Genomic DNA, 144,179 nt, shown 5'->3' with positions numbered 1-144,179 from the left:
TGTAATCTTAGATGCAGTCACCTAGGAAATGAATAAACAGAAAGCAAGAGACTCAGGCTCAGCTCATGGGCAATTTGAAGAAATATGGAGAAACCAGTAAAGGAAACTGAAAAGAAGCAAGTGAAATAGTAAAATAATTTATTTTTAAAAAATCAAATTAAGAAAGCTACATGATTAAGAGGTTAAGTGGTTGTATTAAGTTTAAATAAACAAATGGCAAAGCTGAAATTTAAACAGTTGCATTTTATTTTCAAGCCAGTTAATGTATGACTATCTGAACAGTTTTATTTTATTTTTTTAGAATACTGTCTGTTCATTGTATCTGAAGTCATATTATATAATCATTAATAGAATAGAGTCTATTGTAAAGTAATGCTAGGACAGGTTTTGCATACTTTAAATTATGACAGATTTTATGTACTTTCTCAATGTTGTTAAATAAATTACTAAGGATTTAAGGGTGATTTTTCAAAATATTTTTATGATAAATAATCATTTAATATTATTGCAATTTAGGTTAAAGATTTCTACAATCCCCAAATTTCTCTTTTTATATTTTCCATGTATTTACTTCTCATTTTTCTTTTTTGTGGCTGTTTTAAAATATGAATGTTTCATCTCATTTCTTTTCTTAGTTTTTTGGAAATTACTACTTTTGGTCATTATTATTTCCTCTAGTTTTCTACAATTGTTCTTCTTTTTCTGTTTTGATATTTCAATGTTTAGATTGTTCTTTCTTTAATTTAATAGTAGGGATATTAATAATTCGCTATGATTACGTTAATATGCAACTCCTTTTTTATGGTCAATGTTAATATATAATCACAACACAGCATCTATTCCCATAATATTCCTGGATTTTTCATAAACTCTTATAATCTAAGTCTCACGTATCATTGTTACCTCTGTTTACTGTGACAAGTCCTTGCTTCTCTGAACGCTAAAGTATATACCAAAGGAGCATGTGAAGTCCAGTGTAGAGTGGAAAGTGGAAGGCTTTATTAAAGGAAGGCGAAAAAGACTTCCCCCTGGAGGAAGAAAGAGACCCAAAAGGCTGAATCCATGGAAAGGGGAGGTCTTTCCTTTTTTATATCTAAGATCTTCTTTGGTACTCCCACATTCCTGTCCTTTATTTCCCCAGATGTTGTTCTGGTTTTCCAGGGCTCAGATGGGACTCCATTTTCTTTATGGACTTCATTTTCGATATGGTCTCCATTTTCTTTATTGGACTCAATATTAGACCTGATTCACCAAACTACACTAACTACCTATCTTTAAATCTGGCTTCATCATGAGCTCCAGTATTTGTTGATACCTTCATATGAGTAACCTTAAGGAGTTTTCTAGGGAATGCTGAAGAAGCACATAACAACATGGTGGAGTTTTAGAGAACAAGCTTGGTCAATAGTCCTGTTGTTTACAAAATGACACTCACTAAATATTTCCAAGCAACAGCTTCAGCAAGTGCTTTTTCATTTATTTATGTATTTATTGCACAGTTCTGGGATCTAATCCAGATCCCCATGCAAAACCTCTACTGCTGAACTACACAAACAGAACTAGACAATGTGTTATAAGCCAGAGTTTTAAAATTTATTTCTAGAAAAGAATTGTTTGTTGTTCTTGTTGTTGTTTTATCTGTTGATCATCAATACTTTGTAAAATAAAGTAAAATGAATTAGTAGCCTATGAAAATTTTAAAAATAGATATCACATGCAGCCCTGATTTTTTAAATTAGATTCGATAGGCATTTTTTTGCATAAATAATGTTCTTTATAATGCTCTTGTTTATTTATACTGACCCCAGGTAGAAAGTTAGGCTAATGCTGGTAATCCCATGGTGTTGGAGATTTCTTGGGAAAATTCTAGTGCTGAGACTATACTACATGAATACAGGATTTCATATAAAAGTGTATCTTTTGGATTGTAACATTAGATTTACTTAGCAATTCTAGGAACAGCCACTGTTTTTTGGATTTCCATTATTGGAATACATTTCTAGAAATTTTTATTTTAATAAGTTCTATTTGGGTGAAGGTATATACTGGAATATATATTAACAACACCCTAGTCATTCACCAAGGAAATGTTTTAATGTTGTTTTGTGTGTGTGTGTGTGTGTGTGTGTGTGTGTGTGTGTGTGTGTGTGTTTAACTGAAACTTAAGTGAGCAGACGGGTTTGAGAGAAAGCAGATCACTAACTAAAACTGGTACTGGCTGATCTTAGTGATTTGTTGACAGAACTGGAATTAAGATATTGGTTGGTATAGGTGTGTGTGCAAGGGCATTTGTATTATTTGCTATGTGTGTGAAAGTGATGAGTTAGCTCAGTTAGAGAGGAGTTGCACCTATTACATCATGCCCCATGAACATTGGATAAGAGACATTACTTTACCTAACAAATAAATGCAACTTGAAAGGTAGTCAGCTCCACAGCATGTTATTTTCTTTATGCTTTGTGTTGTAAACAGATACTCACTACCCTGAATCAAGTATCATAAGTAGATTTGAGGAGTAAAACTTAAAAAACAATTAATCAATTAAGGAAGAAAAAAAACTGTTTCATCACAAACTGTTTCATCTTAAATGTTTCTTGACAATAATTTCCATTTTCTCTCCACAATTTACATTTAATATACAAGTAACTACTTATGCAGGGCTACACCCCTCAGGTGATTAGAAATGCTGAATATCTTCTGTACATATGAAAAAAGAGTAGACCACAACTAACCAACCTGTAGTTTGTGAAGTATTATCCATTTGTGTACAATTTACTGTATTCAAAATTATAGTGCTTTTGTGAGCAAATCATGTCAAATTCTTATTGTAATATAAAGCTATCAAATTTTATATATATGAACATTATTCAACAACAAAAAATTTCATAAAATCGTATCTCAGAAGTGTAAAGAAATTAGAGACATGCCTAAGCTACCAAAATTGATATACTCCAGAGCTCAGAGAACAAAATTAAAAGAAGGTTTTATTGTTTTATTTATTCCATACTTTTAGTGTTAAATGTTGTCACAAACATAATAGATTTACATTTCTTATATACTTTTGGTTCTTTTTTCCCTGGTCAATACTTTATCATTCAATCTTTTTGTCAGTGTTTATAAATGGAAATAGAAGCAACTTATTAACATCACTATTCCCAGGTTTATTTGTGAATATAGTAAAACTCATCTGTGAGGTACCAAAGCTGTTCTATTTCTCAAACAGTCATTAAATTCTAGGACAAGAGGGATCATGGCAGATTATCTCATCTTGTCAGCCATAAGATTCAGCCCTTCTCAGGGTTATATGAAATACAAAATGATAGTATTTTATTTTGTTGTTCAGAGATATATAAATATCTATATATTGTAGTGAGAAGATGACATTGGATAGGATAATTGTGCACATAATAGCATTGATTTATTTTCATGTGTGAGTTTATTGAAATGATATAAATTAAACGAAAATTTTGGATGTGAAAGACAAGCATTAGAGTAGCGTAACTGTATACAAATGTATGTGTGTATAAATGTGTGGATGTATTCATATAGATATATTTTTACAGCTGAAGGAAGAGTTGAAAAGAGAGAGAAAACAGATCTTTAAGACATTACAAATCACCTCATAAAAGTTTTTATTTTTAAAATGAGGACATTTGGGCTCCATGGAATAAAATACTTGTCCAAGGTTGAAAATAACAGTCTGTGTTTAATTGACACAATTTTAAGTATACCTAATTAATGAGAATGAGGTACAGAGAGAAAAAGGGAAATGGGGAGGGAAGATATGGGGGTTCTGGAGTTTGGTAGTTAGGAGAATTTAATCATGGTTGTAAAATATACTGGGCATAAATATCCTTTAGTAGACATTATACAATATTATTTTTGTGATACACAATATCAATATAAATATAATATTGGCAAGTTAAGAAATTTCTAAGGTTAGTTTTTACTAAGCCATCTTTTTATTCCAGTGTATTCTATAGGTAATTTTTTTTCAAATATCCTTTTGAAAATCATGTATGAGTTCATTCTAAGAAAAATTTTAGTCCCAAATACTCTTCCTCAAAATCATGAATTTCACTCATGCTTTTATTAGTATGTCAAAATGCACTTCAATAATGCGCTAGTTAAACTATAATGTATTAATAAAAAATGTTAAATTTATTTAAATATAGTAACAGCAGCATTATTGGACCAATTTTTTTATCTGATGATCTAGGGCATCTTTAAAAGAAATATCTCAAAATCACTAACAGGAATTGGCCTCATATTTATGAGAAGTTGTGAAGTAGCAGATTATGTTGATCTATGGTTATTTCCTTCATTGTCCTTTCTCTTTCGTGCCATTCTTCTCCCAATTCCCCTTAGCAGGTCATTTTTCAAAAAGCAGTCCCCCAACAAAATATTGGTACTTTTGTTAATTTGTAGATTTCTTTCACATGTAACAAAGTATACTCTCCCTGGTTATGCAGTTTGAATTTTTAGTAATTATTCCTCAGATGATACATATGCAGGAAAAAGCTTTTTAATACTTTAATCTTAGTAGATATAAATGGCATCAATTTTGTTATTTACATTAAATGTTTAAGAACAAAGAGAAAGAGATAAAAGAAGGAGGGAATGGGGGTAACGGGCTACTATTTCCAATTTTCAAAAAAGAAAGCTGGAAATAAAAAATAAATGCACAATTAAGTGCTTTTGCTTAGGAGAATTCACTATTTTGGACATATAAATTAGGCCCAGATTATTATTTCTGGAAGATTTGGAAGTTCTTGATATTAAGAATCCCTGATTGATAGAATGACAGATAAGTCAGTCGTTTCTAAGGAGACTTGTACAGCATCTTTTTTTTATTTTACAATTTTAAAGATTTTGTAAAATGTCAATTAATGTTCAAATTCCATTAGTAAATTAATTAGAATGTAGTTAAAATCTGCCACAGAGATTATAAAGAAAACAAATCAAATAATGCATGATTATCCACCCATGACAATAAATGGATTTTCTTTTGGCTCAAGGGAATTGCTACATTTTATTAATTAGTGTTAATTTAGTTGTCCCTTTGTTGTTTAATAATGAATTTACTATGACTTATATCAAATAAACAGGAATTCAATAGCCTTATCATTCCTTCTTTTAGTGATTCTCACTCTCCTTTACCTAACTATAAAATTTTAGATTATAAACCAGAAAGAATTTGTCCAGATTGTCTTCCAAATCCTGACATGATTTTGTGTCAGCATGGTATAAATAGAACTGTTGAAGCAAATTAAAATGGAGACCACGCTTGAAAAACCTGAGTAGACAAAACCAGTTAGGCTTTGAAAATAACCTTAACCTTGTTTAAATTGAAAGCATAAGCAAAACTTAACTTTGACATGTCTTGTAAATACTTGTTTTAGAGAAGAACTAAACATGACCTCCATCAATCAGAAGCCCAAACTAGAGTCACTAGTGACTTTTCAGTGGATAGACCAAAAGAGGCCACTTTACAACCATAATCAATTAATTTTTTTACTTTCCCATTCACTCTATAAAAACATGTCTCTTGCCAAGTTTGGTGACACACACCTATAATCCCAGAGACTCAGGAGACAGAGGCAGGAGGACTCCAAGTTTGAAACCAGCCTGGGTAACTTAGGGAGACTGTGCAAAAAGCAAAAAAGAATGGGGAATGTAGCTCAGTGATAGAGCACCACGGATTCAATCCCTAGTATAGCAAAAAGGAAAATGAACAACCAAATCTGTCTTTTATATTTTTCCCCTGGAGTTTTTGAACCATTTCTGGTTCAAATAAAGTCTTTTTAATATTTTTATTATGCTTCAGTTACCTTTTAAGCACAACTAATATCTTAATGACAGTGTACTCTAAAAGTTAATAATTTTTTCTCTGCATGTAAGGGGAAGGCCATTTATAATTAAATTTTCAGGACAGGTTGACTGGGTCCTGGGTCATTGTTTTCAATAACCTAGGTTCTCCTGGACTTTCAGCTTGAAACCTACTAGATTAAATTCATCTTAAAGTTTGCTCTTCTTTTGTTTGCAAGATAGCTGGTCATGTCCATCACAGATACAGGTTCTTATCCGTTGTGCAATGTTAAAGATTTTACAAATAATTTGGTTCTCTTTTCATCTGTGGAAAGGAGGTTGTGATGAAGTCAATGGTCCATCACCTTTGATCTTTGAGATGGGGCAGAGTGATGCCGTTCTTACTTCTAGGTCCAGGCATTAAAACATTTTTCCTCTCATTTTGAGTACTTGCTTTAGGAATTGAGTTCCCATACCGTGAAAAGCGTAACCAGTTCCAAACCAGGTTAGCAGGAATAGCAACTGAATCTTCCAACTGAGTCCCCAGAGAACCACCATCACCATCTCAAGAGCCATGTAATGAACTCTCCTGGTGATGAGTCCTTCCTCACTGCTCCAGTTACCCCACTGAGGGCACATACGACAGGTATGAGTTATACGTATCTGGTCTTGCCCAAATTGCAGATTCATGAACAAAATAAATGATTTTATTTAAATCACTATGTTTAGGAAAACATGTACAAAGCAGTGATAGATAATGAAAAGAGTCATATATATTCCTCAGTAGATAGAGAAATATGTCTGTGTCAAGTGTGATGGTACCAAACTAAGCCTACTAGTCTAAATTAGCCTACTAGTTACACAGAGATACGTTAATTTCCATAAATATACATGGGTGTAGAGCAGGGATAGGTTCATGAGGTAAGGAAAAAGAACTGGTGTCTGGCAAGTAATCTGAAGTGTCCCAGGCTAACTCTACACTTTCTTTTAGAAAGAATGAGTTCTTAGACACCATTATTTAAGATAGAGATGTTGAAACTTTAAAAATTACCCAGACAGAAGAAAGGCCTCATACCCAAAATCCTGTGAAAAGATATGTTCACTGAGTAATTCCTAGTGTGAGTTCTGGGACCATAATGGTTCCATCACACTAAGCACAGGACTTATATTTCTCTTTGTACTGAGAAATATGACTTTTATGTTCTATACACAATATGGGAATTTGAAGGAAAGTAGTTGATCTTGCCTTTATTCATAAGAAAAATGGTCTGAGATACCAACAGGCAAATTTCATTACCTTGAGCTCTGAGGGACTGTGTTTTAAGTTATAACAAAATTATTATTGAGTCAAATATTTTAAAAAATAGAGAGTCAACTGAGACTTGAAGCACTTTATACTTCTGTGATTTTAAACCAACATTGCTGGACTAAAGTAAAAGCCAGGCCTACAGTTTTTACAAATAAATTTTCACAGGTTTTATTTGTGAAATCAATCTCAGTTCTTCTCCAGATGACTCAGATACGTAGGATTGAAATGGAAACGGGGGAGCGATCCTTTCATTTTTTGATGACAGTTTCATTTTCATTATACTTTCTTAAATGATTTTGATAATTTGCTCACCCCCTTTTGTATCTATTTATATATTTCACACCTACTCGTAAGCACCGTACTACAAGGGGAAGAATTTTTGTTAGTAATAAATCAGCTTATTTTATCAGCATTTTAGGGAAGGGGAGATATAATTTTAACAATATATTAAGGAATTAAGTAAATTCATGGTCCATACAGGTTTTGCTTATATCCATATCTTGATTCCTTAATTTCACAATTTTGTCTGAATGAATGCTTTAAGTAGAAGTTTCAAGTATCATTAGAGCTATTGCATGGACACACACACACACACACACACACACAAATGTGTATACAATTTTCATCTATCTTTATTGCAAACAAGAAAATTAAACATATAATTTTCTTTGTTATAATCTTCTACATGATAGCCTAAATTGTTTTTGAAGGTAAACATAAATTTAATTTTATTTGACAATACCTATATTTTTCTCTGCTACTGAGAAAACAAGGCTGTGGCTTCCCAGAGAATCTGTTCTTACACAGTTGCTGCAATTTTTTCATTCCTAAGTAATTTGGACTCCAACAATAGCAACTGGCTTTGAAGAGCTGCGGTAGGAGGTAAAAGGTTAATTCTCGAAATGGAAATCTCCAGCTGTCCTTTGATAATTGAGAGGACTACAGGAATAAGTGATTCCACGGCAATGAAAAGAATATCCTGAAGGTTAAATAAGAGTTTTGATAGGCTTATTTGTGGACATGTCTACTTGCATTGATAGTATAAGCCAAGTGAAGAAAAATGATTTTACTGAACTGATTGGCAGCATGCTCTAACTAAAGGTGAGACTTCAGATTTCAAACTGTGTGCTTAGCCACTGCTACTCCCATAAAGAATAACTAATCCAAAGAAAAGTTTTGCTTAGTCAGGGGTGAATTTTGGAAGCATACAGGGACCAGTAGTTAGAAGAGGAAGGTCACCTCTGTTACAAGCCTGTGCTTTAAACATAGGGGATGCCCATTCAAGTCCCTTACTCGTCTTATTAACTGAGAATTTGAGCAAGTCATTTTGAAACTCAGTGTTGTTACCTGGGTATACTAGTAAGCAACTGAGAGAGAGCTCCTCCCCCCAAAATGCTGATCAACATGAGAGCAAGACTTTCCTATCATAAAGAAAAAAAGTCATTGAGAGTCAAGTTTTAAGTTTACGTTCAAACACACCTGTGAATGTGATAAACCTATATCTTACTAACTACATCAAATCAGTTCTGTTAATTTGCTGGTCTAAAATTCAGTTTTCTAACCTATAACATTTTTGGACATTGGCATTATTGTTTAGAGGGTTAAAGAAGATCTTTGACATAAAGTCTTAGAACAGTTTTTAGTACATTGTAAACACTTAAAATATATAATGACAATAATAGCTCTTTTATTTTCTTTGAAATTAACAAAATATTTAATTAAAAAGTTGGCTGTAATTCAAGAATGAATGAAAGAGAAGAAACAATTACAAATATCAGTGTTATGTTTTGATCTGGAAATGTCCCTTACTATCTCATGATACAGAGAGACGGGCTTTTAAGCAAAGATTAGATCATGAAGTCCCTGTCCTCATGGTTTTTATGTGTTAACGCATTGAGCTGAATAGAGGACTGGAAGAAAGGACCTAGTCGGGGTAAATAGGTGATGGGGGACTGTCTTAAGGGTTTATCTAATGTCAGATCCCTTTCTCTTCTCTCTTTCTCCCTCTCCCTCCTCCTTCTCTCTCACTCTCTCCCTGCCTTCCTCCCTCCTTCCTGGTTGCCATGATCTGAGTGGCTTTCTTCTGCCACACCTTTCACCATGATGTTCTGTCTTACCTTGAGCCCAAAGAAATGGAGCCAGCTGACCATTTCTTGAAAGGTCTGAAACCATCAACCAAAATAAAAGTTCCCTTCTCTAAGGTGCTCTTATCAGATATTTTCATCACAGAGTTGAAAAGTTGACTAACCAGTGCTATCAGTGCTGTTAAGGAAGAAAAGTTTCTGCTAGGCCAACTCTCCAAACTTCCTGACAGCTGGACCCAATAATGAAGATTGTACATTAGCTTACGTAATTCTGATGCTGTTAGACATTTGAATACTATGCACAATACCCCTTTCTTTTGATGTCATTATCTCCAAACAACACCTATAATCTGTCTTCTTCACTGGTTTTCCTACAGGAGAAAAAAAATCAATGATTGTTTCTTCAGGATCAAATAAAGCCATGATCTTGTAATTAGTTATAATTTTCATCAAATAAATACACATATTTTATATTTTATACATTATGCAGAAATTAGCCATTTTATGATTTGTTTGGATATGCAATAAAATTTCTAAATCTCCCAATTGACTGCAGATGGGCTGAACACCTTACCATATAACTTCTACTTAGAGATACATTTAGGAAAACATGACAATCTTCCATACCACTGAATGACTCTGAAACTAGAAACCTGCTTTTCCATGAACACTGGTGTAATTAAGACTCCAATGAGTGAGAACTAACATGAAATATATTGAGTTCAGATGTAAAGCAGGAAAACAAAAAGTCTCACTGTGTTTAGAAGAACTGTGAGGTGGCATCCATGACCTTTAATAAAGGATCTAATATGTGTTGTGCATAAGAGGTAGACTAGGTTGCATATGAGATTATATGTCTTTACTGTATTATGCATATCACCTTTTCTGATAAGCAGGTTTTAGAAATAAAAATTAAAAATAAGATAAGTATTTGCATTTTTGAAAACAATGTAAAACAAGATATATTGCTATATCTTTCTGAATTTGACTATTTGGAGTGAGGCCACTTCAAATTGTAAAGTGCTTTCAAAATTGCATATTCCTTAGGAATTCTCCATCAATTTACTTTAATAAGTAATAACTTGTAACTAGCTTATCAATATTATAGCATATATATGACTGCTTCGAAATTATTTTCGTGTCAATCAAAATAACCTGTTATGCTAAATATTTTAAATAATCCTCCTGGATATTATTTGTAAAACTGCCTCATTTTATTAATAAATGATTTTATAAAAGGATAAACTTCTAATAATCTCTCATTTAAATAATTATAAATTTAGTTTAACATAGTCTGTAATGAATTAAACTTAACTGTACTAACTCAAGTGAAAAGTATACTAGTTATAGAGGAAGAGGTTAACACCTCAGAAGTTTGCTGTAGAATTAATGTAAGGTTGCTAATTTAGCAATATGCTAATAAATGATAGAAACATGAATTGAGAGCCTATGTAATGAATATTATCCATACTGAAATATTATCCATACTGAAATATATTATTTGTCACTTATAGAAATTAATGAATTTAAAACATTCAAACTTTCAAATACTCTAAGTAGAAAAGTTAAGAAAAATTACCAAACAAAAAATGTTAAAACTATTCACAATATGGAAGTTATTTTTAGCATATTCAATGATATAATAAGTATATAATATAGAGCATTAGCAAATAATAAAGCTTTCCTATTCCTTTAACAAAAGAATTTCTAGTTATATCTACTTTAAATAAGAATTATTGATCTTTTGTGTTTACAGAACTTATAACATTGAATCTAAATGTTGTTTTCCTTTTAAATTAAGAAAATAATATTTTTCTTTAATTTTCAGGAAGAGAATATTCCATTTGTCTTAATATACAGCATATTAATTTATTTGCATATATAAAATTTAGAAATATTTAAATAATCAAATTTTAATCATTACTTTAGTAGATTTAATCTATGCTAGTAATGTCCTAAATGTCAAATATTTAATTAAAAAATTTTTAAAGTGTCTTAAAATTTTGAAAAACTTCTTCCTTATCATTTGTCATTCATAATAACCCTGGAAGATGCGATGAGCAGATGTTATTATTCCCAGTTTAAATTTGAGAATATTGAAACTCTGAAAGATCAGGCAGCTTATCCAAGGTGATTTGGAAAATATTCGGAGATACGGATGAGCCAATTTTTGTTGTATTTTATGCTTGTTAATATTATAAAATTAAGAAATAATGTGATGAAATCGACAAAATATATATTTCTATAACATAAAGACCACCTCAAATTAACATATAAAGTAATTTAATAAGATATAGTAATGGTCTATATTTATCATGCCAATCAAAATTTAATAGACAACCCATGTATACATTGCTATAACTTTATGTATATACTGAAATCTGGTGTTGTTTTACCATTTGAAATGTGTTTTTTAAGGGATGCAGTAGCTTTTATGTCATTTTACTTCAACCAAAGAAGTAAAGAAAATTATTAATTATTTTAAAAGAAGCAAGCTTTTCTGTAGTTTTTCCATATCATTGGTTATTATAGGGATCAATTCAAATATACCGATACTCCTTTCCTCATTGTGGAGCTCTATTTCAATAAACCACTGGACATTGAAAATACTTTACATTGAAAGTGAACTTAATCCACCTAATTTACAGGATGTTATAGCTTATCCTATGCTTCCTTAAACATTCTGAGAACACTTAGCACTAGCTTATAGTTGGGAAAAATTATTTAACACAGATCCAATTTTTTTTAATAAACTGTTAAGCAGCTCATGTAATCAGTGAATACCGTATCCAATTAAACACACAACACACACACACACACACACACACACACACACATTCCCACACATAAAACGGGTGCATCAGTGTCCTCTGTAGGTTATCAGTTGCTTATACCCACAATCAAGTGGCTCATTGGCAGCTATGACTCACTTCTGCTGTCCAGCATCAGGAAAGAGTCAAATGTGTATCACATGTCAGAATATTGTAGTGGACTATCCAAGTCAGGGACTTTCTTTATATGTATAGCATAATGTTCGTTAAAACAAAAAAAGAAAAAGAAAGGAAGAAAGAAAGAAAGAAAGAAAGAAAGAAAGAAAGAAAGAAAAGAAAGAAAGAAAAAAGAAACACTGCAAAACTTTGCAAACTGTGTTTTGTTGTCCTAATCATTTTAGAGTTTTCTAAGCAGAGACATCTTCCCTTCCTTAGCAACCACAGACTCTGCTTGTCTGGGCCTGAAAACTTAATCTAGGCTCTGAAACAACCACCACAGCCCAACACCCTCCAGGGGTTCCAACCAAATCTTTAGAATGTCTCCAGTCTCAACACTCACATCTCATTAAAAAGCTCTTGTCTCTCCTCAATTTAAAACACAACAGGAGAAAAAAAAAATCAAGAAAAAGAGGATTCTCTCAGTCTTAAAATAATGACACAGAAAATTAGCCTTAATCCTCTGAGCTTTAAAAAGAGTGAGAGAGAAATAAAAAAGAAAGATAAATAATCCAGCCTATTCTCTTTCTTTTAGCTATGTGAGTGATACAGATACATTACAGATACGTTAAGGAAAAGTAACAATATTATTTGGCCTAAGAAAGAAAATAAAATGTATATTATCCTTTCTGGATAACCTTGATTAAAAAGTGAGTATAATTGTGTACAAAGCAGTTTTAACATATAAGAACTTTCTCATTTCACTTTCACAGAGGTTATTTTCTTTGTAAACCCCCCAGTTAAGACTGACTTTGTAGAGACAGTTGCTTTAATCCCTTCACATTGAATTAAGTGGAGCTACCTACTCCACAGAATCTTTGCAAACTAAAGTTCAGTAATGACACAAAGAAGACATAACGAGAGAGGTTGTGAAAAATCGCTTGTTAAGAAGTGTTCACAAGGCAAAGCAGGTGGAGTTGACCTAGATGTGAGCAACATCTGAAGCAAGTTCCAAGTTTCTCTGTAATGAGTTATTCTGCTCCATAACATCTGGCATTGAGTATTTACAAGGAAGGCATGAGAAATGAAGTTTCTCACCTTTTAGTTTTATTTAAGCAAGGGATACATTGCTGTCCCTATTGTTATTTTATCATCTCTTAGGAGGGGGAAAAAATAAAAAGTGATAAATAATGTGGACTTCATCATCTAAAAATATTAAGTCAGCTATTACTTCTGTTTTCTCACATAAATTGGGACAAGTTGATCTATAAGTCATTTTTCTACTATTCTTCCTTTCTTCCCTCTTTCCCCTCCATTTTCCCAATCTTCCTCTATTCCATTACTCCTTTTTATTCATTTATTCTTCAATTCCTCATTGTTATTTTTTAGAAGTAAGAGAAATTTGTCTTAAAATAAACACTAAAACTTAATAGTGAAGGGAGGGGAGAGTATCATTGTTTTAATGATTTTGACAGTTTTTAGGAGTGTTACTCAAGTATTTGAAAGAATATACCTACACTGAAAATTTTAAGATGCTTTCTTTTTTTAATTTTTTTTTTAATTTTTATTGTTGGTTGTTCAAAACATTACATAGTTCTTTACACATCATATTTCACACTTTGATTCACTTAAGATGCTTTCTTACAGACTGAATTGCAGATTTTTCAAGGATAGCTACAGAAACAAAGTGCTATTTTAACCACATCCCTGCAAAAACACATATTTGTCTACCTAACTGGGGCCATTGATGTCAAATTGGACCATTTGTCTGAAAACTGACTTTTCCCCCAGACTCACTCCCTACTCTACCCCATAATGTGCTCTTGGGAGAGAAGTCACTGTGCACAGCACACAGGCATGGGGAACATTCCTCCATCTCTTGAGTAACATAGAGCTACATTAAATTATTGGAATTCTTCTGCACAGAAGATGTATCTCTCCTCTACCATTTATTTATTTAAGTTATCAGTATGATTCCTATGCATTTATTTTATGCTTTGATTTTATTGTGTGGCTGAAATCTTCCTATCTATCTGTGTCCTCTGTGAACTCTTTCATTTTGACTCTATGTCCCTTTGTCATCAATGTGTACAGGTTTTGGTTATCTCCTTTCTTTCTTCCTCTCTCTCTCTCTCTCTCTCTCTCTCTCTCTCTCTCTCTCTCTTCTTTTTTTAAATTTGCTTATAGGAAACTTTACATTTTGTTTGAAAAGGCTTTAAATTTTTACAAATGTATAGTGTCATATGTAAAGAATCTCTCAAAGATAGATTCATTACCCTAAAATTTCTGTGCTTCACTTATTCCAGCTTTCCCTTCTTCCCTGGCCTCCTAGTCACTGCTTACTTTGTAACATTCAACTTACTTTTTCTTTTTTCCTCAGAATGTCACATATTTTAAATTGCATAGCAAGTAGCCTCTCTTCTTTTACTTTATGTATCTTGCATCTTCATCTATGATTTCGTGCCTCAGTACTTTATTTCTCTTAAACATTGTATAATATCCTATTGAATTGATGAATCACAATTTATTTGTTTACTTATTGAAGAACACTTTGATTTCGAGAGAAAAACAATAAGATTTTAAGATGGCAATTTTCTATTTTTTTTTCTTTAAGAGAAATCACTTCATTTTTTTTCTTAGAGAAAATAAATTTGATTGCTTTTCTATTGACCTTGCTGAAATATACATTCCCATACATATTCCAATCTCCCATTTTCCAAACTATATCTTTATCAAAGATTTTACCTTCATCAACTGTGACTACATTGTGAAATCAAGTTTATTTACATCAAACACAAGTGATAAAATATAGAATTCATTCTTTTTCTTTTGTATAAAACTGAATCTTCTTTATCTTGCATACTTTAATTGTGGCACAAAATAAAGTACAACAAAAACAAAATACAACATCTTATGCAAGTTAGTTTTGTTGTTCTTGCTGTTGTCCTTGAAGCTAGTGATTGCTTTTCTTAGTAGCTTTGTTTTAAAAGCTTAATCTTAAGAAAAAACCTAAAAAATAACAAAGGAAGGCAAGAAGTAAATAAAGAAGAACCCTTGCAAAAATTCTCACAATGTAGTTGTGAATCATAAATCTTTTCTAAATCTCATCATTACCCTCCAAAGCCTCCCCAAAGCCATTAGTTCTCCTGCTGTATTTTCAAACACAAAGCTCTATTCCATAACCAAGGTTGATGTTGAGCATCCAAATGACTTTTCCTGTTTTCTACATGATCTTTTTTTATTTGTTTGATTTTTGTTTTGTTTTGTTTTGTTTTTCTCTATGGAAGCTCTTGGATCATGTCCTTTGGCATCTGAAATCAAAATGTCAAAATTACAGTTTCCAATATTATCTACCATATCAAATTATTTTGATTAAATAAAATGATAGATATTGCCTTAGTGTGCTATAAAACTAATATTGAGCACAAAGATAAGAGCTGTCACAAAATGAGTTGATGATCATAATATCACTTGTTTTAGTGATATTATGGTATATCTAAATATAATCTAACTAAAATTATGAAGAATGATTTATGATACCTCCTAGGTTAGTAGAATTATTTTTATTTAATACTGAGATATTATATCTCTTTGTGAATATGATAAGTAAACACATGATTCAGGATAAGAATACTATTGAAACCAAATATTAGAATATTATATCAAGAAAAATATTGAGTCATTCAATAATCAATTTCCTGCTTTATGTGTTTAGTGCTTAATTATATAAATGATGAATGTTATGAACTTGAGTGATTTCAGTCACACAGAAGATTTTCAAAAATGTTAACTTCCTCTTATTTTTTTTCCTTCTGCTTATACTCCCGTAACTTGGGAGGCTGAGGTAGGAGGATTCCAAGTTCATAGACAGTCTCAGCAACTTAGTGAGGCCCTAGGCAACTCACTTGGAGAGATCTGTCTCAAAATACAAAATAAATTAAAAAATAAATAAAATGGGCTGGGAATGTGGCTCAGTATTTAAATGGCCCTGGAGTTTAATCCCTGGTACAAAACATTTTTTTCCTATCTTTCTTTCTCTCTTCTTTCGTCCCTCTTTCCTTCTTCCTTCCCTTCCTTTCTACTCCTTCCTTCCTGCCTGCTGGCCTACATTATGACTTCTACACTTTCCTTTAACTTTTGGGGACCATCCTACCATCCAAAAGATCATATTTGTTTCTGTACACTGTACATTAAGAGGAATATAATCCAAAGAAAGTTTATTAGGATAATATTTATAAGTTCATGTCTGGCAATAGAGTTGGGAAGCTTCTAACTGCATAATATAAAAAGTGATGAAAGTGTCTAAAGAGAGTAACACGAGGACGTAAATGATTCTCGCTACATAACTTGTCTAATTCCATTACATAACTTGTTAAATTGTGTTTGAATTTTTAGACGTTTTCTGTATAGTAAGCTGAAATAGTTGTTTAGAAACAACAAATTTTGACAAAAAATAAAATATTTTTATATTTATAATAGAATTGCTAAGATTATGAGTAGTATTTGAATTTAGAATGTTATCATTTTCATTTCCCTCTTAAAACATTCAACCATTGGAAAAGTTGTCAAAAAACGATTTCAAGCCCTTCTGGAATAGTCATTTGACAATTTTATAATGAATAACAATCACTTGGAGTGTCACTTCAAATTCAGATTTCTGGATTTTATCCTTCTAAGACTATGATTTTTGTGGGTGATTTTGAAATGTGGTGCTTATGCAAGGTTGTTGCGAAGCATTTGAGAATTGCTTGTCTAGATATAAGATATAATGAGTTATAAGGCTTATTCCAAACTTTGTATCTCAGGAATTTAACAAGATAAATGCCCTTAGCAGAGAGGAGATTCAGTCTGTGGCTCAAATGATGAGTATAATTTCAGTGAATCTCAATATTGTGCAAAACGATATTGCCCTCACTAATATTAACTAAATCAAAGGACAGATAATTTTTTACATTAACTTTTTTTAAATATTAGCAAGCCCATAACAGAAATCAAAATGATTTTTCCTAATGGTAGCATCTTTCCAATCCTATCTTAAACACAATGAAGCAGAATAGGTTGTGTTTATTGTTTCTGAGACAATAAATAAATGTGTACTTAATATATTCTACATTAATAAAAGTTGATCTCATTTTACCATTGCTGAGAAAACTGCAACATTTATTTCAAAATACAATTGCTTCTTTGTGTAAGAAAAGCCCAGCATACATTAACAAAAGTATAAGCTGCTTCAGAATCCAGTGCAAACTCAGCACTGTACTTTATAAAATTGACAGTAGTTTAAGCCCAAATGGTTGGAATGAATAACAATAACATTTCATTCTCATAAAAGCCTGTTACTTATTAAGTCTGCATAGTAAGTAGAGGCATAAGAGTCTTATAATTCTATGATTTTCATCCTGGGAATATCATTTTCTTGTTTGAATAACTTTCCCTTGAATGCATTTAAAATAGGGCGAACAAGGAGTTTATGTGCAATTACAATATTTTAGAATGTGGAGTGGTAATTCATATAGATTAAATATTTAAAACACATTACTATTCAAATATTTTTGAAGGTGTTACCAACCTAATCTCCCCCTTCCTTTCTCATTCTATTATCTTTAAATAATCATAACCTAGAAGTTGTAAAGTCAGTTAGAATATAGCAGGGTGTGGTTACTTTTGTAACTAAAAAAAAGAACCTTCCTACAGAGATTTTTTTATGGTAGTTTAAATATTTGAGATATTAACATTATATGATTTTCAACAAAAACATAACTAATAAATCTCTAGGCTTAGTTTTCAGGGTATTGCTATGAACCTTTAGGAAGGGCCTTGTAAGTGGTGCTTAGGTCACTGCGGGTATGCCCTTAAGGCAGTGTGGAACCTCTCTGCTTCTTGGCTTATACATGTGCTTTTGTTCCACTGCATACTCCCCTCCCTTGCCATCAATCATGCTCACCAGAGGCGCAAAGCAATGGGTCTATCTGATCTTGGTTAGGAACCTCAAAAACTGTGATCCAGAGTAAGCCCTTTCTTTCTATAAGTTAATTATCCCAGGTATTTCACTATGATAATGGAAAGCTAATGCAGTTATTTTTCCATTGTAAATTAGAAAATGCTGACATTTTAATCTTAATATGTCATTATTAGTCAATGTATCCGAAGTATTACTTTACAGTGCAAGAAAATCAATATTAACAAGAGAACACATGTATATGAAGAAGCAGTTACTTTTATGTTTTGTTACTCTGGTAGGCATAGAAACCTACTTCATTATCCTATAGCAGGTATCATTGCCAGTGCTATTGTCCTGGGACTGTTACATCTTCTTTTAAAACAATGTCATCAATCAGAGCTTTATAATCAGCAGGGATTCTTCTTGCTTTATGAGTATATACACCTCTCAATATGGTATCTGAGTGTTTTGTAAACTTCATTTAATTATTAAAAATTATTTAGTCAGAACTGTTAATTTCAATCACAAGGCAGAGTACAACTCCAGGATTTTCCCCATTCATTATAATGCCAAATGTTTCTAGAGGTAAACTTTCTATTCCTTGCTCAACTATAGAGGTCTATCACACACCAATGGGAAGAAACAGAAGCTCTAATGTGGAAATTAAACTTTCCCTTTGAAGCTATTAGTTGGGGAAGCATTGTGATCCATCATCTATGATTAGAGAAGAAGGAAACATTGGACAATGAATCTTAGTAAAAGGCAAAACTATGGAATTAATTTGTTACAGAGGTAAAGGAATGCATCCATAAAAAGGAATACCTTTGTGTACATTGAGGTGTTTTCAATGGAGGCTATTTCTACTCAGTTGACAAAGTAACCAGGGATTTTCTTGTCAAACATATTTTAGGCCTAATGATATTAGTTTCTGTTTTTCTTAAAATTTGCTGTTTTACTCTTAGGTAACTCCAAAATAGTAACTGAAGACACTGATGTACTTTGTATCCTTTTTTTTTTTTCATTATTAGCAATATAAAGTGTCTCATAGAACTGGTTTTTTAATATATTCTTCCATTTCTGAAGTCAGCAATCACATTGGTAGCTTTAAATTGGCCAAAATGTATTTATACCACAGAAATACCTGCCTTGGCTTCTCTTTTATTTAGCATTTACTGTCACAGGCTATATTCTAATGCATGGTTTTAGTCTGCTAATGCTTCACGTGTAGTCTCTCTGCATTAACAGTTTTGTTTTATGCTTTTCCTCTCAAACAATAATATCTCCTTTCTTTTAGTAAATTAATATTATTTTATATTTTCTTTTATACTACTCCCATAATCGTGATTTTGCTACTATTATCTGATCTTATGATAGTTGAAATTACATATCTCATGCATACTTTTAATTATTATATATACATTTTTAACAAAACCAATTAAAATTCTGTTTTCAAGAGTAGTATATTTTGGGGCTCTATACACTATGCTTTAAAATAAAGCTCCCTCACAATTGAGAAAGCTGTGGGATCAAGGTTATCCAGCCTACACCCACTTTTGTGTTTGAATCATTGTAAAAGAAATTCTCTTCTTAACTTGTCAGAAAGTAGATCATAAAGCCTTCATTGCAGAGTGATCTTGCCCCATGACTGATGGAAAAAAAATGCCTTACAGAGCACGAAACCAGAAAAGAATCAGAAGAGGTCATGTTGAGCCACCATATTTGATATCATGAGATCATACCCTTGCTTAAATCATGCTTCTCTTCAACTATTTAATTCTTTCATCAGACTAAGCATAAAAAGTATAGACAGTTTTCCCTGGGTCTTTGGATTTTCATTTCTGAAGGTTTCTACAGCACTTAAAATTTGTTAAATAAAACATGCTACATAAAGTTTGTTGTGCTTGTATTTTGTTAATCTGTCTTTTGAAAAATGAATTTTTTCTTTATTTTTTTAAAATTTTTTTCCTGTGTTTGGGATTAAACCCAAGGCCTCCTGATAGAATGTATGTGTTACCACTGAGCTGCATCCCCAGGCCTAATCTGTGTTTTGTTGTATAGGGGTCAACCATGACCGATGCAGTGGCTGAGAATAGTCACTTTTTCTTAGGTGTGTATTTTAGATTTTAAGAAACAACCTAACTTTTGAATGGTTGCACCAGTTTGTATCTTTACTATTAATATATAGAAGTTCTTTGTCAATGTTTTGTACTGTCAATTTTTTGTTCCAATTTTTATCATTTTAGTAAGTATAGAAGAATGGTTGTTTCTCATGGTTTTCATTTGAATTTTCTGATGTTGACCTCTAGCATGTAATTATTGATAACTTATTTTCTTATACCTCACTTGTGAAACATCAGTTAAAGTATTTTTTCTTATTTTTTTTAAATTAGGTGGTCTTTCTCTTCATTATTATCCTTTATTTTCTAGATTTAAAGTCTTATAAATATACATATGTTGGGAATATTTTATCTCTGCCTGGGACTTGCATATATATTGTAAACTTTTTGGTGGTCAGAATATTTGAATATTTAAAGAACATTCAGCAATTTATATTATGGTTATTAATTTCTGTAACTTCTCTAAAAATTAAAGAACAAAAGTTTTTATGTTGTAGGAGTTTTATGATTTTTACTTTAAGGTATAAAGTTACTTGGATTTAATTGACTTATTTATTTGCTGAATTCTTCACACATTACTCTTTATTTTAGTGTCTCTGGTTTGAAATGCATTATTAAATATTCTGTGAGAATTTATGGGTAGTAAATATACTTTCTTTGTGCATCTTAAGACTCCCTAGTAACATTCTCGTCTTTAAATAGTGCGTTCACTGGCTACAGAGCCCTAAGTTAAAAGTTGTTTTACATTAATTTTTCTGTAATAAGTTTGTTATCAAAACAATATTTTCTTTAAATTTATATATCTTTTCTCTCTGGTTGATATGTGGACTTGTTTTATTACCCATAATATTTTATTGTTGCATTCTGTACTCAGCATATATCCTATATCATATGAGAATCCATACATTTCTTTAATTCAAGAATAGTTGCAGCCATTACTCATTTGTTGCTGTCTCTGTGATATTTTCCATCTTTAATTTGAGAATATTATTAGAAACATATTAGAACTCTCTTTTGTTATTTATGGTTTGTAATTTATCCAACATTTTTGATTTTTTATATTGCTATACTTTCCTTTTTCTTGATACATTCTTTGGTGCTTTTTATCCACTAACAACTTCATGCTATATCTACCCTTGTTGTTATTCAGATTTTTGAGTGTACTTTATATGTTACACTTCGTTGTGTTATTCTATGTTAATGATTTTATATATTTTATTTCCAAATTTCTCTACCAGTTCCTCTTTGTATCCATCAGTTCTCTCCCCTAATGATACTCTTTACTTATTTATTATTTTTAGATATTGATAACATAGCATGGCAGAAAGATTATATCAGTAATGTAATATAATACAAAAATTTCACTGAAGTCTTATATCTTACTATACTCTAGGCTATCTGGAGAGTTCTTCCTTGCACTAAAGTACAACTGAGATGCCTCTACTACTTCTCCCAGCAGATAGAAAAATATTGCACTACATTCAAGGTATATTTTACAAATGTCATTAGCAGCATTACTGAGCTTTCCATAATTGTGGTTCTAAAGAGTTAAGTACTTTAAAACATGAGTAGATTCTTATAAAACCAAAGTTTTGCATTATTTCCATTGCAACAGCTTCAGAGACATGCTTGTGCATGGTTTAATCTATAAACACCAACCACTTAGATACTCCATCTTCCTGGTTAGCATTGATAAGTTATTTTCCAATAGGAAACATGGATATACATTGGACAAACAGGTTCACACATATGGTGTAGAACATTTTAGCTTTCAGGGGGTTTGGTATGGAAAGTCTAGTGTAGCAGTGTTCTTTTAAAATCTGAGCATGCATAAACAAAAAAAAAAAAAAAAAGGGAATACACAGACATTCTTGTTACAAACCTGGCCAAGAAAGATATTTATTGTCCTAATATTTTCCTTAGTAAAATAGTGTACTGATTTTAAAAGTGGAATGACTTTTCTACCCTCAAAACTGTTTTTCTCATATAAATAATATCTTCTATCTGTATAGCTTTTTGCTCTTCAAAGCGCTTTTGTAGTTATGCTACTATTTTCCTCACAACAACCCTGTGAGATAGTTAGAGTAAGTGGTATTATCCTAGCTTTATAGATGGGAAATGGCTACACTGAGCCCTTCTGTTATTTGCTTATGGCTGACAGCTCATTAATGGAAGAGCTTGAACTTAAACTCTATATAAAGTCCTGGACTACAGACTGAGCCACAGTCCTAACTGTGCCTTTTTTTTTTTTTTTTTTTTTTTTGCCCACCATGAAAGCTGTTTCATCTCATTTTAAACTCATGTTGAATATGTATCAACTTATTGGAGTAGTTACCTATAAAGGAATGGTGATCATTCTGAATATTTCTGTAGTGCAGACTGTCATTCATTCTTTTAGAAAGAGATAACAATAGACCATATACATAGGAATTGGAACCAGTTCTCTGAAAATGAAGATATACTCTGATATTGGTCCACTTATTGATTTAAGTAACATGTCTGAGGGAAAATGTGTAAACTTGACCTCTGTTTATATGCTTTAATTATTTGGGCCTATTATATGCCTAAAAATAAATATATGTATGTTTTCGCCTTTTTAAGTAACTACTCCAATAAGTTAATATTTCAGTTCTTGATATTTGTCATTTTGTTATTTTGTTCCATTACTTCCTTTTTATGGATACTACTGTTCCTTCAAATCTTGAGGACCTTAAATGCAATAAGCATGTGTCAAATTTTAAGTTGTACTGTCCATTTCCACTATGGTATTTTGCTTTACTTTGGTGACTTTGTCACAAATGAATTGAAATGTCCATCAAAAGACACTTGTATCAATAATAGCTAGTAGATGAGTCAATATGGTAAAGGTTTCTCAGCATTCAAATCTTATAATGGCAAAGTAACTCTATGGAGAAGCTGCAAGAGGAAGTAATTAACAACAACAAGAAAAACAGCAAACAAACTAAGTTCTGAATCATGGGACTCAGGAGAAATAAATTCTAATAAGGCAATGACTTCATAGAAAAGTGTCATGTTTTCATATTTAATTTTATTGACACATAATTATTGTTCACATTCTTGGGGTACCGGATGCATTGTATATTTTAACTAGCTAGAAGAGAGGATTTCGAATGTTTTCACAACAAAGAAGTGATAAATTTTAAGTTGATAGAAAGATGCTTTAACTTATGATACTCACTACATATAAAAGTGTATAAGTATGCTTGTTCAAAAATATCTGGAGTGTCAAAATCCATTATCATCCAGCAAGTTACCCCAAATGAAAGATAAATAAATAAATAAATAAATAAATAAATAAATAAATAAATAAAAACATTGAGGTGCAGAGGAAAGGGGATAGACTTGGGAAATACAGGTCATTTAAGTCATTTATTTACAAATTTTATAATTTGGGCTATGTAACTGTCTGAATTTTAACATTTGCAAAATGAAAATTATATTACCTAAATTCTAAGAGTGTTATATAAATCCTACTCATTGTAGCTTTGCAATTTTTTTGGAAACTGTAAAGCCATACAAATATACATTGTTATTCAAGTATAGGAGGCAGCTATAATTAATGATATTATTTATATATTTTAAAATTGTTAAAAGAATGTATTTTAAATACTTTAATTAAAAAGCAATGGTAAATATGTGAGATAATTGATATATAATCACTTTGATCTAATTATTCCACAATGTATGTACACCACATCATATTGAACCTATAGGTATGCACAGTTTTTTTAAATTAAAATTTTAGAAAATGTAGGAAAAAATGTTGTACCATCCTGTGGAAAACCCTGAGTCAGAAGTGGCTAAATAATACAGATCTACTAGAAATCAAAGAGTATAAATTAATATGCTTTATGAAAGCATATGCCTATTAAACATGAATAATAATACCTATAAACTGGTCTCCTGGTAGCTTGTTAATTATTCACAGGTCCTGCAGATATAATACAGAAGAGATTTAAATCTATTAAACTTAGGATCTATTGTAGCTTTGTCAATTCACAAACTTATGATCTCTAAAATATGACATCATCACAAATTTCATAGGGTGGTTGTGAATACTGTTGTGAAGAAATAGGTGCAATTCCTACTACACAGCTAGCACTTAAAAATATTATGGTGAAAACAAAGGAAACCCTCCTTAAAGGGAATTTGCTGGTTCACCTCACTCACCTTCAATCAAAACCTCACTTACATTCGGTGGGGAAAGTGAGTCATTGGCCTCCCTAGACTCAGGGATGACATTCCTACAGTCATCCCTGTAATGAGGACACCAGCATGGAAACCCATCAAGGCAATAGCCCAGCACAGGACAGAGTTTCAATTACTTACAGGACAGATATCTTGCTAGTGGTCATGGGTGTGTGCTCCCCTTTAGTGTCTCCCTAAGAAGCTTATTGTGGCTTAAATTTGCATCACATTCCAGAATGAGGAAAGTAAGTTGTACTGGAATCCCTTTCCTGATGAAAATGGCAATAATATGTGAGACGGAGCCTCCTGTTGTTCAGGTTGTTGCTGCTGTTTCCAGAGCCTAATGAATCACTGTGCAACATCTCACTGCATGAGAATTTATGCAAATTGACAATTAAACAAGGGGGTTATTTTAGTCAAATCAATCAGATACTGTGTCTATTTGAAATGATAATGCAAGCATAATTGATGGTGCATAATTAATGATTAGCCAAGGCTGTTAATAATTAAATGCTAAGAAAGTATGGGAGGAGGGAGGCTCCACTAACTTTGGCTCTAAGCCAGAAACTGAAGAGTACATTTGCCACATTTCCTCAAATCATTGGAACCTTATCTTGCTGTGTTCCTAACCATATCCACATACTGGGAGCCTGAACATTTGCTCATTTTCATCCGGAAACTTTCTCGGTGGTGTGATGTAAATAACAATCTTGGTGTTATAAAATCCTAATGGATTTGAATCCTAGATCTGTGTTTGAATTGTTTCTCTAATAGTAACCAGTTATATGACCTTGGTTTATACCTATGCTATATACATATATGCTATGCAATCATTCCACACCTTTATTTTCTTAATTTATAAAATTATTTCTATGACCTAGTACCATCATTATGCTTATGGTAAGGATTAAACAAAGTATTAAATATAAATGCCTTGGTAGTGGCAAAATTTTAATACCTGCTAAATAAACATTCATTATATCTATGATCATCATTTCTCTTGAATTTTCCTTGACTCTACTTTTGCCACTCAAAGATCATTTTATGACAAACATAGAAACCTTGTGGTTTCAACTTTCCACTTAATACTTGGCTAAAAGTCAGCAATTAAAATATGAAGAGTCACAACAGCAAAGGCATTGCCCCTCAAAAAAGGAATTATTGATATGCTGGATTTGATAAGAAAAAATTCTGTTCTTTAAAAGCAATGTCTTGTAAATTAATAGACAGTTCACAGACCAAGATATTTGCAAAATACATAGCTGAACATTATCCAAAATATGCAAAATTTGTAAATTTTAACAAGAAAAAAATACAATTATAAATTTGACCAATGACCTAAACAGACACTTCAACAAAAAATATATTGGTAGCAAATAAATCAATAAAAATGTTCTATTTCATATGTAATTAGGGAAATGAAAATTAAAGAACAAAGAGATATCCTTGCCCACCTATTAGAATATTAAAATCCTGAACACTGACAGCTGCACATGTTTGTGAAGAGGTGGAATAACATAACCTATGCAGTGTCTGTGGGGATGTGAATGAAATAGCTACTTTGGAAGATAGTTTGGCGACCTCATTACAAAATTAAACCTAATCCTACCACAGGACCCAGTAATCATGCTAGCTGGTATTGAGCCAAATAAACTGAAAACTTGTACAAAAACTTGCACAAGATGTATATAGCAACTTATTTTTAATTGCCAAAATTTGAAAGCAACTGAGATGTTTTTTAGTATGTGACTGGAAAGATTAAACTGTGGTATATCCAGACAAGGGAAGAGTTTTCAGCTCTAAAATGAAATCAGCCTTCAAGCCATGAAAATACACAGAAAGAACATAAATGTATTATTAGTAACTAAAAGAAGCCAATCCAAAATCAGGTACTGTGGCACATACCCATAATCCCAGCTACTCTGGAGGTTGAGGGAAAAGAATTGGAAATTTAAGGTCAGGCTGAGTAACTTAGCAAAACTCAGTCTCAAAATAACATTTAGAAAGAGGTGGGGTCAGAGTCAATGTAAAATTTCCCTAGTTTCAATTCCCAGTGCGTACATACCACACACACACACACACACACACACACACACATAAAGAAAAAGAAAAGCCAAGATTTTTGTGATTCCAACTTTTATATCCTGGAAAAAGAAAAACTATGGACACAGTAAAAACATAAGGGATCATTAAAGGAAAGGAGGTTAAGTAGGGCATGCCAAGTTTTTTTATAGCAGTAAAACTATTCTGTGCAAAACAATGATGTATGCATGTTATTATACTTTTGGCAAAACAAATAGAATATACAACAGGAAGAGTGTAATTTTCTTCCTTAATGTAATGTTAAAACCATTTATTAAAAATTTAATAAATACTATGCTCATTTTATGAGTGTTGCTTAATAACAATGCCAACTCTTAGCAGCTTTACACAATAAACTTTTAATTACTTCATAAGTCTGAGAGCAAGAAATTTACATTTTTTCCTGGTTGGCTGTCACTTTCATTCTCTGCCACACTCAGCCCTGTGTCTGGGTTAACTGAGTGTCAAGGCATTTAGGCTGTCCCTACTTAGAGTAAGGTATCCACTGGTACTTTGAACTGTACTATACATAGCTCTAACACTCCAATATGTAACCTAAACACATTTTCATTGGGATGACTGGTACCAGATAATACGTGAAATATGAAAACATGTTTTTAAGCTTCTTAGTGCTTTCAATTCTGCTAACACCTATTGATCACAAGACCCAAGGCCAAGTTCAGATACTAATGTTGAAATAGATCTGATTCATTCCACTGTTTTTCCTTTTTTTTTTCATCATTTATATCCACAATAATGGGGTCCTAACTAGAATAAGATATATTCTATGCTTGTAAAATTATATTGAAACGGATTCCACTGTCATATTACCAGAAAGAACCAATAAATTAATATATAATTAAAAGAAATAGTTTTTTTTTTCTATCAACAATAACTTGACCTGAAAAGTTGCACAGCAAAGGGTATGAAGTGGAAAAGAAGACAGATTAGAACCAAATGACTAGATTTGCCATAATCACCCTTTTTTTTCATAGTAACCAATTATAACCAATAGAGCACAAATATTTTTAAAAAGCTGATGAGCATGTAAATAAATACACTGACCAGTGCAGGCAATGTGAGCAGATGTTGATCAAAGGGTTCCATGTTTCAGCTAGGGAAGAGGAATAAATCATAAGTATTTCAGTTGATGGGTATATTAATTAGCTAAATTTAATCATTCCACATTGCTACATATTTCTATGTTTCATAGCATCACTTTGTACTTCATCAATGCAGAGAGAATTATAGTTTGTCAATATTCAATTGAATGAACAAAGATTTTCTATAAATAAAAACAAAAGTATAAGGAAATAAAAGAATAAAGGAAACAAATAAATGATTGATAGACTTTTATCCAGAACAACTATGTCAAGACTGGAAAGCAGATATTAATCTTCTACATCTGATTTTTTACTATTGTGAAGAAAAAGCATTTACTCAGAGGAACATTGGAAGTGTTCTGCATATACCAGTTCTTGGAATGTGTGCACATACACCTGTGTCTAAAGTATTTCCATAACATGCCAGATGAGTTATTTTTTGACTTACACCTCTGTATTTAAGTTAGTATGGCTGCATAATAACAAAACAGCACAAATATTAATAGCTTGTAATAACCTCTGTATTTTGCTCACTAATCAGCAATTTGTACATCAATCCATGGCAACTCATCTCTTCTCCAAGTGACAGAGCTGGGCACTTGGGAAATTGGAGGATGATTTATTCACTTGCGTATGATACTGAAACTCAAACATCTGTTGACTGAAATAGTTGGGGCTGGATAGGCATCTCTATCTTCTTGCAGCTTTTCAGTTGGGATGCTTCAGGATAGACAGACTTCTGTATGTCAGTTCAAGGATTCCATAGTCATACCACAAGATGGAGGAGGAACCAGGCAGAAGCTATGTAAGTTTGTAGTGTCATTTTCACCACATGATGCCTGTAGCCATATAGAATCTGCTTTAGGAAAGACCTCTGTCTTCAACTTTTCATGGAAAGAGTATCAAAGTTCTGGAAGGATAACAGGTACATTGTGGTTATCTTTGGAAGGTGCATTCAGCCAGGAATGCCCCAAGACTGTAGACCCTAATAGCACCCATCCAGATAGCCAAAGGAGGCTCCTTAATCTCAGTACCAGTCCATGAAATCTATCATTTAAGCTGATAGTTTGTACCTTTTATGCCCTATAAAGCATTCTCCATGTGCTCCATTTCTTGAAGATCCTATGCCCTTCTAGAAAGAAAACTCTAGTAAGGAATAATCAAATAAACCCAGTCTTTCTGAAAATAATTAATTTATTGTTTACAATTTCTCCCCAAATCTCCCCTTTAACACCCAAATGTTTCATCCATGAAAAAAGAAACCAAAATGTTATTTTATGTTTAACTACCATTTACTCAGCATATAAAGTCATTAATTAAAAACAAAATTAAAATGAAATTCTACTATGGCTGTAAGCAAATAAGGATGCTATTAAGGAAGTACGGCTAGATTTTCATAGATAATGTATAAGAAGCTTCTCTGTTTTGTCAACAACTTTGACAGAACATAGAGTTAGAGGTCCCAGCTCTTAGTCTGCTTTCGTTGCTATAACAAAATGCCATAGAATGAGTGGCTTATAAACAACAGATATTTATTCCTCACAGTTTAGGAAGCTGTAAAGTGTAGGATACAGATTCCTGTAGATTTGGTGCCTGGTGATAGCCCACTTTCTGGTTCATGCATAGCTGCTTTTTCTTTGAGCCCTCATGTGTCAGCAAGGTGAGAAGCCCTCTCTGGCCTGTGTTAGAGAGACCCTGGTCCCATCCTTCAGGGATCTGCTCTCACCACACAGTCACTTCCTTCCTCCCAAGGCAATCACCGAGGGAGTCATGATTTCAACAGGTAAGTCCGAAAGGACACAAACGTTCAGTCCACAACACTTCACCTGGAGTGGTTTTCTTCTCTGTTTGAATTCAAGAGAAGTGGGGTTATTTTATTCAGATTCTTCATGAGTTAGGAGTTGTGCTGTAAAAAACAATGGCCTGGTCCTTTTCAATGTATTCTTGTTAACTAAAAAGATACTACAGAAACTTCTAGGATGATCATAAAAACATACTTAACTAGGCAGGAATTCAAAAGCTCTTTAATATTTCTTAAAGCTCTTAAAGACTGAATAAGCTGTTCTCATTTCTGTAAGAAGTTTTACCAGCTCTGTTTATAAGCAGGGCCAAGAATGATGTGGCAGGGGACTCCATTGAAAGAGAAAGCCCTAAACAACTGTTTCTCAGAGATTGTTCTAAGTAGAGCAATGAAAGTAAAATTTACAAAACTGAAGTATTTATAAGAATACCATTTCTCTTTCCCAAACTAGAGAGGATTTTTAAAACCTAACATAGATTCCTGTCACTTTAGACTAAGACATTAATTTATATAAGACAATAAGTTGACACTGAAGTGAAGAAGACATTTACTGCTGTCTTCTAGCACTAGCACAACAGGGGGAAAAGAGTATAAATGTCAGAGAAACACAGTCTCAAATTTATATTCCATTTTAACAACTATTAGCCAATGTCTTTGGACAACCTAACTCAATTTCATGAATTTCAATGCCTTCCTCTTCTTTTAATTGAACATAGAAATATTTAACCCATAGCTGGACTTTTAATATTCAATAAATAACATATTTATCCCCCAAGCATACACTCAATAAGTAGTAGTTGATTCCAGTTTCCTATTAAAGTATATCCTTAAAATAAAGTAATTGAACTGGAGATATAGCTCAGTTGTTGGAGTGGTTGCCTCACATTCACAAGGCCATGGGTTCAATCCCCAGCAGCACAAAAAAAGAAAGAAAGAAAGAAAGAAAGAAAGAAAGAAAGAAAGAAAGGAGAGTAATTGATACATTTTCCTAACAAAGAAGTAAAAAGACAGTGAGTGAACATAGACCTTAACAGAGGGAATAAGAAATTGCATAGATGACCATTTCCCCCCCCCCCGCATGATATCTTAGGAAACTATTAAATTTTACAAGAATTCAAGAAGACACTTGACAATGTAAAATGTGCCAGGAACTGTGACAGAAAAGGTAAAGTGCTCAGAACAGAACTCTCTAGAATTGATCATCACATTTTAACAAATATCCTAACAGTCCCTTCTGCTATAATGTAAGTCTGTTGTGATGTAAGATCTCTCTTGATAACTACAGGGTTGACTTTAGCATAGTGGAGAAGTCATAGTTCAAAGGTATTTTTTCCCAGAGAGTTACTTTTCTCTTAACACCAGTTGGGTCCAACAAGCTATGAAGCAAAGTAAGTTTATATACCTAACCATGTTCCTCTTGTGGCTCAGATGGACCACCTGTTCTGCACAGGGGCTCATTCCCCTAATTTCTGTTCATTCTGACCTTATCTCCAAAACTTAGCAGTCCCAGGTCTTTTTCAACCTGATAATTCAATTACTTTTCTCTTTTCTTGTTAAAGACATATTTTACAGAGCAGTTTTTTGGTTTGTCTATTTATTTCTGCAGGATTTAACATGTCTTCTTTAACTATGCTAATGTTTTTATTTGTCGTGTAATTGTTTTATTAGATTTCTGCTAATATTAAGTTTGGAGTGATCTGTCCCAATCTTATTTTTCCTGTCAGCCTCAGTTTTCATGCACATTTATTCCAGAATAGAAAGTGTTTGAGAATGCTTTTTAAAAGTCACATTACAGAGTAAACTTAGTTATTACCTTCTGCAGTAACCACGAATGGAGGTTTTACGTGAATCCTTGCTTATCCAACTTTCTCTAAGAATTGTACCCTGATGTCTAACACCGATTTCTAACATCACTCTGAAAACCCATCCCTTCTACTGAAAGATTTCCTTCTGGAAATCAGAACACAGTTCTTCCTATGTGGTCCCCAAGCCTGTGTTGTTTTATATCACAACACTGATCACATGCTAATATAAGTCCTCATTGATTTTTCAGTGTCAAACACATTCTGTCTATAACAGTAGGAGTGTAATCGTTCACTATTATATTGCACAGCATTTAGCCCAGTGCCTTGTTCATAATAGGGGTTTTTAAAGTAGCTCCTGGATGGTGGTATGCACTGCTGTTTCGCAGTGTGTGCCATCAGCAGAGACAAGGAGAGCCTCCATCAAGAGTGTCCACATGCACAGATATTGTAAGCACACCAGCATCGTCATTATCAAATTCAGTTGGTGATTGCATCTTATATATTTTAGCTGTCATATTTTACTAAGACATCACCATTTCCACTGTCTTCTTCAATTTTGCAGTAATCATTCTTAATGTAAGTTTTTATCACCACAATCATAGGTAGAGAAAAAAAAGGGGTCAGGGCAGGATGCCCACAGTTACACAGGCATGTCATAGTGGGTTCTCTTAAAACCCATGGACTCTATTTCTCAGGCCAGATCTTCCAGAATGACAAAAACTATTTCCAGGGATTCCTAAGCAATAAGACTCAGGAAAGCAATATTTAAAATGCAAGCTTTGATGCCTTTCTGTGTTTCTTTCATTTTTCCTTTCTGTTCCTGTGGTCTAAGTAGACAAGAAATTAACATATTTTGTATGGATTAATGCTTTTATTTGATATCTCTATGGAGAAGTGTTTAGAGCATTGTGTAATGTTCTGTACATGCTGATTTGAGAAGGCAGGAGAGGGAATGCTTATTTGTTGACATTTTGGTTTTCGTAAATAAAGTGACCTTTCGCTTTCAGTAGTACACTTGAATTTAAGTAAAGATAAATGAAAGTCTGGAAACTGTGGCTAAAAACCAAGTATAGTTGAAATGAAGTGTGCCTTTACTCAGAGAAAAAAACTCATTATTCCTTTAAAATATCCAGATATCTGCGGAAGATAAATTAGATGAATAATTCCTGATCAAGTAGTTTCATTTTTCTTTGCAAAAACATTGATAATATAATTTATTTTAAATAGCAAACTCCTTCAATAAATGTAAAATATCATTGCCCCTGGCACAGCACCCTTGTGTACTTCTTCAAGGAAGATTTATTCAGTGTATTTTATGGTATTGGCACTATCCTGAATGTTGAGGCTACACAGGGGAATAGAAATCACAATAATAGTCTGTGTTTTCTAAAAAAAGGAAGGACTTGGGGTGTTATTTTTATATCTGTATTTTGGAAGTATACATACTATGTAGATAGAAATAAAATCACAGATCATTGTTATCTAGAGCATTTGTTTGATGTCAGAAAAGTTTGTGAATGACCCAAGGATGAGTTATTTTTCAGAGAAAGCATTGAACTTTGCCAAGGAATTCAAATGCCTCTTTTCTAATCCCAACCTTCATAGACTACACAAGACTAGTTTGAATTACCATTTCATTCTTATATTTGTGAGGAAAGATTTGCCTTATAGTTGCTTCAGGGAGAACTCAGAGCACTTTTGGTTTCTTCACTCAATTTTATCTTTTATGTCTGCTTTGATTTCTCTTACTAGTTCTAGCGTCTGTCCAGGAACCATCCCATTTTGACAAGATGAAACATTTGAAGGCAATACATTCCTAGACCTAGGTCTCATGGTTTTCTACCACACCACTAACATATGACTGATGAGTGATGAGAATGGGTGGCAGGAGGAACTAGGAAGAGAGATGAGAGGGGAGAACAAGCCCTCCTTCTTTAGGTAACTTTACACTGCGGTCTCAATACAAGATGCATATATGTGGGTGGCAGGAAGATAGAAACAGAGAGACAGAGAGTGCAATGGGAGCTAGCATGCACACTTTAACCCTTTACACTGCAAAGCTCCACCTTTTGGGGCAATGTTCCCTTTACACACAGAACCTGATATTTCTTTAGGAACATGACCATACCCCTCATTTGTACTATCACAAATAATGGTCCATGGGGACAGTTTCTGATTCCTGGAAAATTATTTTTGAATATTCCAAAGAGTTTTGTCAGAAAAATTCAGGATTGGGTCCATTATGAGTAGTTTCTGGGGGTCATTTGACTGGCTTAAAATTTACCCAGGCATTGAGCTATTCTGGGTGTATATGGGAGGGGTTTCTGGATGAGCTAACATTTGAATAAACAGAGGAGTAAGGTAGATTTTCTTCCCAAGGTGGGTGGGTCTCATTAAGCCAACTGAGAGAATGAATGAAACAAAAAGGCTACAGTCCTTCCTAAGGACATGGGCTAGAATATAGGTCTTTTCTGGTCTGTGAGCTCAGAGCTCACTATCACTCTTTTAGGCTTTCATTTCATACCTGGGGAGCTTCCCCTATTAGCTTTCCTGATTCTTAACCCTTCAAATTCAGCCTGTGCTCTCCTGCATATATATCTCCCATTCTCTCTCTCTCTCTCTCTCTCTCTCTCTCTCTCTCTCTCTCTCTCTCTCTTCTTCCTCTCCCTTTCCATCTCTGTGTATCTCTATCTCTTTGTATACATAGTGTGTGTGTGTGTGTGTGTGTGTGTGTGAGAGAGAGAGAGAGAGAGAGAGAGAGAGAGAGAGAGAGAGAGACTTCACTGTATGACCTCACTGGAGGTCACTGATTAATACAGGACCTGGTCCCATTTGAGTTCTGTGGTGGCCAGATGAATGCATGTATTTTTTTCTTAATTATTTCAGTTACCTGTCATTTATTGGGCAAAGCAGCACACGTATACAAACAAAAACACTCACTTATATTATGTGCAGACTCCAAATACCCTGTAAAACATATAAAGAAGACCACTATTTTCCCAAATGTCATACAACCCACAGATATTATGATGGATAGATCAGAAATTCAGTGCATTTTTACCCTACTTCCCAGAGTAGTTTTAATTCCTTTATTTATCTCTCTTTTTAGTCTATATTTTTGAGGCCAGCCTGTGCAATAACTCATACAGATTTCTAAATTTTATATGTAGTTATTTACCCTCAATGTTGAGTCATCTGTAACTCCTACCCCAGGATATCAGCACCCAACACTTAAGTCTGCACCCATCGGGTAAAGGCTTTTTGTTTCCAACTTTTTTTCCCTTTGGATATCTAAATTGAATTATTTAGCATTATGCTTTTTGATATAGAATCCTCTGTATGTGGAAGAGGAACAATTTAATCAGGATTTGTTTTGTTCATTCAGGAGGTAACTAACGCCCAGGGTTCCAGGCATCTCAGAGCTTCGTAAGAGACTTTGTCTGACACCAGTGACACCCAGACCTGTGAATCCCACTCTTGGTGGATGGCACATGGAAGCTTAAACACAGCAATTCTATCAACATGACAGCATAGGCACACTGAGGGCAGGGAATTCGCTGCTTTATTTTTTGTTTTACTCCCACTTTGAAAACATCATTTGAATAAATAAGATTAAATCCACCATAATAATTTATGTTTTCCAAATACTTTTCCTGCAGGTCTACTAATGCCAGAAACTCTGTGTGTGTGTGTGTGTGTGTGTGTGTGTGTGTGTGTGTGTGTGTGAGAGAGAGAGAGAGAGAGAGAGAGAGAGAGAGAGAGAGTGTGTGTGGTGTTGGTCTTGTTTTGAAGCTTATTCTATTTAAAGGCATACAGAATTTTCTTTTTCAGTTAATCTTCATTGTATTTACTGTTAAACAATGAAGGAAAACATTTTATCTTATACTGATCAAAATTTTTGAGTTCTACAGCTTTCAGTGAATAGAAAGATAAAAAATTAATTTTAAGAGAAATACATCCCCCTGTAGCAGCACTACAAATATTTCAGAGTAACTTTTTAAACATGATATACTTTAAAATTTAACCATACTGAGTTTTGTCATGTTGTTATTAATCTGTTTGATATTCATCTGAAAATATTATTTTTTAATGGCAAGATATATTGTTTCAGCTATTTGGCGATATTGGTTATAATGATGTTTTACTCTCAGTTTGTATAAAATCAACTCTTAAACAATATATTGTAAAAAGGATATTAAATATATCAAAGTATTAAAGTGGATAACAGAAAGGCATGTTTAATTTTGGCCAAAGTTCTGTATTATATCCTAGGAATAACATAAAATTAACCATTAGAGTTTAAAACTTAATCCTAATCAGTTTTTCTGAGTTCAAAGAGTAGCTGAATGGGAAATTTAAGAAAGATAAAGAATCAAAGATTAATTCCCATATGAAATCTAACTTTAAAAAGTCTAAGTACTTGCTTTTAAAGTCAATATAGAATTTTACCCTGTCAAACAGTGTAAAAGTAACAAAAATAACTAGCATTTACTCAGTATTGGAATTATCACATTCTGTGCTGACTATAAGCCATCAAATTTTGGTTTCAAAATAAAAATGAGGTATTAACTCTTAGTATATCTATTTAATGTATGGCTGAACACCGAGGAGCCAGTTCTGGCTACGTAACTGTGGAGGATGGATTACAATTTTCTTAATTCACCAATTCACGCCTTCAACAAAGACTAAAGGGGAAAGAGGAGGAAAGAGTGGGGGAAGAAAAGAATATATGGTAAGTGCAAGGCTCTGGGAGACATCTGAGGGCTCTATCAGTTCAGATGATACTTTATATGCAAAACTTGTCTGTCTTCCAGCACCTTCTATTCACAAATTCCTTGCTTAAAATTTGACTTCTACCTCTTGCCCTCCCAACTGGGACTTTTGTCTACATCTTCAGTGACTCATTTTTCTATGCCTCTCCCTAGTTCTGAGCACTGAGATTTCATAAGTATTTCGGTCACATATCCCATTACCATATGGCAATCCCAGAACATTGCTACCCTCCTGCCCAGCTTCCAGAACTGTAACTTTAGACAGTCCCAGGCCTTTACATGCACCTAGGACAAAAGTGCAGGACATTTTCTCCTTGAACAGAAACTTCATCAAACGGATGTTGCCTTAATTAATTCTTGATTGTACAACATACACACTAACAACAACAACAACAAAAACCAACACACAAAATCAAAAGGGAGAAAATATAGTTATCAGTGCATCTTACAAATATGGAATAGACTGTTTATTATTTTTTTTTTTTTACTTATGCATTACAGCTGTGGATGAAGATGGGCCAGCCTATTTTAATTATTCAAAAATGTTTTTTGCCTCACTTTGCAACATAAAACAGACTTGGCATTGCCATTTCATTTTTCAAACTTGTGCTGTTGCCCATCAATCCCTTTCAAGCTCCTCAGGGTAAGTGAAATACAGGATTGCCAGTCCTCTGGAGTGTTGGATATGTCTACTGTGTTAGATTGTCACAATATGGTTCATTTATGCAATTATTTCCTTTGATCGTTATTATTTCCAACTTTAAATCCTGCAAAGATAATATCAAAGAATTTCATAAAAGAGAAATAAAAACATTGGTTTATGAAGTAAGAATCTATCGATGGCTTTTCTTGCATTTCCCTTGTGTTTAATTTGAAAAGTTTAACAGTTAAATAGTTGTGATACAGAGTTAGTAGATAAATATTCAGAAAGCAAGCTTACTGTTTTTCTCAGTAAGAACAGAAGGTATGATTGAATATTTAAAGCTTCAGATCTCTGATGATGTGCAGCTGGATGACCTGAAACAAGAGAATGAACCAATAATCCCAGCAAGGAGCCTGGAGGATGGGCATAGCCCAGCCTGACCATTTGGCATCACTATGACTTTCCGGGTTCAATGTATTTTTACCCTTGTGGACTCCTCCTTTCAGTAAATTCATAAATTATATAAATTGTATTTTATAATTGTTTTGGCATAAAGATGAATGTAATCCAGGCTAATTATAGTAATTTTTCTGATTTTATAGTAACTTTTAGCTCTGTTGTGCACCCCCCAAATTATCATGGGCACTAAAAGTCTGTGACTTCTGTGTTTAAATACAGTCAGGATTGCTGGTTCTGCTGAAGGTCCAGGTGAATGAGAACATGCATGGTATGACTCAAGCATATTTTGAGATTTGGTTTTCTGAAATGACCCAGCCTGTTGTACCATTCTCACTTTCCTTTCTCAATGAAATCAGTAGTGTTTGCCTCCTTAACATCTTCCACAATTTCTCTCTCTCCCCCAGATATAGGTATAGCATTTTAATATCTTAATGTTCCACTTCATTATCCCCTGCTTATTGGTTACTCTCCTCTGTCTTACCAGGGACTGAGATCATTGTCCTTTTTTTTAAATGTCTGATATATCTGTCGAGTCTACAACTATTCTTGGCACTTGATATGTATTTACTAAATAAATGGGGCAAGTGAATGAAGGGCTTAGAAGAGTAGGCTGTGGATGAAGGACAGCAGAATGTAGGCAGGTGCATAGCCAACTGTCACTTCCAAAATTGTACATTGTTTCCTGAAAGAATTCTCTGTGCCACATTCAATATTTTATCCGGGGATGATGGTGAAAATTACATGCTGAAAATTTTTGTCATTAGTTTTCTTTTGTTTTTTAATTTTTTAAATTTGTTTTAATTAGTTACACATGAAAGTAGAATGCATTTATTCACGTTGATATATCATACATAGACGGGATATAATTTATCATTTTTCTGAGTGTACATGTTCTAGAATCACATTAGTTATATAGTCATATATATACATAAAGTAATAATGTCTGTTTCATTCTTCTATCCTTCCCATTCTCATATCCCTTCCACTCCCCTCCCTTCACTTCCCTCTACCTAATCTAAAGTAACTCTATTCTTCTCTAGTGCCCACCCCCCACACCTTATTGTGAATTAGCATACCCATAGTAGAGAAAACATTTGGCCTTTGTTTTTTGGGGATTGGCTTATCTCGCTTAGCATGATATTCTCCAACTCCATCCATTTACCTGCCTTAATTTCATTCTTCTATAAAGCTGAGTAAATTTCATTGTCTATATATACCACATTTTCTTTATCCTTCATCTACTGAAGTACACCTAGGTTGGTTCCACAGTTCAGCTATTGTGAATTGAGTTGCTATACACATTGATGTGGCTGCATCACTGTAATGTGCTGATTTTAAGTCCTTTGGTTATAATCCAAGGAGTGGGATAGCTGGGTAATTGGTGGTTCCATTCCAAGTTTTCTGAGGAATCTCCATACTACTTTCCATAGTGGTTGCATCAATTTGCAGTTCCACCAGTAATGTATGAGTGTACCTTTTCCCACACATCCTCATCAGCATTTATTGTTGCCTGTGCTCTTAATGATTGCCATTCTGACAGGATTGACATGAAATCTTAGTGTAGTTTTGATTTGCATTTTCTTAATTGCTAGAGCGTTGAACACTTTTTCATATATTTGTTGGTAGGTTGTATTTCTTCTTCCATGAATTGTCTATTCAGTGCCTTAGCCCATTTGTTAATTGAGTTATTTGTTTTTTTGGTGTTAAGTTTTTTGAGTTCTTTATATACCATAAAGATTAATGCTTTATCAGAAGTGCATGTGGTAAATAAAGATTTTCTCCCAAATTGTAGGCTCTCTCCTCACATTATTCATTGTTTGCCTTGCTGAGAAGAAGCCATTTAATTTGAATCTATCCCATTTACTGACTCTTGATTTTACTCCTTATTCTTTAGGGATCTTGTTAGGGAAGTCAGATCCTGGGCCCACGTGGTGAAGATTTGAGCCTACTTTTTCTTCTATTAGGCACAGGGACTCTATTCTAGTGCATAAGTCTTTGATCCACTTTGAGGTGACTTTTTGTGCAGGGTTAGATATAGAGGTTTAATTTCATTTTGCTACATATGGATTTCCAGTTTTACCAGCACCATTTCAGGAATAGGCTATGTTTTCTCCAGTAAATGTTTTTGGCAACTTTATCTAGTAAGACATAATTGCATTTGTGTGGGTTTGTTTCTGTGTCTTCTATTCTCTGCCATTGGTCTGCATGTCTATTTTGGCACCAATACCATGCCATTTTTGTTACTTTAACTCTGTAGTATAGTTTAAGGTCTAGTATTGTGATGCTATTTTTCTTGCTAAGAATTGCTTTAACTATTCTGGGTCTCGTATTTTTCCAGATAAATTTCATGATTGCATTTTCTATTTCTATGAAGAATGTCATTGAGATTTTAATAGGAATTGCATTAAGTCTGTTTAATACTTTTGGTAGTATGGCCATTTTGACAATATCAATTCTGCCTATCCAGGAGCATGGGAGATCTTTCTATCTTCTGAGGTTTTCTTAAATTTCTCTCTTTAGTGTTCTGTAGTTTTCATTATAGAGGTGTTTCGCCTCTTTTGTTGAATTGATTCCCAGGTGGGTTTTTTTGTTTGTTTGTTTTAAGTCTATTGTGAATGGGGGAGTTTTCCTAATTTATCTTTCAGTGGATTCATCAATGATGTACAATAATGCATTTGATTTATGGGTGTTGATTTTATATTCTGCTAGTTTGCTGAATTCATTTATTATTTCTATAAGTTTTCTGGTAGAATTTTTTGGGTCTTCAAGATACAGAATCATGTAATCAGCAAATAGTGCTATTTTGAGTTTTTCTTTACTGATTTGCATCCCTTTAATTTTTTTTCTTCTAATTGTTCTGGCTAAAGTTTCAAGGATGATGTTGAATAGAAGTGGGAAAAGAGGACATCTTTATCTTGTTCCAGTTTTTAGAGGGAATGCTTTCAGTTTCTCTCCATTTAGAATGATGCTGGCCTCGGTTTTAGCATATACAGCTTTTACAATGTTGAGGTATTTTCCCAGATTTATAATGTTTTGAACCTGAATGTGTGTTGTATTTTGTCAAATGCTTTTTATGCATCTATTGAGATGATCGTATGATTCTTGTTTTAAGTCTATTAATATGATGAATTATGTTTATTGATTTCCATATGTTGAAACAGTCCTTCATCCCTTAGATGAACCTCACTTGATTGTGGTGCACTATCTTTTTAATATGTTTGTGTATGTGATTTCCCAGAATTTGTTGAGAATTATACATCTATCTTCATCAGGAATATTGGTCTCATGTTTTCTTTCCTTGATGTGTCTTTGTCTAGTTTTGGTATGAATGTAATATTAGCCTCATAGAATGAGTTTGAAAGGGTTCCCTCCTTTTCTATCTCATAGAGTACTTTATGGAGTATTGGTGTTAATTCTTCTTTGAAAGTTTTGTATAATTGGCTGACAATACCCTGTATTCTATCAGATCACAATACTATGAAATTAGAGGCTAAATAATATACTATTGAATAATAAATGGATAGTAGAAGAAATCAGGGGAAAAATAAAAAAATTCTTATAAGTAAATGAGAACTACTATGAAGGTAGTACTAAGAGAAAAGTGTATTGCACTGAGTGTATTCATTAAAAGAATAAAAAGTCAACAAATAAATGAGTTAACACTATATCTACTATATCTTAATGCCCTAGTAAAAGAAGAGCAAATCAACAGCAAAGACAGTAGAAGACAGGAAAAAATTAAAATCAGCACTGAAATCAATGAAATTTAAATAAAAAAATGAAAAAATTTTGGTTTTTTGAAACACATAAATAAAATAAATAATGTAGGGCTTGTCGCCAGGGGTCACTGATGCCAGAGGAGATGAATATTTTGGTTACTATTTGCCCTCTTCTGTGAAGCTGCCTGAAAACATTATATCATTATCCTAACCACTGAACTGAAATCTCTATATCTTGAAATGTCAACTATATCTTGAATATGAGTATTTGCAAATATACAAATGCAGAATTGGAATTTTTTATTGTTTTCTAAATGTTTTAACTATTTTGGTAGTTCTTTAAAAATCAAACTGTTTTTAAGAATACCTCAAGAGCTTTACTGGGCTCTTTACAAAGAAACTCTGGGCTTTGGTGAGCAGGTCAGAATGATACAGGATAAAATGAGAGTAGTGCAAGGGTCAAAGTCTAAAGCCTACTTTACAAAACCAACTCACAAAGAAGCATTTTATTAGAATAGATCAATTGGTCAGCACTGATCTACTCTATAAACTGTCTAGGAGGAATGTTTGATATCAATTATACATTTCAGTGCACTGTGTTCTCCCAATACCTTGTTGGAAATTTGTGATATTTTTTCATGAATATCTTGACAAAGTTCTTCAGCAAGCTCTTTACAAATTGTAGGGTACTTATTTTGTATTATTTCTATCATAAGTAAACAAATATTATTTTTCATAAACATAAAAATGTTTCTTTCACATGCATTTCTACTGATGTTATTTTGATCACCTATTCCTTTTAGCAATTTAAAATAATTGGTAGTATGAGACAGCAAGGACCTATTTCTCTCCTGCATATTTACATGTTGCTGGGGCAGCTCAGCTTTCATACTAATGCTCATGGTAAGGCTTGGTGCACGTGGCTTTTCCTCATTGTGGTGGATGTAGGGATGGCTGGGTCCACTATTTTCATGGTAAAGATGTAAATAGAAAGACATCAATTCCTAAGCAGTATGGAGATTCCTGGGAAAGCTGGGAATGGATCCACCATTTGACCCAGCTATCGCCCTTCTCGGACTATTTCCTGAGGACCTTAAAAGAGCGTACTATAGGGATATGGCCACATCAATGATTATAGTGACACAATTCACAATAGCTAGACTGTGGAACCAACCTAGATGCCCCTCAATAGATGAATGGATAAAAAAAAAATGTGGCATCTATACACAATGGAGTATTACGCAGCACTAAGAAATGACAAAATCATAGAATTTGCAGGGAAATGGATGGCATTAGAGCAGATTATGCTAAGCGAAGCTAGCCAAGCCCTAAAAAACAAATGCCAAATGTCTTCTTTGATATAAAGAGAGCAACTAAGAACAGAACAGGAAGGAAGAGCATGAGGAAAAGACTAACAGTAAACAAAGACGAATGGGGGGAGAGAAAGGGAGAGAGAAGGGAAAGCATATGGAAATGGTAGGAGACCTTCAATGATACATAAAATTATAAGAGGTTATGAGGGGCAAGGGGGAGGGGGTAAAAAGGGGAGAGAATTGAACAACAGCAGAGGAGGTAGAGAGGGAAGATGGGAGGGGAGGGGAGGGGGATAGTAGGGGATAGGAAAGGTAGCAGAATACAACAGTCACTAATATGCCATTATGTAATAATGTGAGTATGTAACAGATGTGATTCTGCAATCTGTATTTGGGGTAAAAATGGGAGTTCAAAACCCAATTGAGTCTAATGTATGAAAGGTGATATATCATGAGCTCTGTAATGTTTTGAACAATCAATAAAAAAAAAGAAATTGAAGCTATTTGAAGACATCCATAAAACAATCAAAAAAAAAAAAAAAAGAAAAGAAAAGAAAAAGGAAGACATTAGTTTCAGGGTTCAAGATCTCCTAAGGATTGAGTTAGGAATTTGTGCTGTCATTTCACCTTTGTTCACTTAATTAACTGAGTTCTATGACAGAATTTAAAGTACATACAGTATATTATATTTCATCTTTTTTAGGATTTAATTCAAAATAATGTCTATCTTGGAAAAAAAGTAAAAACTAAACTACAAAGATCCCTTACCTCTATTCCTATTTCTCCTTTGTTTGTTTAATATCTAAAATCAGTTTTAGTTTTAGTTTTGACAATAGGTCAAGCCTTACAAGAGTAAGCTGATATCCCAAAGTGTCATTTCTAAATTTTTTTTTAGTTGTAGTTGGACATAAATACCATTATTTTTAATTCCTTATTTTTATGTGGTGCTGAGGATCAAACCCAAGGTCCCATGCATGCAAAGCAAGAGCTCTACCACTGAATTACAACCCATCCCCCAAAGTGTTTTGATCTGAATTTTCTAGATGGATAATGATATTAAGTACCTTTTGTATTTATATTTATTTATTGAAAAATTATGTTAGGTCCTATATCCATATATTGATGTTATTATTTGTTCTTTTTTTCTATTGAATTATATGAATTTATTATGTTTTTTTTTAATTAATCCACTATTATATATATATATATATATATATATATATATATATATATTTTTTTTTTTTTTTGCAAATATTTTTCTTTCATCCTATAAATGGCCTTTTAATTCATTGATTGTTTCCTTTAACGTGTAGAAACTTTTTTTTTGGCAGGGGGAGTACCAGGGATTGAACTCGACCACTGAGCCACATCCCCAGCCCTATTTTGTATTTTATTTATAGACAGGGTCTCATTGAATTTCTCTTACTGCCTCAGACTCCCAAGCTGCTGGGATTACAGGCATGTTTCACTGTGCCCAGCAGAAACTTTTAAGTCTCATATAGTTCCACTGATTTTTTATTTTCCTACCTTTCTTTGGATATTGTATTCAAAATATTGCTAAGATCAATATAAAATAAAATTTACCTTGTTTTCTTCTACAAGATTTAGAAAAGGCTTACTTTTAACTACTTAATCTTTTTCAATTAATTTTTCAATATGATGAAAAATAAGGTATAATTTTAGTTTTGCATGTGGATATCTAGTTTTCCCAGAATCATCTATTGATGAGACTATTTATTCCTCATTGTGTGTTTTTGGTGTCTTTCTCAAAGTCTAGTTCATTCATTGCATATGCACAAGTTTATTTTTGGAACATCTATTCTGTACCATTGGCCTGTGTGTCTGATATTATACAATATAATATAATTTTCATCACTATAATTTTATAGTATAGTTTAAAATCAGGAAGTATGATGCCTCCAGTATTTTCTCAAGATGCTTTAGTTATTCAGGGTCTTTTGGGATTCTGTACAAATTTTATGTTTCTTTTTTTTCTCTTTCTGTGAAAAATATCATAGGAAATTAATGTGGAATGTATTGAAACTATAAATCACTGTGGGTATTTTGGACATTTTAACAATATTGATTTCCAATCCTTGAACATAAGAAATATATTTCTACTTATTTCCTTCAATTTATTTTAGAAATGTTTCATACTTTTCATTATAAACTTATTTCATTTCCTTCTTAAAAATTTATTGCAAATATTATTCCTTTGGATATTAATAAAGGTAGGATTATTTTCTGATATTTTGTTGCTAGTGTATGGAAGTTCAACTGATTTTAGAGTGTCAAATTACTGAGTTTGGTTACTGGTTCTAAAAGTTCTTTAGTGATGTCATGATGCCTTTCAATATATAAGATCTGTCTTCTATATACAGAGACACTTTATCCTCCTCATTTCTGATTTAGACATTTTTTTTTTCTATGTAGTTACTCCACCCAGGACTCTCATTACTATACGGAATAAAAGGATTAAGAAACTTTGTTTTGTTCCTGATTTTAGTGGAAAAGCTTTTGGTTTTTCACTATTGAGTATAATGTTAGCTGTTAACTTGCTATATATGGCCTTTATTTTAAATGTTTGTTTTAAAGAAGATCTAGTATCAATTTTGTAGTTCAGAAAGTAATACTTAGGTATATGGATGGAAATTTAAGAAAAATTTTGACAATATTAAAATTACTAAACAAATGGAGTGAATTTTCTTGAAAGAACAGTGGATGTATTCTAATTTATATTTATAAATGAGGATTTCTCTGAAGAATTGAAAAGTGAAAATAAGGCATCATACATTTGGTTACTTTAAGGTCCCTCTCAAATCTGATATTCTTTGATTCTGTAATTCATACTTTAATATGATGAGATATAATCATACTTGGATTCATTTGAAAAAGAAAATTACATAATCTATGGAAAAAAGTATATAATTATATCTGCACATTATAACAAATTATTTCCATACTTAAAAGAAGCAATATAATATTTAAAGCAAAAAAAGTTTTAAAATTATTATGCAATCACAAATCAATATTTTGTTATTATAAAATATGTTAAAATGACTCAGAATGAAAAAAAGTTACTTTGAGCTAGATGTGTTAAAGCAAGCGTTGTATCAATGGATATAGTGTGGTAAGACAAAACTTCAGTTCCATATGTTCAACAGTGTGGTAGATACCTATATCTGAAAGCCTGGAAACACTCTAAAATTATCCATAGCAGATAAGAAATTCCCCTGCTCCATAAAACCTGCCCCTTATGTTCTCTAATTTTAAGGTTGGAACAATAATCTATTCAGTTGCCTAAAAATTTGTTTGCAATATTGATTTATCACTCATTCCTTGTTTTTGGTTATATATATATATATATATATATATATATATATATATATATATCCCGTGTGCTTTTTGAAAATAGAAAATTAAAAGGATTGCTAGATTACAGTAGCCAAAATATCATCTTTACTAATATTAAGTTACAGGCATAGTTTGCCTTAAATCCAAATATGTCAGTTGTTTAATACCAGAATGAGGCAATTTTATCCACCCTCTTAGTCTCAGAAAGAATTGGATGGAGGTAGGTCTCTCAGGTTTGATGTTTCAAGATAAGTCTTAGAGTTGTAATTTCCAGTGTGGTAAACACTAGCAACATGTAATTAACAACTGAAATGTGCCATATCTAACTCATATGTATAAAAAGCCTAAAATGCACATTGAATTTCAAAAACCTAATTCTTTCAATATATAGTATTAACCCACATCATTCTTTTCCTTTTTCATTCCTTACAAGTTTTCTTGCTTAATATTCTTTACTATGACTTTATAACTGTTTTTAATTAAGTAAACTTCATTATCAGTCTGTCAGCTATTCTTCATGGTATTATTCTTCCTTTATTTCATCTTTATACTTTGAATCCCAGCAACAAAAATCTCTTTAAGATTAGAACCTGAGTGAGTTTTCTCTTGAAACTAGTTCCTTGTGCCTACTCATTATCTGGAGTAGCTTAGAGACTTGTAGTTCTGACTATAACCTCTTAATCTTCTGTCTCTTAGGTCAAAAATCATGTCATCTATGAAACCTTCTAAGATCCAGGACTGGGTGAGCCTCCCTCTTATTTCCTCCCACAGCACCCTATAAATGCTATTACCCAATTTCTTCACACGGTATGGAACTGTCCGCTTCACTCCAGTCCTTGAAGGTCACCTTGTGTGTCTTATAAATTTGTACCCTGAGAGTCTCACATCTTCCCTTATTTAATAAAGGTCTAAAATATGTGTTTAATGTACAAATAAATGAAAAAGTCTCTTGAATTAATTGCTAGAACAAAATTCCTTTATGAAGATGAGAAAATATTTGGTAAATTTCAGCTTGCAATTTGATCATGGCTACAAATGCTTTACTTTATGATCTTTGTACCTACTATTTCCCCTATACATTGTTTATATGGGATAAAGGTGTTTGAATAAGTAAAAGAGTGACTAAAATAGTCCTATAGTTTGAAGAAGTAATATAAAGAAAGTTATCAGAGCATAAAAATACCTTATTGCAATATTGTTCTTTTTGAGCCAAATTAGCTTTTTAAGTGGTTCTGAAAATTCATTTCTAAACTCAGCTGAAAATAGGCAGTCTGGAAGTTTTCAAATGGCTATTCCTTTCTCTTTGTCTTTTGCTTCTCATGAATTAGGCCAGAACAAATCGTTTCTACACTACCCAAAGCCAAACTCTTGAGCCGTTTCTATTATACATTCATTCCAATGGAAATAATGGATTCCATTTGCCACAGTGTCAGAGGCCAGTGAAGCCAAATCGGTTGCAGCTGCATTGTTTTATAACAGAAGATAATGTTATCCCCACTGTAGTTACAAATGTGATTTCCTCAGAGTTCAAATACTCTTGGAGCTAAACTGTGATTTGATGTCTAATGGTCAACTCATGTTCTGGGGATTAAGTTAATTAAAACAGTTGCCCTACTCTATTAGAGCTCCCTGTAGACTAATTATTAAAGTGCCAAGCACCATTACAAACCTACAGCAATTGAAAGTCACAAAGGGAGTTGCTTATATTATGGGAACTCCAGAACTCAGTAGATTATCGCCCGTAGTAAAAGAACATGCACACTGAGAAGTAGATTACCTTCTCCACAGCCACTGAGCTGTTATAAAATGTACAAAAGGAAAGCCAAATGCACAAGCTTTTGGATTCACAACCTTTAGAATCTGCAATTTCCAAAGCTAGTCAAATATCTGAAAAGCAGCTTGGTAAAATGCAAAAGACTCCACTCAGGGTATCAGGAGGCACACCTTCCAGTCTTGATGCTCCTTCTCACTGTTTGTGTAAAGTCGTATTATTCCCTTTTCCTTAGGCATCAAAAGTCTCACCTAGGGCTGGGGCTGGGGCTCAGCAGTGGTGCACTTACCTTGCATGTGTGAGGCACTAGGTTGGATCCTCAGCACCACATATAAGTAAATAGAATAAAGATCTATCAACAACTAAAAAAAAAATTAAATGTTTTTAAGAAAGTCTCACCTATAAAATGAAGAGTTTACACACAGTCTGTGGATACGTGTTGACATCTATGCTAATCAGGGGTTTATGTCAATAAAATCTTTGGATGAAAAAGTACAACTAGGTGTCAAGGGATGGCAAATGTTGTATCTAAACCACTAGACCTCATCATCTTCAGAAAACACAAGTGAGTTTTGCTACACAGACGACTATTTAAATGTTTTAGAATCTTTTATCAGTGCAGAAAATATATGCTTGAATTTAATTTCCTTAATGAATTCCACAGAAATCAATGTAAAATAGTTTTTCTTAACATGCTTTTTCTTAACAAGTACATTTTTTACCACAATGAGTCAATTGGAATAACAACTAGAAATTGTTGATACCTGTATTAAAATAATAGAAAAAATATCAGTTATATGACTGACCCTGAATTTAATTCTAAATTTAATAGAACTGTAGATTTAAGAAAAATTGTTTTTCTTCTTGGTATCTCGTCTATATGCACAAAAATATATATTACCCCCACCTCAGAGCTCTATTGCCAGAATTAAGTAGGACACACTCACCCACACACACCATGCAGTGGGCACCTAAACATATTTTTCTTCCATGTTACGAAGCAGAAATAAAATATCTTTTTTAGAACATGCTTAAGATGATCAGAATTAATTTTATTTCTGAAGACTTGGCTGTGGTTCAAGACATTTAGTAGAAGGGTAAATGGCATTTCATGTTGTTCTGATAAAAATATCATTATCACAGGTATAGGAACACAAATTTCAGAGTCTGCTGGGATGAAGAAAAATCAAGGCAAGAAATAGAATAGTCCTGAAGATAATTCTTTCAAGGTTATCTATGAGCCATCACAACCTTCAGGAATTTGGCTACTCATAGTACATGCAGTTGATTTTCAAGCCTGCAATCCATTAAGATAGCACAGAGATCTTTTCATTTTAGATATGTCAGCATGAACATATTTTAAAAAATCAGTTTTCCTATATTAACTTTCCATTTATGTAGGTTTAATATCAACTGGTAATATTATTGTTACTTGTCAGCCAGAAAATCAGTTTTGGAATCGTGTTGTGTAGTCAATAAATCATCTTGTAAAATCCATTTTTTCTCTCTAGAGTTAACAGCAATACCTATTAGGAAGCAGCAGTTCTCATTATTACTCCAAGAGGTGCTAGGGCATCAAAGTATATAAGCTCTGGCAGAGCTCATTCATCAAGGTAGGAAATCTATTTCCAGCATTAAAACTAAAGTTGGGGAGTAAAAAAGACCAATGTTTAGGTGAAATAAGTAGAGATTTAAAAGAAGGAAAGAAAAAGAAAATTAGGATACTAAAAGAAAAGAAAGATAATGTGGTTTTCCTAAAGCTATATGCATGAATTTAAATGTATAATTCTTGACATAACATTGCCCTTTACAAATATTCAAAACTGTATAGCTTAATTCACAGTTTCATATCTGAAGAAAGAAAAAAAGTTTACTTTTGAATAAAATTTATTTTTAAAGAAATGCTTCATTTATCCTGTTAGTAAATATAGATATTCAGATATTATGTCCAATTATACTAAAGATTTTTGGTAATTGATGGGTTATAAAATTCAATAAAAATACTGGTTAATTTGTATGCATAAACATGTAGCCAGAAAAACATCAAGAAATCCATTCTGACTGGGTCATTCAATTGAGTCCAGCAACAAGGTACATAATTCTTAAAAGACACAGGTGACAGATACACAAAAGATTAGTCTTCAGCTTCCAAGTGGATATGAATTGGGATGCTGGTTCCCAAATGTGAAAAACTACTAGAGAACCTGATTATTATCTGTAAGCTTCAAACAAACAAAACCATTGGAATAAGATCAATTATTTTCATAACTTTCAAATTTTCTCTAATTATGCAAATTGCTCAATTTTGGTCATTTTTTAAATATGTAAAAGAAATAGATTCAACCTAACTTCAGTTAATCCAGTTGAGTAAACAAAGTAATTGCTCACTAATATTACATAACCAATCTGACAATCATTATCAATTAATAATATTTCAATCAACCATGATCTATTATATACTTAGATTGATCATATTAACTGAGTAATTACTATCTTCTTAATATTGCCATTATAAACATGCAAAATTTTTGATGCTAGATATACTATATGCTGGTTTGAAAACTAACATTTTATCATCTGAATTTCCTAAAATATTAAATAAAACCTAACATATTAGCTATACACTAGAGAAATAAAGCCAATAGGATATATAAAACTACAATGAGATGAAACATGACCACATTTTACTCAAAGATGAAGCACATTACAACATTAGTTCCTAAAATTTATATTGCCTAGTGACACAATTATTGTCTTCATTTTTGCCTGTACACTATGTATTATTTACACAAACATAAAATTGCCCAGCAATGCAGTTCTCACAAAATTACATTCTTGACATTAAATGATATATGAATGTACACGGAAAAATATTTCTTAAAGGACTGAAGAATCCCTTGCTAGTGGAGCCTATGAGGTCCCACCATATGCCACCTGTAAACAAAAGCCCAAGAAATTTCATGGTGTCATTCCTCTTACACCCAAAGGCCTAGGACCCAGAAGTACAATGTCCCAGAGCAGGCAGAGATGAGTGATCTAGCTGAAGGTGACAGCTCATTCACCATTCTACTCTTTCTTTCTATTCAGGGACTCAATGGGTAGGATCATGCCAATCCACATTGGTGAGGGAAACTTTTTATTCAGTCTACCAATTCAAGTATTAATTTAATCATTATCACAGACATCCCCAGAAACCAGGTTTTAGCAGTTATCTGGACATTCATTAACGCAGTCAGATTGACACTTAAAATTAACCATTATGCATATCAGGTGAATATGTTCTTTTAAACATAGAAGATTTATTGAATGGTATGATTGAATGACTACAAGAAAACAAGAAAATATCAACTTGATTTATTACCTACTATGGATCCATTTCGTTTTCCCCAAATTTGGTCATGGCTATCAAAATGAATGGAAATTCATTGAGGTTTCAAGGTGATCCTGGCTATAGTATATGGATGGTATCTGACAATTGTGGAGACCAATAATTTCACACATTGTCCTCATCTATGCCTGTTGGCATTTTAGCTCCTGTTCATTGACTAGACTGCTTCAATTGAAAGATATCTACTCATAAAAGATATTTTTATATCAAAGCATCTCATCTTCAGTCTGACATCATAAATCAGAGTCAGCATTGGGAACCACAGAGGAGAGAAGATTTATTTAGAGAACTATGTTAAATCACCATCCAGAATTTTACATAAAGCACTTGGTAAATCACAAAGCTACAACAGAGTTATTTCATGATCATATAATAAATAACCAACAGTACCACTATAAATCAGCCGGTAGCACAGATATATTTTTAGGCCCAGCATTTCCAACACAAAAAGACTCTCAATTTACCAAAAATGGTTTCCTGTTTTTTTCCTAGTTGCTGACTGGTTAGTGAAAAAATTACAGATTGTAGAGAAAATAAATTTAGAATAAATGTGCATGGAAGCACCATTTAAGTGTCTGATAGCAGTTACAATCAAAATGTGCTAAATTTTCTCATTGTCAAATATGAGTTAGAACATCTTTAATACTGTTATTTTCTTATCATTTAAATGTGTTTCCACTATATAAGACATTGGCACTATTGGGCAACTGTGTTTGAGCACAATAGCAAAAATCTAGTTCTCATCTCTGGGCCATTGATTTTTTTTTTAAAGAACTCCATCAAGGGGCTGGGGATGTGGCTCAAGCAGTAGCACGCTCGCCTGGCATGCGTGCGGCCCGGGTTCGATCCTCAGCACCACATACCAGCAAAGATGTTGTGTCCGCCGAGAACTAAAAAATAAATATTAAAAATTCTCTCTCTCTCTCACTCTCTCTTAAAAAAAAAAAAAAAGAACTCCATCAAGAATAAAGTAATAATAAGAAGAGCATGCTCAGTGCATTTGTCTCCAGCTTCTCATTCTCCCTTCTTTCTGCCTCTTCTTCACTCTCTCTTCCTCCCTCTCCTTCATTTTTCTCAGATTTCTGAGATTTTATTTTATTTTTTTTCATTCTTACAACATTTTTTTAAATATTTCTTTAAATAATTTGCAATTTAAATTACATAAAAGCAATTTTTATTGCTAAACCAATGTCCTTTGTTAAATCTGTATTTGCCTTCCAGCCAGATAATCAGTTGCTAAACTAGTGAGCAAACTAAGAAACTATGAAAAACAAGTGGACTCTTTAGAGGTATCCCACATTGTGAATTTTAAAACTTCATGTGTTATCCAATGCACATAGTTTGGGTGGTCATAAAGTAGTTTCTGTAAGCATAGTGAAAGTCCTGAATCTATTGGATGCAAATTTGTAAGTCACTTTTTTAAAAGTACCTGGAAAGGCAGATATAACTTTTTCCATCAGAGCTCTATTTTAAAATATTTAATAGTATTGTGTTCTGATCACAGAAGATGAATTTTCTAATTGAGAATATTCCAAAACAGCATAAATATGTAAGTTAGAAAGTAAAATTGTTATCCCTATCTTGTCTGAGGGGTAATGGTTAGGAATTGCATGTCAGAGAAACCCCTAATGTGCTGTGATGGAGGAAATTACTGGAATCTACTCTTTAAGATGCTTTTCTCAGTTATGTCAGGAGGAGTTTCTTTATGCTGCTAACATGACCATGATGTTCTGCGGGATCCCAGGGGCAGAGAAAACCATTGTGCGGCCAGAATCTGGCACTGCATGCTACAGGGGAAGACACTGGAAAAAATCCCTTGTCTTGTGATGTCTCTTTAGTGCCTCTTCCTGACAAGGGTTAATACAAGCCAGTCAGCAAAGGAAAAATATTTTCTGAAGAGTTCGCCTCTTTTCCCTACAGGCAGCAATGAAGGGTGGATTAGTAACTACAAGGAAGTAAATGGAAAAAGTCTACAACATCATAAAAACTGAAAATATTTTTGCAAAAATACTACATGAGGAAATATTTGAAGAGAATAAAGGGGATTCGCCATCAGGAAACATTTGCTGGCAAAAGAGAACCTGTGGAAATATACCTGGTGTTGCTTAATAGCAAAAATATCAGGACAGCTGGAATACAGTAGAGATAGTTAAAATGGCAAGAATATACAGGGCAAAGAGGATCTGTATTATATAGATCATTTGGGGCCTTAGTAAGGTAACAATTTATTGAAGTGAAGAACCAATGCAAACATTTGAACACAGGAGGGCTATCATTGCACTTTTACATATAAAAGTTCTGATTGCTGTTTTGAGAAAAATCTATTGACAGTAGGGGAAAGTATAGTGTGGGGGAGATCTATTAGAAATTCATCACACTAATCCAAAAATGGAAATCCATGATGGATGTATTAGCAATATAGTTTATGTGCATTGGCCTGCTTCTGAATATACTGTTTTAAAAGAGCAGGTTTTCCTGATGGATCGAAGGTGGTATCAGCTTTGGCTTTCAAAGTTGTTGTACTGTGCAGCTGAAATTATGGAATAGTCATCAAGAAAGATGAAAACATTGCCTTTGAAAATAATGCGGAATATTCAGATTTTTGTTTCAGATATACAAATGCTTATTTACCTACTAAATGTCCATTTTGAGATAACAAGTTAATGTGAAGCATGGAGTTGAAGATCAACAGAAAGTTTAAGCCAGTAACAAAAATTCTAGATTTATGGATACATGGGTTTATTTAATGGAGTGCAACTGGAAAAGTCCATCAGGGGACTGCTGGCAAGGAGAGATGAGTTGAAGTCCAAGAATGAAACCCAGACCATTCTGATGTTTAGTGTTTTGAATGAAATGAAAGGAAGGCAAATGAAGATGAGAAGCAGCATCAAGTGAGGTCACACAAAATCTAAAATGCATTCTGGAAGTCAGGAGAAGTGGTGAATCAAAGAATGGCATCTTTTCATAGAAAAATTAGAATTTATATAAACAGTTATATTCAGCAACTGGAAGGTCATTGAGGACCTTGAAGGAAGCAATTTCTGTGTACCAGTTGAAGCAAAATCCTAATTGATATGGGATTAAAGAAGCATGAGAGAAGAGGAGTTGACAGGTGTTGATGATTCTATTTAGGACTTTTGCTATAAAGGGAGCAACAAAAATATATATGGACAAAAAAGAAAATCCAGTTTTTGTTTTCACACACTTTTTCATATGTAGTCTTGTTTTTAACTGAGCAGTAATTTTAGAATTGTGCACATTTTAAGAGAAATGTTAGGCATAATTTTAGTTGTTACAGATAATACTTTTTGTTTGTTCTATATTGTTTGGTTATGAGTAGTTTGATTTAAAGAAAGTTTAATCTACCAAATCATTTTTATATATTGTTGGATGATGTTTCCCTTGAATCATTACTATATTGAATTATGTTTATCATTCATCGTATGAACTTGATCAAATGAACTCCAATGTTTCAGAATGTACTATTTTTTTTTGTATTTCAGTTTTTCTCTTTTCTACAATATAATTTAGCCAATGCTTCATACATAAAATTTATTTTTTGTTTGTGGTTATCTGACAATATCAGTGCTATAAAATCATGAAAAATGCTCTACAATTTTTCTTATTTGGAGAATATTATAATTTTCAAAGAATAAGTGGGTGTGTATATGATATGGATTACAGGCACATAACAATTCATTCATGTAATTTCTGTGTGACATATTAGTCAATAAGTATGATGATTTTTCATAATAATTGTTCCCTAAAAGCTCATGGGTTGAATGGTTTCGTTCCCAGTTCAGCAGTGCTCAGAGATAGAGGCTTTGGGAATTGATTGGTTCTGAGGGTTCTTATCTCATTAATGGATTCATCCATTTATAGATTCATAACTTAATTGCTATTGGGGAGTGGTAGGAACCTTAGGAGACATGGTCTACTTGGGAGGTATAGGTCACTGGGGTGTGACCTTGAAGGGTGTACTTGGTCTCTGGTCCCTTCTTCCCTCTCTCTCTCTCTCTGCTTCCTGGATGCTATAGGATGAGCTGCTTTGCTCTATCATGTCCCTCCATGGCCTAAAACACAGGCTTAAAACAATGGAGTCATTCAGGCATGGACCAAACCTTCTGAAAGGTGAACCCAAATAAATTTGTCCTCCTTTTAAGTTAGAGTCTCAGATATTTTGTCACAGTGATAGAAAGCGAACACAAAATATTTCCATTGAAGTCCAACTAATTCTTCTGAAGGTAAAAGAAATTCCCAAGGTATAACTAACATCTAATATGATTTTCCCAATACTAACAACAAGTGCTTTTTGAACAGTTATTATGAATTATATCATATCCTGTGTTCTTTACATATATTACTTTATGAATCCTTATATTAACTCAATGAGTTGTGTAGAGTTGTCATTTTGTATATGAGTAAATTAGACTATACAAATTGCCTGACTTGCTCATATTCATTCATATTCCTAGTAAGTGTTAGAGCCCAGCTTTAAACTTAAGCCCAACTGTTTCCAAAGCTGATTTTTTTATTGGTGTACATTAATTATATGGAATAATGGGTTTCATTGTGTGATAGTATTGCATGCATGTAAATAATTTGATCAAATCAAATGTTTTTATCCTCCAAGATATTTTCTTTGAAATCCTTCTTGAATATATAATTTCCATACTAGAGATTTTTGTGTGTTGTCATGGCTATGTACCTTGAATGAACACATCATACTTTCTATTTTAACACAAGCATGTTTGTCTTTTAAAAATTCCCCTCGATCATGGAGCAGAGCCCTTTCATACATTCATTGTGCAGCTAGATCTTCTTCAGAATTTGCAGACCTCTGTGAGTGGAAGTTAAATATTTTAATTAGTTTGGGAATTGCTGCTAAATTTAAGGAGATTTAAAAAGAACTCTAGTGTCCTGGATTGTAATGCATTAACCTTCATATTAAAAAGTGTTTGAAAAACACTGCAACCTACACTTTCACTTTTAAAACAGTAATTCATTGTAGACTTGAAAGGTTTACTTCATTTATTTGTTTGTTTTTTTGTTTGTTTGTTTTTAAACTGTACACTGTTTCTGGAGAAATTTTAACTTTTTCTAGCAAAATAAAATTACGATAAATGAAAATGTAAGATGCTTAACTATCTGTGGTCTTCAAATAATGTGAAATCAAGAGTTCATTGTGCATTGATATCACAGGATCATAAACTGATTTTATGCCCTATCCAATGTGTAAGTTGAAAACTGATAAAATAATGTAAGCTCTTTATTTAATCCAAGCCATTTTTAAAATGATCACGACAGTTATGATATTAACTCTAGTTTTAATTTAAGGATTCTACTGCAATTAAAGAATATTTAGCCATAAAGATAAAGTGATTGTGTTCTAAATATAATATTTAAATATGTGTATTTCATATAAATGTAATAAAAATCCTCTTATATATTGGAAGAAGAGAAACAGAGAAAGAAGTAAAAGGTCTACAAATTGTGAGAGAAGGACAGATAGATGATAAATCAGCTTTTCAGTTTGGATTATTATATTTTTCTATTCTCCCCAAATGCAAACTTTTTTTTTCCTAGAACAAATTCAGGAGAGCTTATTCAAATATTTCAAAATATATATGCTAGCTGCAATCTTAGAGATGATGGACCCATTTCATTTGGGAAATAACTGAGGCAAAAATGAAAACCATTTCTTTGTGTGTGTGTATGTGTGTACAGGTGATTAAACTCAGGGGTATTGACCACTCAGCCACATCCCCAGCTCTATTTTGGTATTACTTAGAGATAGGGTCTCACTGAGTTGCTTAGTGCCTCACTTTTGCTGAGGCTGCTCTGAACTCGAAATCCTCCTGCCTCAGTCTCCTAAGCTGCTGAGATTACAGGCATTTCCCATTGCGCCCAGCCAGACCACACCTTTTACAAGAATAATAAGCTAAATTTTGCAGTTAGTAGTTACAAACATGCGGGAATCCTGGTTATTCATCCATGGCTTTTCACACTGTATTTCATTCCATAGATTTAAAAGAATTTGTAAATACAACTATAATAACAATACTAAAATAACATAAAGTAATCATAGAATGTGCAAAAAGTTAGTCCTTCAAAGAATTCAGAGATGGATTCTTAAATAAATGTTGAACAAAAGTTCTCCAGGTAAAGGGTGAGGGAAATCAGGAGATGAGCCTGGGAGGAAGAAAGAATGGCACATGCAGAGGCATGCAGGAGAGAAAGGGAACTAGAATTATCTTAGCAGGGTCACTGCTTTGCAGAGTAAGGCCCGCCAGTCCTTCTTAGGTAAAGTCAGATCAGGGAAGGGTTGTTTACCAGGCAAAAGTTTTTGGAGTAAGGATATGCAGAGTCATTGAAGGGAGTGAACTTGATCACAGAATACAAGGTCATGTGAAGGAAAATACCAGGTTTATAGTGCTTTGTGTTGTGTTTATGTATATTTGTGTTTTAAAATTCAAAGCAACCTAATTTAAAATCCCGACTGTTCTACTTACCATCTGTGGGAATTTAGCAAGTACTTATTTTCTCAATTTCTAGGAAATGCTAACTGTAGAAAATACTATCTGTCTTAGGGATTAAGAGTAAGACATATTCCAATATTATCTTTGAATATAATGGACTATATGCTAAGTACAAAAAGATTCTCCACAAAAATAGCTCCTTGTTAAATGTTGACTATGTTCTCTGTGTGTCATTTATACTAACATTTCTAGCAATTCTATAAAATATGCATTATTTTTATCAGTTTGTAGACCAAGAGATTAAAGTTAGAAAGTTTAATTAATTTCCCCTAAACATAGGGCTATTAAGTAGAGCTAGAAATTATCTTAAACTTTGACACTTAACAATGGCTCTTTGATCTCTACTGATTGACAGAAACTTGAAGAACATGTTGTAGAGGAATTAAATGGGTAACCATTTAATTAAATGGCAATTAAATGGTAATAATTTTCATAGAATATTATAAGCATGATGATAAAAAATATGGTTATTTTCATAAAAGCAATAATGCTGGGAACCAATTTGTTTTTTCCATCTTAGTCAACTCTCCCTGTCTATAAAAGGACTTGGGATTTGAGACGTTAGAAGATTCTTTTGTTGTCTTCAGTCACTAGACTAAAAGCAACTTAAATTAATATGATATTTTATTCATTTTTCACTGTTGGGAAACATAGAGGAGATGATCCCATCTGAGATAAAATGGGAAGGGGAGGCTTAAATAAGTTGATTCATAAAGGTAAGAGATGCCTTAAAGGAATGAAGACCAGTATCCAACTCTGTGTGATTTTTTTTTTGATAGCAAGTCTATTAAGTTATTTTCTAAGGTAAAACAGGATGTGCAAGAGAGAGCAGGAAAGAGAAGAATGCTATAAAATAGCTCCCATCCTCATGATCAGTTAAAAAAATGTGCGTGCATTTCACAATTCGTGGCTGAAGAATGAAGAAGGAGGGTGGGCTACAGACATCTTCATGATGTCCCATCCTATGAAGATCAGCACTGACCCTACGCATGAGGGTGAGGAAAAGCATAGAATTGTGTTTGAAGATCAAGCCTGAGAAAATTTCCCACATAATTATGTCAAGAAGGTATAACCCTGTCAAGACCCTGAAATTCTCAAGATGTGTTCTACTAGACTGCAACCATTTGGATATCTGCACACAGTGATGGGTGGCATCAGTATTCACCAAAAGAGAAGCAACAACCAGAAAGGCATAAAAAATGTTAGTAAGACATGTAAGGAAATCTGCGTATCCTCTTCTAAAATGATTAACACAAAAAGAGAGGAGAAGAGGAATGAAAAAGCAGAGTTTGTTATGGTATCTCTCTCTCTCTTTCTCTCTCTCTCTCTCTCTCTCTCTCTCACACACACACACACACACACACACACAGCATTGAGCTGAAAAAAAATGAAAAAGAATGTGTATACAAAATTGGAATTTTAAATTGATCAAAACATATTTGTTTGCAATGAAATCCTCTTTATTATTCAAAGAGAGGAGAGAGATCTATAAAGCATTATCCAAAGAAATGAATCAAGTTTTTTGCACATTTCACTGAGCAAAATTAATATCATTTAATAACTGGGCTGCATCTTTAAGAGTGTACTGTGTGCAGGGGTTTTTGAGGGCATTATCAAATGGTCTTGTAGAGCAATCCCTTAATTTTTCCAGAATGCGAGAACCTCCCAAAATACACTTCTGGAAATTGCAAGGACACTTAGGTTCTGCAGGCAGGTGTCATGTATTCCATGGGCACAATTTCTGTAGGTTGGATTTTTGTTTTGCTGTAGTTTTGGCATCCCTAAAAACCTCCAGCTTCCCCATGAATGCTTAGTTTAGCACAACTTAGTTACTTTCCCATCTGTTCTTCCACATTTTTCTTTTGCTTTTCTCTCTCTCTCTCTCTCTCTCTCTCTCTGTGTGTGTGTGTGTGTGTGTGTGTGTGTGTGTGTGTGTTTCAAATTCAACAATGCATCTTGGAGAAAACACTGGTAAAACCAACATACACAGGCCCTTAAGATATTTTTAATATTCTTGGTACTGAGGAATTTGAAATGTGTGTGTGTGTGTGTGTGTGTGTGTGTGTAAGAATCAAGGTTGCAAAGTTCTAAAATTTAAACAAAATAGATTATCTCATTAATGAACCTTGAATACAACATATATTGAGTCAACAATGAAATATTGAATTTTACTCTAATTATCTCCTCTTTGCTTAATTACCAATTGAAGGCTTAAGCAGTGGAAGCACAAGAAATTTATCCTTCAATGGTTATAAATCTTGAAGAGTTGATATAATTGTCTGTGAAAATCAGATTAAATTTTGACATGTTTTGAACCTTGGTGCAATTGCAGAATCTTACTTATTTTTATTTGCTTAAAAAGCTTTCTCTACCTACTTATAAGTTGTTTTTTTTTTTTTAATGTTCTGTTTTGTACCAGTTTTGGCATCATATATCATTTGATGTGCCAGCTACTAATTAAGTGAGTAAGTAAAATTTGAGTTTTCAGTTATTAAAAATCCTAACACTTTATTCAAATAATATTTTCTAGTTTAATGTTTTTCTTTGATTTAAAAACGCAGCTGGAAGTCAGTGTTCTTGGTACACAGATTTTTTCTTTTGACCTTGAAAAACTGTATTTCATTATAAGGTTTATAGCCACCTAGGACTTTCAAAACCGGTAATTCCTAAGTTTAAGAATTTTTGTGGGTGGTGAAAAAAAATATATCACTAAGTAATTCTCAGGCCAACAGAATGAGCACAGCGTCCAGGAGACCACATTCTCTGGTGCATCTCGGTGCTGCCTTCAATTTTGAATTCTACCTACCGCTTCAGTGTGATTATTGACTGAATTATGCTATTCTGTTAAAGGCCCATCTCTACTACAGTCCTGTGGGAAAGAAGACTTAATATTCAGTTAATTACATTTGTCCTATTAAGCCTGAAAATCTCATGGCCTCTGCAAGTTCTCAATTCCTATTGCTCATAGGTGAGCTTATTGATGTGCCTCACCGCACTCTACAATCCCCACCGCAGTGCACGCTGTCATTCAATTGTCCCTAATTTAAAAGGAGTCTTTTGTTGAGCTCTGGGGTCATAAGTTGGGAGCTCATTCCTGCTGCTTCTGCCATTCTACATTTTATTTTGTAACCTGTGTCTCAAAAAACATCAGTCATGGGAATTTGCTTCTCTTAAAAATAAATAGTATTCATATCATTTAGGTGTTTGCAAATTGCTTACACATACATTGTCATTTAATCCTCTAAGTATCATTATTAACCTAATTTTAAAGAAAAACAAATGGAGGCCCAGAGAGTCAAAGGAATAACGATCCTCAGTTTACAATGTGTTCCCCAAAGGCAAATACATGCGCCTAATTTCACAGCTTTTCATTTTTCCTGAGAGGCACTTTGAGGGCACAGTACTAGAGCCAGAGTGCCTAGGTGTGAATCCTAAAGTGGCCCTTACTAGTTGTGTGGCCTTTAATGAAGTTGCTTAATCCTCAGTATCTTCAGGTGTAATGTGACAAAGATAATAATAGAGTTACTCTGTAGAGTTGTCATGAGGCTAAAATCAGTTAAAATGTGTATAGCACTTCAAACTGTCCATGGCATATCCTCACTCAAAATTAGTTTTAATATTATCACATTGAATTCCCCTTCGGTTTAAACTAGAATCACTCTGGTATAATACAGGATAGCTAGATAGCATGGACATTTCCATATAAACATTTTTTCTAGGATGATGACTCCCCAGCATTGCTGCCCTCAGGAAAGAGTAAAAAATTTTGCAAATAAAAGAGCTAAATATGTATGTATATGTGTGTGTGTGTGTGTGTGTATGTGTGTGTGTGTGTGTATATATATATATATATATATATATATATATATATATATATGAGAGAGTGTGTGTGTGTATATTATATATATATTTGGTATTTGGTTTGGAGTTTAATTTAATGACATTCATTACATGGCAGTTACTTTAAGACTTTAGTTGTGACAAAAGAAATTGATCGAATTAGCACAGCATGACATAATTAATTAAGTCATGAGACATGCCTCAAAAAGCACTCACAGACAATTAACCTGAAAGACAATGATTGTTGTGCTTTCAACTGATGGTCAAAACTCTAGTAGTAAAGGAGGATTAGAAAGTCATATTTGCATTAGTTGATTTATCTTATTATTTGTTTGATATCGAAGAACATAGCCTATGTTGGATGTGAATTTAAATGACTATATTAAGTTTTAAAGAACTATAAAAATAATAATTTGTTAACCCCGTTGATGGTTTATTGTTCTACTTTCTTGATTATGAGAATAAATTTGCTAACTAGCAAATTTATAGTCTTCTAGTATGGCTGGGCCTTGGCCCAAAGTAGGAGCTTCTTGTTCAAGGTAAAAGTAAATTTCAGGGAGAACCACTAAGCTGTATGTTCATTCAATCATCAACATATGTAACTCTAATTTCTTCCTAAATTTGATTTATATTAAGGCTTAGTGTTCCCTGGATGTAGCTTCTGGCACTTGAAAGATGTTTGAGCTATGAAAAATTGATTAGTTCAATTTAATTGCCTACAGAGTAGAAACCGTAATACCTGACTCATCTGAGTACTATCATGAAAGTTAAAAAATGAGATAATTTATATAAAGAAATGGACTTGGACTCCATACTCAATACCTAATTAGGTAAATATTTAAGTAAATTTACTTATTATTATTATCTTGTTTTTAATATCATGTTTACCTATCTTTATAACATGTAACACTGTTACTAAATATTATTTTTAATTAATTTTAATTTAATTTTCTTAAATCAATATTACAACTTATATAGAGCTGGACATTTCAAAATGTTTTGCAAGATTTATTAAAAAAAAACAGACTCTTCATTATTGCTCCAACTCCAATTTTCTCATCTAAGAGTCATCTAGTTTCATAGAGTTCAATTTCTTCTTCTGGTCTTTATGTTATTACCGACTGCTCTTAACTATGAATTTTTGATTTCTTGGTCTTTTTGATTAAGTTTGAAACTCAGCTTTGTGCACAAATCTCAATTTTTCCCTTTTTATCAAGATTATTTGTTAAGTGATTTTTGAGTGACCATATAGAATACTTGATTACATTTAGGTTTTAAAATTTCCTCATTACCATGCAGGACAGTTCTCTGGGTAACTTTGAACCAACATAATACTTTTCCTCTTTTCTTGCTTGTATTCCTCAAGTTTGTAGAATATTCCAGGAATGTAACATCCTGAGCCAGGGAGGGACTACCTGAAATAGCCTCTGCCTTGTTCTTGACCTTTCTAGGGAATGTAACATTTTGAGTTAGTAAGGAACTGCCTGAGAAAACCTAGGCCTAGTTCTTCTCTTCTCTTGAGTCACCATGTACTTCCAATCTTCACCAGTGGCTCACATAGCACTGAAGTGTGTAACTCAGGGTGGCTATTTTTCAGAGATCCTCAGCTGCAATGCAAAAAGGCATTTAAGACATCATCTTCTCTGGGAGCTTCCTAAGCCATGGGGACTAGCACAATGAATCTCAGTTCTGTTTCTTGCAGATTATTTGCAAGTATTAAACCACATTTGTAAAATATGTTGTGTGTGTGTGTTCTGTCTCATCAGAGTCAGACATTCTGGTGACCTGTACTTAGTGTACCCAAACAGTAACCTAAACATGATGCAATGGAGATAAGCACATGGACACCTGTTTCTGGTGGTTGGCATAGTGATGGCCTTGCTATGCTCGGTGCAATGGGAATACTCTCCTGAGAATGATCATTAGCAAACATGCTTCACACATTTATACTTGATTTTATTGAGACATCTTTGTTAGACATCTTTATCTCTTGTTCTAGCCTCCAGTAGTTGTTTTTCCTGATTCAAAACTCTCACCCTGTGGAATTCTTTCCATTATCATTCTGAGGAATTCCCTATATGTTCTCTCTGTGTTGGAAAATATCTTGCCTGAGTCTCCCTTCTTTTTTCCTTTATCATTCTCTCATCAGAGGGAAGCAACTGATTTCATATTATCTTCCTAAGGAAAAGTAATTTAAAAAAAACACTTAGAATTTATAGAGATGAAAATGCTATTTGTCTGACTCTAAATTTGTGGTCTAAAATTATTTGAATTGATCTGTAGCCAACATTGTTTTTATATTATAGTGCTATTGAGAAATTCAATTATACTCTGGTAACCAAACATTTTAAGTGAAATGTCATCTGTCCACAAATATATAGATGGATGCTTGGTGGACCTTGGAGGTCTTTTATCATCATTGGGTTGGATACATTTTGAGTCATGAAAAATCTATAATCTCATGACACTGAGCTATAGGAAAGTTTTTTGATAAGCTTTTCAACTCTATTTCCTTTCTTACTTGTCTAAGTGTCTATTATTGTTTTCAGTATCTATAATTTAGATATCAATTATTCTAGACTAACACTTTAAGTTTCTTATTTTTATATTCCTTTTTCCATTTCTTTCTAGATTTTTTTTTGGTTTCTGGGCAATATCATTAACTTTTATCATTATCTTTTAAGTCTTTTATTGATATATAGCTTAGACTTACGCATATCACCAGAAAGTCCTTGATGGAAGTGTCTAATGGAATACCATTATTCAATATAGGATTTCAGTTATTTCCCAAATTTTATTTGTGATGTCTCCAACCTCAAATACTCTTCTTTTTCACTCAGCAACTTGAATGAAAGTCAGTAGAAGTAGAAGCCATTCATATCCAAGTATGATTAATATTTTTCCAGTGTAACAGAAAAAGAAAGTTTGAGGAATTAGCATTTCAAACTCACCTTTATCATACTATGGAACCCTAAAGTAAATATTTAGATGTTCTTTATACCTGTAGTAGCCAGTTTTCTGTTGCTGTGAAAAAATACCTAAGATAAACAAGTTAAAGGAGAAAAAAAATAGGGATGTGGGTCACAGTTTCAGAGATTTCAGTCCAAGGTCAACAGATTCTATTGCTTTTGGTCTGAGGTGAAACCGAGCAACATGGTAGTAGAATTGTGTTGTAGAGTAGGCTTTTCATCACAAGGCTGCTGGGAAGAAAATAATGAGAGAGAAAGAAAGAGTGGCAAGGGAGAAGATTTAGCCTTTGTAGACACTCCCTCAGTGACTTACATCATTTAACTAGACCAAACCTCCTAAGGTTTCCACCATATCCCAATAGCACCTACAGGTGAAGTCCTTCAACACATGAGGCTTTGGGGGAATGTTCCAGATCCGAACTGTATGTTTAATTCCAAGCAAATGTTCCATTGTTACAAAATCATAATCATTGAATTTTAGAACATTCATAATCATTGAATGGCCATCAAGAAGTTAGATCATTAAATGAGTAAAATACCGAATTGCTGATGTAACAGTGACAAATGGTATCAAAAAAATATTCCCCCAAAATTCATTAATTAGAATTCTCTTCGAATAGTGATAGAGACAGACAGACCACCCCTGAACTGTTAGAACGTTCATGAATTCACTTGTAACTTGTAAAACAGTGCAAAGAAGATTACACCTAGAAATTAAAACACCTGTCTCAGCTATCCACTATAACTTAACACTTCTGATAATGAAAATCAGGATATTATAATATTCTTGAGAGTTTGTGAAAACTGACTGATATGTAATGTGTGAACACACAATATTCTACTCATGAAACTCTTTCACGTTAAAAAACGGTCCATCATTGCTACCCTTCTCTTGTCTTCTTCCATTTTTTTTTTTTTTTTTTTTTAGTAATGTATGAAGTAATGTACTTCCCCTGAAACAACAGTCCCTGGGCTTAACTTCAATATAAAATCTCACTGTGTACCTGTTCATGGTATTGAACTAACTAGGAAGGCAGCAAGAGAAAGTGACAATTTCATATGAAACTCAATGTGTGGAGATAAAGTGCCTGTCAGAATCCTATTCCCTCTGGGAAGAGCAGAGCCTGCACATCAGAAAATGAACAGTGGGACATGCTGCCCTGCACTGTGAACTGGAAGGAGATGCGCCAACTTCTTCCTGGAGGTGCTGAGGTGCTTATACATGAGACTTAAGGCCAAATACTTAGGTCAGACTGGAAAAGGCAATCCATCAGGGCCTAGCCAGCACCCTGTCGTGCTTGGTTATGGTAATTAAATGGATCTGTCTTAATATTTTTATGGATAAAATAAGAAGATAATTATTTATCAAAATTTTGCACTACAGCAGATTATTCAGTCTAGAAATAGATTCTAACATTTCACATGGTAGGAATTAGATTGAAAAATGACTTGAAAAAAAATGAAACCTTTTAATCATGGCAGCTAATTATCTCGAGTTTTCTTCTCTGCCCTCCTGGATTTCTCTCACTTCGCCCCCGCTCCCTATTTCCTAGTCTTTCCCTTGCTCTCTGCCTCCCACCCCCACCCCCTCAAATCTGGCTTTCCAGGCATCTTTTGGGAACTGCCATGTGTGACAGTTCTTAACTACTTTGATTCAGATTTTTCCTCTTTTGTGTGTTAGACTTAAGTTCAGACCTTATGAAGAACACAATGCCAACTCTGTATCTACTAGAAGGCTTCTCAGACCCATAATTAAATTATACAAAGAATCGGACAGTGGAAAGTATTTTATTTTATTTTCTCCAAATGTGTTCTTTTTTACCTTACTGGAGGAGGCAATTGATGGAATCAGGGTCTACCCACGTCCCACGACCATCCTTCTTCAATCAGTGTCTCATTTATTCATTCTGGACTAGATGACAGGAACCAGTTATCACAGGCATTGTTTCTGACTTTAAGAAGTGTATTGGTGAAGTCAGGATTTAAATAAACAATTTTTTACAGTAATATATGTGCTCAAAAACAAACAGTATATGGTTCTATATTTGCAAATAGAAAAATAAGATTTGATTGCTATGCTCAGAAAGGTCATAAAAAAGATGTGGCCTGACCTGAATTTCTAAGTAAAAGTAATAGTTCACTAGATGAATCCAGGCAAAAGCAAGAAAACTATAAAGTTTGTAAATATAAAGCAACTTAAAAAACAAAACACACACACACACACATACACACACACACACACACACACACAAAAAAAAAAAAAACCTTTACATTTAGAGCATCTATGAGATGCTTTTTAATCCATAATGGAACAGAAAAAAGTGATACTAGAAATTAGCTATAAGTACTTTCAGGCCAAAGGAAGGAATTCAAAACTGGATTCTGTAGGTTTTGAGAAGCATGTGATGAACCTATCCTAATTCCATTTTAAGATTGGGAGCCATCTGTCACAACGTCATGAAAAGTTAATTTCTGTTTTACTACAAATTACTGCAATATCTAAACTTGTTTGGAATTCCTGCCTGTGCCTTGAACTCACCCATCCCTGACTCCCCCTGACCAGAAAACAACCCTCTCTGAAGTCTCAGTGGCACCTTATAAATTCTGACATTGGGATCTAAATTTATTTCCTACCTTGGAATCTTAGAATTTTAAGCCATGTAGATCATTAACCTACTATATGTCTTTGATTATGCTTGTCAAAATCCTGTTATCTATAATTTTCAAGACACCCTCCTTTACAACTTTTTGTGCTATAAAACTATGCTCCTGGGTACTGATCTCTCGCCTGGGAGAGACAGTCCTGACCAGCTTCTGTGTACACAAATATAAGCTTTCTTTAATTTGATTCATAATTGGAGTCTGCCGCAGTCTGGCTGCAGCAAAATAACTGGGGGTGACGAGCAACTTGTGTACATTGATACAGCAGGAGTGGGAGCCGTTTATTGTAGGACAGGAGTGGTATATATACATTCCACACAGCTTATCTTAATTAACATAAACTAGATACAGCAGTCAACCAATAAGAAATCTCCACACTTAAAGGCTCGCTGGTGCCACCTCACAAACAACTCCCCCTGGCAAAATGCCAGGCGCCATCCAGACTTGTTTACAGACTCTAACATTTGCCAGGCGCCATCCTGACTTGTTTACAGACCTTAACAGGAGTCAGTGGTCTTTTCTTTGCATTGTGGTTTAACACATGAATCAGGTTTTTCTGCAGGAAATGGACATGCTGACAGGCACTTGGCTGACATAATGGTAGATAGTTTAGGGACATGGGTAACAATTTGAAGTAGAGATATGAGTAATATATCAGCCACAATACATCAGACAAGAAGTGTTACTCAGGGACCTAGTGAGCTTGTCACAGATAATATCAAAAAATTATTAAATAATTTCAAAGTGTAGGACGCATGTACCATGATAATGAGGCAAATTGAGGAGTAAATGGTTGTTCTTAGTTTTTTCACTGATATTTGAATAACAAAGAGAACAAGGAAAATTAGTGACTTGTTTCTGCTTGGGTCCTGTTGTTTTCTCTCACATTTTTTTGCTCTGTATTTATTTCCATCCTTTTAAAAATATCAAAGAGATTGGAACATCATCTTTTAAATCTTGGTTTTATGAGCTTGAAGCTCTGTTATTTTGAGCAAACTGAATAGTATCTCAGTGCTTCAAATTATTCACCTATAAATAGGATCAATTATAGATTTGGTGTATAATTTTTTTAATAGTTTTTCGGCAGACCTTACATAGAGTAACCACTAAAACCTTTATATGTTTGCTGTCATGTTGATGTTGTTATCATTATCATTATAATGGTTGGCTGAATAACGGAGAACACCAAACTGAAATAACTTACAATTCAAATGTCTGGATTGTTATGAGTTTTCACTCTCCACATTACAGTTCAAGATTAACCTCTATAAATTGTGTTTATACCCCTACAAAATAAGTTGTTAAAAACTTATTGTTTCCATTTTCTTAAACTTCATCCATTTTCATAAGCTCTTCCTTGCCTGGAATTAGGGAATAACCAAATTTTTATCTACTCATACCCTCTAATCATTATTTTTATGAATTCTATTCTCAGAGGTCAAAATAAAATACTCCCTCCTAAAGTATATTCTAGGCTATCTACTTAAATATTTTCACGATTTTGTAGTCAATAATTATGTTTGTTTCAATCATTCATAATTTCATTTGATATTGCCAGTCATCATATACTGATGTGCACATAGAAAATTTACACCCATCACTCACCTCTTCTTGGTTTCTTGAGGCAGATCCATGCTTTTGAATCTCTGTTCAATCAATTCAAGTACTGTGCATTGTAAGTTCTTTATAATAAGATTTGAGAAGTACTAAAAAATAAATAAAGTAACCAATGAGAGGAATAACCAACAACTTTAACTAGACTTAGTATGTATTACTACATTTTTTAACAAGTTTGAATTAAGTGTTGTTGTTTGGTTTGTAGAAATGTTTAGTGTTAAGGGAATCAGGATCCAAATCAAGTCTTTATGTTGTAATATTCTAATTTTTTCCCTGCCTTTTATCAAGATTAACTTCAGGCATGGTCTTATTATTTTGCTTCTGATTTTGATTATTGAGCACAAAATATTTTAATTACTATAAATCTTTAAGAAGCTTTTCCCCCCATGTAAAAGTAAAGAGAAAGAAGGAATTAGAAATAACAGGAAAAAAGAAAAACAAGAAAACAGAACACAGAGAAAAACCATAAGGAATTTGAAGATTAAAGAGGATGAATAAACCAACAGTAATGCTGAAGACCATTCCTAAACAATCCATACACAAAACAGTAAATGCAATAATAATGTTATATTTATGACTTTTCCTCACAAATGGTAGCTCAAAAATCATAAACAATGGATTAAATGATGCTTGACACTACTCTTCATTAACCTGGATACCCTTGATGTGTAGAAAGAAGTAGTTTAATGTTTTTGTTCTTCTGTCATTAATAAGCAGAAGTAATTCCAATTCATAAAACTAGGCCAAGAAGCAATTGACCTAGCCAGACTCTTGGATTCCCCCATGTCATTTTTTAATTAGAAGTTTTTCAGATTCTCTCTAGTTCTGAATTCTGAAGATCTCCTATATGGAGAATGTCTATTATCTTACGCAAACAAAATTCTGTGCAATGCACTTCATGTGACAACCTTGGAAATGCAGTTTCTCCTCTGTTAAAACTGGACTCATTTTTGGTTGCACTGAAATAACATCACATTGTTTTTGTCTCAGATGATTTCCATGGATGACAGTTGGCAGATTAATTTCTACAATGCCATCTTGACTGTTACTTTTTAAATTCAGAGCATATAATTGCATTCTGAAAATATTAGCATATATCTACTAAGCAATAGAATACGTCAGTTTCACGCCACAAATTAGTCATGTTATTTTATTGGAAATCACAAATTTCAAAGGAATGAATTCCCAAGAATACAGAAGAAGAGGAGTCTGAGAAGAAGTAAAAGAGGAAGGGGACCAAGAAATATCTGCAATCCTGAAGAAGTCATTAGAATATGTGAGAAGTGAAGGGAAGAAAGGCAAAGGAAGGGAATGGGAGGGAATATGAGGAAAGAAACTCAAATGTCATTCTTCGTTTTGTATTAGAAAGCTTAAGGAAAATTAAAAGAATGGAAAAACATTAAAAATGATGTATTTTTTTCTACCTGCCTTCTACCTGGTGTCTATGACACGCTTATGTCTATACTTTCATCCCTATAATGGTGTGATGATAATGATGATAATTTTACCAAATGAAATTCTTGAAGAAAAAAACTCTTTTTCCAATTAAAAATATTTAAAATAAATTTCTCAAATGAAATAGTCTCATGGAACTCATCAAATAAAGTGTAAATATTTTATTATAAATATATTTTAAAAGCTCTAGAAGCATCTGCACAAAAACTCAGGGTACTATAGAGATTAAGTAAATGATTCCAGCCAATTTAAAATTTACTAATACTTATTACTGAGCAGAGGATCCATCCAAGCAGGAGAGTAGACAATCCTTCTTTGTCCCTTTTTAAATCAGGTCCTCTTCCATAATTCTCCACATTGCTTAATAACCCTTTGTGTTAGTCTATTTTCTATTACTGTAACAAAATACCTAAGGCTAGGTACTTTGCATAGGGAATAGACTTACTTAGTTCACAGTGTTAAAGCTCCAAAGCATGGTGCTGCTATCTGCTTGACTTTGGTAAGGGTTTTATAGCTTCATTATAACATTATGGATGACATCATCACATGAAAAACTGAAAGGGAGAGATCACATGATAAATAGGAAGCAAGAAAAAATCTGGCACCCAGTTACCAATCAGATTTTTTTTAATAAAAATCAGCTGTTATCGGAACTAACAAGAGCCCCAGAAGATATACATTACTCCCTTGTGAAGGCAGAACCCCCAATGACTTAATGACATTCTACTAAACCCCAACTCTTAAAGGTCTTGCTACCTCAACACAGAATATAGGGACCAAGCTTCCAGTGCCCTGAAGGTTTAGGGGAACACAATCAAACCATACCAAATCCATAGCATTCCATATTACTTTAATTCACGAAAACTTAAAATATTTATTCTTGCCTCCTTTCCTCACAGAGTTGATGTCACTAAATTTTGATATATTTCAACTCATTCAACAAATATCTGAATACTATTTGGTACATATTAAAATCTTATGAATCACTGTTAAATTGTGCCTATTAAATATTTTTAAGTCCCTTTTCTTGTCTTCAAATAAATCAATGGTAAATGCAATGTGTCAGTAAACTAAGTACCCTTGGACCACATCTAGTTTATCACCTGTTTTTGTTTGGCCATTTTACAGAGAAAGTAAAAATAATATTATTTGACAAATGAAAATAATAATATTATGTGACATAAGAAGTTCTCCTTTTGGTTGCTCTAATTGAAGTTTTATTGGACTATAGCTCATTCACTTGCATTTGGTGTACATGTTGAACTACAGAGGCAGAGTGAATTTGTTGTGACAGAGATTATCATATGCGCCATAAAGACTAAAATATATACTATTTAGTCCCCTATGAAATGTTTGCTAACCCCAGATGCAGGATTAATAAACAAGTCTGTAGTGCTTAATACCTTTATCACTTATTTGTCCATTTCCTCTCATTTTCTTCTCAAATCCATCTTCTGAAGAACCAGCAGAGTGATCTATCTGAAAAAGAATCTAGCCTTTTCACTTCCTTAATTAAAATCTTCCATTGACTTTCCAAATACTATAGGGGAGTTCAGGCTTTGTAAATCAACTGGAATCAGTGAACTTCACTCACCTACTATAGTGCCTTCTCACACTGGGAACAGTGAGAAATTCCTATTTTGGAGAAAAAAGCAGCCAGTGTTGCTCTCTGAAATTACCTGTCCTAGTATAAACAGAGTGAAAAAGGAAAAGCTAAGACAGTTTATAGAGTAAGGGGCTAGGATGAGACAGGGTCCCAACTGTCATGGGGACTATATCTAGGCTTAGTATCAGGGGATCTCTAAGGTAGTGTAACAGCATGTAACAGAAGTGGGGATAATCATGGAGTGTCACCTTTGGAGAAAAGGAAGACAATAAAGCTCATGTCTCTGAAGTGCCCCTCTCTATTTCCAAGGACTTGGCTAAGTTAAGGGAACAATAAGAATGAGTCTGGGCCAGAATGCAAATTAATATTTTCTTGAAGGACACTGATTTTCTTTCATGTATCCTGGAAAATAGGTCAAGTTAGTGTTATCTGCACAAAGATACTTTCTCACAGGAATGCCAAATTCCATGGGATGCTGGGATAAAGCAAGATAAGCTAAAGGTGTCACAGATTCTATAACCTAACCTATGAGAACTCTGTCCCTGTAGTGACTGACATGGAACATAACACTGTGGAGACGATAAGTGCTCATCCAGCCACAACCAGTCAAAGTGCCATGAGGTTCAGAGGTGCTATTTTGTGACTAAAGACCAGAGTCACCATGAGAAATGGAGATGCTATTTGTCAAGCCTGTCACCATAGGACCTTTCCCTTATGTACCACATTCAGGTGTCTTCTTTGGTCTTGCAACTACCTTTCCCACTACCTTGGATGGTGGAAAATACATCTGGAAACTTAATAAAATTAACTACTCTGTTTGCTGGAAATACACTATCACAGACACAACACTACCTGGGGGAAATCAGAGAAGTGGGGAAGCATAGGTAAATAAGCAAAAATATTCATAAGCCTAGGAGAATCCCATTGATGTTATAAGTTCAGGACCCCATGGAAAGAGCAAAGAAAGGTTCCCAATCAGTGTGTGAAGTACTATGGAACACATTCTGGAAGAAGTAACCAGAAAAACAAGTATATAATAGTTAACTAAGAAAAAAAAATCATTTTTCAAACTGTGGGAAGAGTATTTGCAAAAGCCTAGTAGTAGAATAGAGTATAGGAATTAAACATCTTCTTGCAGATACATTTGAACACTGTCTGAGGTCTGAATCTATGCTTTATTTACCACACCACTATATTTTCTTGAATTTTGGTGTTTTTTTTTTTTTTTTTTTTTGGCCACTGACTCATGCTACAAATATCACTGTTCTTCATTGATGTAAAACAGAGAAAAGCTGTGAGCACGTCTCCACCTGAAACATTGCTGACAATTAAAAGCAAAGAAGAGTTAATGTTGACAAGAAAGACCCATGAAAAGAAAATGAGCACCAAAAATTCATTAGGGGAACGTGAACATAGAAGAGTTTGGAGTCACCTTTAGGAAGTACTTTTCTGGGTCTTCTGGAAAAGTATGGGAGGACTTAGAAGTTTTAATTGCTTTTCTGCACTTTCTAAAACAACTGAGCTATTTTTGATGAAGTGCTGCAAGAGATGATTACGGTATCAGTATACTAAATGATGAATAAACATCTGTGAAGGTTAGGCAAGATATTCTAGAACTTCCATGACATATCTCATGAGTTTATGATTGTCTTTTCAGGAAAGAATAATGGATTAATGAGGTAAACATTTTTCTTCTGTTGTTCCAATGAGAAAGCCACACCATGTTAATGCCTCATTTATCCTGTTTGGTTTCTGTATATTTTTGATCAATTGCAATATTATGCAGTCATTCCTGCTTTTTTTGGGTAACATTTAATTTGTTATACACAATTGTCTGAAACTTGAGAAAGAAAGAGCATGCAGCATGAAAACTATATAAAGTAAAAGTCAACTGCAAGCGCATTGTTCAGGAAAACCAGTCATTGTGTTCTGATCCTTATTTCTATTAATTAAAAGAAAATATTTATGAAAAAGTGTGAGCACAGCATCTGACACACAGTAATGATTCAAATAGGTAATTGCTTGTTTACGCAATGGTCCATTTGATTTGTTCTTATTATTTTTTAACTATTATACCTATTACTGCCTTTTTAAACTTAGTGTTCTGGAGTTTTCACTTTCTATATGATATAATGGTCTCTAATATATTTGTATATATAATTAACTTAAAAAGTAACAATCTGAAACAAGATTTTATAGAAGTAGAAGACATTTTATGCTCATCGGTTTATCAAATTCAGCTATTTTTGCAAGATATTTTCAGTCAAATTATCTTGTTCTGTCCACTTTAATTGCTTGAGTATGCCAAGATGTTTCAGTTCACAACTACTCTACCTATATTTCTGCCAAAGCCAAAACACTATAATGAAAACAGATGTTTTGAAGTCAGAAAAATTTGAGTTTAAACCCACCATTTTCCAAGCTACCAAAACTTGGATAATCATTCTGTGATTCATACACCTCTTCTATGAAATGGAAATGCCATCAAACTCACAGAATTGCTCTAAGAATTTGTATCTACCAAGTGTGGGGAGCAGGGCATAGCGCCATGTTTGGTATAGAACTTGTACTCCAAAATGGCAGGGATGTATATTTTATCATTCTCTTCCTTAACATCATAACTATACACTCTGTCCTTAAATGCTTGGGAAGATACAGTGAAAAAGCAGCAGAGAGAGCTTTAAGGGGAATTTTAACTCAAGGATTAAGAAAAGTGGGCAGTTTAAAAGGGAGAAGGTGATGAAATGTTATTCTCTGTAGAATACAGAGTAACCTTGAGACACTAATATTAAAGTTAAAAAAAAAAACAGTTATATAAATAGCTTCTCAGGGAGGTCAAAATCCTTCCAGAATGGAATAGTGTGTCCTATGGTAGAAGGGTTCACTCAGCTTCCATTTCCAGTACCACAAAAGGAAAAATAAAATGTATCTACTTTGTTCTGATTTTTAGGGCATAATTCAAGTGGTATTTTAACAAGTAATTCAACCGTTGTATGTGTCAAATAATCTTTTACAATGCGCCCTGGGGATGTAACAGTTCTGTGAAATATTATTCCTGAGGAGCATAACTGCCAAGTTTCAACCAATTGACTTTTACACAAATGTTAACTCTTAAGCATTTTACTAGTTGGAGAGGATATGATCTAATATTAACATATCAGAATAATTAGACATTTCAAACTACGGACCACTCAAATTGATGTCTCCTTAAAAGGCTCACTAACACCTAATTCCCAAATTCACTGTCTCTCCTCTGCCAACAGAGGGTAACATTGCAGTAAACTTAATTTAAGAATACCAACAGGCAAATACTGACTTAAAGATGTGAGTTATGACATCTTGGCAAGTGCTTTACATGCAATGTTTCCAGATTCATATGAATATGTCCTATGAAAAATGTGTTAAATTTTGAAACTTCTTTATGTTGCAAGATATATTGTCTATGTGTTTGTCTCTTATAACACATTTATGTAACATGTAGGTAAATATGTATACACTTATACATATGTGTGCATGTACATAAACATAGAGGTCATTCATACCATCTGCTTGTGTCCATCTATATGAGCATGTATGCATATATCATCAAATAATATATATGTCTACACACATACACAGGCATATACTGAAGTAGGACAAATGAGGCCTGACACAGAGGAATTGGCTAGAAGGAGGTTTATTAGCTGCAGCTGTAAAGGGTAGGGGTGCTTTCCCCAAGATCAATCATCAATCCATCCCTCTGAAACCTGAGTTCAGGAAATTTTAGAACTATATACCCAGTGTGTAGTAGGAGGGGCTCAGACGCTCATAATCTGCAGAAATACACATAAAAGTAGGATTTTTTTCTACTGTTCTGGGCAATCAACTCAGTTCAGATTTAAAAAAAAAATAACCCAAGGGCACTCTCTGTGTGGAAGTCAGTGCCTGGGAAAGGGAGAGTTCCCCTCCCCCTTTCCCGCCAGCTGATTTCCAAGGACCTAATTCACTATTTACTTTTTTTCCCCCTTTTTAAAAAATTTATTCTAACTAGTTATACCTGACAGCAGAATTCAATTTGATTCATTGTATACAAATGGAGCACAACTTTTCATGTCTCTGGTTGTACACAGTGTAGAGTCACATCACATATACAGTCATACATGTACCTAGGGTAATGACTTTCATCTTCTTCCACCATATTTCTTGCCCCCATGGCCTCTCTCCTTCCCTCCTTCCCCTTTGCTCAATAAAAGTTCCTACATTTTCCCCACCTGCCTTCCCCCCATTATGGATCAGCATCCACTTATCAGAGAGAACATTTAACCTGTGGTGTTGTGGGATTGGCTTACTTTGCTTAGCATGATGTTCTCCAACTTCATCCATTTACCTGCAAATGCCATAATTTTTTTTCTCTTATAATGCTGAGTAAATATTCTATTGTGTATATATACCATAGTTTCTTTACCCATTCATCTGTTGAAGGGAATCTAGTTTGATTCCACAGTTTAGCTATTATGAATTGAGTTGCTGTGAACATTGGTGTGGCTGCATCACTTTAGTGTGCTGATTTTAAGTCCTTTGGGTGTAGACTGAGGAGTGGGGTAGTCGGTTCAAATAGTGGTTCCATTCCAATTTTTCTGAAGAATTTCCACACTGCTTTTCAAAGTAGCTGCACTGATTTGCAGTCCCACCAGCAATGTATGAGTGTACCTTTTTCCCCACATCTTCTCCAACATGTATTATTACTTTTATTCTTGATAACTGTTATTCTGACTGGCATGAGATGAAATCTTAGAGTACTTTTATTTGTATTTCTCTGATTATTACATAAGTTGAACATTATTTCATATATTTGTTGATTGATGATATATCTTATTCTGGGAGGCATCTGTTCAGATCCTTAGCCCAATTATTGATTGGGTTATTTAATTTTTTGTTGTTAAGTTCTTGAGTTCTTTATATATCCTGGAAATTAGTGTTCTATCTGATGTGTAAAATGTTCTCACACCTTGTAGGCTCTCTCTTCACATTATTGATTGTTTCCTTTGCTGAGAAGAAGGTTTTTAGTTTGAGTCCATCACATTTATTAACTCTTGATTTTATTTTTTTGTGCCTTAGGAGTCTGGTTAAAGAAGACAGGAGCTAATTTGAAATGGTGAAGATTTGGGCTTACTTTTTCTTCTGTTAGGTGCAGGGTCCTTGCTCTAAATGCTAGGTTCTTGATCCACTTTGAGTTGAGTTTTGTGTATGTCACAATAGCCTCAAAAAATGGAAATCAATCTAACAAAAGAGGTGAAAGACCTATACAATTAAAACTACAGAACACTAAACAAAGACTTTAAAGAAAACATCAGAAAATGGAAAGATCTCCCATGTTTTTGGCTAGGAAGAATTAATATTGTCAAAGTGGACATACTACCAAAAGCATCACAGATTTAATGCAATTCCTATAAAAATCCCAACAACATTCCTCATAGAAATAGAAAACACAATCATAAAATTCATTTGGAAAAATAAGAGACCCAGAATAGCCAAAGCAATTCTTAGCAAGAAGAGTGAAGCAGGATGCATCACAATACCAGACCTTAAACTATACTACAGAGCTATAGAAATTAAAATGGATTTGTTTTGGCACTGGAACAGACATGGCACAGATTAGAAGACAGAAAAAACCCACAGGAATTCAGTTATCTCATACTATTTACTCTTATCTTTGGAATTGTAAAGGACTTTCACTAGGATCTAACTACTGTCCTTGAAATGCAAACACTTTTGTGAAGGCCTTGAGTTAGTCTCCCTTATTGTATTCTGCTTCTTCAAACATAACCCCTGCTTTAAAACTCTCTTGCAGAATTTTTTTCTGATAGTCTAAAAACAATTAGACTCTAGAAGAAGCCTAATCAAGATTTTCTGTGGAGGAGGGAGTGCCACCACAATATCTTTTATTGTACTATCTAGTGTTTTCTGATAACATTTTATACACAAAATGTGTGGAGTTTTTTTGACAATGTCATTTTTCCACATCAAACAATTAAAATCTCTGACCCCTACTCTGTGCTGACCCATTCAATTCAATCAGGACACTAAATCCCAGAATTAGTGCACACCCCACAAGTTGTGGGCTCAGTCCTAGAACACTGACCAAACTTCACAGACCAGTCACAAACAGGACCTCCCCCTCAGGTTCAGTAATTTCTAGAATGACTCACAGAACTCAAGAAAGCACTTTCTTCATACTCAAAAACTTCATAATTATTGGTTTTTATAATAGACAGAACTCAGAAATAACCAAATGGAAGACATACACCATAGGTGCCGGGGAGGTGTCCAGTTACTTTTTCATCTTATAAATGAGTAAACCAACCTGGAAGTTCTCAATTCTTGTTAAAGAGCTTTTATCATTCAATCTATAGCCCACTCTCCACTGGTGATGAAATTTTCCATTTTCCATTCATTTTGGGGTCTTTTTGGTGAGCAACCCTGAAACTAAAGCTACCTGTTCCCCTGCCCAGATTGCCCAGTTACCTCAGTAACATAAATCCAGGTGTGAGAAAAGGAGGCTCATTATGAATAAAAAACATTGTTCTTATCACTCAGTAAATTCCAAGGATTTTAGGAGCTCCATACTAGGAACCTGGGACAAAGTCTACATGTATTCTTCTGTATATAATTATATATATATATATTATTATATGAATATATATATATTCATATAAACTTAAACTTTTACTAAAGCACAACCTGAGTCATAAATGTGTAAATTACATAAATAAATGAATTTATTTTAAATACATTACAATTCATGAGAAGATGCAGCTTTAGTTCACCTTTGCACTAGATTTAGGAATGAAGATGCAAATTAACCATTAAGTAACTGAAAAATAGTCACAAATATTTTAGCAGATGAGGATTGTAAATTCAGTTCAAAACATTGTGACATGGGCACAAAATCTTTTAGATGAATAGAATAATATAGAAGGTCCAAAAATAATAGTTATTTAGGATATCCAAATATATACTGTCCTGCACTTCAAACTGAGAGCAGCTGGGGAGCAGCAAATAAAGGGGAGGGAACTTTCTAACATCCCCTTATCTATTTAAAGACCAGATCTGCTGAAAGGAAGCACAATTGCCTTCTATTCCTTTTGTAAAATTTCATTACCAAGAAACTCAAACTCATATTTTGGAGAGAAAGAGACTGAAAAATCAAACACCACACCCAAAAACCTAGAAAAATCTTATCCCAGACCATCCTCTGATGTTTGGACCTATTAATTTCCCATAAGACTCAATTAGACTCCCAGTAAAATTACTAATACCCCCTCAACTCCATTCCCTTTGAAGAGATTTTAAAGCCTCAACCATATGGCCCTTCTTTGAATTTCATATTTTATCATTTAAATAAATTGTATGCTTTTTCTTCTGTTGATGTCTATCATAGTGTATTTCCACAGACCTAAATACTCAGACCTACAGAGGGACAGGAAGAAATTCCCTTGGCTGGTACATGGTTAACTTATCTTCAAAATATATATATATATATATTAAGAACACTCACTAGGGAAAAATTGTCTAGTTAAAACTGGAAAACTGAGTGTCCACATGTAGAAAAATGAATTTCAATGATTATTTAACTCCTAATACCAAAATATACTCAAACTGAATTAAACACTTGGACACAACACCTGCAACAGAAAAGCTACTAGGAAAAAATACTAACACCAAGAAATGCTTCTTGATGTTGGTTTTGGCAAACCCACTTTGGCAAACCCACTTCCCTCACCCTTCATATAAGAAAAGATGGAAGTAATTTAGTATTTCTGAGTCATAACACATGTACACAAACATAAGAGGAGGCAATTCACAGAAGATGAAGAGAGATAAAATCATGAAGGTAGAAGGGGTCCAATTATGATGACTTTGTTGACCATAAAAAGAAATTTCATTTGACACTATTGGTTTTAAGACCAACTGAATAATTCAAGCAATGAGTGACATGATCAATTTGAAATTTTAGGAAAATCACAGGACATCAAAGTGACAGAGCAATTAAAGAGGGATGGTATTAGAATTGAGGATTCTAATGCAGAGTTCATAAAATGTTTAATATTTTATTGGAAGTCTTACTGCCTACCAGTTCTTCACTTTTTTTCAGTCAGCTCTGCTGCCCCATGAAAGCCACCACCATGGCTGCAGGATGAGGATCTTCAGAGAGAAACTGGGAGTGCGGGCTCTGGAACCTCTGGCATGAACATTAGCTGGCTCACTTACGACCTGCATGAACCTGGGGGTTACAAAACCTCTTTGCGCCTGAGTTTTATCATGTGTAATTGAAAACAGTAAAAGACCTACCAGGTGAAGGTCAAAGAATCAAATAAATTATTGATTTAAAGTGTTAAATAGAATTTTCAGATTTAATATAGAATGTTCAGTTGGATATGAATTTCAGATAAGCAACAATTTTCCAATGACAGATATCCAAACAATTGAATGGTAATGATAAGTATTGTAGCATATTTAAAAAAAATAAATAAACAGCTTTTTGTTTGTCTGAAATACAAATTTTAATGAGTATTTTTAGTTTTTATTCATTAAATGTGCTGGAAAGATTTCTACACATAGTAAGCATCATATAGACATTAATTCTTATTAGAATATGCTTCTTTCACTAATTTAATTATATCTTAGGCACCCAGAGGGATTGGAATCTGAAGTCTCTTTTGTCTGAAGTCTCTTTTGAGCATCTCCAATATTTCTCCTTTTATTAGGCACACTTTATCTGAAAGTGGACAATATTTTGATTTCTGTGAACATACTTGTGAGTTATGACAGCTCAATTGTCATTTTGAATTTCTCAAAATAATTTCACACATGCCTTTAGAGGGAATGTTTCTAATTTTTCTGCAGAGTTCCTATCAAAAGCAACATTCAACAGAGAGCTCAGTATTCTTTATATAATTAATAACATAGGTGAGTTGGTTCAGAAAATATTTCTGTCTTAAATAACCAACTTCATACTTTTTTACTGGATAGAACAGTGCTGTTCTGTCTCTGTGAAGTTCAGAATTAATTTTTTTCTCCCTTTCTTTTAATCAAGTATCCATTTCAATTGAAAAGTTAGCAAACTATTTAGCTACATTGTTCCCCAAAAGTCAAAATTTGGATACTGACTGAAACTGTAGGTAATATATTCAAATGTGAGAGTGTTAAAAATTAAAAAAAAAAAATCAGTTTCACTATGTAACTCTGCTCATGAAGGATCCTCATCACCAGTGGTACCAATTGACTCCCTGAGTTTAGCAAGCTGAAAGACATCTTAATACCCTCACTTAGAACCTATATTTCTAGTTACCTTTTTCTAGTTTCCAAACTGAATAAAGAGTATCTTGTTAATTATGTTTCAGAAAACTCTTTGAAAGTTCTTTTTTATTTTTATTTTTTATTTGTTTGTATTTACAACGGTAACTTCTAAAAGCTCATAAACTTTGCTGTCAATAATCTAGGCAGATATTGATTTATAAACAGACAGAAAGCCCAAAATGCCACTTAATAAAGATAACCCACATTTCAGTTTTAATCAGAGTAAAGAACAAAAGAAACTTACACTCATGAGAAAAAAGTCCATAGTTTAGAATCTGTGCTCAAAGGGGCACCCACTTTTTCTTTGTTCTCATCATCTCAGAAGGAAGAGGGTAATCCTTGTTTGGTGGATGCATCATTTAATGACTGTGTTTTTTTTTTTTTAATGTTGCTTCATTGACATCTAATAGGGGAACTGGGTCAATATCTCCTTCATTACCTATTCCCAAATCTTCCAACATGGCAATATTTACATCAACTTCAAATATTTCTCCTTCGAACTCTGCAACTGATGTGAAGGCATGGTGTTGGGTCCCAAGAATATTCTGGGATGAACACTATTGGGAGCAGGAGCTGTTTCCTCACAAGGTGAAATAAAAGGCAAAAGACAGGGCCACTTCTGTTTTCTCTTATCATTAGTATTCTCACTCTTCCCTCAGCTTCACACTTTTCCCTCTTGCTCTCATTGTAATTTTTTTTTTGTTTTGTTTTTATGACATTAAATGCTGATACTGGGATCAATAAAAAATTACCTGGGGAAATGGGCCAGATAGATTGATAGATAGATAGATAATGTTCAAAGTGTGATTTAAATCTTAAAATTCTAAGCTCATTTGCACTTTAAACGTGTTCTATTTGCCTACTAAATTTCCATAAGTGTTCCATTGCTGTATGCCCCTGCTGGGCAATTATAACAGCAGAAATGACAGTTAATGAACATAACAAAGAATCAAAGAAAGCCATTGTTCTATTTCCTCTACTTCTATAGCAAAAATTGTTGCAAGAATTATGCATATTAGATAAATTTACCTATGAAATAAGAAGAAACTCTATCTATATCTACCTTTTTATCTATCTATTTGTCACCTATCTATTTGTGTTGGTCAGTTTTTGATTACTGTGACCAAAACACATGACAAGAACAAGTTAGAAGAGGAGAAGTTTATTTTGGCTCATGGTTTCAGAAGTTCAGTCCTCGGTCAGCTAAATCCATTACTCTGGACTCAAGGTAAGAATGAAGAATCATGGGGGAGTATTACTCTGCATTAAAAAATGACAAAATCATAGAATTTGGAGGGAAATGGATGGCATTAGAGCAGATTATGCTAAGTGAAGCTAGCCAATCCCTAAAAAACAAATGCCAAATGTCTTCTTTGATATAAGGGGAGTAACTAAGGACAGAGTAGGGACAAAGAGCATGAGAAGAAGATTAACATTAAACAGGGATGAGAGGTGGGAGGGAAAGGGAGAGAGAAGGGAAATTGTATGGAAATTGAAGGTGATCCTCAGGGTTATACAAAATTACATACAAGAGGAAGTGAGGGGTAAGGGAAGAATAATACAAGTGGAAGAAATGATTTACAGTAGAGGGGGTAGAGAGAGAAGAGGGGAGGGGAGGGGAGGGGAGGGGGGATAGTAGAGGATAGGAAAGGCAGCAGAATACAACAGACACTAGAATGGCAATGTGTAGATCAATGGAAGTGTAAATGATGTGATTCAGCAATCTGTATATGGGGTAAAAATGGGAGTTCATAACCCACTTGAATCAAACAGTGAAATATGATATATCAAGAACTATGTAATGTTTTGAATGACCAACAAAAAAAATAACAATAAGTTATTGATTTAAGAGGATGAAAGTTACCTCTGTAATCCAGATTTTTCTTAATATGGATTGAATTCTAGAATTCTATCCAAAAAAAAGGAAAAAGCAGCTTTACATGTATGAAGACATGAATTGGTGTGAGCATATTTTATATACAGAGATATGAAAAATTGTGTTCTATATGTGTAATAAGAATTGTGATGCATTCTGCTGTCGTGTATTTAAAAAATAAAAGCAATTAAAAAAAAAAAAGAATGAAGAATCATGGGGGAGGGGCGTGGAGGAGGGGCACTGCTCCACTCATGGTAGCAAGGAAGCAGAAGGAGGGAGGATATTACCACAGCAAAGATACTCTGGAAGGCATATGCCCCTGATCCACCTTGTCCAACTACGACCCACTTGTCCATAGTCAAAACCCAGTTAGACCATTCAAAGTGGGACAGACTGAGTAGTATTCAGCTCTTACTGTTTAATTATTTTAGTCCTGAATATTTTTTTTGCATAATCAGAAAAGATTTTGCTGAGCACCACATATTCAATCCATAACTATCCATGTCTATCTATCTATCTATCTAATCTGTCCTTGTCTCTCCACTTAGCTAGGGCTGGAATGTGTAAAAGCACAATGTGTTATAACCCTTATGTGTGCACCCTTTCCTTCACATCTCTCACACATGCTCCATGTTCTGGTCATAGAGGATCTAATAAATTTGTTTACATCAATGTGCTAGCATTGTCTGTCTCACCTCACATAAGCATGTTTTGTTTTGCAACAAAAGATTGATGGGTAAGTGCACTTCTTAGTAAAGATGCTCTGATACACAGTGTAGAATTCCAGGCACTGTGGCTCCCGTGCCAGACTGAAGCTTCAGGGCATGAGAGATTACCTGATGTCTCTTAAATCAAACCACACTGCTGGTATTTCTCCAATGAACTCAGCAAATCTTCAGACTTAAAAGAAAACTTTTTATGTAAGTGTCAGAGAGAAACCAAGAATTCGTTTCTCTCTCACTAGGAAAGAGAACAAAATCTCAAAGATCATTATCTAATAATTCAGGCAAATTAATGGTGCTGTTTTATTATAAATAACATTATTTGCTTAATAGTAGAGAAGACATGGAGAACAATGTTTGTACTAAGGAACTCACAGTAATTATAGAAAGAAATCACAAAGCATTTTTTAAACAAAGGAAAATGTATTCCTTCATGCCTTTTAGAATGTGATGTTTTAAAAACCTTTGTTAACACATTATGAATATTAAAGAATAGCATGCAAACTTTTAGAGAAGTAATTTATTATTTAATGTTTATTTTCTTTTCATTATTGTTGCCAGGCAAGCAACTTCTTAGTGGTCAAATAAGAATGTTTTCATGTTTTAGTGCTACAGCATTAGCTCATCTATTATTAATATAACTCATAAATACTCTCACCATCAAAAATAGCCTCAAACAACCTTATCTGGGCAGACTCAGACTTTACTTCTTCCCCAGGGGATTCCAGTTTCTGGACTTAATTAGTTGTCATCTACTCTGACAGAGAAGATTTTACCAACCTTCCCCGATGTCTCAATAATGTTCTTGACAGATTTTATATCCTGAGGCAAACTAAACAGTTTACTAAGTGGGACCCACCAGGAGAGAGAGAAAAGGTAAAATGCAAAGAAACTTTATTATCGTTAGCCAGAAGTTAGTTAGGTATTTTTTTGTGAATTTATTTTCCCCAAAGCATTCATTCTTTTCCACATATGGGATTCATGCTATACCACCCTTTGAAGTAATTTAAATCACCTGTTTTCACCTCCTAATTGTACATTTGTATAAAAATGAAGTATTTTCTTGCTAATTAAGTCTGTCCATTAAGGATTTTAGATGTAATCCTAATATATTCCGGAAAATATTTCAACTGTCATTTAATTCCATAAACAATTCACTGAGAGCATAAAGGGCCATATGAAAATGTCAGAAGATTGTACTTCTGATAAATAACACCACTTCCCTGCAACAGTTAACAGGAAGAACCTGATTTTTTTTCGTGACTATTTTATCATGTATATGAGCCCATCATGCTTTGCCAAACACTTTCTTAAGGCTAAAGATAATCATGCATGGTTCAACCCAGCATTCACTATCACAGAGATGACAAAGGTGGAGTCTATTTTGTTTTTAAAGGAAGGTCCTGGATAGAGTCAAAGGCAGGTTTTAATTGCCTGTGTTTTTGTCTTCTTGGTTGTACAAGCCATGCACAGCACATAAAAAATGATAATAAAGCTGTTTAATTAATTCAATATTTTTAGGCCTTGTTCACTATTCTTGAAATAAAGTACAAGGTCCAGGTTTCAAGGACATTTTGTGGTCTAGAGTGCACAGGTAACCAAGAGAAAGGATATTTACAGTCCAGTGGTATGAGTACTATGATAAAAATTGCAACTCATAGAAAAAGGCTCTCCCATCCATTCTGGAAGGGAGAGGTTGCATTTGTCGAAGTTTTCCTAGAAGGGAAGTCTAAACCAAGTCCTAACATATAACTAATAGCTCCTTAATGCAGAGTTTAGGGTTGGAGTAGAAATAACTATTAAAGTGATAATTCAGACAAAATGCTCTTTCCTGGGAATTATTGTTGCTTCTAAGAGTCCCCTTGTCTGAGATTCTAACTTTATTTGTGCTCTTCACCTTTTCTCTTTTGTTTTAATCCAATTTTATGAGGCAGTGAAGTTGAATGGAATGATATGGCTAGAAGGAGAAAAGCATGTTCTTGGAGACCATAAGAGAACTAGTTGGTCTCTTAGGTGGTAATGCACTAGGTAGGAGTGTGAACTGGGGGTGTTTCTATTAGGTTCCCAATTCCACCACATCTTTCATATATGATTTTAGGTAAATAAATCATTCTCTAAGTCCCCTCACATAAAGTATTATTAATTTCACAAGGTTAATATGAACAATGAGTAAATTTAAAAAGTGGAAGATGTGTAAACATATGCTATGTCAAATGCCTAAGGGTGACAATGATATTGATATTTTTAGCCCCCAAATCCGAGGTGATTATTTAAATGCAGTTCTCTTTATGGGATTATTTTAGTTTCTCGCAAGTTCAGCTAAGTCAAGATAAATACTTCTTCAGAGTGAGACAAGGTGGAATGCATTGTCCTCAAAAGTGCTATTTTGATATAAATAGAGCAAAGCAGATACCTATGTTTTTTTAAAATCTGTTGAAAATAAAATATATTTAGGACTTCTAATCATAGCACAGTTCCCATATCATTCCCCACATCACCATTTCAATCCAACAGGAAAAAAAATTGATTCACCTTTGCAACACTTCATTTAAATCCTACATCTGACCCATCAGCAAAATTGACATCATTTGATCATTTTTCATTTCACAAAATATACCTAGAACTGAAAATTTCCCACCACCTTCTATACTCCCACCCTTCTCCAAGGAACCCAGCCTCTTATCCCTACGTCCACGATACCCTAATAGGGTCTTTTTGAAACAGCAGTCACAGTAATTCTTTCATATCAGGGAGATCAAGTGTCTGATCTGTTGTATACCCATAGGTGGTGCCTCTACTAATTCAGAACAAAGCAGAGGCTTCCATATGCAAGATTTTTCCAAATAGTCCAAGTCCCAGTCAAAACTTTGAGCTCACAGTTCGTACCTGTCTTACTTGCCACACTACCCTACTCCCTACTATTGAAATATGCCAGATGTGCTCACGTCTCAGGGCATGCAAGTGTTCCCTGTATTTACAACATTGTGCCAAAGTGTAACTTTTTCCTTGATTCCTATCCTGGTTCCATAAAATTAAGAGGGGGCGTGGGGGGTGGAAAGCAATCATCCTCATATTCTTCCAAACCCCTTATCATGTTTTAGTTTCCCCTATCATGGTTCACTTTTAATAGGCTATTAATACAGTGAAATATCTATGATTTTTTTTTCTCTTTCTTCTCCCAACAACAGGTAATGAGTCCATGAGCTCACGATTCTTCTCAGTTCTTACTTACTTAGGTAAGTACATCACATAATATCTGTGGCCCATAAGGATTTGGTAAATATTGATTGAATTTATTAATTAATAAAAGAAAAAAAGGAGCCTGGAACCCTGAAATCTCCCACAGAGGCAAGAAAAATACACATTCTTAGGCTTTTAAATATTTCAGTTTTAAGTATTAATTTAAGATAGTTTAATAATATAATAAGGGAATACCTTTGTGTTTCTAACTAGTCACGACTGAGGTAATGCTGCTTCCCAAATGGGAAACATCCTCATTTGCAAGAATAATAAAATGATGAAAGAAACAGTCACATAGGAACTCTAAAATCATAAAACACAGAGATAACATAATCAATTTTTAGGCAATAGTGTGTGTATATATATATATATATATATATATATATATATATATATATGCCAGTAAACTGACATGACCTTCAAAATGTTAAAAGAGAAAATAACTCAGACCTGAACTTCATTTGATGAGTAACAAGGCTGGCCTCTAAAAAGTCATCTTTATTATGAGAAGAGCAACTGAAATATCTCAGCAAAAAAAGTCTCAGGGGATTCTTCCACCAGAGATAGCTGAATCAGCCTCGCTGGGCTGGGGATTGGACATGACTAGTTCAAAGTCAGTGAACTGTGGGTGGCATGCCAAGAATAGAGACTTTTTTGAGAGAAGGTTATAAAAGTTATTCCAAAGAGAGATGTACCTGTCATTGATTTCTTATACTTGAGTACAACAGAAATAAGAGTTCAGTTCCTCTCTAGAAGATTAAAAACGGGAGTTTTCCAGCTGGCCCTTTAACCATTTCTAAAATCCTTTGTAACTATAACTGTTCATGTATATCTCCTATTAAACAGTATTCAGTGGGAATTTTTTTTGTTTAATTACAAGAATTAATGGTACTATTACCTTAATTTTTTTCCACTTAGAATAGATAAAGATCTTTAAAACCAAAAGACAAGATCTGGAACTCATTTTACATATGCTTTAAACTTAAACCTTTGCCAATTCCAACAGTGACATGGTATCATCAAATTTATTAGGAATAAATTACTTCCAGGTAGCCTGTGAAATGTTAAGGACATATAAAATTAAACACCAGTACCAATTCCAACTCTAATTCATTTGAACATATTTATTATTTATAAATGCAACCTATTCACAAAGAATTCTACTGTCATAATCAAAAATAAAATATCTTAATTTACTCTATGCATTAAAACAAATGAACCATTTTATACCTCTTTTATATTGGATTGTAATAAAAATACTAGTTCTAAAAGAAGGTAAAATAATCTCAAAATTTTAGATATTTAAATATAGCATTTACATATTTTGATTCAGTATGCTTCAAGTCTTGCCTAGGTATTGCTAAGCTATATAAATAAATTATGGTGATAATTCCATCACTGTTTTATAAGTCATCACACATGCATAAAACAAAACAGGATATACTACCAAAAACTCTGTGACCATTCTGTTGTTGATTCCAATAATCAAAAGTGCACTGAGAAGAAAATGTAATAAATATTGGCAGGGAAATAACAAAGTTAATTTTTATTTGTTACAACTATATCTAAAAGTAGTTGGATAGTACTCCATTGTGTATAGATGCCACATTTTTTTTATCCATTCATCTATTGAAGGGCATCTGGGTTGGTTCCACAGTCTAGCTATTGTGAATTGTGCTGCTATGAACATCAATGTGGCAGTATCCCTGTAGCATGCTCTTTTAAGGTCTTCAGGGAATAGGTTGTGAGGGGAATGGGAAAATAAACAAGGAGAGAAATGAATTACAGTAGATGGGGTAGAGAGAGAAGATGGGAGGGGAGTGGAGGGGGGATAGTAGGGGATAGGAAAGGTAGCAGAATACAACAATTACTAATAGGGCATTATGTAAAATTGTGGATGTGTAACTGACGTGATTCTGCAATCTGCATTTGGGGTAAAATTGAGGGTTCATAACCCACTTCAATCTAATGTATGAAATATGATATGTCAAGAGCTTTGTAATGTTGTGAACAAGCAATAAAAAAATAAATTAAAAAAAATAAGTAAAAATAAATAAATAAATAAATAAATAAAAGTAGTTGGAATAATTAAATCTATTTCAAAAGACATGTTTTAGATACCTAAATTGACATCTATTCTTTGTAGTGGATATAAAATTATTTGGGTAGGTCCCTGGGATACCTAAATGTCATACAGAAACCTGAATATGAATATTTCAACAATAAGATACTATCACTGTGAATCAGGAGAAGTATTAATTTTATTATTATAGAGAGGAATTTTAAACAAAACTCCATATTTAGGATGTAAAGGTACATGTCCTAAAGAACAAGTTCTGTTCTGTGAATAATCTACTTTTCACCTGGACAAGTTTTATACAAAGCCCTCATGTACCAGACTCAGAGCTATATGCAATTACACCTCATGAGTCATAAGAAAATAGAGAGTCTAACTAGCTATAAAATGCAATTTTAAAAAATGGATGTCTATTTAAATATATGATTTCAAGCTGGGCTCAGTGGTGCTCCCTGTAATCCCAGTGCCTTGGGAAGCTAAGGCAGGAGGATGGAAAGTTCAAAGCCAACCTCAGCAAATGTTGAGGCACTAAGCAACTCAGTGAGACCCTGTCTGTAAATAAAATACAAAAAATGAGACTGGGGATGTGGCTCAGTGGACCAGTGTCCCTGAATTCAATCCCTTATATGCCACTCCCCCTTCCCCCGCAAAAAAAAAAAAAAGATACATGATCTCAATGCAAAATGATTTCTTTTAAACTTCTAGAAAAGAGGTATTTCTAAAAGGTTCAATTTCCACATGTCTTCAATGCTCATCATTTTAAGTAAGCTCTAAGTTGTTCTACCTAGCATCTTATTTTTGCAGGGCTCTTCTGAATTTTGATACAAACAGATATCTATTTTAAGTATTCGTATACTAAAGTTAATTAGTATATAGTATCTTTAAATCTTCTAAGTTAATTTGTGCTGATAAATTATTGGTTTTTTTTCCATTAGTAAGTAATTTACAACAATACTAATTTAATCTTTTCTATATTATTTTCTTATGGTGTCCCTGACTGATTTTCTTTCTTCCCTTCATATTTCAAAATGCCATGTTTTAATTGAAATAATAAAATTATATTGTTTTATTGTGTGCATATATAAATATATAACATCAAATTCCATAAATATATACAATTCTAATGAACCAATAAAATGTGGATAAAATCAAAAAGTTGTTTTTATCTGAAAGAAAAATAAAAAGAAAAAATCCTATGATAAGAGAACAAGAACAATGGAAAAGTTCAGTTCAGTTTCCAGGTATGCAAATCAATGCTTAGAACCACTTCTTCAAACTGCCCTTTAAATCAAATAAGGAGAGTGTTTACAGCAATAAGTACATAGCAAGTGTATATATATAACATTGCTAAAATGAAAGTAAAAATTATATTTGGAATCAATTAAAGTAGATTCTAATGAAATCAAAGGATTTCATGCTAGCTATATCAGTATACTTGACATGCCAAACCATAATCCTAGTGACTAGGTGATTTAAAAAATATTTTATCAAGATTCTAGAGGCTAGAAGACAGAGATGAAGATGTGGTGGTTGCTTTCTTCTTAATTCAGATGTCCATCTTCTTCCTGTGTCTTCACATGATCTTCTCTCTCTATCTGTGTATATCCAAATATCCTTTTATATGAGCACTCCAGTCATACTGGAATAGGGCCAATCCTAACAACTCTGTTGTAACTTGTATGCTTCTTTATAGACTTTATCTCTAAGTACAGTCCCATTCTGAAGTACTGGAAGCTAGAACATCAACATATGATTTCTCAGGGGATACGATTCAGCTCACAACATGTGTATCAATCCACTTTTCCCTAGATTTCACCTTGATTATCAATCACCTTGTGTGAGTTAAATCTGAATTTTGTAATAAAATACAAGTCTTTAATTAGATAAGCAATTGTCACTCCTATGAAAAATTAAGACATTAGGAAAGATAAGTAAATTGAACAGTTGTGGAAACATAAAAGCCATAAGTATATTTCATGACACAAAATAGCTAAGTATGCATGGGACTGATTGTTAAGAGTAATCAAGGCAGCCAAATCAAAATTGGATAAGAAAGAGTTTAATGATGTAGGAGCATTCTCCTAAAGAGATAGCTATAAAACTCTGGAAAGGATCATAAAAATATTGCAATCTCCTCACTACATTTGGTTACTGAAATATTGGGAAAAGGAAAAGCATCCAGAACAAAATTGAAATACCAAATTTCCCGTTAAAGAAGATGGAAAATGGATTTAAATTTTTGGGGAAAATGATGTGCTATAAATGAAAAGCTATGCACATTTTAAACATTCGCCAAATTGTTATGTTTCATGGAGAGGACAAGGCTTGCTTTTGGGCAATAGAATACAAAATCAAGAGGTCACAATTATTGCAGTGAGGATCAAACCTCACTAAGATACATTAACTTCAAAGGATAGAAGTTAAGCCATGTGAAAATTTAGGAGCCTACCACAAACATAAGATAATTATAATTGTAGTAGCTGGGTACAATTCAGGATTTGCTTCCAAGTCAATAAACTATTACAAGAGGCATTTGAACATGAAAGGGGGGGAGGAGAAGAAAGAAAAGAAATGAAACTCAGCTATTTCCACCTATTACTACGTCTCTGATTAGAAAAAGGCTCTGTAGTTGGTTAATACTGTGAAACAAGTGGTTATGCCACCAGTGTCAGAACACCTAGAAAATCCTGTTCATCCTAAGTTGTAAGTTATAAAAGGTGCAGAAAGGTGCTTTGTGGAATTTGTAGTGGGCCCCAGTGGGAAAACCATAATATAAACCCCTGGCCTGGGGTTTAGGAACAAAACAATGTCATCTTCAGTACAAGAAAATAATCCTTTAAAAAACACCTTTGGTATACTGTGGGAGGCCATCCTCCCACTTGATTTAAGTTACCTCCCTGAGTGGGTGAGAGGCACTTAGACACAGCTGTGTCAGAGCTTTCCCACCTTCTCCAGGTCCGAGTGCTTGTCCGTGCAGAGGCGTGTCTGGCCACTGACCAAACCCAATCAATCGTCACCCCTGACCTTGGGTTGCTGCCCCCCTTAATCTTCATTGGAAGGGATTTTCCCCAGAATTTCTTGTTCCCCAATAAAAGTCCACTCCCTGGCGTGTTCTCTCTCTCTCGCTAGCCTCTTCAGTAAACCTGGCTACCACATTAGGTGGCTGGAGGCTGGAGCTAGTAGAAGCTGTCCTGGAGCTGGTTTAAAAGGTAATTAGAGTCTTGTCTCTTTAATTTAAAACTCCCTAGCATTTTCTCACGGTTCCAACCTTCTTTCATGAAGCCAGCTCAGGTCGCAGGCTAGAGTATACTGCTGGATTCTTGCAAAGACAGAACATGTAGGACACAAATGGACCACAGAGCCAAAATTGCTCTTTATAATCTGTCCTTATGATAGGAAGAACAATCCCTTCATCCCCAAGGATGCCCATACTCTAACTCTAGATCCAATGGTGAAAGAAGCTTCAAACATGGTTATGATGATAGATCTTGAAATGAGAAGATTATTCTTGATTATCTGAGTGGGTCCAACTTAATCACATGAAGCCTTACAAGAGTAGAACATTTTTCAGGCTGCAGTTGGAATGAACGGCTATGGTGGTCAGGGAGATGGGACCTGTTTGTGCTGAAGATAGAGGAAGGAGGTCAGTAGAGATGAGATGTGGACAGCTTCTAAAGGCTGGGAAAGGCCAGAAAGCAGTTTTTTCTCTAGAGCTTTTGGCCCGAGTACAGCCCTGCTCTCACCTTTCTTTTAGCCCAGTGACAACCTTGTCAGATTTCTGACCTACTGAAGCATAAGATAATAAATTTATTTGTTTAATATGACTGAATTTATACTAATTTATATAACAGCAATGATACACAAATACAGATTTTGGCTCTGGGAGTGAAATGCTGCTACACCAAATACATAAAAACATGGAAATGATTTTGGAATTGAAGAGAGCAGAGGCTCGGCAAATTTTGAGGAGCATGATAGAAACAGTCTAGGTTGCCTCAGGTAGCCTGTTAGAAGAAATATAGACATTAACAATTTTGACAGTGGTCACTCAGATACAAGGGGTAGAGTTTGAGTGGGAATCATAAATCTTTTTCTAGCATATGAAAATTGTTGTGAACAAACTGTTAATAGAAGTACACACATTAAAAACCCTGTTAGTAGGGAAACTGAAAAAGGTGAACTAGAAAACTGAGCTAAGCAGATTTTTGTCATACAATGGCAGAAAGCTTTCTAAAATTGTGCCCTGCAGTCATTTACAAACCAGAACTTAAATGTGATGAAATGAACATTTAGCTGCGGAGATTTCCTGATAATGTGTTGAAGATGTGGCATGACTTTTTTTTTCTATTTGTAGTAAAATGCAGTAACAAATAGATAAATTAAGGAAGAAATATTTGATCAAAAGGAACCAGAACTAGATGACTCTGGAAATTCTCAACAAAGATTGAAAAATATGCTAAAATAAAATGGTTAAGAGAATGAGCTTTACAAGAAAAGTCAGAGGATGAAGCCATAAAGTCCTTTGCTAATGCTTCAGAAAGATCAAATATTAAAAGTTAAATTCATACATACCAAGGCTCTCTGAAATGATTAAAGATGCAACTCACAGATCCCCTAAATATAGCTAGAGAGCTGCTAGGAACCTTAAGGAGTTGCTCTTCAACCATCTCTGCAAAAATCAAAGTAGAGATGGAATTCTCAAAGTATTAAAATATGTGTTACTAGATCACTAAGTCTCATAATATTTTTGACACCAATTGAAAGCTTATACACCCATTCTGTCAGAAGTTTGGGTAAGACCAGCAATGCCCCAACTCACCAAGGCTGATATAGTTTCCTGAGGTGTAAGAAGTACATCCCCCTGAGATTAAACCTTGCAGGACCACGTGTACAGGCAAGCTGCATGAGTAGGTATTCTTCATCTCTGAGACCCACCTCTATTCTTAGCTGACCACTGTTACTCTATAGGGAATCTTGTTCAGTTAATTGGAAGAGAAGTTTGTGTGGAATAAGCTGAAACTTGAAATGCATCTGCACCATAGAAGTTCTACAGAGATACCTGTAAACTCGGTCATTAGAGAAAATGCTTTCAGGGGCTACAGCATCAGACAGTGCCTCTGACCTTTCATCTTGTACAAAAAAATAAAAATAAAAAAAAGAAGTTGATTGGGGTATAATGTACAGCCTGACATAGTGGTGAATCCCCTGACCAACTGGTCAAATGTGACCGATACAAGTTATAAGGTAGAAGACAGTGTTTTATGGTGATAGAGACATGTGAATGCTCATGTGAGAATATGGTGATTTTGTATCCCATACTAATACCCATCACAGAATATCCTCTATGGAAAAAGTACTGAAAGACCAAATAGCTAAAAAGATCTGGCCTGTTTTCTTTAGCCTGTTTTTAATAATAACCCTCATTGATCTGGCTCCTTGATGCATTAACAGAATATCTATTATGGTAGAGGCAGAGGCTATTCATGGAGCAACATGATTGATTCCAATGTGCCAAGGCTTTTCTAGTTATTGTCACATTCAAATGTCTATCCTGTCAGATAAAAACATCAAAAATGATTGCATTACAAGACACCACTCGTTAAGAAGACCCAGCTAGCTACTTGTTTTCAAGTTGATTATATGCTATCTGGAGGGGCTACCTGTTACATAAATTTTTCATCTATAACATAGCTCTGTCTCATGAACATAATATTCATGAAAGAGTTAAACAAAATGAGTTCTGAATCACAATTCTATAAAGATGAGTTCAATTTACTTACACAAATCATAAAAATGCAGATTTAACATTAACATAATAAAATGTATCTGCATTTTGCCTAAAGGAAGAATTGAAGGAAAAAATGTGGAGATAAGATACAATAATAAATAAAATAGAGGTTGGTCAAGCCTGAGTGACCACGTGTCATTATCTGAGGAGTTTGATTAACTCTAAACTTATTAATTTCAACCACTCAACAACATAAAATATCAAAATCATATCTGTTTATTTATTTTGGAATCTCATTTATTAAAAGTACAGTCATTCATTTAAAGTGACTTTGCCTAACAGGTTTTGAAGAGTAATGTTCATACATAAAATCCTAGAGATGTGCATATGAAATGTATTAAAAAGTTATTTTGTTGTTAAGTATAGTAATCAATTATAAATCAAATCTAAAATTGATATCTAAAGAAAACCAAATATTTATATACCCATTTTGTTGCAAAAAAAAACCCTTTTTTTTCTCATTTTGAACTCAGAAAAGGACATTTAGTATTTTATTCATAATTTGTTATCTTTTTTTTCAAAATAATGTTTCTGCTTTGTGATAGATAATGCTTATATTGCATATGCAGTACTTTTCAAAAGAAAAAGTGTAGAAATTTTCGATATATATTCTAAACTGTTATTGAACTGAAAGTGATATTCTCTGAATACCGGGCATGTCATCCATACTCCAAATTTATAGTAGATTTCTTTCTGGTCCTCTGCTCCCAACCTAAATCATGCTTTCTGCGTGAGTAGAGCAACTATATAATTTGTCATCCAAATTGGGACACTTTGAGAAATATTAATAGTCCAGGAATTCCCCAGTTAAAATGGCCTTATAATCATTCAGAATATAAGCATGGAGGCAGTGCAATCTTCCTGGAGTCATCCTGTAAATTCTACGCTCTAAGAAACTTGAGCCTAAGTCCAAGATCATTGCTACATTTTTTCCTCGTGAATACTTCCAGCACATCTCAACAAATGTCAGCACATCCTGGGATCATATCACTGCCCTCTTAGAGCAACCCAGTCATTCATTCATGACGTCAATCGTTTATGCTTGCGGCCTGATCCTTGACTGTGGCTCCAAGGTGCCTCTCATTCAGAGACATTACACTTTTCTTCTTTAAGTTCCTCCAACACAATAGATTCTCTAAGATGCCATAGTGGAAAGGAAACAGATGTGCATAATAAACATGCTATTTTAACATGCCTGTCTTAGTCTGGCAAATCAAGAGAGTAATAATTGGTGAAGAATATAAAAGATCTGAACAGTGTAATCAATATGAAAGTTTTAACTCTGAATTCCTGTAATAGTGAATAGTTTATTTCAAAAAACACAAGAAACATTTATAAAACTTATACCTTAAAACACAGGCAAACACAGAATGTAAACTAATAATTATACAATAAATGTTAATCTGGCTCAATATAATAAAGTTAAAATGAAAAACAAAGTTTTTAAGTCTTTTCAATCAGGAAACAAACAAACAAACAAACAAAAAAACAAGCCCCACCACAAAACCATGTTTTCTCACCAGCCAGCTTAGTAATTGCATGAACTCCTAATCAGTGGAGTTTTATAAAGCACTGAGAATTTTTTTTTTCTTTTCAAAACAACTCTTCAGGTTTTTAGAGATCCAATCCTCATTAATCTCAAAGAGAAAAAGGACAACTAAGTTATCTTGAATAGCAGGGATTTTAGATGAAATGTTTTTAAATCCAAATGTCTGTAAAACCAAAATGATTGTAAATCTTGGTGTTGTTAAAAATTGAGTAGATGGTAACTGCAGGCTCACCTGTTACATACTGTGTGGTACAGTCTATCTTCATGAGTCATTAGTCTTCATTTTAATATGTGAAAAATCTTGATGCTGCATTGATTTGTTTACATTTAGTTTGAGGGAGAAAATGATAAGCATAAAGAAAATGATCCAGTCATTTGCTTTTTCCAATCCTATTTCTTCTTTCCCAATGAACTAATGCCACTAATGTTGAATAGGAAAAGTTAAGAAATACAGTAAAATTTAACTTCCCTTGATTTCTTTGTCTTAAAAAGCATTATTAAGTATCTCAAATGTGAACTAATCATTGCAAATTACATTTTAGCATGAGCTGCCTCAAATAGCAATGTATTTTTCTGCATTTACTTAGATATATTTAGCATCATTTTTTTCCTACTGCATCACAGAAGAGGTATGTTCATATTTGTACTGTTACTTGGCAAAGCACTTTATGTAATTTCCCTGACTACTGCCTTCATATTTTGTTTCATTTCAAACTTTTGAGATTGACACATATATGAATCATATTTTGAAAAAGAAATTTATAAGAATTAAAATATATTTAAAGAATAAACTTTTGAGATTTCTGCTGTATATTTACAAATGTAATAAACTTCTCTAAAAATAAATAAAAATTGTGTATATTGGGTCAAGCCTGGTCACATGTCTACATGTCTATAATCTCAGTAGTTAAGAATGCTGAGACAGGAAAATTGCAAGTTCAAGGACAGTCTCTGCAACTTAATGAGGTCCTAAACAATTTAGTGAGACCCTGTCTGGAAGAAGAAGAAGAAGAAGAAGAAGAAGAAGAAGAAGAAGAAGAAGAAGAAGAAGAAGAAAATTAAAAGATATAGGGAAATGACCTAGGGTGATTGTTGCCAAGAAGATCTTGTGTTGAATTTTACCTGTGTATTCTTATAACTGATACAACCAATTGAACAAAAATGAGCATCTAAAATTTAAAAAGTCAGCAACTGAAATATGTCTTTTTAATACGTCCACAGTTCAAGGTCCCTTTCTTGCTTAACAGCTATATCACTACACAAATTCAATGAAAAGAGGAGATTAATAATATAAGTGGTAATACACATGCACACAGAACATATGTATAATGAGCATCTAAAATTCAAAAAGTCAGCATCTGAAATATATCTTTTTAATACGTCCACAGTTCAAGGTCCCTTTCTTGCTTAACAGCTATATCACTACACAAATTCAATGAAAAGAGGAGATTAATAATATAAGCGGTGATACACATGCACACAGAACATATGCATATAGACATAGATTACAGAAAAGAACTGAAAATCAATACAACAAATGTCAATGGTGGTTATTTCTAGAAATGAGGATCATGACTGATTTATTTATTCTCATTGTTTTTCTATATTTTCTAAGTATGTATACTAAGTAGATTCTAAATTATAATAGAAAAGGAAATTAGAGCATATGGAAAAATTCATTTGATAACTAAATGCACTTACAACACAAATGACAAAGTACAACTTACAACTTTTAAAATGGTTTCAGACTAAAAGTCCATTTACTTCTTACAACAAGCAATTCACAAGATGCTCAAATAAAACCATTCAATGATAAGTTATTTTATATTTGTTCACCACAATTTTTGATAACAGAAATGAACATTCTTATCAGACATTTAAAAAGAAACCAGATTACAATTTACTTCAATTTATAGAAAACCAGATTATAATTGTTTTGTCTAATTTTCCAAGTTATGAGCTAAATTACAACCTTGTTGTATATTTGAACATATAAATGGAATGCAGAGAATAGCTGAAGACAAAGTCAGAGAGAATGGAGAACTCTACTATCCAATAAAAATGCAGTGTACACCCAAAATGTCTAATTTTAAATATCTTCATAACTCCATTTTAAAAAACTAAGAACACATGAAATTATACTAAAAGTATTTATTTTATGCATATATCTAAGCCATATGGCAATGGGTAACAACTATTTGAAAATGTATTTGCAGATTTACCTTTTATTTTTTTAAATTTATTTTTAACTGAGGCATAAAAATAAAAACTTATGCATATTAAGAGATGATATGTAATGTTTTAGTCAGGTTTAAAATGTTTGTCTCCTCAAACATTTATTGTTTCTTCTAGGTGAAAACTTTCTAATTTTTTTCTTCCAGCATTTTGAAACATATCATGCATTACTGTTTTCTGTAATCACCCTACTGAGCAATAGAACACCAGACCTTTTTCCTCCTGGCTGTAATTAAAGTATCTAGCTATCAACTTTTCCTCACCCTCCCCGACATACACACTCTCCCCATGAAAAATTACTAATGGCATATTTTCATTTCATTCATTTTTTTTCCTTGCAAAATGTTGAAATCTGTTGTATATTTTGCATACACATTTCATTTTGGACTAGATTTAGTTCAAATGTGCAATGTTCACATATGGCTAGCAGCTACTATACTGAGTAGCATGATCATGGATTAGGTTGATCTTTGTAAGTCATTGTGAGGTTTAAAATGTATAGAGTAAGAATGTAGTAGATGGCTTTTAAAAAGTGAATAATAAAATACAAATTATATACTGTTAAAAAAATGAGGGGGTCTGGGGTTGTGGCTCAGAGGTAGAGCACTCATCAAGCGCATGTGAGGCTCTGGATTCGATTCTAAGCACCACATTAAAAAAAAAAATGAATAAAGGTATTGTGTCCAACTACAACTAAAAATAAATAAATAAATAAGTATTAAAAGGTGAAAAGGTTCAATCCCTAGTACCAAAAAAAAAAAAAAAGAAAGAAAGAAAAAAGGAAAAAGAAAAAAATTCAATCGTGAAATTTACACTAAAAGTAATTAAAGATTTTTTAATTCACAATAATAATGATGAGGTATCAAATTCTACAAGGTATAATCAAACTGGTGCTCAGAAAAAAATGTGTAGTGTTAAATACTTTCATCATTAAAAATTAATAAGTAGTTGTCTGTTTCCAAAAGGATGGAAACTGAAAAAACAAAGTATTCTAACGTAAATAAAATAAAACTTTGACAGAGATGAACAAGTTAGTGAGTTAGAAAACAAACAGCAAAATAAAGTGTTATTTGAAATATCAGCAAGACACAAAATTAAATAGCACAATTTTCTAACAAAAAGAGAAAACAGAATTACTAAAATTCTCTTAAATAAAGAGAATTTAAAAATTTTGTAAATTTGCAAATACATTTGAAAGCCTAAGTCAAATTCATAATAAGAAATTCAAATACATAAAAGTGACATATTAAACAACTTGAGGCTATTTTCAGAACAGTAATAAAAAATAGCTGTTATTGTGAGAATTGAAATTTTTAAATAAATATTTTTAGAAAAAAATAACAGATATAAGCTTCCCCAAAAAATAAAACAAAAATCCATCACCAAATATATTCCTAGATCCATATGAATTCATAATGATATTTTAAGAAATCAATAGTTCTAAATTTATTTTAAACATTTTCCAAGAATAGAAAATTTTGTTTTCTACTCTGTTTTGTTTTCAATAATTTTTGAAAAACTTTACAAATGCTTTTAAAATATATTTTCTAAAAAACAAGATAGAAATGTTATTTTAAGACCTAAAATTATAATACAGTATAATGAATAAATTATAGATCGATTTTATTTTTGCACATACATAATTATTAATTAGAATTTAATAGCATACTTTTTACTTGAATAGAAAACTCCTCACAGGAATTGGTATGAGAAAATTATCTCTGGTGCCATCACCCACTGATGCCAGGAAAGTCAAGGCTCAGAACAACCAGATATCTGTAGTCTTAGCACATAGCAATCACACATCCTCAGCATGTGAATACCTTTTAGACCAACACTTTACATAGGAAAATGATGAAGGATGGTGGCCTTAAAGGTCCAAGTAACAAAGATCAGAGAGACAGAAATTACTTATTGGGGTTATAGACTATTACTCAACAAAAATCCTCCTCCCTAAAGGCCAACAAGAGAGAACAACAAGAAAATCAGAGATAAAACTCAAGATCATAAGAAAGCTTTGCATGGAGTCACCTCACCTACTCTTCACCATGAAATGTACAGAGGAAGAAACCTAGAAACCTTTAAAGCACAAGAGGGAAAATGAGAAAATCAGTGAGTAGACTCACTAAGTCCAGCTGTCTAGACTAGAAAAACAGGTGAGGTAATTCCAGCTCCAGAGCTTATTTTTGAATATATGTCAAATAATCAAAAGTATTTTCATTATTACTTATTCAATATGAAGTTGATTGACTGAATCATTAATTGATTATTACCACTAATTTGAAATGAGTCCAGGAGTCAATATTATGTAACTTTTCTCCAACAATATTCAACTAAAAAGGCCTATGAAAATTATAAAGTAATTGAGTAAAACAATCAATGGAGTTTTTAAAGGCAAGTAATTTGGAAAACAGATGGGTAAATTAGTTAAGAAAACCCAAAGGGAACTTTAAATTGTTGAAACATGAAATTTGAATGAAGTAGAAAAAGTGATCAATTAAGAAGAACAAAACATAATAAATATGAGTAAGAAATTAATCAGAAATGAATCAGAAACGGTGAGTGTTCTACTGATGAGCCACAACCCCAGCCCCATAAACTGAAATTTTGATCTTTATTTCTACTCTCACTCTTTAAATGCTCTCATCTAGACTTTAGCTTCCCAGACTAATCTTTTACATTTCTATGTCAAGATTTATTCTTCATTCTTCATTAAGAATATATGTTTTAAAAATCATGTTCTTCACAAGTTCAATGTAAGCCAAATTCCCTAGCACAACCTATGTGATATATGTGAACTCTCTAAGTTCATCTCTGCTCTTTCACAACCCCTCCTGGCTGAAGAGCCAACATGTCTCATAATAATCAAAGCATGTGCCAGCCACACAACCTTTTCACTAGCCCTTAACCTTTCTGAAGATGCACATTTTTGACCGGACATGATGATATACTCCTGTAATCCCAGCATCTCTGGAGGGTGAGACAGGAGGATTATGAGTGCAAAGCCAGCATCAGAAACTTAGCAAGGCCATAAGCAACTCACTGAGACCCTGTCTCTAAATAAAATGTTAAAAAAGGGCTGGAGATATGGCTCAGTGGTAAAGCACCCCTGGGTTCAATGCCTGGTACCAAAAACATTCAAAAAGTATCAGAGATATCCATGCTTGCTTCTTCATCTCCTCAAGAGTTCTGCTAAACTGTTTTCTAATTATCTTACATAAAATAGTATCTCTACAAAATTTTTCTTCCTTTTCATACTACTTTCTTTTCTGTAGAACACTTATCATCATCTAAGATATATTTATGGAGAATTTTTTTTCTATTTTTTCATTGCTCATAGTGAACATTCCTTAATACTAATGGACTGAGTAAGTGAAAAGATAAAACTCTACAAAATCATTTTATGCTAGTGGATTGTGGATCTCTGAGCAGTAAGGAAGATATAGTATTTTTTCAAGTAAATATACAATTACATCCACAAGAAGTCAACTATGAGAATAATGTTTCAGTGGCCACATTGAGGAAGACTGGGGTTTTCAGATGGATCCACTGTCAGGACTTTTCCCTAGAAAGGTATTTTTGCTAAGTAATATCCTGAATATGCCACTTACTTTGTCGTCTTTCTCTTAATAGGGTACTTGTTGCAACCTCACCATCATCATCATCATCATCATCAATTTGGGGGGATTTGATGCTATGTGTTAGTAAACACCAACATATATGCAGTTCATGATGCATATCACTCAAATGGAATGATGTTCCATTTTCATTAAAGCAGATATTTAACTATCTATCTAGCTAATACATATGGATTTTTACAGATGGGACAACTGTGGAATTTAGAATCAGAATTTATAAGATACATTTATCAAAGTTGCCTTACATTTCATGTTGTCTTAAAGTGGGATGAGCAAGTTGGAGAAATGCATTTTACTTCGCTTGAGTTATTGCTGTCATTATGTAGTTATCCCCAGAATGACACAACTCCATTACAGCAGACATCAGATGACTAGGATCTTTCATTAATGTAACCTCATAAATTTATTCAAAGCCAATATTAGGGCTCTTGTTTTTCAATGTATTTTATCAAGCACTGAGTTCATATTGGTGGCTCTAAAAAGCTTTCCTTAAAGTAATTAAAAGTGTGACTTATGTCACCCAAGGACAATTGCTGCTTATTTATTTATGGTCTTATAATTTACCTTCATTAGTCCAGAGTCACGAGGCCAACTGGAGAACAAGAACCGGGTTATAAACATTGACCATTTGAAGTCAAATATTTAGTGGAGTGAAAATTTCAACATTTAAATAGTACCCTTATTTGAATGCTATTAAGGAAACTTGTGTAGACTTCAGAAAAAAAGAAAAGCACACAACTCAATTTGGTCTAACTTTTCCTATAGCTTTGAGTGAAAAACAAATAATAAAGCAAACAGGTTGAAACTCATATTCAGGCAAAAGCAAGCTTCCTATTTAAGTGAGCAATTGGGATGATTAAGATAGAATATTTCATTGGTCAAAATAATATACTTTCTTCTCAGAGTCATCTGACACCTACAATATTCCACCACATAGTCTACCCACCACATAATTGGCACACCCTGCTTCTTTCATTTAAAAAATTGGTTCATGACCTTTCATAACATAACTGTTGCAGGATTTATATCATTGTGTTTCTCATGCACGTAAAAGATAAATAGAATCTCAATATATTCACCAGTGGCACAGGATACAAAATTGTATGTGTGATCCAAGTCTAAGTTCTGAGCCCATGAGTATTTTCAGTATATTCTTGAAAGCCAACTCAAGTGAATTGTTTCCAGCCCTGAGATACTAATGATACACATATTGTACATGAGTATAATTGAGGACAACATATCAGATGAGGAAACTAATTATGGCGACACTGAATCTTCAGACACAGAAGATCAAATTCTGTAAGTCCATACTTTATAACACTTTAGCAAATTTTCTTAAGTGTAACACTTAATTATGATGCAAAAATTAATAAAAAATAATTGTGTTAATTATTTTTGAAAATCAGAAAAATGTTCATTGAACTGTCACAAAGAAATGATGTGGCTTATTTGGACTATTCAATTTTAATATGTATTCTTAAATATTTGGTCATCATAAATCTTGCTTCAAACCCAGTTTAGTAATAAATAATTTTAAAGTAATGTCAGCACAAGTTTTTAAAGCTTGTGAATAAAAACTATTTAAGTTGTTAAAAAGTGCACATAATGATTGCACCCTACATTTTATCCAAATATATTTGGCATATACATAAAAATTCTAATCAAAGATTATATCTCTCTGTGTTTGTATAATTTGGAGGGAAATTAGTATCTGGACCTCAAATTTGAAATTTGAAATTTGATCTTCTCCCATCACAAAACACAGAACAAAGTAGAATTTAAATAATTCTAAATAAATTCAGCCAGTCTTTTCAACTATCTTCAGGATCTTAGAGATACATTTGGATATAGACTTTGGTCACAAGTTTAGATATTCTTTTGAAAAAAAGTTTATACATATAACTAAGGATAAAAATTTTAAAATTTTCCAAAATGTGTTGCCTATTATTAATTCATCCTATCTAAATGCTGACTGAACAGAATCATTATTTTGTTCTTTAAACAAATATATACTAAGCACCTATTAAATTCTAGGTAATTACAGCAGTTTGGATATTCAATAAGAAATAAGCAAATTAAAGTTTTCAGATATATTACACTATATATTAATAAAGTAATAATAAGCTGGGCATAGTGGTGCACGCCTGTAATCCTCAGCAATTTAGGATGGTCATAAGTTCAAAGCCAGCTTAACAGCAAGGCATTAAGAAATTTAGTGAAGCCCTTTAATAAAATTATTTATTAAAATAAAAAGGACTTGGGATGTGGCTCAGTGGTTAAGTACCCCTGAGTTCAATCCCCAGTTAAACAATAATAATAATAATTGTTATTATTACTATTAGTTGTATTGATAGATTTTTTAAACCAGGTTTTAAAACTAGATAAAGTAAGTACTATGTACTACAGTAAACTCGTTACATGTGTCAATTCACATAAGTGATGAGATCCTTTATCAACCACATTTTGTAGATAATGAAACTGCTTGATGCAAGTAAACTCTTGGATGTCACACAGCTAATAATTGTCAGAGCTGGGAAATTAGACAACACATTCTGTTTCTAGATCCAAAAGCCTTAACTGCTATAACTTTTCTGTGCTTCTGAGTATAAGGTCCTTGTTTATCATATGGATGACCATCTTAAGTGACAGCTGCCATTTTAAGGAAAAAGTTTTGCTTTTCTGCCCAAAGGCCTTTGTGAGAAAGCTTCACCACTCCCTCATACCAACCCAACCCTCAACCCCTGGCATTAGGACCCACCCAGCTCTAATCCCTAAGCCTGCCCCATAAAAGTCTGGAAACCCAAGCCTGTTTTGCATCTCTCTGTCTAGGGAAAGATGTACCTTTATTTGTCAGCTCTAACAAATAAACTCTCCTGAGTATCTATCTCTGCCTGGTCTCTGTCTTTCATTTCTTGCTCATCTGTCTCCTGATTCCTCACTTTCCTTTCACTGAGGTATATAGAAAAAATGTACATCTGAAATATACCTCTAAAAATGTTTTCAGACACACCATTACTATGTAAAAGGGCCAATGTTAAGAAACAGGGCAAAAGAAGACAAGAAGTCAAATCTACTGTCCTTGTAAGGGTCCGGCGAAGCGTCGGAGAAGGAGAGACCACACGAGACTAGCTCCATGCAATGGCAAGGGGGATTTATTAGGGATCCGTTCCAGCGCGCTGGGGCTCCGTGCTCACTCAAGAAGAGAAAGCAGCCCAGAGCCCAGAGCAGAGGTCAAGCAGAGCTTAAGTACACTTTTTGGAGAGGGTGGGGGGCTTTGCATACATCAGAACAAATCATCATGAGGTGCGGGAAAATTGAACAACAACTCTGATACATGATTAGTCCATTCATTGGCGGGAACAGGCTGGGCAGGGGTGATTGGTCACTTCTAAACTGGGTACACATTCAAACTGATTGGTTCGGGCCCTGTGACAAACTGCACAGGGCCCTAGGCTGAATGGCCAGTAGGGCGTTGTCTTAACTATCTCAGGAATCTGGGTGTAACAGAGGAACTTAATAATACCTAATCTTTTACATTTTAATTCAAGCTTTCCAGCTTAGAAACTTTACCCTTTCATCCTGACTTAAATGAAGCAAGTCTAGAGAAAATTTATGCGGAACCCAACTCAGATGCTGGGTCTTGAAAGATGAGTCAGCACCCATGAGATTAATCAGCTGCTCAGGAGGAAGCAATCTAAGAGGAAGATTCAGTTATAAAATATTCTAACTCAGGAAGCAGTTGCAAAAGGATGACTACAACTACACTGTGTGGAACTATAGAGGCAAAGAAGGAAAAGAAAAGGCAGAAGTCCAAGATAGGAAAAAAATTAAAAAAAAAATTTAAACCATCTTTACTCATGCTTTTAGATAGTAATTATGTTACCCATGTTGACCGGTGACAAGTCCTTGCTTCCCCAATGTTGAAGAATAACACCAGAGAAGCACGCCGAGGCCAGGTCAGAGGAGAAATTAGAAGTTTATTAAAGGACAGCAGAAAAGATTTCTCCCGGAGGAAGAAGGGGACCCAAGAGGTGGAATCCATGGAAGTGCGGTTGTTTCCCCTTTTTATAGTTTTGGGGATGGAATGTAGGTGGGAAAGCCTGAGGGGTGGGACACTTCTTTGTGATGGGCTATCTTTAAGTTTGCTGGGGGCTGTTCATTAACACTTCTTTGGGATGGACTTTGGCCTAGGGCCTTTTCGGACTTCATTAACATTCCATGAGTTGTCCTGCCTGCGTTTCCCGGAATCATTCTCAGCATGGCCTCCATTTTAGATTTCACTAGGTATTAGACCTGATTTACCTAACTACACTGACTACCTAACTTTAAATCTGGCTTCATTTACACATAAATATCCTAGAGAAATCAGAGTAACAATTTAAAGTGTATGTTTGTTTATATTAATAAAATAAAAAAAAATAATAAATTGTTACTCCAAGTAGGAGGCTAAAATAAGTATTTACATTTAAATGATGAGCTGATTTAAAGAAATCTGTCAGGGGTATAATAGTGCACAGGTGCAAGCAATCATAAAGTTTGAAAAATCCTTTGTAGGTTATATCTAGCTTACTAAGTAAGGAGTTTGACTTCTGTCCTTTTGTTGCAGAGCGAGGCTACCTGTGAAGCCAAAGTGATCATGGATGCCCTAGTTCACAGTTCTTGTGAGCATGCCAGAGAGATTCCTCATGACTCACTAGGAGTTAGCAGACCATAAGTTTATTAGAGGGAATAATAAAAGGGGTGACACTCTCAAGGGAGGGAGTAGGTCCTCTCAGAGAGAAGAGGGATAGCATGTCCCTCTTGCCTTCCCATTTTATTGGATGTCCCAGAGAAGTTTGCAGAGAGTTCTTTTCAGGTCCACCTCTTGACTTTTGACTGATAGCAGGATTGCATAAGAATTTGGAGTCTCCACTGTGCATGCTTTTACCCATGGAAAGGAAATAATGTGCTGAAATACCAAGGTAACTCTGGGTCACTTTTGTCTGTGCTGAGTGATTCTAATTGGAACTTGTTCTTAAAGTTTCTATAGTTAGGGAGCTTGGATTTTAATTACCTTGTCTCCTTGAGTCCTGGAATCTGGTCTCTAAAAAGTCAAAAGAGTCCTTCCCCAGGGTAATGTGTTCTTCTTATTGGCAATTCAGGCCTGCATTTCTGCTGGAGATAACTGATTGCTGAGGAATATAACATATCCTATTGACTTAAGTCAAGACAGGTCTACAGGTAAATTGCTTTTTTAAAAGAAAGCATGTGAGGGTAAGCACAATAAACCCAGTTTACAGAATTATCACCTTAATCTCATATTCCCACTGCTCACATTTCTCTGTCAGTTATCGATATAAATAGAAAACAGTTGAAAGATTAAAAGCATTTTTGTTTTAGAAGTTTTAGACTCAAAAATATTCAAGATCCCACCACTGGCAAACACCCGCCACAGCTCAGGCTCTGGCATAGGACCACCTCTTCAGCCCAGCAGACCCTTGCCAGAGCTCAGGCCAGGCCCAGATCCTCCCACACCAACATACTGGGGACTCAGGCCCAGAGTAGGTCCAAGTTTGCCACCCTTGCCCCCACCTAGGAGCCCAAGCCTAACCCATTTCCATCTTGAGACACTGCAGACAATGCAACAGCCTTCCCAATGCATTAGCCCCTAACTTTTGGGCAACTGATAGGGCCTAGAAGCAGCTGCATCTCAGAGCAGGCACCCCAAAGACAGTGTAAGGCCCACCCTTTTAGTCCCATCAAGAAATTGGATCCATTTGGGACACCTCCACTATTATCTCGAGTTACTTCTGCTATTCCTACCACCATCTTTAGTTGAAGTAGCATACATTGAGGGACACCAGCAAGGTCTGGAAGTCCAGCATCAAGGTGAGGTACAGACAGGTTGCTCAGGTACTACAAGAATATAGGATAGAAACTGTAATATCTCATATCCACAATACAAGAAAGAACGACACATAGACAACATAAAAAAACAAGGGAGGAAAGTGCCCCAAACAAACCAGGATATGACAATAACAGAACCCATAGTCAGCAAAGTTTAAGAAATATCAGAGAAGGAGTTCAGAAGGTTCATAATTCAAATGATCTGTGAATTAAAGAATGACCTAAATGAGCAAATACAGGCAAAACTTGATCACTCCAAAAATAGATAAGAGAGCAAATACAGGTAGCAAAAGATTACTTCAAGAAAGAGATATAGAGACTTTGAAATAAAAAAAAAAACTTGTCAGAAATCCTTGAAATGAAGGACACAATAAGCCAAATGAAAATCTCAATAGAAAGTATAACCAACAGACTAGATCACTTGGAAGAAAGAACAATAAATACTGAAGACAAAGTATACAATCTGGAAAGTAAAGTTGATCACACAGTGAAGAAAGTTAGAAATCATGAACAGAACATCCAAGAATTGTAGGAAAGTGTCAAAAGACCAAATCTCAGAGTTATTGGGATAGAGAAAGGCACAGAGCTTCAAAATAAAGGAACGCACAATCTTTTCAATGAGATAATATCAGAAAATTTCCCAAGTGTAAAGAATGAATTGGAAAACCAAATACAAGAGGCTTACAAGACACCAAATGCACAAAATTACAACAGATCTATATCAAGGCACATTATAATAAAAATGCCTTTCATACAGAATAAAGATAGAATCTTAAAGGCCACAATAGAGAGGAATCAAATCACATATGGGGGAGACTAATTTGTATCTCATCAGATTTTTCAACCCAGGTCCTCGAAGCCAGGAGATCATGGAATAACATATACCTAGCTCTGAAAGAAAATAGATGCCAAACAAGAATCTTATATCTAGCATAACTAAGCTTTAGATTTGATGATGAAATAAAAATTTTCCATGATAAACAAAAGTTAAAAGAATTTACAACCAGAAAGCCTGCACTAGAGAACATCCTCGGCAAAATATTCCTTGGAAAATGGAAAACAACAATAAAAATCAGTTTTTCCAATTAAAGGAAAAACTAATCAGAGGAAAAACCAAGTCATGTTAAATGCCAAAAATAAACAAAAATGGCTGGGAATATAAATCATGTCTCAATAATAATGCTGAATATAAATGTCCTAAACTCACCTATCAAAAGACGTAGACTAACAGATTGGATCAAAAAAAGAAAGACCCAACAATATGCTGCCTCCAAGAGACTCCACTCTTTGGAAAAGACATCCACAGACTGAAGTTGAAAGGTTGGGAAAAATCATACAACTCACATGGACTGTGGAACCCAGTAGGGTTTTCCATTCTCATATCAAATAAAGTAGACTTCAATATAAGATTAATCAAAAGGAATAAAGAAGGACACTGCATATTGCTCAAGGAAACCATACACCAACAAGAAATAATAATTATAAATATATATGCCCCAAACAATGGAGCATCTATGTTCATCAAAAAAACTCTCCTCAAGGTCAAGAGTCAAATAGACCACAACACAATAATTCTGGATGATTTTAACACACCTCTTTTACCACTGGGTAAATCTTCCAAACAAAAGCTGAACAAAGTAACTATAGAACTCAATAATACAATGAATAACTTAGACTTAACTGACATATATAGAATATTTTATTCTTAAATGAGTGAATATACTTTCTTTTCAGCAGCACATGGATCCTTCTCTACAATAGACCATGTATTATGCCAGAAAGCAACTCTTAGTGAATATTAAAAAGTAGACATACTACCCTGCATTCTATCAGATTATAATGGAATAAAATTAGAAACCAATGATAAAATGAGAAATAAAAGCTACTCCAACACCTGGAGACTAAATAATACACTACCGAATGAACAAAATGTTGCAGAAGACATCAAGGAGGAGATTAAAAATAATTTAGAAGTGAATGAGAACACAGATACAACATTGAAATCTTTGGGACACTATGAAGGCAGTTATAAGATAAAAGTTCATTTCATGAAGTTCATTACTTAAAAGAAGAAAAAGCCAACAAATAAATGACTTAGTATTACATTTCAAAGCCCTAGTAAAAGAAGAGCAAATCTATTCCAAAAGCAGAAGACAGGAAATAATTAAAATCAGGGCTGAAATCAATGAAATTAAAACAAAAGAAACAAATAAAAAATCTATAAAACAAAAAGTTGGTTCTTTGAAAAAATAAATAAAGTTGACAGACCATTAGCCACGCTATCAAAGAGATGAAGAGAGAAAACTCAAATTATTAACATACATGATGAAAAAGGAAATATCCCAACAGACACTACAGAAATACAGAAGATAATTAGAAATTATTTTGAAAACTTGTACTCCAATAAAATAGAAAATATCGAAGGCATCAACAAATTTAGTCTAGAGTAAAAAATATTTACTTAGTACAGCCTTTATTAGGCCCTGGAGAATTTGGTTACCAGTAAAGCAGTGGGAGTTTGTCAAAGAATACGCATGATTATCTCTAAAGTGATCCTGGCTGGGCAAAGTGGGGGATACTGGTGATAACCAAAGGAATGCGGAACATATTATAGCAACCATTGTTTTGGTTATGTTGTGCTTTGTATTTTGATGGGAGCAGATAAAGGTTTTAAATTTATACATTTTTAGCTTGAATGTCCAAGTGCACACGTCAACAAGCTAGACACTGAGAGGCAGTAAGCACATTGACAAGAGAATGAGTTTCCCTATCATTTGCACACATAATCCAAGCATATGTCAAAATGGTGAAGATACGTTTCTTACTGTGAGACTTCAGACATAATCAGACAGTGGGTGAAGATATTGGGACCTAAATATCTAGGACAAACACTGAAAATTGACTCTTCCTTTCTATACTGAACATATTTGATCAGAATTTTCAAGTGGTAAGTTAAAAATTGTATTTTAAACAATTTTCTTAAGTAATTTGTCAACATAGCCTAATCTGTAAACAATTATTCTTAAATAAGTTTAGTATCCTCTCATTTAATATTGTTAAAATAGTATATAAAACACACACAAAAGAAATGCGTGAGTTTAAGATAGTGACTCTTAGAGCTATTAATCATAAAATTACCCACCAAAAGCATGTTCTCCCTTTGGTAGACATGTAGTTTGAGACAGAAACTTATGGCTTCTGTTCTAAATATATTGAACCTTTTTGTTCAAATTTTGTTCTTTTTCTTCTCTCCATTTTATTTCCTTCCTGGAAAGTTGACCTTTATTATCAAGTCAGGCTCCGTTGCTTTCTAGACTTGGACTAATTCTGGTGGCAAGAAACATCTTTGACCCTAATTTTGCAGAGACATCTTGGGTAAGTTCACTTAAATTTTTAAATGCAAAACTTAAATTTTATCTTTTTATTTCATTTTTCTACTAATTTCATTTTTGTGTTGTAATGTGTCTGTTTGGAAAGAATTGCAAATAAACTAAACAAATGAACTCCCCCAAAACTGGTTTTGCTTCATGGGTAAAGTTGCCAGATTTAGTAACTAAGAATAGAGCTAGCGTACAGTTTAATTCCGAATTTCAGAAAAATAATGACTGATTTGTTTGCATAATCTTTCCCAAATATCGTATGTATTTCTTTTGGCAACTCTACTATGTATGGTTTGAGAAACTGCTGCCTTATGAGACCCTCTCCTTCCAGGCTCAGCTTTTTTGTTCTCCCGAGCTTTGTCCTCTAGGGTACAGAGTTGGTAACTGCTACAATGTTAAGGAGGGCCTGCAAGATTCCTGTGGTTTTCCCACATTATGTGCATAACTTTCTCAAAAGTTCCTTTATAAAACTCTCCTTTGATTATGCTAATTTGAGTACACCATCTGCTCCTCACTGGGACATAGACTGATACAGCTTCCATGCTAAAATTTTCCAGTTATTTCTAAACCCTAGTATTCAGTGCCCTCCCAGGTTTCTCACTACATTACCCCTCCTCAGAAATTGCCACATTGTATACACCAACATGTTAAAAAGAATAGAAACAGCCACCGGATGCCTAATTTGGGGAAGACAAGATCCATTAAGCTGCCAATCAACATTATCCAGATGTCTGCATCTGGTTACCTCATTCCTCAAATCCTTTTCTCCCTCTGGCTAATTGCTTCCAATATGTAGTTTACTTGCTCTCAGACTCTTGTCACAACCTCTCCTTGATTGCCCTAATTCACATCCTGCAACTTTGCAATGAAGAAAATGAATAAACTTGCTGTGAACTAACAGTTACTGAGTCTGACACTGAGCACTGGTATTCCAATTTTAGCTTTGTGTCCTATCAGGAACAGATCTGAGATAGCCCCAAACAGCAATGGCTTTTCTCACCTTTACAAAAGGATGCCACAACACTCAGCATGAAAATTCTTTACTTATCTCTATTACACAACCCCAGGTAGCACAGTTATAAAGAAACTTACAGGCAGTATCTTAGGTTAAGCTCAAGTCTTTTTCTTTGTAACTTCCAACCATTCCTTCCAGTTTTGCACTCTGGGTTAAGAAAATGTGTGTTCTCTCTTAATTATGATAATCTTTATGCCATCTACTTTTATGTGTGGTTATTAAAATTATTTCATTGTATTAGACCTCTTTTTAGCTACAAATGTCCCAGAATATTGTTTACTGATTCCAAATAAAAAAACTTGGAGGACTCAAAAGAGAGGTTTTGCATATTTTATTTCTCATACACTTCTTGATGGCACAGGCCAATATACAATGAGGGACCACACTGCACCTACAATCAGGGGGGATATGTAGGATAGGTGGGCTGCCCACTTTACAACCATAATAACTCACTCTATTTTGATCCTCTCCAAAAGATTGGAGATAAGGGAAATGGCCAGCTTCCCCTCTCCATTTCCTTCATTATCACCTTTTATAGATTCCTTATCTCACAACAGTCTTTCCTAGGCATTGATTAGTGTTTACCCCAATAGCCTTAAATGTATTGTAACAATATGCTGCAACACAATGGCTCACCTGACATTAAGAGATTTCATATGCATGCACACACATGCACATAAAAATATATTGGTGTGTGTTATGAAAATTATGCTAACCTTCCATGAGATGTAATTATTTCCACCACAACTTAATCCTATCTTACAATTCAGGTACAAAGCTATACAGGGCCTTTAAAGACATTCTCTAAATGAGCAAATAATTATTTTCTATCTTTGAAGAAAATCATGTTCCAAAGATTAGAAGGAAATAACATGCATTTGCAGTGAAATACAAGTCTACTACTTATTATTAGTGTAATCTTTAGCAAAGCCATTTAATTATTTTATAATTTGTAGATACAAAATATTGTAGTATTGCTAACAAAAGACTGATTTGCATTGTTTCTATCTTATGAAGTTACACCTATCTTTGGATACTGCATCATGTATTCCAGGAAACTTTACAATATGAAATATACTGAGGATACCTTTTAGGAATAAACCTGCTGTCATATTGCCTGTTGTTACCATGCATACAAATATGTATAGGCTTTTTAAAGGCATAAGTATGTCAGCATCTGCTTCAACCTCCTAAAAGACTTCCTTGAGTGTCTGGTTAGATCAAGGTAATGGCATGGTAAAACACAACAAATGATGTTTGAATAAGAAAATGTAAACTATTTGCTTATACAGCTATATGTCTTTTCTTTTTTTTTTTTAAATGAGCACTTTGTTTAGATATATTAAAAATTTGAAATTGCTGAATGAATAAAATTAAGGAAATAGTTCTCTTTAGAAATGTATCACACTGAGCTTCAAATATCTTATTTCTTATCAATATCACCCCCCAAATTATTATTTTTCCAAAGAGAAGAAGGAAAATAATTAGCTAGAATAGTTTATTCATATTTAATTGTAAAAATATTCATATTTAGACAAGTAAATGTCTATGTTTTAGTTTTATCGAGTCAAGGAAATTTTGCCCCCCATATAAAGGATTGTGGGTTTTTCTAAATAGAGAATCACAAATGTAAATGCCTTAAGAACAAGAGCATATATCTTATCCCTGATGCTATTCCCAACCAATTTTAATAATTCTGGTACTCATCAGGCTCACAAGTTTTTAATGAGTATCAATGTGATTTGGATCTTGAATGTTCCCCCAAAGGCTCAGGGTTAAAAGCTTGGTCTTTATCTTGGCACAAGTGCACAGAGACAGAACTGTAAGAGGTGGGGCCTAGTGAAATGTACTTAGGTCATTGAGGGTAGGTTCTTGAAGGGAAATGGGCTCTTCCTTCCCTATCTTTTCTTCCTGTCTATGAGGTGAGGGTTTTTATGCTTCCACGTGTTTCTTCCATGATGTATTATCACAGGCCCAAAGCTAGAGGTCCAACCAATAAAAGGATTAAAACTCAGAGCCTGAAAACATTTTTTTGTATAAATTGTTATCTCATATGTTTGTTATGTAACAAGAATCTGACCAACGGAAAACCAGCACCCAAAATGGGTGATGTAAAAATACCTTTGGAATTCGTTTATAGGAAAAATTGGGGGAAGTTTGGAGGAAAAGGCTAGAGACAGTTTAGAATTCTGTAAGCTGAGTTTAATGGGTGAGTCTAGTGATGGCTCAGAGGACCAGAATGCTGATGGATTATGGACAGTAAAGGCTGCTCTTATGAGGTTTTAGATGAAAATGAAAACTGCATTGGCCACTGATCTACAGGCCATAATTGTTACATTATGGTAAAGAATTTAGCTGTAATTTGTTCATGTCCTGATTCTTTTATTTTTATTTTTTTATTTTTTGTCATACATGTCCTGATTCTTTGAGGGAGACTGAGCTTCCCACTAGTTCATCTGTGGAATGAAAATTCAAGATAACAAAACACTGAGGCTGCAACATGTGTATTACTGACTGCTTTTGGCCAGATTTATAGTGAGAATCAGGTTGCAGCAGTTAAATACTTAGGTTGCTGAAAAAAAAATACTTGTGGAGATTTTCCATATGTTTAAGAAAATAAGTAATCATATCATTTAAATAATTAATCTGTGGGGAAAAGTTCAGTGTCTCCAGGAATTCCAAACTATTCAAACGGCAAGTCTTCATTTATGACTCTCTTCAAAACAAAATCCACCAATATTTCACAGTGATCTTTAAAGATATAAATAAATTAGTGCCACTTTTCTGTTTAAAATATTTCAATGCCTCCCTTTGTTCTTAAAGTAAAATGCAAACTCTTACATAACCTCTGAGACTCCATCTAGATGTATGGTACCTGGTTCAGGTTCTGGCCCACATAAAAGTCCTCAATCCATATTTGTAAGCCACTTGGAAGAAATCCTGAATCTCAACTGACTTGATATTCCTCCCTTATTGTACTAGAAAACATTAATTTTGAATTGCATTTAGTACATATATTTTCAATAGATATGTGATATTTAAAGAACTAAAAGGAATTCTTAGTCAAGGAGACCACATAATTCTTGATCTGTAGGGTGAAAACAATTACAGTCTGTATAAACATTTCTCATAATATTAAAACCCTCCATGCAACATCATTATTTTCAGGGTCAGTAGACTAATTTTAGTTAGAGAAGAAAAGGTTTTTCATTTTGTTAATTCAAGAACACTCTTCTGAGTGAGAGAATGATGTTAGTGATATTGCTTCTTTTATGTTTAAAGGACTAAAGACAAGTTTAACTTTTCTCAGACTCAGAAAAAAGTGACACTCTTTACTAAATATTTAAGGAAGGTCTATTACACTTTAGAAAGGTTTCAATGAATTCCTTGTGAAAATAGCATCTACAGGGAAAGAAAGAAATACATTAAACTTTAGCATTTATTGTGGTTTATCATATGAATTTATATGAGACTGTGAATATCAGTTTTAAATATGTCATGTAGTATCATACATTATAATACATTTAAAAACATACTGTGATAATCTGTGCTAGTAAAGTGTGACGCTTTTCTGAGAATAAAGCTGGCACATTTTTACACAGGCCTATTTTTTTTTTCTTTAACTATAATTTAAATGGCTTTTAGGCATTCATTCAGGGAGTTTTACGCACTATCCTACCAATGATGAAAAATGTGTACTGATCTCCAAGTCTGATTTTATTTTGTTGCTAAGCTTCTTACAAATAGATTTTATACCATGACACTTGTCTCTGTTCTATATTTTAATTTAGGTGAGAAATACAGTACCACAGTATTTTGGACTTCAAGAGACAATTATCTACCTCTTTTTAGTATTAAATTCTTCCAATAAGCCAGGGGTTGTGTGTGATAGGAACTGATGAGGCTATACTAAAGCATGCATTAGACTACTGGGAAGACAGATTCCTACTCTCTATGAGCAGGACACATCTGGGAGAGAAGAGAAATCTGAACAATGTAACTCATCAAAGCTGATTAACCATTTGGGATTTAAACTGTCTTGGTTAGACCTGAGCTAAAATATAACAAAGACAGAATGAAGCTTAGAGGAAACAAAAAAAAGCAGTTTTTCTTTTTCTTTTTTTTTTTTTTTTTAATTCTTCTGAGCTTTGTCTTATTGAACCATGATTTTTTCAAAGCTATTATGGTTTAAATATGAGAAGTCCCCCAAAAACTCCTATGTGAAGCAACAAGAGAACATTCAGAGATGAAATGGTTCAATTATGAGAGTTTAACAATTATGAGAGTTTAACAATATTAATGGATTAACCACTGATATGGATTAACTGGGTAGTCATTGTAGGCAGGTAGCATGTGGATGGAGAAAGGATATCACTGAGGGTGACTCTGGGGTTTATATTTTGTCCATGGTGAGCTTCCTGGTAGCCATATCCTAAGCTGTTTTTCTCTGCCACAGTCTTCCACCATGATATGATGTTCTGCCTCATCTTGGTCCCAGAGATATGGAGTCTGCCAATTGTGGAATCTCTGAATCTATAAGCCTAAATATACTTTTCCTCCTCTGTATGGTTCTTGTCAGGTCTTTGGGTCACAGTGAAGAAAAAGCTGACTATCACAGGTGGAATAAACTGTCTTTTTTATAAGAAAACCCTATATAGTGGGGATCATGTCTTTTCTACTCAATTCAACATTGCTTTGTAAAATAACCACATTCCTTAGTTCATTCAGTTGCTGTAATAAAATACCCCATTAATTTATTAACAACATAAACTTATTTCTAAAATTTCTAGAGGCTATAAAGTCCCAGATAAAAGAAGCAACAGATTTACTATCTGGTCTGCTTTTCAGTTTCATAGATAGCATCTTCTATGGGTCCTCACATGGAAGAAGGGGAAAGGCTGACCCCTTTCAGCTCTTTTATGGGTCACTAATCTTATTTATAAGGGCAAGTTGGGTTTCAATATGTGAATTTGTGGGGACATCAACATTCAAACTATAGCACCACATGAAGGAAAAAATATGGATTTTAATGATGATAACTATGTATATGAATCATTGTGTAAGACCACACAGGATCAGGGTCATGATTTTGCTTTATTTTTCTTTTCTATTAATATAGAGTCCCACAAACTCTCGATATAAAATAGAATGAGACTACTAGGTCAGATTTTCTTTTGTTGTTTATACCCATGGTTCTTAAATTTGATTGCATATTTTTTATCACATCAGTGAGTTTCAGAAATCTTAATGTACAAGCTTTGTAAGTTTAGGTCAATATCTGCAATGGTGGGGACCTGAAGTCAGTAATTCTGTTAAGCTCCACATACATTTTCAATATTCAGTCAAGATTGATAAGCATTGATCTAAATCAGTTCTTTGAAACCAGATAGAACTAAAAAATACTTTAAATAAATATTATAATTATCTTGTGAAGACATTGTAATTTATAGGAAAGGTACTCATAGTTTAAGGGATATGTGGATTCAAATTCAACACTCTTTAAATACACTTAGTAGATTTACTTCAAGTTAAAAAAAATAGAGATATGAATTACTACTTTACAGAGACTTGTGATAATTGCAGATAATGGATAATACCCAACTTATTAAAGAAATAAATGCTAATGTAATATAAATGATGCTGGCATATACCTAGAAAATGTTACATGTCACAATGCACAGGTTTTCTCTCCTACAACTTTGACCAATTAGAAACCATTCTTATTTGGGCATCAAAAACTTGATGATTGTTAAAGCAAAGAGTGATACATTTTGTAAGTTGGATGTTTTAGGAGAAGTTGATATTAGTCCATCCCTTTTCTGTCTACAAGTATGAATGTGTTATTAGCATGGGCAAGTAGTACATTCGATTGCATTAAATATTATAATTGTCCAAGAAGGTGTATGTAACCTAGTAAGGGCCATTGAGAGTCTGTCCCAGGAATTTGTTCAAATTTCAGAAATACCAGGAGATTCCTTCATGCAGGGTTTGGCTCCCAAAAGATATAGGGCTGTTCTGTATTACTATCAGCCAACTTGCCACCAAATAGATTCCATGAATATGTAAGCTACTGGTTGAAGTGGTTCCTTAAGCTTAAAAATCTCATGGGCTGACACATTTTTTTCTTTTGCCTCAGCTGGTCAATAGTCTAGATTGCATTTTCAAACATTTTTACTCACAGGATGATTCTTAAATGTACATACAACTTTTATAAAGTAGGATTTTTTTTCCTTAGCATGCTGGTCCTTTTTAAAGTAAATAGCTAATTAACAATTAACTATCTACTTAAAGTAGATAGCTACTTAACAATTAACAATAATAAATTCATTTCTGGTATTATTTCATTGTATGTGCTTTATTTACATAATGCAGAACCCACTTTAATTCTTCTTCTTGGCAAACCACATTTGTCTGATAAAATTTAGATCACATAGAAAATACTTATTTTACTCCAGTTCCCAGTAAGAATTATTCTCTTTTTGTCCCCTATTATCTTTCATTTATATCAATTTGTTAAGGTTACTGTGTACATCTGAAAGTGCAAATCGTGTCTTGTTCATCTTTTAACTTGCACACTTAGTACAGTGACTAGTTTAGAAACTCTATTAATATTATTGAATTAACTGAATTGAATTTTTTCCCAAGTTAATAAAATCTCAGGCTGACTTCATAAATATAATTACAATTTCCAAAGGAGCAGCAATGTCTTAAATGTTTAAACCACGTCTGAAAATTTGCCTTCAGTTCTGGTATAGCTGTTTTGAAGAAATAAAAGTGATGATGGTGAATTAGAATACTTCTTATGAAATTATCAGGTTGAGTTATTGAGTATTGTTGTATTTACAGCAACAGTAAAAGGAAGTATCTGTTCTAATGTCTGATTTCAGTAGTTGGAGAACAGTCTTATTTACACTGAATTAGAGAACAAAACTAAAACCACTTTTGAAAATTTAAAAACCTGGGATTATGTGCAAGATATGTTGGACAAATAGAGATAAATACTTTTCCTTTTTTTCTGATAGTAAAAGCAATCTGTCCTAGAAAATTTAACCAAAGGAAAAAAAGAGGAGGTAAATTAGAGCATTCTGAGATCTATGGAATCTCTGAGGGATTTTAGATCAATAATGGGTTACAAATATATCATTCAGGATACCAAGACAACACACAAATCATAACCATCCTGTGGTTATGAAACCACTTTAAACTCTTACAGGCTTTGTTTTTCATTGGCTTAGGAATAGATAGGATTTGAAGGATCTAAAATATTTCTTCCAGCTTAAGACTGCTACACTTTTTATCTTCACTTAAATTTTACCTAGTGTCAATATTCTACCTTAATAAGCAGAGCCAAAATAAATAAGAAAAAAATACATACGCTAAAATGAAAATGTTTAATTATATATGGATGAAAGCAAATAAATAACAAGCACACAAAGGGGTTAAATTCCTGGTATAAAAGTATAAAAACTTATTTGCATCCATTTAAATGGTTATATATTTAGTAACTGGGAAAACAAATATCATTGTCTTCTTTGCTCTTATCTCTTTTTTCTCCTTCTCATTCTCCTTCCTATCTTCCTCCTCCTCCTTCTTCTTTTTTTTCCTCCTTTTCCTTTTCTTTACCCTGGAGCTAACGCTCATCTCCAAGAAAACGTATTTCTAACATCTATCCAAGTTATTAAATTATATTTGACATCATATGGTGATATAAGTTTTGAATATTATAAGCAAGAGCAATACATGCATCATTAACACAAATTATAGAATTTCAAAGAATGGAAAAAAACTATATCAATAGTTTTGCATTTTTTGTGAAAATATGATATTGGACATCTGTAATAAATCATACGCTTTTAACTAAGGAAATTGAGAAATAATGTAACATTTCAGGAAATTACAAAAAGCAAGTATATTTCATCAAACAATTATTATGCACTTTCAAGTAAATATTATTGCAAAGAATTGGCTATGTTGGTTAAAAGCAGGGAATTACTTCATGTTTATTAGATTGGAAAACTCTTTTAATAAAAACATCTTCCAAATAAAATGTTCTTGATAGTGAATACTTTCAGTAGTTCCTGAAGAAACTACATACAAATATGGTTAGAGGAGCCAATTATTGCCTTTAATATATTTGTACAGTTTTACATGAGAAACTGTTTAGGATCTGAATTGAAATTAGAATTCTGGTACATGTTTTGTCATATTGGATGTTTTTATAAGTGATATGGAAGTGAGAGTATTACTTGTTAATATTTTGATCTCTCCCACATGCTAAAATATCAAGTCAATTGGGATTCAATTTGAAATCTCATCAGTGAATTGAAGGATGTGGCAGACAATAGGGGCAAATATAATATTATCCTTTGAGGAAAATTAATCAAATTGCATTTATTAAATAGTAAAGTTTCCAGGCAATAATTTGGCTTCCCCACCCTCCCACTCTCTGCCAACAACAACAACAATTTTTTAAGTCTGTAAAAATAGCTCGTTTAAATTTTGGACCAATGTGATGATTTGGTCTAAAAGGTGAATATAATAATATGTACCACTGGAAAAGAGATCAGAAATAGACAATTATAATAATCAATATAAGTATTGACTATCTACTTTGTATTAGACTACCTACTTTGTGCTTATATTTTAATTCCTTATACATTAAATCTTTGCAAAAACATTCGAGTTCCTATTTTAAAGCTAGAGAAATAAGAACTCTTTACCATTAAAAGCAATGTTTCTCAGCCAGGGGTGAATTTGTTTCTCAAGGAACATTAGGTAAATAAGTCTAAGGACATCTTTGATTGTCATGGCTGGTAGCAAGGAGGAAGATGCTACAGGCATCTAGTGGGTGGAAGGAAGGGCTGTTGCTGAGTATCCTACAGTGTGTAAGACAGTGCTCAAACCAGCAAAAAACAATCTGAACCTCAAGTATATCCACAGTACCAAGGTGGCAAAACCCCGGATAAGCATACAAGAGAATTGTGTTCTGCAACTTTTATGTTGTGTTTATAATTGTTCCACTTCATACACACAGAGAAAAATCTTAGCAAGCAATAGAGACAGTCTCTGACATAAAGTAGACTAATGTTTGAAGTAAATATTAGTAAAGAAAGGAAGCAGAGAGAAAATTGTTTTATTTTGTCTCATGAATTCAATATAAATTTAGGAATACTGAGTTAAATAATGAATAAACCTGGAACACATACAATTGGCTTTTGAAATCAGTCTTAGTTGGGTAGATACAAAAACAAACAAACCAACCCCCCCAAAACACATAAATTAGAAGACAGCAAAGCCGTAAAATGAGGGCAAATACTTGGACTTTTAAATAGAAAAGCAAATATATTTGACTAGGAAAATCAAGAATGACTTCATAAAGAAAGACACACTGTTTGTACGTGACCTTAAGGAACAGGTAAATACTCAACGAAAACATGTTTTCTATTTGGGTAGCTATGCTAGTTCTATCTTTTCTTTCCTTAACTTTCCTCAACTCTCTTCTGTTTCCCTCTTTTCTCCTCCTTTCTCTGACTCCTCATCACCTGCTTCCTACCTCTTTCCTTGCCCACTTGCTCTTTCTTTCCTTTTTTTGATTTCTTCAGCAAGTATATGCTGGTTAGCATGTTCTCCCACAGAACATCCTTTCACATTGCTACTGGTGATTCAATTCAAGTAAAGTGGGAAAAAAAAAATGTTTTCTTCCTGAGTATCCGTTACATTTACAAAATGATCCTTGGTACTGTTATGTATCCTGTGGGTCATCAGTTGGTCAATATCCTTCAGAGACATTCTTCTGTTGAGAAAATTTATGAGGAATGCATCAGTGCAGTGTTGTGCTCTAAATAGAACATATCCCTCAGGCATGGAGTCCTACCTTCTCTTTACAAATGGTGCTATAAGAAATACCTAACGCCATGACATCCCTTCAGAGTCTGAAGACAATTTATTACAGTGGATTTGATTTTAAAACAGACCGTAAATTACATGCAGAGATAAAAATTATAAGGTTTAATGATGAGCTTTACTGTAACACTCATTTGAGACAAATGTTGTCATAAAATTCAAAATCAGCATTCAATGAATTGACATCAGCTCAAGTATATGAAACAGTGCAATGGGAAAGACTTAAAAAACATGTAAAAAAACCTCAGGTCAGAAGGTAAAAATCCGCACTTCCTATAGTCATCAAGCTCCTCAGCACAGAGAAGATCTCAACTGTCTTCTCTCTGAGGTATGTAAAGCACTGAAGCTGAGGGGTAGCCTCCATTTGGGCAGGATTAGCCTCTCATTTTTAATGCTCCAAATGAGACAAAGAATTAGCAGTGGAAGCATCTGTTCCTGCACATGGAGAACAATGGGTAAACCCTTTGTTTAGGGTTGTGGCAGACAAAGAGGACAGTGATCCGGAAATGTAAATCTCCAAAAGAACTCCCCTGGAGTATTAATAACAGGTCAGTAATTATTCTGAAAAGGGAAGAGAGGGATAGATGGTTGAGAATCCAGCCCACCCTGTTATACACCCACGATATTTTCTTTGAGGGAAGTAATTTAATTTCAATGGGAAAATATATTTTCTGGATCCGGTCTCTATTAAATGTTTAATTAAAGTCAATGGAAAGGCTCCATTTAAAAAAGCAATTAAACACTAAAACACTAGAAAATGTTTTCCCCCCTTTTGGTTGTTACGCTTTTGTTTCCAAAAGCATCACTAAAGTCCTCAGTGCTAAGAAAAATCCAAAAGCAAGTATATTACTCGTATCATTTTTCAAAAAGCTTAGTTCTATGTGGGAAGGAATGTAACCCATTCTAAACTAACATACAGCATAATTCTTTATGACAATCTTTTATTGGATAACGAGGAATTAAACTAGGAATTATTTCCATTATTTTTCGCTTACAGTATCACTCACATATAGGCATTATGTGTCTAGGGTTTTTTTTTTTTTCTGGTTTGGATGGTAAAAGATAAGCAGAAGTACTTCACTGTGGAAAGTGCTTACTGAGCTAGACTTCAAAACATAAAAAGTATCTGGGACCTTCTTAGATATGAAATTGATCTTGCCTTTTCTCTGTGACAGTGCTGGGAAGAAAAGCACATTCAGACTTCTGGATTTGTGGGTATACTTAGAATCTCACAAAGAAGAGACTGAATCCTGTGTTCTCTTAACTCTTGACCTGCATGAGACATTGTGGGAGTAGTGGCATGCTTTCTTAAAACCTTCTACTCTAAAAAACAATACAAATAGGACTCTCTGTCTTATTTATCTGAACCCCCAGCACCCAGCACAGCGCCCCTTACATAATAGAAACTCAATAAAAGGTTAAATGAAAATATGTATTACCTTCATGTTTTATGTTTAAAAGAAGATGGTATTTACACAGCAGTGTGATATTGTGAGTGTGACAGTAATTTCTTAATTGTGTGTATTGAGAAAATAATTTCTTAATTGACTGTCATTTTTGTCTTTCCTAACATTATGGCAATGCTAGAAATATATAGGGATAAGTATGTGTCTGTAATATAGGGTAGTAGTATTTCTGTCACTGGAGGAGCTCCTGGAGAGAGACGGGGGACTTTGACTAGGGACAAATGGGGTCCTTGGTGTACATACGGAAAAAAGTTTCAGCATATGCCCATCAAAGACACAGATTTATTTGGGAAACCAGATCCACATTCCATGATGAATGTGGACATTCTCAAGAGAGAGACATTTTGGGGAAACACATTGAAACAAGAATGCAGCTAATCTCCAGAGGAGAGAATGGAATGTTAAGGTTCCTTTAGGGACAGTAGCTAGGGCTGAACTAGAGGTAGAGTCAACGCAGAGTTACACAATTTGATTCTGGTTTTCCCTGTAATTGCTTATCACTTACACCATGTTACTTTTTATAGACTAGGATTCAGGCCAAGGACATGGGCTAAGGACACGGGCTGGGTTGCTCAGGAGTGCTTCTTTTGTATTTCCAAGGATCCCGGGCTTTTCCTACATTTCAACAATCATGGGAGTTTCTCCTTTGAGACTCCATAGGAGAGTCTATACCTCCAAACTTCTACTCATTCCCGCAAAAAATGTTGAGGAAAAGGAATGCAGTAGATATTATAGATAATCATTCTTATTTGATTTTGGCGCCATACAAACAAAATTTGAGTTTTGCGCCATACAAACAAAAAAAGGGAAAGAAAGACAGTGAAAACTGGGTGAGAATTTTTTCTGGTTCAGCTTCTTATCCCTTTTCCCACATTAATCCTTTGTAACTTATGCTGAAAATTGATGGTGCCACAGAGCAATATTACAATGGCAAGGTGATTCCTTTCAAAAAATTTCCATTTTCTGTAAATTAGGATAAAATTAGGAGGACTTCCTTGTTCTATATCTCTTCAATAAACTAAACCAAAATCCCATTATGTTAGTGGAATATTTAATTGAGGGAAGTATTCTTAAATTTAGTAAAAATGTAATAACAAGACATAAAGGACAAAATATCAATTGTGTTTGATGGAGAAGGATGAAAATGGAATAAGGTACACAAGGGTACATTATAAAGGTTGATGTGCACATATCTAGAAGTTGAAGTAAGAAAAGGTAGCAAAGAAATTTTGAGAAATAAGAGTGGAAGAGAAGAAATCAATAATACTAGAAATAGACATAGAATGTAATTATAAAGAAGGAAAAACATTTGAATTTGTTCAAAAATTTTTAAAAAAGACATATAGCAAAGGAAATATACTATGATAATATAAGAAAAACCTATGTGACATTTTGGAAAATTAGCCAAACAACAATAGTTTAAAAAAAAAACTTGTTGTGAGTTGGTAACCTAGAATTGTCATCAGTTTCTTTAAAATTATCAAATATTATAAATCCAGAGATTTTTGAGAAGAATTTATTCTCACTAGAGATATAAGCAGAATGGGAATTCTTATTTCAACCCTCAATGCAGATTTTTTAAGGAGGACCTCTGAAAACAGAAAGTAGTTGAACTCTCCTATTTTTTCCACTTACTCTATACCACTCAATAAGATTCTTTTTGACACATCTCCAAACTATATTCCAAGTTCCCTCACTTTTCTGGCTCCATCATTAATGTACTAGAACAGCCTATATCATCCCCATCCTGAAGAGCCACAGCCTTTTAACTGGATGTCTTACATTCCCACTCAATTCCTTACAATCTGATCTTCACATAGCCACTACTAGACATTTAAAAGTATAAAACAGGTGACAACACTCTTCTACTTAACATAATTGAATGATTTTCAAACATACTAAAAAGAAAGTCAAAATTCTTAGTCCTGATGTACAAAGCTTCATGGATTGCATTACTGTTTGGGCTCAGAGCAAGAAACCCACAAATATGGCATTTCTTGGCATGCTATGCAGTTCAATCTAAAGAAAATTAAGGCCCTTAAAAGCAGGCTCAGAATAAGTTTGTATTGCTTTTGTCCACCCAAGCATAGGGAAAGGCTCTCTCTGGATTTTCCTTACCTGCATTAAGACTAGATTGTGAAAAGGAACAAAACTACCCCACTCTGAAATCCCATTATCTATCTCAGAAGAGAAAATTGAGGAATGCCACCAAGACAGACTTCCATTATAGAACAATGTCTGTCTCTTGGACTCATTCAAATACCAAAGAGAATTATTTCACAATCTAATTTCTCTCGCAGGCACCCTTTATTCCCCTAATAATCATTTACAAGCCCTCAGAACTGTCTACATTCCCTCTTCTCTCCCTTCCCTATGGAGAGAGAAGTATATGAGTTTTTGAATAATGTTAAGCAGCTGGATAATCTCACCCCTGTGTCCTCCCTGAGCTGTGACTTATTCCTTTTTGCATATTAATGCATTTGCACATATTTCTCCTATTTAATCCATCAGTTTATTGCAGTGACCCTTCAGAAGAGTTCTCCTCCCTTCTACAAATTGGTTACCATCATCTGTTTTCTTGATGTGCCAATCCATATAAGCACATCTCCACCAGGGGAATATGCTCATCCATGTCATTGCTAGGTGTACTAGTGAGCTTCTCATCACTATGCTCAAAATACCTGGCAAGAGCAAATTAGAGGAGGAAATACTTACTTAGGCTCATGGTTTCAGGGGATTCAGCCATGGTCAGCTGGCCCCAAGGCTGAAATACCATGGCAGAAATGCATGGTAGAGGAAAGCTACACAGCTATGACAGTCATAGACAGCCAGGAGAGAGAGAGAGAGAGAGAGAGAGAGAGAGAGAGAGAGAGAGAGAGAGAGAGAGAGAATGTGCACCCACATGCAAGAGCACATCTGGGGAGATTATAAACCCTTCCAGGGCATGGCCCCAGTGACCGACTTCCTCCAACTAAGTCCTACTTTCCAGTAGTATATTCAGCTATCAATTTACCTATCATTTATCTATTAATCCACTGATGAGGTCAGAGCCCTCATGATCCAATCGTTGCCTTAAAGTTCCACCTTTAAACCCTGCTTCTTTGGGGCCATCATTTTATCTCATGAGCTTTGGGGGGAGAACATTCCACATGTAAGCCTTATAACACTAGGCTTCAGAATTCCACTGAGCAAAGAAATCTCAGCCCATACCCAGGGACCTAAGCACAGAGGATTTGTCAAAAGAAAGTAAAGCATCTACCACTCTCTTCATCCTATCCAGCCCAAATCCACTAACCAAAAGATCTGTATCTATACTTATGAGCTTCAAGGAGGCTGAATTAACTTTCCTTTGGTGTGAGCAGTACAGAGTACAGGAGAGGATGGCAGTTGGCTATTCTCTTCACTTTAATGACAAATGTGGGAATCTTTGTTATGTGGGGCCTTCAGTACACCGTGGGTCACTGTGGCTGATTAGTGGTGTTGGGTAGAGGTCACAGTTCTTATGCAGGTGGCAGGAGACAAAGAAGCAAGTTCAGAATTAACAAAGTGGTGAGTCCATTGGCATTAACATCCAGGCTTCTCACAACCCTAGGCTGTAGAAATAGGTTAAGAGGGTTATGAACTCCCATTTTTACCCCGTATACAGATTGAATCAAACTGTGAAATATGGTATATTAAGAACTATGTAGTGTTTTGAATAACCAACAATAAAAAAAAAAAGAAATAGGTTAAGAGGAAAAAGACAAAGAGATGGTAGTTGGCATCATAACTAAAGAGTGGGAAAGCCCAGATGAACTATAAAAGTGTGACTTTTTTTTTCTGATGAAATTCAAATCACAGAAGGATTTGTTGTTACAGTAATTAAGACTAAATTATTTGCCCATGAGATGGATAAAATATTGAAACGCTATGTGCTTTAAAACATCATGATCCCTTTTAACACCTACTTCACCTAAATCGAGTAAGATCAGGTATTTACTAATTTTGGTAGTAAAATAATTTTATTTATATTATTTTTGTGCAATTTGGTAAAGGTTACATTAGAGTTTATTTTACCCTTCATTTAAAATGAATGGGCTCCTCTGATTATCCAACATAACAGCCTGAAGTTTTAAGGGACTCTTTTAAGTAGACTGAATCAGAGTGTTCATAAGGGCTTGTGAATTGAAGCTGCAAGTGGCTTAATCTAAATCCCAGCATGAGTAATTGCAGTAAATCCTCCTCACAGAGCCAACAATTCACCAGAGGGCAGATCTGTGACAATCCTGTTCTCTAGCTTGCAGTTGTGAATGGGGCTTTAAATAAAGACACTTTGCATTTGTGATCTCACTTGGCTTGATTCTGAGTAGTTTATCTACAAATTCAGACTATTGCATCAAATAAAATATGTCATCATTTTCATAGTAACAATAACAGGTTAAAAGTAAAATAACCTTATTAAACTATTTAAGCATAACTTAAGATGACATAAATATGAAAATCAGTATCCAACAATTTTTGATATGAAGACTTAAACTTTGAATTCAACTGGCTAGGTTAAATATTGTCATAAAGTTAGGACCTAAAGATTTACATTAATGACATTATCATTTCTTGAAGTGTTTTAAGTAAGGATATATCTTTTTTTCTTTTTCTCTCTTTTTTTTTTCAGGAGTGGGTACTAGGGATTTAACTGAACCCAGGGACACTTAATCACTGAGCAACATCCCCAACTCTTTTTATTTTGAGACAGGGTCTCGCTAAGATACTTAAGTCTCCCCTAAGTTGCTAAGGCTGGCTTTGAACATCTGATCTTCCTGCCTTAGCCTCACTTGTCACTGAGATTACAGGTGTATGCCACCACACTTGGTAGTAAGGAAGGAACCTTAGTGGAGGAAGGTTGGTATGATAACATTGACTTGCTGTCTAGTTTCATCACACACAAAACAAACATGAATGTTATTGACATTACAAACATTAAACGTGTGCATTGTTGCATTTTATTTACATATTAAATGAATAGTTTTGCCAGACATTGTTTTTGCTATTACTAGTGAAATAAAAAAAAATTTTGGCTCAAAGTTTTGTTTTCCTCTGTTTTGAGGGGGCTTTAGAAGGGAGCCATGACATAAATGCATCTGAAGTATTTCAATTCTACAGAAGAGGTGTGCTATGGAATATTTTTACTGAGATACAAAACAGAAACAAGTTGCAGTTTTTAAAATTATTTTGTCATCTTTAATAAGAATGTAATAAAATTGTGGAGGAATGTTAAATATATCTATTATCCATACCACAATTTCTAATTGTCAATTTAAGCTCTTGTTAAGTTTCCATATATAGAGAAGAAATATCTGTTTTGCTATACATTAGTTTTGAATATAGCAAAGTACTTCTCAAAATTACATTTTGTTTTAGAGTTTACATATAAATTTCTCTTTTATGCTGATGATACTCATTTCTTTTCAGTTTCATTTATTTGAAAGCCATATCCTCTGTCGATAGTGCGGTGGTCTATTAGCATTAACCATTTGGAATAATCCCGTAACACATGTGCTTTATCAACTCACAATCTTTTACTGCCTTTCCATATTTTTCTTTATTTTTGGTTTCATTGTGTTAGATTTTGTTAACCTTAATTCATTATCGTGGTTTTTATTTTCTTAATTTTAACTGTGAAGGATTCCTTATGACTCTTCCAAGTTTTAGAATAATAATTTAGCATGCACAAGGCCCTGGGTTTGATTCCCATGCCTAAATAAATAAATAAATAAGAAAATAAAAATGGGAAGAGTTTTCTTGTAGTGTCTTCATAAAACTTAGAGAAGCAGAAACTTCCTGGTGCCCCTACATGCTCAAGAATGTTGAGTAATGTATCTGGTGAAGGGCCCTGATTTCCTTGTGGTCATTCACTGTGTTACCACCATACTGTTTGATTAACTAGACCACAGATCATAGCTTGAAATACTGCCCATAAGAATCATCTTCATCAGGGAAGAGTTCACCCTCTAATTCATTGTCAAGACTATGAGTTGGGCCTACCAGTACATGTATATATTTTGTACAAACTAGCTGTCTCATTGTTACCCACACACTTGTCTTTTTCTATAGAAATTTACTAACATTCTCCCTCTCTCCCTCTCTCCCTCTCTCTCTCTAAAAATAGACTGAATGTTTGCATCCCATCAGAACTCATATGTTGAAAATTAATTTTCATTGCAATGTATTTTATTTCATTGCAATGTATTTTATTTTATGGCGGTGGGGCCCTTACTAATGAGATTAGTGTTTTTACAAAAGAGATTCCATGAACTCCCATGGCCCTATAGTCTTGTGAAGACACAGCAAGTAGGTAGACTTTTATGCACCAGGTACCAGCCCCTCACCAGACATCAAATCTATAAGTAGTTTCATTTTGGACTTTTAGGTTACAGAACTGAAATAAATAAATATTTTGTTATTTACAAACTTCTTAGTCTGTGATATTCTGTTATAGAAACTTGAAAGAATAAGACTTCTCCTTTTCTCTCTCTTTCTTTCTTTCCACCTTATTATGATTCATCAGGAAATCCAGATGTAACAGCTAACACTCTTGATATGAAGATATATCAGCTGAAAGGCTGACAAAATGAGTTTCTAATTCCAATGTTTAAAATTTTCCTAAAAAGAAATGTACTGTCCTGCAGGGTCAGAGCCCACACACAATTATCTTAAAATGAAAGCAGAAAAAGAGATAAGATAAAGGGATTTAAGGTCTTTTCATCTCAAATTGGTGCAGAACTTCATGGTCTTGCAAATCTTCCAAGTTTGTCTTTTCTTGTTTGTTTTTTTTTTTTAGAGAGAGAGTGAGAGAGGAAAGAGAGAGAGAGAGAGAGAGAGAGAGAGAGAGAATTTTTAATATTTATTTTTTAGTTCTCGGTGGACACACCATCTTTGTTGGTATGTGGTGCTGAGGATCGAACCCGGGCCGCACGCATGCCAGGCGAGCGCGCTACCGCTTGAGCCACATCCCCAGCCCCCCAAGTTTGTCTTTTCCTATGAAGGGCTACAAAACAGTTCTTTACAAGATCCTAACAGTGTGTTTGGAATGTGAAGAAAATTCTATTGGCCTGAAGCACTATTATGGTTTGGATGTGAGGTGTCCCCCAAAAGCTTATGTGTGAGACAATGCAGGAAGGCTTAGGTGTGAAAATGATTAGGTTCAGGGAGCCTTAACCCAGTCAGTGAATTAATCCTCTAATAGGGATTAACTCGGTGGTAACTGAAGGCAAGAAGAGTGTAGCTGGAAGATGTGGGTCATTGAGGGTGTGCCTTTGAAGTATATATTTGGTGAGCTGAGCTTACTCTTTCTCTCTCTGCTACTTGGTGAAATGCCCTGAGCCACTTTCCTCCATCAAATTCTTCTACCATAATGCTCTGCCTGACCTTGAGTCCTGAGGAATGGAGTTGGCTATCTATGGACAGAGACAACTAAAACCACGAGGCCTAAAATAAAATTTTCCTCCTCAAATTGTCCTTGTCAGATCTTTTAGTCACAGCAGTGAAAAATCTGATGAAAATGAGCACCAAGACATAAGGCTGTGGTTTCTAAGATACTTTTGAAATCTACCAGGGTAAATAATGTGCATCTCTGAGGTGTTTATGAATCTTATTTCCACAAAGTAAACCTCTAAAAAATCCTGTCTTCTCTCTTCATGTTTCTTTGTAAAGACCAAAATTTCACTGAAGGTTCTAATAGACACACCTGCTTTATGCTTATGAGATGGAAAAATAAAGAGTGAATCAATAATTCAACAAAGCAATCACAATAGCATTTTAAATTCTTCAGCTACAAAATTTGTATCCTTTAAAGTCTGTGAGTTCTGTATGCAAAAGTAATTCCTCTCCTACTTTGTTCCAGTCCATGCTGAATTGGTGAATTGGAAGGTCACATCTACCACCAGTGGACAGAAGATACTGTGAAGATAGTGGAGTGAGATGTGGCCTTCAGCAGGATGCAGCCCTCACACAGAAGAGACTATAGATGCTAAGAACAGAAGTGTGTAGGTTGTGCACAATCCCATTGACCCCACATATCATGTAAGACATGAGCTCTGATAAGCAAAGTGCCACAAGTTACAAGACAGATACTGACTTTGTTACCTCTAGGTGAAGAAACAGTCAAGGAATATAAGAGATATAAGAGCTTTTTTTTTCTTTAACTTGCTTTCTCCAAGCATCCATGTAACATTGACAAAAGAAAAGCATAAGAAAGGTGGAGACAAAAATACAAATAAACAAATAAATAAGCACACATATAACTTCAGACTTAAAAGGAATAAAAAGAAAAGAAGAGGGATTTTTGGTAAGCTCTTTTTAAAGTATGACATGAAAATGTGATTATTTGTATTCAAATTATATACTTCTTTATCTGCATAATAATATGTAGCTTTCTTTTAATGCTGAGTAATATTACATTGTGTTGGAGAATATCATGATAAGTGAAGTAAGCCAATCCCAAAAAAACAAAGTCGAAATGTTCTCTCTGATAAGGGGATGTTAATCCATAATGGGGTGTGGAGAGGCATGGGGAAAATGGAGGAACTTTGATGGGGCAAAGGAGAGGGAGAGTAGGGAGGGTACATGGGGATATGAAATATGGTGGAGTGAGATGGATATCATTACCCTAGGTACATGTATAATAGCACATTTGGTGTGATGCTACATGGTGTAAATGTAAAGTTGTACTGCAATTGTGTGCAATGAATCAAAATGCATTCTGCTGTCATATATACCTAATTAAAATAAATTAATTTAAATAAATATGTAGCTTTCATTGATAAACATTTCTAAACTTGAAATGAATTTTTTTTCTACAGATTTTTTTCAGATATTGAGGATAAAAAATTTTAATCTGAATCTATACCAAAAAATTAACATTCCAGTTGTCAGCTTATTTTACTCCCAAAATTGGTGAGTTCCAGGCCCCTGAGACAGAACTAGCATTGTGGTGGCCTCTGAAGCATTCTGCTCATGGCTTAATCAGTATTTATAACCTTACTGTGTGACACAATTGAAATGCTCGTGTTATTATATTGTATGAAAGCTGCACCAGAACTCAAACCTGAGACAAGCAGAAAAAGCACAATCAGATATATAGTATCTGAGAATTAGTCTATTCTGAAAAAATTACAAAAGACACCTGTATCAATAAGGAAAAGATAAGGGGGGAATGACAGAGTGTTCATGCTTTAGATACAACCAGAAGCTAGTTGCCAGTAGTTTTATAAAAATATTTAAATCCTATGGATTGATCCCTTTTAGTTATTGGATAAGACCAATAATATTTTGAATCTGGGTTCCTGATATCACACTTCCACAACCACCCCCAGCTGCTGTTTCAGGAATCTCCACTTCCTCGGTAAATGACATCCAAGCCTCCAGCTGCTCAGGACCAAAACTTTACAACCATCCATGACCCTGTGCTTCTCTCATACTTCACATTTTATCCAATTTCAAGTTCTCTTAGCTCTAGTTTCCATCTGAATGCTTTTGTGATCTCCCTTGCTGTCAGCCTGGTCTGAGACACTGCTGTCAATCACTGGGAATGTGGGATAGACTCTTGACTCACTCCATCCCTGTGATACTCTATTCTCCTTACTCTATCCCTGCTTCATGTTGTAAATAGAGCAGTCAGACTGCATTACGATGTGCCACTCCACACCAGAAAACTGCCAATGGCTCCTTAATCTGAAGAATTCTCATTATGAGCTGGAAGATTCTAATTCCAACCCCAGGCCCACAGAAAGCATTTCCAATTCTGTGGCCATGGTTTCTTTCACGCCAGGGCCATGAGCTCTCTTACATACCTCTAAACAATTATTCTTTTGGAAACACCTCTCCTCCACATCTACGTGGTTCACTCACACTGCTCCTTTTGGTCTTCGCTCAGATGTCAAGTCTTCTTGATGTATCCCCTGACCATTCTGTTCAAAATTTCATACTCTGCTTCCACCACAATGTTGAACTCTCATTTATTCTTAATTCTTTTCCTTTTTCTATTTTAATCCCAAACATTCATTTAAAGACAAAAGTTGTTTACACAAATTTCATGGAAATTTCAGGTAATTTGTTGCAGAGTTATTGCTGAAAAGCTATCCTTTGGAGAAATGGCCTCTCTTTGTTCCTCTTTTTTCTTTTTAATATTTTTTAGTTGTTGATGGATCTTTATTTGTTTATTTTTATTTATTTGTATGTCGTGCTGAGAATCGAACCCAGTGCCTCACGCATGGTAGGCAAGCACACTACCACTGAGCCACACCCCCAACCCTCTTTGTTCCTCTTTAGATGTTATTCTTTTATACAAGTACCTTAAATACTATATGTTTGGTTTAGTTGTTTGGTTGTATGCCTCCTTTTACTAGAATACAACCTCTGTAAGAGAAAGAGCATGACCTCTTTATTAACTTCAATATGCAAAGTATTTAGAGATGTTCTTTTAATGTATTATTGCGCATTAAATATATAGTTGAATAATTACAATTTGGGTTTAAACTTTATTATGTTAAAGAATGAAAATAGATTTCTTTTATTTGTTTTTTCACTTAATATTTCTTAGGCTAATAGGTGTCAGGCCTCTTAATAATAGAGAGATAAAACATGAACATTGGAAAAAGATCCATGCTTAAAAAATTTCCACATATTTTTCAATGTGTTTCTTCTAAAAGGATTTCCACAAATCGCAATATCAGTTTCTTCTTCCTTTTACCCCAAACCACCTGATATCAGAATGTTTATGACTTTGGTTCCCTTTTGTAGTCTATAGAGTCAACATAAGCCTTTGGATAACACAATACTGGGGATCGAATCCCAGGCCTCTCAAATGCAAGGCAAGCACATTATCACTGAGCTATATCCTAGCCCCTTTAGTTGTCTAGATTTCAATCACCAAAGTTTTCCTGTCATCCACATTTCAGCATGAAAAGATGAAATATCAGTGCCTTGAACTATGTGCTGGTTTAAAGTTAATGGGTACAGCTTTAATGTTGGTATACTTGTTTCCATTTAATCATATCTGCCATCAACTCACTATTGAGATATAATTTCTGATTATATATGCAAAGGTGACACTCAAACTGCCAAGTGCATTGAGGTGAACTGACCTACTGGTTCAAACTAGAAACCATTGTTTGTATCCAAAAGCTACGAATTAAATAGTTAGCTTTCTCTTATAGAATCTAGTTCTCAGTAAACTCTTGATTGTTAGCATATCCTGAGTCAAAGAGGGAATTGCCAGGATATCACAAGGAGGGAATCAAATGTTTCCTGTTAATGCCTTCAACTTGAAATAACAATTTATTTCAACTGTGAAATAAAAATAAGTGTATTTATTTGTCAAGATATTGGATTATATATTGCAAAAAGAAAAAAAAAGTCTTTCTATTGATAACTGCCTTTTTCTTTTACAATGCTTCAAAAAAGTAATCAGCAGAAAAGTGAAAACAAGTTCTTTTCTGAAGTGCAAGCCCTGGAGAATACAATCAAGTGACTCAGGACACATTTCAATTCAGTATTTCTTAAGTGCAGGCCAATTGGAATGCTATAGATATACTTTAGTACTGAATATAAGATGACTGTAGAAGACATGGTGCATCCTCTCAAGTCAATCAAAACTGTGATACATACCAAAGCAGAAGATCACCCATATCATAAGCTGAATAATCACTAATCAAAACTGTAAAATAAGTCAGTCTGTGTGTTGATTTTGGTTTTATTAGTAATGTGGCTTCTATAGACATCAAGATAGACTAGCAAATGCTGCTACAACAAGTAACTGCCATCATCCTGGAAGTTTAAAATAACATGAGCTTATTTCTCTCATGGTACTTACTTATATTCATTGCATAAAACAGGGGATTTTTCATATTTTCTTCAAGTGGGAATCCAATATGAGTCCCTACTATCTTGAACATTACAGACACAGGAAGAAAGCAGGTCACACTAAGGGCTGATACTTTATTTTTTTTTTTATTATTTTTTTTTTTTAAAGAGAGAGTGAGAGAGGAGAGAGAGAGAGAATTTTTTAATATTTATTTTTTAGTTCTCGGCGGACACAACATCTTTGTTTGTATGTGGTGCTGAGGATCGAACCCGGGCCGCACGCATGCCAGGCGAGCGTGCTACCGCTTGAGCCACATCCCCAGCCCAGGGCTGATACTTTAAGACTCAACCTTGATTGGCCAAATTATGTTATATGGCTGTGCCTCAATTCAAATCCAGAGGGAGACAAATCTGCCGTGTACCTGCTGGTGGGGAAAGAATCAGAAATAGGTTAAAAATCACTTAATAGCTATGCCTGGCCTCCCCTTTTTCCTCAGAAATGTTCAACTTGGTCATTACTTGTGTTATTTAACATTTTCCATGTATGGCCTAGGTTCTGCTACACAAATCCCTATGCTGATAGAAAAGAAAATGCAACTGATTAACTAATTTTAACATAAGAAGAACTATACATGTTCCTACTGCAAAAAAAAAAAAGTGTTTTAGCTACTTTTTTATCCTCAATATCTATAGCAATGTCTGAAATGATAATTATAGGCAATCAAAGCTTGTTGGGAATTTTAAAAGGATGAATAAATAACTTTTAAAAAGTGAATTATCATGATGTTGGAACTTGTCAAACTGATAGAATGATGAAATCAATGTATGTTTAGACGGAAGTCTAAAAATGTACAAAGGAAAAATATGAAAACATACAATAGACAACTGTCTGTTATTGGGCTCTGTCCCTAATAATTTTGGATTTCTGGCATTCCCTAATTCTATGCCCAACATTCTTCTTGTATAGGCTCTCATTTTTCATGATGTAGCTGAATTGTGAAAGAAAAATCCACGTGCACATTTTGTTTATCTATCAAGTTGAGGTAACTGTATTGATCAAGGCTCTGCACCAAATAGGCTGTCAATAAAATTTTGTTGAGTGAATCTCTCTCGTTCATCACCAGAATTGGAGGTATTTTCCATATGTGAATACTTCCCAAATCTATGTATCTAATCTAAACCTCTCTCTTAATATTCATTATATATATACATACATGTATGTGTATGTGTGTGTGTGTGTGTGTGTGTGTGTGTGTGTGTGTGTGTATACTTGCTATGGTTTGTTCCCCGAGGTTCATTGTTGGAGGTTTGGTCCTCTTTGTGGTGGTATAGATATGATGGGACCTTTAAGTTGCAGAGTTCAATGGGAGGTCCTCAGGTTATTGAAGTTGTTATCCTAGGAAGGAAATAAGATATTTGTCCTGAGTACCTTTAGTTGGTTCTCACAAGAGTGAGTTGTTTGTTATGAAAACCTAAGCCTGAGCCCTGAATATCACTTTGTCTTCTTGTCTAGCCATGTGCTCTCTCTCTCTTTCAAATGTGCTCCCATCACTATGATACCATCTGCCATGAGGGTCCTCCCCAGAATCTTATTCCAGGGACATGTCTTTGAACTTGGCAACTCTGAATGGAATAGTTTATTTTCTTTATAAAGTTATGTAGCCTCGGGTATTTTATTATAGTAATGGAAAACAGACCAATACAAATCTTTGCTTGATATTCTATGGGTACCTTCACTTATGTAATACAAACTGGATGCATTGACTATACTTTCTTCCAAACTACATAGTTCCTTGATACCTCATGCTATAAAAACTACTACCAATTACATACACCAGAAATTTTAGCATTATCTTTGATGAGTTCCTCACTTTTACTTCTCACAACTTGGAAAGAGGGACAACAAGTTTCTATATTAGCTAAAGGATAGAATATAGATTTAAAAGAAAAGGAAAATAAAAGGCAAGGTGAAAATCTGACTTTTGAGGTTTTCTTGCTTCCTTTATACTATAGTATAGCTACTACAAAGCTATCATTTAAATATTCACAGTTACCCAGAATGTTAGCTACATATTTGCAGGACAAATGGTGAACACTTAATAAACAAGATGCTAAAGAAAATAAATATGATTATGATAATGCTATTTCTAACATGCTTTTTCATATATTAACTTACTTTACTCATTTTAAACATGATTTTACTTACCTACTGCCTACATATTTTTTTTTCTGACAGCACAGTGTGTACCCAGTATGTAAGAGTGACATTGCATAATTTCAGATAATTTAAAGAAAACTATACAGCTGTCACAAAAGTATTAAATAGTTCCTGAAATTCTACTTCTGATTTTTGATAATATTTTTTATTTCTAAAATCTGTAGCTATATTTTTATTCTAATAAATTAAATTACTTTTTTTAACCATGAAGTGTTCTCTAAGATTATTTGTTTTTGTTTTAAAATCCTACACTTGGTTATGGTCTTCAGCCAAAACTAAGCTCTGTCCAATCACCCACTATTTTGGATATTTTGTTTAGTAAATGGATTTTTCTAAGTTTAAAAAGGAAATTAAGTATTATTGTAAGTTCAATATATATTCTTTTAACAACATATCCACTTTAATTTACAGTTCAGTCCTAAATCAATCCTTGTCCTACTTCTCTTACTTATTCCTAAATTACTTACAGAATCTAGACTGTTTCAGGTATGAATTCTATGGAAAGAGAGAAAAGATCTGAAGCAGATGTGACTCGAGCATATTCAGTAATTTTAACCATTTCTTCAAAAAAAATTATTTCAGTGTAAATGGATGTAGCACTGTAATAGAAGAGGTATTAAATTTACCTTCCAGAACTATGAGCTTAGTAAATTTCTTTTCTTTATAATATTACCCAGTCTCAAGTGTTTTGAAAAATAGAAAAGAAACCACAACACACATCTTTTTTGATATCCTATGGACAAACCTCAATACATACAGGACCAAAATGCCCCCCCACACACACCTTTCTTTGTGAGAATGAGACAATATTTGGCTTTTGAGTTGAGTGTAGTAATTTGACAATATCTTTAACGTTGAAAATGTAGCTCAGAAATATCCACTTTATTACTCAACATAATTGAAATCACTTAATTTCTAAACACTTAATTTTTTTTTTCTGGAAAGTGGAAAAAATAATATTGACTTTAGTCACTGCTGACTAATAAAAGTGATTGTCCACTCTTAATAGATGCCAAGTGCTATGCGAATGTGAGTGCTAAATGAAGCAGTAAGTCTTATGGAATATTTTCCAGCTGTGTTAAAATGATTGCATGTTATATCTCCATAAAAAATCACTTTGTATTGTTACTAAAGATGTTCTGTTAACAAAACCAAAGCAAAGTGCCTGACTTTTTAAATCAAATGATGGAATACTTCTTAGTATAAAGTTAGAGTACTTGAGAAATGTTTGTAGAAAGTCTACTTAAAATGGATTCCACATGAGTGACTAGTAAACTAGTAAACAAGATATTTGAATTAAAAAATAAATTAATTTTAAAAAGTACATTGCTTTATTTCTATAGTGCAAAGCAGCTATTCATAATTCCCTAAATTCCTAGTATTATTAATAGAAAATATCTGATATATATATTTATGGTATGTGTTTCCTGGGAAAAAACTCAATATGCATATTAAGGACTAGCACACAAAAAAGGAATTTTTAATGCAAAAGATTATGCAGCTGACTCTAATTGCTCTTTGTATATTCAAGTCAATTTAGAATAATCTAAGAATTTATAAATAAAAATTATCACAACATTAACAATAAGTGATAAATGTATGTAGTTACATTTCAATGGCACCACCAAGGGGCATGATTATAATTTTGCAGATGAGAAAACAGACTAAAGAATATGACTTTCCCAAAGCCATGTTTTTCTAAATGAATTAAAATTTCATTCCACGTTTGTATAATTTGGAAACCTCTGTTTTTTTCCCTACTATAGAATGAATAAAGATATTGAAAGTATTTAAGTATCTATAATTTATCATTGTGTATTACTTTCAAATACAAATTATCATAGGAATAATGTTAAAATTATTAATTGTTGGGCTGGGTTGTGGATCAGCATTAGAGCACTGGCCTAGCACATGCAAGGCCCTGGGTTTGATCCTCTGCACCACATAAAATAAATAAATAAAATTAAGGTATAAAAAATATTGTAAACCTTCAAGAACAAATTTAAGATCAGTTGGATCATGATGAGACAATACATAAAGGTTTAGCTCAACTCATTTATTAACTATTTTATTACAGGCACAATATATAAAAATAATATTAATGAGCAAATATATTACTTTGGTGGCGTGCATCACACTAAACAATTATGTAGTCACAATTTAATCCTTATAATCATTTATTCATTAGATATAATCATCCCCATTATTATAAAAAACAAGGAGGGAACAATTTTATTTTAATGAATTGGATCAGCCAATTGTGAATTTTGACAAGGCAAAAATTTATAGAGCAGGTGAGAAGGCTGGAAACTCAAGAAAGAGTCAATGTTGCAACCTTGAATCTGAAATCTTCAGACTGGAATCTTAGGCAAGTCTTCTATGTTACAATCTTGAAGCAGAACTGCTACAGTTAGAGGAGACCTCTTTACTCTCAAAGCCATAAACTAATTGTATGAGGCTGCACAAATTATGGATAGTAATCTGTTTTACTCGATTCACTAAATTAAAAGTTAAGCACACTTTCGAAAAAATATACCTTCTTAGCAACATTTAAATTGGCTTTTTACCAAATAACTGAGCACCATAACCTAGAAAAAAATCACACATAAGATTGCCCTCACAATGAAGGAAGAGAGAGAATAAGTGATTTTCATAAGGTCAAGTAGCTATCAAATGGCAGAGCCAAGATTCAAAACTTGGCAGATTGTTATGGAGTGAATTCTCAGCTACCACTCCGTAGGATCTGGAGTACTTAACTTTTGTTGTCCCTACAATCTAGTAGATGATTGGAGAAGGATTGTATTTTGGGCTTCTGTGGCATCCTTTGGGGGAGGTGACGACATGAAGACACAGTGTCACATATGGTTGTACCAAGATTTAATTTTTCCATGTTGAGAAAAGTTCCCTATTACTGAGGTTGATCAAATGAAACCCTGGGTAGTCACTTGATATAAATGCAAGGGTACATGAGGGATTTGGAGATTGATGCATTCCTTTCAGTTTTGAATGTTTAAGCATCTATATCCTTAAATTGTTGGTGTCTCCTTCACACTCAGAAACTCTCCAAAAGGAACAGCACATCAAATCCACAGCCACTATAAGCATAATTCTTTCTTATTAACAATTAATTGCTTTGCTACTATTATTATCTGATTGTGGATTCACATATTTACCAGGTTTCTCTTTATTATTATTTAGAGACCAAAAGATATTATAGTCAAGCATTAAAGTATAGTATCAAGTTGTCAAAAATTTTACAGAAATCTTACAATACACTTCATTACAGTAATTTGAATGTTAATTTCTTAGAGCAGTGACCAAAATTGTTACTATTACTAATATCATCACAAAATTGACTGATAATAATTATCAACTTTATAAATCATCAAAACAACCAGTACATATCCACTGTTGAATTTTAGTCATCAATCATTATGTCATTTGATAATTGGTATGATAAAGGAACTCAAAACAAAGTCCTGACTACCACAAATCTGAATTTAACCTCAGAGAAACACTATATATTCCTATGAACACTAGTTCATATTTTACTTTTAGTATGTAGTATGAAGAATGAGTGTGAAATTTCTTCCAAATAGAGTTCATAAGAAGAAATTGGGGATTCAGAAGACAAACACTGATTAGAACATTTTGCCGTATCTTTGGCTTTGCTTAGACTTTATTCATGTTCCTATTAACTTTAACTTTACCCATCAACAGGAACTTTTGTTTGCAAATTACTCACAAGCCTTGTTTCTTGATCTGCACTTAATGAAATTTCAATCTCTGTTTGACTTCACTTTTTACCTTCTGTATATTAACTCTTTTGAATCCAGATTTACCAAAGGGAAAGTTTATTTTGATTTACTCAAAGATTGCTTTCAACTCATTCCTTCCAAAAGCAACCTGAAATACCGTGATATTTCAATGTCCCCAACACTGTAAAGATATAAGTTGTATATAAACTTTATGAAGGTATCCTATACTCTGTTAGTACACACTGGATCCTTTATACTATGTACATTTCCTGTTAGTTGACTTCACTTTTTGCACTGAACGCTGAAACTTCTTATTTTTAGCCACCAATCTGGAGGACATGCCTTCAACATCTCCTGTTATGAACACTGTGGAATAAAGGAAAGAGTGAGTTCCAGGAAAATGGATGAAGATCAGAACAGGAGGGAATTAACCAAGGAGATCTTGAACCTTGGTCTATCACGATGGGTTGTAATAAGAATCAATTATGAGCTTGCTTTAAATCAAGATTTCCACAGATAGTTTTTAATAACTCTAAATCATTACACCTAATGCATAGATGCTAAATTCTACAATTTTAACTAGCTCCAAAGGCAAGGCAAAGATTATCTTTGGGAGGCAAAAAATGTATACAGATAATACAGGTCCTTATGTTTCTGAAGTTTTTTCTTGAGCTCAGTGGGCTTTTGCTTGATTTTATCTGATAAATGGAGATTGCAGATGTTTGGTATTGATTTCATGTAATCCTATTTCTTTTTATTCAGATTTTATTAGCTCTTTTTATATTGAGTGTCCTATATATTGTTTGTCATTTAATCAGAGCTATTTTTTATGCAAATACACCTTTCAACTATGGCTCCCACTTCTATTTTATTTAATCTGCTACATCACACACAGAACTTTGACTTCATTTCCACATTCTTCCAATAGTGACCTTATTTGGATTTTCTTCTTTTCCTCGGTCCCATTGTGTCTTCACACTTCTGGGTGACTGATATTTATTATAGGACAGAGACCATCAGAAAGAAACTGATGAAGAATAATGTGGGTCAACTCCAAGGTCTAGTTCTATATATCATGTTATTTGATGGTTGATGATCCTCTTTCTCACAAGTCTGTAAGGATAATGTGCATCATGTGTGACTACACAGATAAAGAATCTGAGATTTTCACCTCCCTGAAGCTGCACATCTGCCCCTTCACCTGAGACAATAGGGCTTTTAGCATCCAGGCATCCATTCACTCAACTTGGGTGGCATTTCCTTTGTCATTCGAGTTAATGGATGTACAATAACCTTATGGAAGTGTGAAAGGACATCTCAAAAGGCACTCCAGCTTTGCAGCTATTTCTAGCACTTTCAAAAGATGACATGACTGATGAATCAACCCTAAATGGAGCCATAGGCACTGTCAGTTACAAATATGCAGCCCATACACTGCTGCTAGTTCATATGTCAGGAACCCAGTGAATTTATTTTTTCTCTTCAGACAATAACTTAAACTTCAAAATTTTTTCTTAGTGCAACAAGATAATATGACCATAAAATTGCAACCTAATGTTACTTTTAAAGTTTATATTTCAGAGTGCTTAGAATACATATTGTTGAAAACAAGTGTTTAAGGAACAACAGATAACTATGTGCTTAAATTTCTCAGGGATCTTTGTGATCCTCACGGCCAGCACATATGTTTGATATATGTAGATAAATAAGGAAAGAGGCTTGAGCATAGAGATACAGCAGAACTTGATATCATGCAGAGTTTCATTCCAATATGGGCTGTGCCCTGCAATCTCAGTGACATAATGTATAGAAAATAATGCATATCTTGTAGAATAATTGTAATTACTTGAATTGTAATGAAACTGGCACATGCAATATTGTCAGGAAAACTTCAAGTATATAGCAAATAAGCAAACAAAACATATAGAAAATTGAGTAAATTCCAGTTATAAATAATAATGCAAAGCTGGGCACGATGGGCCTGTAATCCCAACTACTCCAGAGGCTGAGACAAGAGGATCGAAAGTTCAAAGCCAGCCTCGGCAATGGGCAATGGTGAGGCACTAAGCAACTCACTAAGATTTAGTTTCTAAATCAAATACAAAATGGGGATAGGGATGTGGCTCAGTGGTTGCATGCCCCTGAGTTCAAGCCCTGGTACACCCCCTCCCCCCGCCCCCCGCAAAAAAAAAAAAAGAATTATCTAAATCATCAAGGACACAATTAAGAAAGATCACACACACACACACACACACACACACACACACACACACACACACTACCCTCAATTCCAAGGACTTATTACTCATTGATATTTAGCATTTGAGTTCTAATAGTTTTGTAAACTGATGCTATCATTTTGTAAATAATAGGAATCCAAAAGTATTTTATATTTTTTCACTTAATCTCAACAATAAAGAAATACTGTAAAAAATTATAATGGTATACATACAGAATATCTAGTTAAAAGAAAATATCAAATAGATTAAGCATCTTACTTTAGGCATATAGATAAAAAAATTCTGCTATATTCATAAAAATAAAACGTGTAAGTTAACAGTTATAACTTTCTGAAATATGAAAGCATATTCCTTTTAATTGAAAATGCTTGAGTTAAAAGTAGAAAATAAAAATTAGAAAAATCATTATGCTTAAAACTATTTAAATATCCATAAGATGTCACTTACATTTTTAAAAGGCCATAAAAGTTGTAGTTTTTGGACTCTTTTGTTTTACTTTTCAATTTTCAAAAATGATTTTGATCATTATAATATAAAGAAATAGAAAAACAGGTTTAATGTGCCATTGTTTTCTTCATGCCTTTAGTATGTCCTTAATGTGTCAGAATTACAGTTTACACATTTACAAATTGCACCTAATCAAACTTGTACTAAGTCTTACTTGGAATCATGTGAATGAATTTCGTGAACCATATCCTGCCATGTTATAAATAACCACA

This window comes from Spermophilus citellus, assembly GCF_964194105.1.
Source record: "Spermophilus citellus genome assembly, chromosome: 8".
Lineage (NCBI taxonomy): Eukaryota > Metazoa > Chordata > Mammalia > Rodentia > Sciuridae > Spermophilus > Spermophilus citellus.
This window is presented reverse-complemented; position numbering follows the sequence as displayed.